Raw genomic sequence first — 124,010 nt, 5'->3', positions numbered from 1 at the left:
GAACAGGACTGTGAGTTAGCAATTCCTGAGGCTAGTGCTCGCTCTGACACTGACTACCTCTATGATCTTGGGTAAGTCATTTAATGCAGCGGCAAATTAAAATTAAATGGGCCTCTGACCCTCCAAAACTACTGGATTCCCCCCAAAGCACTGAGTAACTTCTTCCACTCCCACAGTGCTTGCTCTTCTCTGGTCTCCTACACAAACTTTCCACCCCATGTCTACAGTCTTTTCTTCCCCAGCCCAGAGAACATATTAGTTTCTCGCTAACTCGTGGCTGTGTGAGTTCCAAGCATATCTCCAGGCCTGGATCCCTTACCGCCCAAACCTACTGCTTTGCAGGACTCCGCTCTGGCTCTGAATCTGCTGCATTGTCCTGTCTGCACCTCCCCCATGGAGATAATATTTACCATCCTACCTAATGGGACTTCAGGGTTGTGAGGATTAATTCGTGTCTGTAAAGTTATCTAAATGCTAAGTATTGTCACCAAATCTGACACAGACACCTCCCTTGGGTCCTGAGACATTGCTATTGAATGCCCGTGTTTCCCAATAGCATTTGTTATAATTCCCACCCTGGAAAATGGGGCAGTTAATACACATTTTGGGTTCTGCGTTTTCATTACCTATTAGACCAGCAGTCCCAACCTATGGTCCCCAGAGTACTTGATAATGGCCTATGGAAAACTAGCTGGTGATGTGGCACTGGCTCATCTCCTCCTTGGCCTTGTCTTCATCACTAGCCTATGTAGCGCCCCCTCACCACCTGGTTACCTCCTTTAATGCCAATCCGCAGGTTTTGGTTCTTTTGGTTCTTTCTTTCTTTTCAAAAGGTCTGGGTTCTTTTGGATCCCGCCACCCACCCAGTGGGGTGTATCTTTTTTTTTTTTCCTATGAAATTATTTGGCAGTGCCTCCACCCCCCTTGCTCCTTCCTGGCAGGGTCACCAGGGCAGCTTAGGTGGAAAATTCTAACTACAGAGTAATCCCCACTTACTTGCCAGGTAGTTGGAGACTTCCAAGAAATAACACAAGCACATAAAAATATATTCAACACAATAATTATATTAAACAGGAGACAAATACAACATAACAGGGTAAAACACTATTTTTAGGGTCACCGGTGCCCACACAACAAATACCCATGACTTGATGTAGCAAATGTAAAATTAGTGTCCCGTTGGTACACTTACTTTGCTGGGGCCATTGATGACCTATAATCACAAAATTCTTCTCTGCAATGGTTTAGCAGCGTGGCTGACTGAGTTCAGTACAGCCCAATCCACAGGTGCAATATGCAGCAGGTTATAAAATCCTCAAACCCTTACTCCCTGGCTTGAAGACACAGTTCAGGGAGTAGGGGGTCCCCAGAACAAATTCCCTGACTAACTAACTAAACGATGGTGCACTCACAAACTCCATGAATGATCCTCAGGTTCGAAGAGAACTCTGGGCTCCTCAGTCACTGCAGAGGGGTGGAGGGGCAGGGCCGGGGAGGGGGGGGGGCGAAAGCACTCACCGGCGCTGGGGAAAGTTGGCGCCTATGGATGGAGCCCTGGCCTCCATAAAGTCAATGGGAGTTTTGCCATTGACTTCCATTCTGCTAGGATTTTACCCCTTGCTTCTTACTGCTTTTCCAGGCCTCAAGGAGAAACAGCTGAAAACAAAGAGTTTGGCATTGTATTGCCGAGAATTCGCCTCAACACCACGCAACTTAAAACTATAGCTGCCTTGTCTTCATGAGGATTGTGACATGGGTTAAAAATATCCCTTTTTCCAAGTGAAGGCACAGCCAAGATGACCACATTGGTCCAGCTGTTATAACTGGGCCTCCAAATGTACCCTAATTGTGAGCTCATCTGTAAAATGTGAGTGAAAGTTCATACGAGATCACAATTTAGCCAGAGCTCAGGACAGCTCCCAGGATTAGGACACAGAAGGCACAATGGTGTTATGCTGGACCATGGGGTCCCAGGAGATGGCAGGGGTGGCAACCGTGTGAAGTTTGCTCCTTCCCTTTCTCTTGTCTCTCAGTCACTCACACTGCAGTAACCAGATTTCCCCCCAAAGTCCTTTTTGGGGGACCCCAAATGGGAGTGATGGGTGGAATAGCTCAGCCCCTCATTACTTTGTTCACCTAATTTCTGACACGGCAATTTTGGTTTATTGGTTTCTGGTCTCACACTGTTCTTGTTCACCAGGCATGATCTTAACACAGCTTGAATTTATATCCATCGGCCTTTGGTTTGGGCTAATTCAGTCCTTCTGTCTCTTTTTTAGCACTTTTTCCCATCTACATTTATTATTATAGGCTATTGTGATCTGGCCAGACAGAGGGACTCAGATGACATTATCGCCTCCACTGGCTCTGGCTAAATCCCAGCCGCCACCCGGGATATGAGACTTTTGTCTCCCCCATAAGTCCTTTTCCTTCCCACCTTATTTCTTCTCTTTCCTATCCCTCTCCTTTCTCCTTCTACCTAATCTAAGGTTTCAGAGTAGCAGCCGTGTTAGTCTGTATTCGCAAAAAGAAAAGGAGTACTTGTGGCACCTTAGAGACTAACAAATTTATTAGAGCATAAGCTTTCGTGAGCTACAGCTCACTTCATCGGATGCATTCACAAAAGCTTATGCGCTAATAAATTTGTTAGTCTCTAAGGTGCCACAAGTACTCCTTTTCTTTTTACCTAATCTAAGTTTGTTTTAGCCAGCCAAGACTGTATATTTTGCAGCACCACTGTAAGCTTGTGACCAGAAAGGCAGTTCAATGCAATGATTCCAACAGCCAGATGCTGGTACCAGCTTGCCAGGTCTTGCAGTGGCTGATAAGACTGTGTGCTGGGTCCAAACTTTTCATCAATGAGATTGCAATGGAACATTGACATCAAAAATGGAACTGGATTTTCTATCCCTGCTTTCCTTTCTTTCCCCTTTTGTGTGTTTAGTAACTTCTCTGTGCCCCTGAAAGGACAACTCCAAGAGGCCAATGTAACTGATTGGGCTACATCAGAGAACAGGACTGAGACCAGGCCAGTCCAAGACTGGGGAAGAGCAAAGGCTGCTCTGGGTGTTGTTGTGATACATATACTAAAAATAATTATTCTGATGAAACCTAAAAGCAGAAGTGAAACTTGTGAGGGCCGGGGAGAGAAGGATGAAGCACAGAGACTTGCAATTTATATTTGTATTGTTCCTAGAGGTGCATGAAAGCCCACCAAAATAAAAAGATTCAGTTAAAGAGACACTTGGATAATTTTGCACCCAGATGTGGGGTTTGAACTAAATGCTGCCATCAGTTCTTGCAAACATTTTCCTATTTGGAAATAAAACATGTCTTGTTTAGGTCGATATTTCCTCCCACAACCCCAAAATAACCACTCTGCTAGGACCAGGAAGTGAAAGAGACTATTGGCAAAAAGGGAAACTCTTTTGACTGTCCAAGTTGAGTCAAGAGCAGAAAACAAATGGTGAAAAGCACATTGGATTATACAAATTCTCTCTGTTTGGCTTCTTCCATATGTTGATTGTAATGCAACAGAGAAGGATGCTTGTGTGATTATGGTAGTGAGACAGTGTACAGATACCCCAATGAGCGCCAGAGAGCTAGGCACCATACAGGCACACAATAAAAAGATAATCCCTGTTCCTTTGTTTTTGTCACCTGTGTAAGTATTAATTTGTATGCATTGTGGGTGTTGCCGTGTTGGTCCAAGGATATTAGAGAGACAAGATGGGTGAGGTAATATCTTTTATTGGAGCAGCTTCTGTTGATGAAGTCAGAAGAAGAGCTGTGTAAGCTGGAAATCTTGTGTCTCTCACCAAAAGAAGTTGATCCAATAAAAGGTATTATCTCACCCACCTTGTATCTCTAAGTATTAATTTGGTAATTTACTGAAGGAAACTAAAGTGATATCAGGGCAGGGGCTTAAAAGGTTTAAGTTCATCTGCACTGTGGTTTCAGTGGTGTAACTGAATCTATTTCAAATCCATTTGGTTCCACTAGTGGAAGTTTTCTAATACAGACAAGGCCTCTGAGAAGTTCCTCTTCTTTCCCATGTCCCCTCCCACACATTCTTCCATGGAAGAAAGTAATCTATCTTGTGACTTCTAACCTGTTCCTTAAGCAGCAAAGCTGGTGTCATTGCCAGTAGGTGGTGCTAACTGATTTGAGCATCTTTGTGCTGTTCATTCAGGGAGAGCAAAGAACCTGCTCTGCTTGCAGTGGGTTTTTCTGGAGGTGAAGATGAAGGGAGTGGGAGAGAAGCAGCAAACTGCATGTTGTACTCTAATATTTGGCCTTTCTAAGTTTTAGGGAACAGAGACTCTCTGTGGTACACCCACACTATGCAGTTCTGGTAACCCCATCTCAAAAAAGATATGTTAGAATTGGAAAAGGGTACAGAAAAGGGGGGGGGTGAGTAGGAGTATGGAACAGCTTCCATATGAGGAGAGATTAAAAAGACTGGGACTTTTCAGGTTGGAAAAGAGATGACTAAGGTGGGATGATAGAGGTCTATAAAATCGTGACTGATGTGAACAAAGTGAATAATGAAGAGTTATTTACTCCTTCACATAACACAGAACCAGGGCTCAGCCAGTGAAATTAACAGGCAGCAGGTTTAAAACAAACAAAAAGAAGTACTTCTTCACAAAATGTACAGTCAACCTGTGGAACTCATTGCCAGGGGATCTGTGAAGGCCAAGATTATAACAGGATTCCAAAAAGAACTAGATAAATTCATGGAGGATAAGTCCATCAATGGCTATTAGCCAAGATGTTCAGGGATGCAACCCCATGTTCTGGGTGTCCCTAGCCTCTCATTGCCAGAAGTTGAGAGTGGGTGACAGGGGATGGATCACTCGGTGATTGCCTGTTCTGTTCATTCCCTCTGGGGTACCTGGAATTGGTTACTGTCAGAAGACAGGAAACTAGTCTAGCTGGATCATTGGTCTGACCCACTATGGCTGTTCTTATGTCCCCTTTTTTTCCAGTGTTATCCTCGTCCCATGTCTTCCTACAACTTCTCTTGACACCATATTGCCTTGGCAGCATTACTCAACTGCCCTTCTCTGCCCAGTACACTATCTCTTTTGCCCTCTGTTCCAAGCCTCCTCTCCTCAGGAATCTTAGTTAGGGTCCCTCCTCAGACCCTTCATGGCCTTATCTAGGCTAGAGACAGACCTATCCATGCTGGTAAGGCAAAAAGCCTGAAAAATGTGGCTACAATACAGATTAAATCTGCATGCAATATGCATACATTTCAAAGGGAGTGTCCCACTGGACCCCTCTCCCTATCAAAATCCACCAGCTCCTCTCAATTCCATCCCAACTCTCCATCACTGCCCTTAGGTCATCCACTTGACTCAAGCTTCTCCCCCAACACCTCCTGCTGCTACTCTGCCCCCTGCTTTTCCTTTCCTCTGCCCCCTTCCCCTCCTGTGCCCCTATTCCCCTTCTGCTGCTGTTTCTCCACAACCTCCACTTAAGGATGAAATGTGTATGGCACATGCACAGACATCTGCCAGTCTGCCTCACAACTTAATCAATTTCCATCCCAAAGCCAGCAATGCTCCCCCATATCCCCATAACACCTGTCATGCTTCTTCATTTCCCCTGGGCCTAGCCAAGCTCCCTCTGCATGGCAGTACTTCAGAGATGCTTTTCCCACCTGGGGGCTCAGAGATCCAGCTCCTGCTCTCAGCTTTGCTCAGTTCCTACGAAGTCTCTGATGGGACGAGTTGAAGGCAGGGAGGGCACTGATTGGCTGGCAGAGGAATGCATGACAGAAGCATCAAGCCCTGCTCACCCTGGCAGCCAGCTATAAAAGTTGGAGCAGAGGCAGAAGGGGCTGCAAGTCTAGGTTAGGTAGGAGGGGATGTGTAAGTGTGCCAGGCATCAGGATTGAAATGCTTAGGTTCCCTGGAGCCACAGGTGTGAGGGATTGACTCAGTTCTCATTAGTATGTGTCTTCAACCTGGTGATGAGCTGGAGGAGATGCATCAAGCCACAAGTTATCTAAGGAAGGAGAAAGACACCCGGGTTGGCACCTGGTCAGTAGGGGGCCCAGTGTGACACACAGCAATCAGGACTAGGAAGGGTTACAGTGAGTATCAGGATAGAGGTTGCAAAGGGAAGATCAAGGAACAATCTCTGAGAGGCAGCAGCAGCTAGAACCCCAGAGGGTAGGAGCCAGGAGTGGCTGTGAGTTGGCCCACAGTAAGACTGAGAAGGGGAGAAGAGCAGCTCAGCTGTGTAACTGCCTCGTGGATCTGGAGAAGTCGAAGTCAAGGTCAAGGATGTGGTGGTAGGGTCAGGAAAGTCAATGTAGGAGCCTGCAGGGAAAACTGGCACTGAAGCAACCCCCAGCTGGCAGAATGTGCAGTCACAGGTGGCTAGCAATGCCAAGGGAAGGCCTTGTGAAAACAGCACTTCTCCCAGAATCTATGTATTAAAAAGCTGTACTAGGAGAAGAGTCTCTGGGAACCAGGCAGGGGAGGCTCAGGGATGGGGTATCTGCCACTTTTAATGGTGCAGCCTCCAGCAAAGACTGCTGGGCACTTACAGGGGCTATTTTAGAGGGAGATTTACCCAACCCAGGGTTGGAAGTGGGCACATCAGGCCAGATGCTGGGGCAAGAGGATGTAGCTGTAGCTCTCTTCTCTATCTAGGAGAAGCTCCCAAATGTAGTTTCATGAGGACAACCAATGCTGGGAGCTCAGGTGATGATGCGATAGCCCCCATGTGTCACCAGGTGGTTAGAGGCAGAGATCAGCCCAAGCAGGGCTGGGATGAGGATAGGCATGCAGGTGGGTCACTGACTTGCAAGGGGTGCAGTGCAGCTGTGCTGCTGGGCTTTTTCTTTTTCCTCTGCTCTGATTGGCCACCCTCTTTGTTTTGCTCGGCTGGTTGCCTGGCTGGTGGGGTTGGGGTCTTTTTTTGCTTGGCTGAGGGGGCAGCACCGAAAATTTTTCACCCTGGCCAGCAATTCAGCTAGGGCTGCTCCTCAGCCAAGGCCTCTGAGGCCAGTTTGTTTCCTCTCCAAGAGAGGGCTGGACTTGAAGGGGCACCTTTGGGACAGGCCCTGAGGGGCAAGGTTTCCATATTATTGGGCAGCACCCAGCGGAGTCTATTGAGGGCTATAATAAAGCCGAGATGTTGGCTCACTTTTTCTACTGGTCCCACCATAGTGAAGCTCTCTTCTCAGTGCTGCAGATGTCCGAGTTCAGTGGGCACCGATACGGGGTGCAGCCTATTGCGCCTGGCTTCAGTCTCCCAGTGCCCCTTCACCCGAGCAGGCGTGGGACAGGATCTGAGCAGTAACATGACCTAGTGTGTAGCACACCTGCCTAGGACTTGAGAACCCGGGGATCTATTCCTGGCTCTATTTGTGGGTAAGCATGGAATGGGGCTGGCTGGGACAAGGTGTGTGTACAGTGTCCAGCCCAGTGTGGGGCAGGGTCTGTAACAAGGTGTGTGTACAGTGTGGGGCAAGGGCTATGATGAGATATGTGTACAGTGCCTAGCATAGTATGTGGTGGGGCTGGCTGGGACCAGGTGTGTCTATAGTGTCTAGAACGGTGTGGGGCAGAGGCTGGGTCAAGGTGTGTGTACAGTGCCCAGCACGGTGTGGGGCAGGAGCTGTCTGGGTCAAGGTGTGTGTACAGTGCCCAGCACAGTGTGGGGCGGGGCAGTGCAAAGTGTGTGTACAGTGTCTAGCACAGTGAGGGACAGGGGCTGGCTAGGACGAGGTGTGTGTACAGTGCCCAACACAGCACGGGGCAGGGGCTGGGACGAGGTGTGTGTACAGTGCCCAGCACGGCGCAGGACAGGGGTTGTCATGAGGTGTGCATACAGAGCCTAACAGAGCATGGGGGAGGGGCTGGGACGTGTCTATAGCGTCTAGAACAGTGTGGGGCAGGGGCTGTGACAAGGTGCATACAGCGTCTTGCACAGAGTGCAAGGGAGGCTGGGACAAGGTCTGTGTACAGTGCCCAGCACGGTGTCGGGGCAGGGGCTGGGACAGGGTGTGTGTATAGCATCTAGCACAGCACAGAGGAGGGACTGAGACAAGCTGTGTGTACAGTGACCAGCACAGCGTGGGGCAGCGGCTGGGACAGGGTGTGTGTACAGCACCTAGCACAGCACAGAGGAGGGGCTGGGACAGGGTGTGTGTACAGCACCCAGCATGGGGCCGGGCAGGGGCTGGGACTAGGTGTGTGTTCAGTGCCCAGCGTGATGCAGGGCAGGGATGAGGTGTGTGTGCAGAACCCAGCATGGGGCGGGACAGGGGCTGTGATGAGGTGTGTACAGCGCCCAGCACGGTGCGGGGCAGGAGCTGTGACGAGATGTGCGTACAGAGCCTAGCAGAGCATGTGGGAGGGGCTGGGACAAGGTGTGTCGATAGCACCTAGAACAGTGTGGGGCAGGGGCTGTGACAAAGTGCATACAGTGCCTAGCACAGGATGGGGTGGAGGCTGGGACAAGGTGTGTGTACAGTGCCTAGCATGGCGTGGGACAGGGGCTGTGACAAGGGGTGTGTACAGTGACCAGCACGGCATGGGGAAGGTGCTGGCTGGGACAAGGTGTGTGTACAGCACCCAACACAGCGTGCAGGGGGCTGGCTGGGACAAGGTGTGTGTACAGCACCTAGCACAGCGTGCAGGGGAAGGGCTGGGGTAGGGAGCGCCCAGTGTGGCGCGGGGGAGGGGCTGTGATGAGGTGTGTGCACAGCAACCAACATGGGGCCGGGCAAAACCCAGCATGGCGCGGGGCAGGAGCTGTGATGAGGTGTGTGTACAAAGCCTAGCAGAGCACGTGGGAGAGACTGGGACAAGATGTGTCTATAGCGTCTGGAACAGTGTGGGGCAGGGGTTGTGACAAAGTGCGTACAGCGCCTAGCATAGGGTGGGGTGGAGGCTGGGATAAGGTGTGTGTACAGCTCCTAGCACAGTACGGGGAGGGGCTGTGACGAGGTGTGTATGCAGCACCGAGCGCGGGGCGGGGCAGGGGCTGGGACGAGGGGTGTGTGCAGCGCCGAGCACAGGGCGGGGCAAGAGCTGGGACAAGGTGTGTCTGCAGCGCCCGGGGCGGGACAGGGGCCAGGGACAAGACGCGTGTACAGCGCCCAACGCAGCCCGCTCCCGCAGCTGGCACGAGGCCGTTCCCCGTGCACCGGGGCGGTAAGGCCCGTGGCCAGCCGGCTAAGCGAGCCGGGTGCTCCGCCCACAGCGGCCCTGCCAGCGGCGCAGCCCCCACACTCCCGGGGTCTCCGGGCGGCGCAGGGTCCGGGCCCCTCGCGGCCCCCACCGCCCTGCGCAGGGGCGGAGCCCAGCCAGGCCCCGCCCCGCAGAGGCGGCGGAACCCGGAAGCGGGCGGCGCTGCTGCCAGAGCCGTTTCCTGCCCGGGACGCAGCGGCCAGGGCGGGAGCGGAGCCATGGCTCACCAGACCGGCATCCACGGTAAGGGCGCGGGGCCGCTCGGCCAGCCCGGAACCTTCTGTCACCGCGCGGACCGGGCCGCACTACCCGCCCGGGCCGGCCCCGGCCCCGGCCCCGGCCCCCTGGGGGTCCGGGCTGCGGCCCCCAGCCTACCCTCTCCCTTATTGATGCCCTGCTAGCGGGACCCTGTGGATCCTGGAGCAGGATCTCTGCCCCAGGGGGGTTGCATGTCTCCTCGACGCGCCTGGCTCCCCATGTGCCCTATGTACTGCCCGATCCACAGCAGCGCCCCTTCTCCGGATCTTGGCCCTGTACAGCCCGTAGACCAACAGCAATTGATGTTCCTGGGGAGGTTGGGTATCCCACTCCCTCCTCCTACTGGCAGTCATATTTCTGCTGTTTAGTAGTTGTATTGCGGTAATGCCTGGGAGCCCCAGACAGAGACCAGGACCCCACTGTGCCAGGCTCTGTACAGATACAGACCAAAAAGAGAGTCCTCGCCCCAAAGCGCTTACAAGCTAAGTACAGAGCCTGTATGTGCTGTGCTGTCTGCACTGGCATCCTGCCCTTATATTCTTGGACGTGTGTATGTGATAGTATCTTGGCTATAAAACCTATAGGCTTGCCAGGGCATCTGTCCTTGATGGCTTAAACATCCTGCCTCTCACTAAGCCTTCAGCATCTTCCCTTCTACAGCACTGAGCTTGGTATGGCTGCAGCATCTTCTCTCCTATGGTTTCTATAAATGTTCCCTGCCAATATTTGGTTCTGGAGAAAATGGGTGCAAATGCATCCTATATCTATATCTTAGTGTCCTGTCTTTTTGCCTAGTAAGCTGTTTATCAGTAATTTTGTCCATCTGAATGTTCTTGCTTTTCCTTTGCTGCTCTGTTATCTCGTAACAACACATTTAGCTCTGCAGTGTGAATCATAATCTCGGGAACCATTTCCCTTTCTGCAAAGCAGGTGGCTGCTTGATTTGTGTGTGTCATTTTTTTTAAAGTGGTCCCACAGAAGTCTAGTTGACGCTTAAATAGTATCTAAGTTTTTAGATTTACTTGGGTCTCATTTCAACTGTAGATGTGTCATGGCTGTGAAAGTTTTAAGAGAGTGCAGGGTTTGATCCAGAACTAAAGGCAGCAGTGCCTTGCTAATGTGGGGATAGAGGGCAGGGGAGGAGTTGAAATATTCATCTCCCATACCTTTACTCGCTTATTTTTAACAATTTACAAAGAATTTCCAGGGAGCAGACAGGCATACAAAGCCAGACTTGATGATACATGCATTACATCTCTCAAAACTGCATAGGACACTATCCCAGCAGCGTCACTTAAAGATCCACTAATATCTAATCAAGCCCAGATTAAAGAATTTGGGGTCCTATCCATTGTGGAAATTGGGGAGGGGCATCTTCCTTAAAGTGACACTACCCCATAGAGACCCCAGAATGCCATTCTTTGCCCAACTCACACACAGACCCCCAAATGCCTCTTGCTGCCCACATATATGGCAACAACCTTCTGACAGCTGTCACGCACATCCCAGCAACTCTGACATATATCTGACTCACTGCTGCCTTCAGCTCCTCCACTCACCAGCTACAGGATCCGACACTCCCATCTTTTGTCTGGGATTCACCGGGGTCCTTCATGCTCAGCACTCTGCTGCCCTCCCAGACTAGGGGAGCTCCTCCCAATCCTGGCTGCCCAGCTCCACTCACTCACATTGCCTGCCTGGTATTCACATGGCCCCACACTGCTCTGGTTTGGCCCAGCTATCTATCCGTTCCACAGTCAACCTGTGGAACTCTTTGCCAGAGGATGTTGTGAAGGCCAAGACTATAACAGGGTTAAAAAAAGAACTAGATCAATTAATGGAGGATAGGTCCATCAATGGCTATTAGCCAGGATGGGCAGGGATGGTATCTCTAGCTTCTGTTTGCCAGAAGTTGGGAATGGGTGACTGGGTGGATCACTTGATGATTACCTGTTTTGTTCATTCCCTCTGGGGCACCTGGCATTGGCCACTGTTGGAAGACAGGACAGTGGGCTAGATGGACCTTTGGTCTGACCCAGTATGGCCGTTCTTATGTCCGTGGTGTTGTGTCCTTGAGTGTTTAAAAACTTGGCTAAATCAGAACACTGTTATTGTTGTTGGAAACAGTCACTGCATTGATTGTCTATGCTACTAATAGAAATATTCTAGTATGGACTGCTCTCGATGGCAGAGAGCAGTGCACTGGTATGGTGGTTTTGTAATCTACAGGAAACCCTTAGATCAGCTATTCAGCTATACAAGTTTAGGCAGATCACATCCCTCCAAAGCAGATCCCAGTCCTGAATGGGCATTAACAACTGAGAATACAACCAAAAGATAGGTTTGTGGGTGTTTCACTGTGTCCCTAATTGCTGAGGGCATATGTCTTATGGCCAACCAAACATTTCAGAGGACCAGCCAGAGTTAACCTCCTGGATTTCAGATGTACTTCTGGCCCTTTGGTATGTCTCATCCCAGTTGATAGAATATCTGGTTGGAGCCTTTGTTCTAGAAGCTTTGTTCCAAAGTTCTTTACACTACTGCTTAAGTGCCAATTGTGTGTTCACCTTTTACGGATTTGCAGGTGCCTCTGGGCTGGAACATGACCATCAATCTGCAACAGCAAACTTACACATTTTTTTTTTTTGTTTTAGCAAGAGGAAGGAATGCTTTCCCATGGGGGTTCGGTTGGAGGAATTTCAATAGTCAGAATATAGTTCCCTAAATTAGAGTCTGGTTATTACGTTGGAGCTAACAGCCCTACTCTAGCCATGGGATCTTTAATGAGCATGTGTGATCAGAGTGTTGGTTTTGTGTCGCCCCTTCACTACCACAGTGCCCCCTAAAACAGCTGTGGAGCCCTGGTGCCATATTTATTTCTAGGGGCCATGGGGGTGATACTTAGAATGCATCCCTTGAATTTCCTTGGAGGCATCTCCAAGTTCTGACTACCCTGAGGGGGCAGCTATTTATTGGAAATATAGTAAGAATTATCTTTTTAATGTCCTCTAGAACTTCTTTGGTGGCAGCTGACTGTTCTTGAATGAAGAAGGTAGCTTCAGAAAAAAAAGCCAGACAGTTGACGGAGGGAGGCTAAATGAGGGGGTGATGGTAATTGTACTTGGATTTAAGAGTCCTAACTGTGTGGGGCTTTTCATTACTTTATATTGTTTTTCTACCTGGTAACTAACTTACAATATTAATCAAGACTTAAAATGTTGCATATATTAAGCAACACTGTCAATATGAGAGCATAGAAGTTAGAGATGCAACCTCTGAGGTCGTCTTTTTCATCCCCTTGGACAAAGCACAATTGTTCTCTAAAGTATATACTTCAGAGTTTTGTCCAGTCTGATTTTAATGAATCAAGCAGTGATGCTTCTTCCATTACCCCAGATAGAGTGGGCGGTATAATAGATCTCAGTAATACTGAATGTTTCCTTATATTAAACACATTGGTGTGATCTTTTTGCAAGTGTGTTGAATTTATGGTAGCTGTTACCTAGTGGCTAAACCACTTTCTTCCTGTATAAACTTCTGTTACTCAAGGACAAAGCCAAGAATAGCCTCTCCCTTTGTATGCTCCAGAAAGAACTGTATTGATAAACGGTTATTGAGGGTATTACATATTTGTTATTCTAGGCTCTTCTGATGCAATGATCTGTGACTCATTATATTGGATCTCAGCATTCTGACATAACCATCAATGTTGTTATCCAGTGGCTAGGACACTCCTCTTTGTCATGGGCTATCCAGGGTGCTCTGCCAGAGTGCTGCCTCCTTCATGTGGAATAATGGTGGAGTCCATGGCCAATCCAGTCCTATACATCTGTGCTAAGGCTGCTAGTCCTGGTGTGAATTTAGATGCTGGATCCCTGTTACCAGAAACTGAAGTGAAACCCATCGGCTCACTTCACAAAAGCCAGTAAGCAGCTATCAGACAGTAATGAGTTCCAGCCATTATGGGTGGAACTTGAGCTGATGACCTGGGTGGGGAGAGGGAGGAGAAGCTCCATATCCCATGTCATGTGCACAGCATTGTAATGTAGCCCAGTAGGTCACAGAAATAAAGAAAAATACAAGAGTAGATTAAGCCTTGCACCTCCTCACCCTTCTCTTCTTTCCACTCTCAGATCAGGTGCATTCTTCATTGGGCAGAATAGAGTTAATTCCAAAGTTAGTCAATCTTATTTCCCCCCATCCTCTGAAATCTCTCAAGGGTTGGTGTGTTCAGGTTCCTGAGAAGTGACTCATAGTGCCTGCCCTTACAGTCAGCCATGAACCTAGTGCTGTTTTGGTCTCTCTCCAGGGCAATGCACATAATCACTTCCTGTCTTCCTTCCAGCCCAGTTTCACACCCTTTCCCTCCTCAACCTGCAAGCTAACAGGAAGGAGGTTTGAATTTCTTTTTAAGTAACTGCAGATCAGCACCATAGTGACAGAGGAGAACAGTGGGTAGAACCCCTTTGTATCCCACCCCGTTTGACTTTATCTAGTCAGTAGCATATAGTGGTGCAGCCTCCTGCGTCTAGCACTGTCTGGCCTGGGGAAAGCTAACCTAGTTTTAAAATTTCCCCTGGTAGGATTTAGCTGTGAGAGTGAAATCTGGGTTAACACCTCCAGATTGTCCTTCCAGGAACCTTATTAGCACGTCTGAGGTGGTTTCTGGACATGTAATGACCCATGTTAAGTCAGAATCATGTATGAAACAATTTCCCTTAATAAGTCTCGGACGTTATTGTGAGACAAGCTTGTAGTGTGGTTTCAAAACTGAATTGTGTGGATGCAAACTGTGCTACTGAACTTCCAATGGCATGCTTTACTCCAGTGTAGAAGATGGCAGAGTGAGAAAGGCTTAGTGCTCTCTGTCTGTTGCAAGCTAAAACACCCAGTGCCATTTGACCTGAGCCTTCGTCTGCCCTTTGGGAGGCAGTAAATGATGGTTGGATCCAGGCGCGTTCAGTGCTTCATGTTAAAGCTTCTAGGAGGTAGACATTTCCTCTTTACATATACATCTGCTTATCAAATGCCTGAGACACTGAGCTCAGGCTGTGGCAGTGCTTCAAGGAAATCTGCTGAGTTTCATATCTTTTTGTCCTCTCCTGCTATGGAGAGATTTCCCACTATAGTGCTATTATTGTCATCTTTTTTCCTCCTGTAAAGAATGGATAATGTCATATCAGAAATGGTGATGGCTTGAATCTGATTCCAGTGTTGCCTTCTCTTGTGAATGTCTGAGGCTGGTAACTGCAAGGAAGGAGGAATTTTCATGATCCTCCCTGTTCTTGGAATGTTTCCGGTTTGGCCTTCGCGGTAAGGGGCAGCTCTTTGGAGAACTGCTTTTGGCTAGGTGTCGGCTTGTGTGAGGCAGTTCTAAATTTGTGTCTGCAAGGAAGGAGAGCAGAGAGACATGTCTGCACATAAGGAAGGCTGCAGAAATAATGGGGTAGAGTCTCTGCCCAAATACGTTCCCCTAAATCCCTTGCTGGGGGAGGCGTCGCCACCAGGCATAGAGCTGGCTACTATGCCTCCTTCCTCATAGCCCCCAGTGCATGGGATGGGCATGATGAGGGAGTGACTGGAGTGTATTTATCTCCAGCTGGCATATAGTCTCTAGGGGACTGTACACAGCTGGCATAAGTTAGAGCAGCCCCCAGACTGCTCTGACTTACACGTAAGCTAGGGCAGAAAATCACAGGTCAGTTACCCTGACTGCCCCCACCCTCCGCTCTGCTGTGGAAGCTGAACACAGCAAAACAAATTGTTCCCAAGAATATCTTAGGTGGGACCTGCAAATTATTGTTATATGTAGATCTGTTTTGCTTTGTAGCTGAGGATAACTTTCCTCCTCTGATCCCATTGGGTTTCACAGTGACCTTTCTCTAGTGCTTGCTCTTGCAGTACCTACTTTGCTGAAACAATGGATGCTACTTTGTTTACTTCCTACTCAATGCCTACTACATGAAAGGACAGGAGCTGTAACAAAGGGTTGGGCTGTCCAGATGGCACAGAGTAAATAAGAAAAGATCTCTTATTACAGGTTTCAGATAATCTATTAGACTTCATTTGTGACTCAGTCTTATGGAAATTCCACATGAGGGCTTGAGGAGGAAGTAACAATTAAATACAGGATGACAGGGTGGTCAGTTTGAAGTAAAAGCAGCCCAGCTGAGTGTCCTGGAAGAAGGAGTCCTTTGAGTTTTCCATTGCTGACTTTTCAAGAAGTTTGACCTCATCTCAAATCTGGGGCTACCTCCCTGGTCTTATGAAGCTGTGGCTATATAAGGTTTGTCTCACTTTAATTGTCCCTTGTTAATGAGAACCTGCCAGCCATTAAAATGACCTAGTTGGAGTGTCCAGCTTCTCATCAAGCTGGAAATCACATGCAAACTTTAAAGAGCGAGGTACGTAACCACTGGAATATCTTATCAAAGGATGTGGTGGATTCTCCATCATGGCAATTCTTAAATCCAGACGGGATGTTTTTCTTAAAAGCGCAGACAGAAGTTTATGGGCTGGATGCAGAAATTACTAGGAGAAATTCTGTGGTCTGTGCTATTCAGAAAGCTCAGACTAGATGTTCTTTTATGCTTTCAAATCTGGGGATCTTATGTATCTTACTAAAAGACGTTGGCTTTCATATAGGACCTGATCCAAAGCCCACTGAAGTCCCGGGAGGCTTTCCGTTGACATCACTGGGTTTTGAAAGAGGCTCTAACGTAGACTGACCTGAACACAGCATATTTTCCCTCCCCCAATTTTTACTCTTTAAGGGGGACTGAAAATGCAGTTTTAATCCCAGAGTGAACACACTTCCCTAGAAACTGCTGCAACTATGGCATGTGATCAGTTTTGTGGCGAAAGACCAATGGACGTGAAAAGCAAGCAAGCAGAGAGAATTAGATGGTCTCCCCCATGGCTGCTGGTCCAGTTCCTGAGTCAGTTTCCCTCTCCACCACCTCACTGCTGTACATCTAAACAGTAGCTTTCATAGACGCTGTAAGAACCTGAAGGACTAAAACCTGGGGATTCTGGGTTGCCAGCGCTTCTGTGTTGTCACCTGAACCTCAAACTGGGTTTCTGCTGCGGGACCCTGTGAGGTAGACACTGCAGGAAGTACCACCCAATGGAGCCTCTGTAGTGGGCCTCTGCAGCCCACTGATTGGCCCATGCCAGTATACAAACCAAGAAGCCGTCTCAGGGAGCTGTCTGAGCAACGATGCAGACAGGTAGACCTTTCCTTGCCGTGAACCCCTGACTGGCTCCTGACTCTGGCTCTGCAACTCGTCTCCTGATCGCAACTTGGTAACTGACCCTTGCACATGGGCCACCCAGGCCCTGACACCAGCCCTAATAGAAGCTGAGAGGACTTGCAAGTTCAGGTGGCTCTTCAGGTCTACTGACATCTATCGCCTGGCAGTTAGAAATGACTATAGAGCTCTTTAATGCATAAGAGATTCTGGAGGCTGTATTCTACACCCATAGATTCAAATGATTCCCATGGATGTCGGTGGGACTTTCTTCTGTCTTAGTTGGGGAAAATAGGGTGCCAGGAGTAGTAAGCTGAAAGACTGGATGTGAACTAAGTCCAGCATTGATACCTGACTCTATTTATATACATGGCTGCAAGAGAATATTGTAAAGCTCTGAGCTCGAACCCTTGTTTCTTTGTTGGGAGGGAGGAAAAAGGAAAACTAAAAAGAACAAACCTACCAAAGAATGGGTTAGGGAAGCAAAGTGAAGGAAAAGAATGGAAGAAATCAAGAGGGAATAAAGGGTCAAGGACCATACTGTATTTTAGACCAACCTTCATATGGTTGCTCTCAATAGATAAATACATCAGAGGGGTAAACACCAGGGAGGAAGAGAAATTATTTAAATTCAGGGCCAACGTTGGTACAAAGACAAATGGTTATAACTGTCCATCAATAAGTTTAGGCTTGAAATTAGATGAATTGTAACTTTCAGAGTAGCAGCCGTGTTAGTCTGTATTCGCAAAAAGAAAAGGAGTACTTGTGGCACCTTAGAGACTAACACATTTATTTGAGCATAAGCTTTCATGAGCTACAGTGAGCTGTAGCTCACGAAAGCTTATGGTCAAATTTGTTAGTCTCTAAGGTGCCACAAGTACTCCTTTTCTGTTCATCAGAGGAGTGAAGTTCTGGAACAGCCTTCCCAGGGGAGCAGTGCGGGCAAAAAAAATCTAACTTGTTTCAAGGCTCAGATTGATAAACTTATGGAGGGGATGGTATGCTGAGATTGCTGACAGTGGCACATGGCCCTTCCGTGACTTCTATTAGTAAACATCTCCAATGGCCAGAGATGGGACACCAGGTTGGGAGGGCTCTGAGTTACTACAGGGAATTCTTTCCCAGGTGTCTACATGCTGAAGGTCTAACTGAGCACCATATTTGGGGTCAGGAAGGAATTTTTGGCTACATCTGACTGGCAGAGACCTTGGGCTTTTTTGCCTTCCTCTGCAGTGTTGGGCATGAGTCACTTCCTGGTTTGAATTAAAGTAAATGGTGGATTCTCTAACTTAAAGTCTTCAAGATTTAAGCACTTCAGTAACTCAGCCCGAGGCTTTTTGGCCTATTACAGGAGGTGATGCGTGAAATTCTATGGCCTGCAATGTGCAGGAGGGCAGAGTAAATGATCACCACAGTCCCCGCTGGACTTAGTCTGAGTCTATGCCAACTGCTTGTGCACTGCTGAGAATATCAGACTTTGTTTCTCATCTCATTGTACCAAAACTCTCAGTGCTCATGGTCAGATCAGAGACTTCAATGCGTGGAGCTTGAAAACTCAGCAAAATACTCTGTTACAAAAAGGCTCTTCCCAGGAATCTCTCCTCCCCTGGCTTGCTATAAATGTAACATGGCTGGCACGTCCTTTCCCTTACTAGGGGCATGGCATGTCTGTGTATGTTCAGTGCTGGGCTTCTGCTTTCAAGAGGTCATGATGGATATGCTGGAGGGCTGAAAAGAGGAACCAACCTGTCTGGTGTAAACTGTACTCTGAAGCACTCTCTGACAGTGGAGCAGTCAGTCGTAGTCAAGATGGAGTGGAGAGCACTGTTTTTTCCTCTTGTCTGCTCATAGTGAAAAGGAGAAGTTGATTGACTTCAGCTTTCTAATCTAGTTAAAACACTCCTGTTCTGATCGTGTATAGTAGTATCTTCTTATACTTCCTCTATTTTCAGCCATAGGAATTTTGCTGGGTTTGGGGGAAGAGGATATTCTCATCAGGTGATAGAATACAGAGTCTGCTGCTCCCTGGTGTGGGGACAGACAATGCAGTGGTAGGTCTATTTATGGACCCAGGATTATAACAGGTTGCTTCAGGCAAACTAGGAAAAAATCCTAGGAAAGCCAGTCTGAACAAGTGAAACAGAATTGCTTGCTGCCTGCCAGACAAGTTGCTGACCAGCACTTTAGAATCCTGGTTATGATTTCCAAGCAGAGTTTGTGACTTGAGGCAGCAAATGAAAATTAGTCTGTTGCTTTCCTCTTGTAAACATCACCAAGTGGCAGAAGTAAGGAGTCATTCATGTGTCCAGCCAGTTACTTTGCCACATTCCTCATCTGACTCCTCCTGCCTTTCAAGAAGCATACATGGGGCTAATTATTTCAGTGTCTCCCATAATGCAGTGTGGGCTTGGTTACAAGGAAACTGAGGCAAGAAGCTAAATTTTTTTAACTTTAGCTGAAAAATACATGTTATGCATTGAAGGCACAAAGCATAAATCGGGACAACAGCTTCTCTTTGCAGATGTGAAATATGGCAAATATACAATATGGCAAATTTTTTCATGGGGTGTGTGGTATATATCTTCCAACTGTATTTTCCACTGCATGCATCCGATGAAGTGGGTTTTAGCCCACAAAAGCTTATGCCCAAATAAATTTGTTAGTCTCTAAGGTGCCACAAGTACTCCTCAGTTTTTTTGCTGATACAGAGTAACACGGCTGCCACTCTGAAACCTAATTACATTTGTGGAGCTCATAAATTAGAGAATTTCACAGTGGGTAATTTTGCAATAGATCCTACCATTGATTCATCTCAAACCTAATAGCTGTATGTGCTCCCAATTCAGGCATTCTAATGGGTCTCTTTCTGTGCAAATGCAGAAATGCAGTCTGTAATTGATCTGTTTTACAGGTAGGTCCATTTTTTTTTCTGTCCATACCAAGACTCTACCATGTGCAGCTCTTATTTTGTACATTGGGCACCCAGAGGTGGCTGTGTGCACCATTTAGTGTGTACAGATAATACGCAAATGGTTCAGAAATTGAGAGAAGTTTTAAACCAAAGGAGAGTTTCACTTAATATTGAGCTGTAATTTTATAGATGAGTAAATAATTAAAACCCCATAAAGTTAAGCACGTAAATGCAACAGAGGAGAGGAAATCCTGTGGAAAGAGTGTGCTGAGAACCTTTAAGTGAAATGAAAAGGAGTACTTGTAGTACCTTAGAGACTAACAAATTTATTTGAGCATAAGCTTTCGTGAGCTACAGCGAAAGCTTATGCTCAAATAAATTAGTTAGTCTCTAAGGTGCCACAAGTACTCCTTTTCTTTTTGAGAATACAGATTAACACGGCTGCTACTCTGAAACCTGCCTTTAAGTGAAATGCAATCACAACTTGAATCTGTCCTTTGGGTCCTGGGTGCCTGACGCTTGATCCAAAGCTCCCAGTCACTGCTTGACTCTCAGGAGATTTGGGAGGGAGAATGTTTTTACAGGGTTGGAGTTCAGGCAGTAATGTATATACTGGGGCAACTTCTTTGCTCTTCTCTGAAGCTGTCTCATTAGGCCTGTGTTTGAGACAGCATGGGTCTGTCTTGCAATCTCTCTCCATTCCCCAACAAACACAGTACAGATGCTATGGTGAGTATGATTGAGCCCTGATGAAGGTTGTGTGGGCCAGACTAGTGTCCTGTGTCAGCAACTGAGGAAAGATGGAACTAATTCTGATTGGAAAAGAGGATGAGTTGAGGAGACAGAGGCTTTCAGAATTTATGCAAGGGAAAGCTAGTCATTTAGTGGTAAATAGCTCCTAAACCAGTCACTTGTTGTGAATTAGGGACATGATTTGTAAGCCAGGAAAGGAGCTATATGTATTAGAGCTTATAGGAAAAAAATAGGACCAAACTTAATGGAAAACTCAAGAGTTTTCATTCTTGTCGCAGATATTTTTTTTCCATTTGCTGCTGCATTTTTTGTGGAATTTTAGTTTCAAAATCAATAGTTTTCTAAAAGGAAAACGTTTTTGACTTTAGTCAGCTTAAACATCAAATGGGATTTTTTCAATCCAAACTGTCGATATGAGAGCACTCAGATGAAATAGCATTTTGCAGAGTGAACAGGCAACGTTTCTGTTGTCGAGTTACATTGCAAAATTTTTAAAAATGGAAAACCTGCAAAAACTCCGATTTTGAAAAAAGGCCCTTCTCGAGGAAAGTACTTTTTCTTTCAAAAAAAAATGTCGACTAGCACTAACAAATGCTGAACTTGGGCAGAACTGTTCCCACAAAGGGTATGCCTTCACTGCAGAGTTAGCATGAGCTCTTACCCAGATGTTCCCCCATCCCTGTTCTTTTCACTCACCCCTCTCATCTAAGATAAGTAGTGCTTTACACCCAAGCTAGCTGGTCCAGTTGAGGGTGTGGGCTAGAGCTTGGGTTCTGCTTTCACTCACTTTGCAATAAGGATTTAGGCTAAATCACTCTAATGCTGCTAGTCCTCCAGTGCCCTCCCACAATTCCCCCTGGGTGCCTAGAACAGGGGTGGCCAACCTGGCTCCAGAGCCACATGAACCTCTTCAGAAATTAATATGCGGCTCCTTGTATAGGCACCGACTCCAGGGCTGGAGCTACGTGTGCCAACTTTCCAATGTGCCAGGGGGTGCTCACTCCTCAACCCCTGGCTCGGCCACAGGCCCTGCCCCCACTCCACCCCTTCCCACCCCCTCCCCTGAGCTTGCTGTGCCCTCACTCCTCTTCCTCCCCCTGAGAGCCTCCTGCACCCCACGAAACAGCTGATGGGAAGGAAGGGGGAGGAGCTGATTGGTGAGGCTGCTGGTGAGTGGGAGGCTCTGGGTGGGGGAATGCTGATGGGAGGCTGCTGACGTATTACTGTGGCTCTTTGGAAATGTACATTAGTAAATTCTGGCTCCTTCTCAGGCTTAGGTTGGCCACCCCTGGCCTTGAAGGATAGACAGTGCTTTAGGATGACCATATTTCCCAAGGAAAAAAAACAGGACACCCCCAGCCACTCACTTGAGGGGTCCCCTCTTCAATGCTGTTGCTGGTTGCTGGAACCCTGCCCCGCCCTCGGCAGGCTGTTGCCCCTGGCTGGAACTCTGTGCCTCTCCCTCCCCCACCCCCCCAGCGAGCCTGTTGCCCAGTACCTGGAACCCTGTGGGACCCCTCCCAGCAGGAGGCTGTTGCCTGGTCTCTGACACCCTGCTGGTGCCCCGCATGCTGGAACACTGCTTCCTCCCACCGCACAGGGGACTGGGCATCTCCACTTGTCCCCCTCCACACTGCACCCCACTTCTTTGACAAAAGTGAACATTTGTCCTGTAGGCTCTTGCCAACTGAGCAAGTCAATAAGAACAAATGGGATAAATGACTCCTTTTGGGGGGGGGGGGGGAAGTTGGGATGGCTGGGACCAGGCTTAAAAAAGGGACCTTCCCAACTAAAATGGGATGTATGGTCACCTTACAGTTCTGACACAGTTCACTGTGAAAAAATCTTGGAGTGGCTTAGCATACTTCAACACACAATCCCATGGGATATGGCCTCAGCAGTCCTAGTGTCTCACATAGATGAGAGCAGCAGCCATGAGGACACAGTAACTTGGATAAGCCTCAGCAGTGTGGCTGCTCACACCCAGGCTAGGCTAACTGGTGTTGAGACCTGGCTGCCAGTCACTCGAGTTTATTCTGCAGTGAAGACCTATCCAAGGAGTAATTCAAGATGCAATGATATCTCACCAAGAAAGGGGACCAGAGCATAGATAGATTTCCTTTTAGGAAAGGAGAGAAGTAAGGGATATGGTGAAAAGTGGGAGGGACTGGGTTCAGAGTAACAAAAATCAGGCAGGTAAGTTGGCTGACTAACCTTGCGTTCCTAAAACCTCTTGTGGTGGTAAATCAGATTGTGCAAATACATGCAGTTTCCTGTTCTGTGTACAACTGTGCAGTCAGTGGCTTTGGAGTGTTTTCTCTGTTTGCTGTATGTGGTCGCCATATGGGAATGACTATCACAGGCATGTCTACACTACGATCTTAAGTCGACCTATGTTAGGTCGACTTACAGCTACCGCAGTAATTGTGCTGATAACGTCCTGACAACCCAACAACTGCTTCCATTCTTGACCCTGTACACTGGGAGTGCTCACAGTTTGAGACACCAAATAGCATATTGGCACCTTGCTAGGACCCTGTGGCTGGCATATAATTTGCATATATATTTACATAACTGTGGATTGGAGACGAGACACCTTCTCTTCCTCTCTTTCCCCCCCCCCCCCCCCGGGTCTCAGAACCCACACTCCAACCTGAACCCGAATGTCTACACCAGTTTTATAGCCTAAGCCTGCAGCCCAAGCCTGAGTCAGCTGGCCTAGCTGCAGCCATGCTGTGGGTCTTTTATCTCAGTGTAAACGTACCCTGGGAAAAGATGTGGTATAAGACTGTCTTCAATGCATTGTGTTGCCTCTTGTCCTTCCAGGCCCTGCTTCTCCAGCAGCACCGGAGCAGTGTATCTCTGGCCCTGAACTCAGGGATTGTGAATGTGAAATGAAAGCAGCTGCCTGGAATCACTTTAATGTGAGGATTATGTCCAGTAAATGAAAGATTGATGTCCGGAGGCTTAAGTTACCTCTCAGAGGACAGAGTGACTTGACGCATTCAGAAAGGCATCCATTTCAAGGAGCATGTATTATTGATCCAGAAGCATTGAGCTGTCACTGGGACAGGGGTTGATGGTGAAGTTTGCACAAACAAAACCAAACTCACTTCCCCCCAATAGGCGTATGTGTGAGAGAAGACTGAGTCTAGAAGGAATGTAACCAGAGCTGGGCAGGGAGCTTGTACTTTACTGGTACATGTGCTTGGGAAGCTTTGGGCATTTATTAACATGTTTGCTTTTATTCGAGTCCTGAGCTCTGGACACGAATCTACCTGTGTGCCGTGGGGCTTGGGTGCGGGTCTGGGGACACCGGACCTGTGTCCCCCTCTGAAGGGGCGCATGGTGGCTTGGGGCATCTTCATATTGGTGAGTGTCCCCACTTGGTGGGGTGACCATTGGGCACAGTCTGTGCTTCAACATGACAGGTTTCAGAGTAGCAGCCGTGTTAGTCTGTATTCGCAAAAAGAAAAGGAGTACTTGTGGCACCTTAGAGACTAACAAATTTATTAGAGCATAAGCTTTCGTGAGCTACAGCGAAGTGAGCTGTAGCTCACGAAAGCTTATGCTCTAATAAATTTGTTAGTCTCTAAGGTGCCACAAGTACTCCTTTTCTTTTTGCTTCAACATGTGTGCCTACTACGGTAATACAGGCATTTCTAAGTAGTCCGCATTACTCTGGTACCGGGAGATTGGTCGGTTATGGAAATGAGTGTCATAAATGAGAGATTATATCTTTACCATCAAGTAGGTTAGGTGAATTGTGAGGGAAGAAGACATTTCTAAGCACAGAACGGAGTAAATGGCATTTAAGTGGACTAATGAACAAAGCCTTGGTAGCCTATATGAGAGGGAGCCAGTCTATGGAAGGGCTCCTTTGGTATTAAATGATAGATGGAAGGTGTATCAGCTTCTAGGGAAAGGTGCAGCTTTCCCCTTACTGAGCAATTATTTGTTCTCTTTTTATTCTTTGCCAACCAGACCCATTAGATGGTTAACTAGATACTAATGGAGCTGGTCATGGCCTCTAATCCTCCCTGGAATGTAGTACAGCCAGGACACATCTGTGAGCAGTGCAAAATGTGGAAATCGTGTGTCTCTCTGCTCTGAGTGGAACAAGCTTGCCTTCTGTCTGCACTTGTCTAATAAGCATTTCACCCCTGGAACATGCCCATCACCTCTATCCCTCTGGTAGTCAGAGGTCTAGGGCTTTCACTTTTACCGAGCCCTTATTGTGTTCTTGTAGTGGGACACTCTAGCCAATCACAGTGGCTCTCATTCTAAGGTCTCCAGGTTGTTTATCCCTTGGTGCCTGCATCGAGGCAGTGAGACCTTCTGCCTGCTCCAAGGATATGTCTACACTGTAGCTGGGAGGTGTGATACCCAGCCTGGATAGACAGACTTGCGCGCTAGCTCAATAGCGGTGTGTACATTGTGGTATGGGCAGCTACTTGGGTTATCCACCTGAGCTTAGACCCAGGTAGTCAGGCAGGGTAATCTGAGCCATTGCCTATACTGCAATGTCCATACTACTATTTTTGGCACACTAGCTGGAGCAGAGCTGAGCTAGCGTGAGTCTGTCTACCCATGATGGGAATTACACTTCCCAGTGTAGACATATCTCTATAGGCTGAATGACCCTTTCAGCAGGGCTTGGTGTGCTCTGATGTCATTCTCTGGTTAGTGCAATCATGTTTTATATTTTTCTGACTACATTCGGTGTGTTAGTGCTCAGACTGGAACAATGAGTTGTCTAGAAGGCTTTTGAAAAACAGCCTTTTTGCCCAGCTTCTAATGGCTGCAAATAGATTTGCCAGAGGTACCCCCTGGGAATCTGTGTTGTGCATTTTACTCATAGCCCTCTGTCCCTTAGGCTCTTCTGTCTGGCCCCTGTTCTTGTAGCGGCCCTTCATTAGAGGCCTGTGGCTCTGGTTTCTGATTCATCGCAAGCTTCTCAGTTTAATACTTACTGTGTGGGAATGGCTGTCCTGTTTGTTCACTGATTGGTCCTTATTTATTCAGTCATGGGCTCTCATAAAAAGAAACACCGGCTGTTGAGTCCAGTGACAAGTGACATAAGAACATAACAATGTCCATATTGGGTTAGACCAAAGGTCCATCTAGCCCGGTATCCTGTCTTTCAACAGTGGCCAATGCCAGGTGCCCCAAAGGGAATGAACAGAACAGGTAATCATCAAGTGGTCCACCCCCCCTGTCACCCATTCCCAGCTTCTGGCAAACAGAGGCTAGGGACACCATCCCTACCCATCCTGGCTAATAGCCATTGATGGACTTATCCTCCAGGAATTTATCTAGTTCTTTTTTGAACCCTGTTACAGTCTTGGCCTTCACAACACCCTCTGGCAAAGAGTTCCACAGGTTGAGTGTGTGTTGTGTGAAAAAATACGTCCTTTTGTTTGTTTTTTAAATCTGCTGCCTAGTAATTTCATTTGGTGGCCCCTAGTTCTTGTGTTGTTAGAAGGAATAAATAACACTTCCTTATTCACTTTTTCCACACCAGTCATGATTTTGTAGACTTCTATCATATCTCCCTCTAGTCGCCTCTTTTCCAAGCTGAAAAGTCCCAGTCTTATTAATCTCTCCTCATATAGCAGCTGTTCCATACCCCTAATCGTTTTTGTTGCCCTTTTCTGAACCTTTTCCAATTCCAATGTATCTTTTTTGAGATGGGGCCACCACATCTGCACACAGTATTCAAGATGTGGGCCTACCATGGATTTATATAGAGGCAATATGGTATTTTCTGTCTTTATTATCTATCCCTTTGTTTATGATTCCCAACATTTTGTTTGCTTTTTTGATCGCTGCTGCACATTGAGTGGCTATTTTCAGAGAACTATCCACAAATGACTCCAAGATCATTCTTGAGTGGTAACACCTAAATTAGACCCCCATCATTGTATATGTATAGTTAGGATTATGTTTTCCAATGTGCATTTCTTTGCGTTTATCAACATTGAATTTCTTCTGCCATTTTGTTGCCCAGTCACCCAGTTTTGAGAGAATCTTTTGTAGCTCTTAATTAAGTCCCAGGCAGACTATCTTGAGTAGTTTTGTATCATCTGGAGATTTTGCCATCTCACTGTTTACTCCTTTTTCCTGATCATTTATGAATATGTTAAATAGGACTGGGCCCAGTACAGACCCCTGGGGGACACCACTATTTATATCTCTCCATTCTGAAACTGACAATTTATTCCTAGCCTTTGTTTCCTACCTTTTAACCAGTTACCAATTCACGAGAGAACCTTCCCTCTTATCCCATGATTTCTTACTTTGCTCAAGAGCCTTTGGTGAGGGACCGTGTCAAAGGCTTTCTGAAAATCTAAATGCACTCTATCCATTGGATCCCCCTTGTCCACATGCTTGTTGACCCACCTCAAATAATTCTAGTAGATTGGTGAGGCATGATTGCTCTTTACAAAAACCATGTTGACTCTTCCCCAACAAATTATGTTCGTCTATGTGTCTGCCAATTTTGTTCTTTACTGTAGTTTCAACCAGTTTGCCCGGTACTGAAGTCAGGCTTACCGGCCTATAATTGCTGGGGTCACCTCTAGAGCCCTTTTTAAAAATTGGTGTCACATTAGCTATCCTCCAGTCATTTTGGTACAGAAGCTGATTTAAATGAAAGGTTACAGACTACAGGTAGTCCTGCAATTTCATATTTAAGTTCCTTCAGAAATCTTCTTGGGTGAATACCATTGGGTCCTGGTGATTTATTACTGTTTAGTTTATCAGTTTGTTCCAGAGCCACCTCCTGACACCTCAATCTGGGACAGTTCCTCAGATTTGTCACCTAAAAAGAATGGCTTAGGTTTGGGAATCTCCCTCACATCCTCAGCTGTGAAGACCGATGCAAAGAATTAATTTAGTTTCTCTGCAATGTCTGTATCGTCCTTGAGTGCTCCTTTAGCATCTTGATCGTCCAGTGGCCCCATTGGTTGTTTAGCAGGCTTCCTGCTTCTGATGGGATTTTTTTTTTTTTTTGCTATTACTTTTTGAGTCTTTGGCTAGTTGTTCTTCATATTCTTTTTTGGCCTTCCTAATCATATTTTTTCACTTCATTTGCCAGAGTTTATGCTCCTTTCTATTTTTAAAGGATTCCTTTTTGCCTCTCACTGCTTCTTTTACTTTGCTGTTTAGCCATGGTGGCTTTCTTTTGGTTCTCTTACTATGTTTTTTAATTTGGGGTATACATTTAAGTTGAGTCTCTATTATGGTGTCTTTAAAAAGTTTCCATGCAGCTTGCAAGGTTTTTACTTTTGGTGCTGTACCTTTTAATTTCTGTTTCACTAACTTCCTTGTTTTTATGTAGTTCCCCTTTCTGAAATTAAATGCTACAGTTTTGGGCCGCTGTGGTGTTTTCCTCGCCACAGGGATGTTAAATTTAATTATATTATGGTCACTATTACCAAGCGATCCAGCTATATTTACCTCTTGGACCTGATACTATACTCCACTTAGGACTAAATCAAGAATTGCCTCTCCTGTTGTGGGTTCCAGGACTAGCTGCTCCAAGAAGCAGTCATTTAAGGTGTCAAGAAACTTTATCTTTGCATCCCATCTTGAGGTGATATGTACCCAATCAATATGAGGATAGTTGAAATCCCCCATTGTTGAGTTTTTTATTTTAATAGCCTCTGTAATCTCCCTGAGCGTTTCAGTCACTATCACCATCTTGGTCAAGTGCTTGGTAATATATCCGTACTGCTATATTCTTATTATTCAAGCAAGGAATTACTGTCCATAGAGATTATATGGTACAGATTGGTTCATTTAAGATTTTTACTTCATTTGATTCTACGCTTTCTTTCATGTATAGTGCCACTCTCCCACCAGCAGAACCTGTTCTGTCCTTCCGCTATATTTTGTACCCTGGTATTACTGTGTCCCATTGATTATCCTCATTCCACAAGTTTCTGTGGGGCCTATTATATCAATATCCTCATTTAATACAAGGCACTGTAGTTCACCCATCTTATTATTTAGAGCAGTCACTGCTCTGCACAAAGTTAATCAAGAACCTTAGGTGAATATGGTAATGTCCTGTTTCAGAGTAGCAGCCGTGTTAGTCTGTATTCGCAAAAAGAAAAGGAGTACTTGTGGCACCTTAGAGACTAACAAATTTATTAGAGCATAAGCTTTCGTGAGCTACAGCTCACTTCATCGGATGCATTTGGTGGAAAAAACAGAGGAGAGATTTATATACACACACAGAGAACATGAAACAATGGGTTTATCATACACACTGTAAGGAGAGTGATCACTTAAGATAAGCCATCACCAGCGGGGGGGGGGGGGAGGGAAACCTTTCATGGTGACAAGCAAGGTAGGCTAATTCCAGCAGTTAACAAGAATATCAGAGGAACAGTGGGGGGGAGAAATACCATGGGGAAATAGTTTTACTTTGTGTAATGACTAATCCATTCCCAGTCTCTATTCAAGCCTAAGTTAATTGTATCCAGTTTGCAAATTAATTCCAATTCAGCAGTCTCTCCTTGGAGTCTGTTTTTGAAGCTTTTTTGTTGAAGGATAGCCACTCTTAGGTCTGTAATCGAGTGACCAGAGAGATGGAAGTGTTCTCTGACTGGTTTTTGAATGTTATAATTCTTGACGTCTGATTTGTGTCCATTCATTCTTTTACGTAGAGACTGTCCAGTTTGACCAATGTACATGGCAGAGGAGCATTGCTGGCACATGATGGCATATATCACATTGGTAGATGCGCAGGTGAATGAGCCTCTGATAGTGTGGCTGATGTGATTAGGCCCTATGATGGTGTCCCCTGAATAGATATGTGGACAGAGTTGGCAACGGGCTTTGTTGCAAGGATAGGTTCCTGGGTTAGTGGTTCTGTTGTGTGGTGTGTGGTTACTGGTGAGTATTTGCTTCAGATTGGGGGGCTGTCTGTAAGCAAGGACTGGCCTGTCTCCCAAGATCTGTGAGAGTGATGGGTCGTCCTTCAGGATAGGTTGTAGATCCTTGATGATGCGTTGGAGAGGTTTTAGTTGGGGGCTGAAGGTGATGGCTAGTGGCCTTCTGTTATTTTCTTTGTTGGGCCTGTCCTGTAGTAGGTGACTTCTGGGTACTCTTCTGGCTCTGTCAATCTGTTTCTTCACTTCAGCAGGTGAGTATTGTAGTTGTAGGAATGCATGATAGAGATCTTGTAGGTGTTTGTCTCTGTCTGAGGGGTTGGAGCAAATGCGGTTATATCGTAGAGCTTGGCTGTAGACAATGGATCGAGTAGTATGATCTGGATGAAAGCTAGAGACATGTAGGTAGGAATAGCGGTCAGTAGGTTTCCGATATAGGGTGGTGTTTATGTGACCATCGCTTATTAGCACCGTAGTGTCCAGGAGGTGGATCTCTTGTGTGGACTGGTCCAGGCTGAGGTTGATGGTGGGATGGAAATTGTTGAAATCATCATGGTGGAATTCCTCAAGAGCTTCTTTTCCATGGGTCCAGATGATGAGGTAATGTCCTAGCAGGTTTTTAGGAATGTTTTCTTAGTAGGGCCCTACCAAATTCACGGCCATGAAAAAAATGCATCATGGACCATGAAATCTGGTCTCTCCCCATTAAATCCAGTCTTTTGTGTGATTTTACCCTATACGATTATAGGTTTCATAGGGAAGACCAGTGTTTCTCAGATTGGGAGTCCTGGCCCAAAAGGGAGTTGCAGGGGGTCACAAAGTTATTTTAGGGGGGTTGTGGTATTGCCACCCTTACTTCTGCACTGCCTTCGGAGCTAGGTGGCTGGAGAGCAGCTTCTGTTGGCCAGGCACCCAGCTCTGAAGGCAGCTCCCTGCCAACGGCAGAACAGAAGTAAGGGTGGCAATACCATATCATGCCACCCTTACTTCTGCGCAGCTGCTGGCAATGGTTTTGCCTTCAGAGCTGGGCTCCTGTCCACCAACAGTTTTTACCAGGAAAATAATGCTCTCTACTTTAAGAGACTCTTTAAGTACCTGATATGCGGTTAAATAGAATGAATAAATTTGGAGGGCTATCAGTCAGCACCTTTTATCAACTCTAAGGTTTACCTAGGGTGAAAAATGAAGAAAAACCTGTTTATCTGCATTAGAGCTTTCCCTCTGTTTTCTATTCAGAGATTGGAGCTATATAAATACCTAAGCTAGACACCTTCTCTCTGCTTTGCCAGTGCAATAGAAATTTGGGACAGAAAAGACTTACTGGGGTGTTTTTGTTCACTTTCATGGGTTCCAGTGAGTACAACTGTATATCTCCTTTTTTTTTTTTTTTTTTCCCCCTCGGAGGATCTTGTTGAGTGGTAGATTCCTTCCTGCCCTATTTGTGGCAAACAGCCTGCCCACGTATGGGAAAGGGGATAAAAATATCAGAGGAAGCTCATGTGGCAAATATGTTAAAACCAGCTTGTTTCTGACAGCAGAGCTGGTGCTGGGATAAGTTGAAAGTGTGATCCGTTTTCTTGAAACGGAGAGAGCGTTTCCAGTTTCTTTAGGTAATTTTCTGGCTGCAATACCATTTGGCTTATAGAGTTCCTGTCTCCCCTAAAATGCCTTAATTTTAGGGGTCCCCTTCCCCAGTCACACTGCCTGCATTGCTGTTTCATCTCAACGGATCTTAATTATGGGGCTCTCCCCCACCCAGTCACACACTCCAACCTGAAATCGTTAAGTCTCTGGAGTTTATTTCAAATCTCTACATTTTTGAAGGGGCTTATAACTGCTGTAATTCACAAAGTCCCAGCCTGATGGACAATTCTCTCCCACTCCCTCCAGCTGGGAAGTGGAGGGAGAGAGAAGTTAGTGGCCTCTGAGAAATTTCTGTTCATTAATCTGTGGCATCTGAAAACTGTCCCAGCTGCAAATATGCTGTTGTGAATTTACATAAACAGTAACATCTTAATTCATTTTAGTGTTTTAGGCTGCCCTTGTCTGCCCATGGATTAGCATTTGCTTTAACAAGAGTTCTGCCTGTAGAATAGAGAAAAGAGAGGCCCTGGCCTGTTTGATGGGCAGCTGCAAGGAAGATCCTGTACTAAGGAGCTTTTTTGTGAATGTCTCATTTCCAAACGAGTTCTCAATCTCTTTCCATGTGTTCCCTTGTAAATGGTTCTCAGATGTGCCCCAGAATCCTTTGCACCAGTTCCCACTGCACTTCAAAAGCAGTGCCTTGCCCATGATGTTTTGGAAGAAGCCCTGTGGGAAAGGTCACAATGAGGGGGTGGCCCACAATGAAGAGCGTGGCTGCTTGGGGCTGAGCACTGCACTTCAGTGGAAGAGCAGAGAGACCTTGTGAGCTCTCTCCCCAAGGATAGCTGTTGGTGACTGAGCGGGCTGATAACGAGGGAGTTACTCAGCTCAGTTCAGCTGTGCTAGCGATCTGCAAGCACAGGGTTCCCTGGAGGGCCATTACTTTCCGTCTTCTGTGCTGTCCACATTTCCTGTATTCTCCAAAATGTTTCTGTGGAAGGAGGTAGGGAGATTGGGTAGTTTGCATAGGAAGGATTCAAGTTTGTTGCAGTGTTTCCACAGTAAAAACTCAGGTGTCTGATGTTCCTGTTCACATCACAGGACTAAGTGGAAGAGATATGGCCCCAGGTGGAAGGAAATTGATCATGTTGAATGCTGGCTCCAAAAGCCATTCCGTGCAGCTCTTTGCTAACAAGTGAGATTGTGACAGCTTCCTTTGTAATGCTACTTACCTGTGGATATTGAAACATTTGTTGGCCACCTCTGCAGATGCCTTGCAAGTCCCTTTGTTGCAAAGTCTAATTAAAATCTGCCTTTGGCAAGAAGGTTTGTAATGAGCACTTGCAGTGTGACCCGGGGAGCGGAAAATTTGCTCTTGACAAATCAAAGTATTGATATTGAGGTGGCTTATGGGGTACAAAATGGAGATTCACCAGCACAGCTGACTGGTGAAGAATCAGATAACTGACACTTAGAGCACTGGTGTGTTCTAGGCTGACTGCCAGGAAATGCTTAGAAATGTGTTTGTGCACAGCATCCAAATCACCAAACAGGATGCACTTGAACAATATAGGCACTAATTGGGCTCCTTGAAAGGGCTTTCAATTGCAAGGACTGTGATATACCCCGTAACTAACATGAGAGGTACATCTTTCTTCAGTGAAGAGGGGTGGGAGGAAGAAATTAAAGGCCCTTCCCAATATCGGTGGAGATACCGGCACTTGGCTGAAAAGTGAGCTCCAGAGATCTTTGCGTGTCCCTGAGAGAGGAAACAAGTCCTTCCCAGCTAGAACCGTTGTTGCTGCCGATTCCCAGTTGTTTGAAGACTTCATTCGAGAGAGTTCCTTGCCCCTGGAAGCGTGAAGGGAAAGTGCATGTGCTCCACATCGTAATCAAGCAACCTGGACCTGTGCTATAAAATAAAGGGTTGGGCTTGTGACCATCTGGCTGGCATGTTCAGTGAAAGATTAAGCCATGGGAAAACCAGATGGTGTTTAGGAAAACCTGATGCTTAGAACAGTAATGGCCTTTCCTTTCATCTCCTACTCTTGTCCGAAATATTCCTCTCTTTCTGTTTGGTCCCATCTCCGAGACACTGCACCCTCAAAAAAACCTAGAAACGCTGCAGAGGTATGGGGCCAGACTTTGCAGACACCCAATCTGCATGTTGCTCAGGTTTAGTAAGTGCCTCTGAGGTTAACTCTGTGGAGTTCAAGGGAAGCTGCCTTTGCAGTTCTGACCCTGGGCTGTAAGAGAGCAGAGCAGAGCAAAGCGGAGTGCTCAGGCGCTCTAATGCAGACAAGTAAGCCTGGTAGGCACTTTCTGTGATGGGTGACAAATGAAACTTCAGCTGGAACAGCAGTCCAGAAAATTCAATATTATTTGAACTTAAAGTAACCTTCTTCTTTCCTCCTCCTCCCGTCAAACTGAATGGGCTGGGAAAGGCAGCCTGTTACCGTGACTGTCCATTGACATTATGTATTCAAAATCCCATTGAGCCAATCTAATGCTCCATTTGGCTGTAGGCTTTAGGACGTTGTTACATTTACACATAAAAATGTAATGGGCAGTCAGAGTTGGTGGCATTCCCTGGCCCTTTTGTCAATCTGTCCCCAGTAAAATTGCAAACTCTAGGCTTGTATTAATACTTCATTAAGCTCCTTAAAGTATGTTTACGCTGCCAAAAAAAAAACAAAAAAACCCCAGCAACACACCATGGCAACAAGCCTGGGCCCGGGTCAACTGACTCGGGCTTGTGCTATGGGGATAAAAATAGCAGTGTAGATGTTTCTGCGGGGGTTGGAGTCTGGGCTCTGAAACCTGGTGTAGGGCCATGGGTGAGTGTCTCTCTCAGTCTGGGCTCCAGCCCCAGTGGGAATGTCTAAGCTGCTGTTTTTAGCTGAACCTGAGTCAGTTGACCCAGGCTCAGAGACTCACTGCCCTAGTTTGTGATGTGTTTTGCAGTATTGAGGTACCCTTTGATCCCAGCTACCCATCTGGCATGTCTTATCTCTCCACAAAGCAGCCAGGTTCCCTCTGTGCACTAGGGATGACTGGCCACATGCATTAGTGATATGATACTGGCCAGGGTTACTGCTGTATGGTGCACTTCCTGTTCTAAACCAAGTCTTTCCCTTCTCTGAATATTTATGGTAGCTGCTTTACCTGTGAACCAACATGTAACATTTCAAAGGCCAGCAGGAAACCCTGCTGTTGGAGGTAGGCTGGGGTGCTGTCTGCTGGAGGTGCTTTCTTGCAGGTTAGATGTAACTAACGTTCTGATGGCTCATTTTTATTAAGATTTTGAGCAAGAATAGGGATGCCAGTCCCAGATTCCTAGCTTAAATACTAGTGCTGATCATTACTGGGCTGGGGCTCTTCTCCACTTCCTGCCCTAGGCTGCTGTTACAAGTGTTGCTGGATGCTGTTAAACAGCTGGTTTCAGAGTAGCAGCCGTGTTAGTCTGTATCTGCAAAAAGAAAAGGAGTACTTGTGGCACCTTAGACTAACAAATTTATTTGAGCATAAGCTTTCGTGAGCTACAGCTCGCTTCATCGGATGCATGTAGTGGCATCCGATGAAGCGAGCTGAAGCTCACGAAAGCTTATGCTCAGATAAATTTGTTAGTCTCTAAGATGCCACAAGTACTCCTTTTCTTTTTGTTAAAAAGCTGGTGAGTTTAACTCAGAGGTGGCTTCCTCTCAGTGAGGCCAGGGGGTGGAGCGATTCCTTTATGTTTGAGAACATATAAAGTGCTAGAGGATCCTCTGGGATGAATGACTGGGATTGTCTGCTAGCATCCCTAGGATTTTGATTCTGATTAGATAAGTATCCACAGTCACCGGTAACCTTGGTTGGTGGGAGGAAAGGAAGGTGTCCTAGGAATTGTATTCCAAACTGGCCTGCATCATTTTCTTATAACCAAACCTACTCAGGCCCTGGGGGAAAGCCTACTAGGCACTACAGCCACTTGTTGCTAACACACAAACAGGTCTCCATTCTGCAGAATCTGAGTTCTCAAGTCCCAAGGTTTATCACAGCTCATCCTTGAGGGGTCATGATGGGACAAGCAGAGAGTGAAATTTAAAGTGGCTACAGTTCCGATTCCTATAAAATTCTGGCTGCTTTTGTGTTATGCAGCCTTCCTGCTGGAGGTCACATGCTCCGGCATACAGCATCCAAAGCAAAACGTAACCAAGGAAAGTGTTTGAACATAACAGAGCTGCCTCTGCCCATCATCACACCTTCCAGCAGCCCTCCTCCCCTGCCCCACATGCAAACCAGGATATGCTGCACACTTAATAAACTGACACTTGAGCCTGCCCTCCCTGCCCCAGCCAAACTATCATCTAAATTTGGGCTATTATGTTCACCCAGTCCAAGTATCAAGTTCTCTGGATCACATGTGCTCCTAGACAGTATTTAACTCTGAAACCTCTGAGAGACAGGACTTTGTATCCTTCATGGTGTAGATCACGCAGCAAGTGAAATTGGCTGCTTTGTTTTTATTCTGTCCATTTTTTACTATCAGGGATTTTTGACTCTCTTCCACTTAGTTCTTTATTAGTTTTCTCTCTTCCCCCCTCCCCTCACCCCCCCGCCCTTACTTGGTTTGAAGAGCAGAATAACATTTGGTTTGTCTACTAAGTTTGATCACAATGTTTCTGGTTCTTTTAGCCACCACAGAGTTAAAGGACTTTTTTGCCAAGGCCCGGAATGGCTCAATCCGTCTCATCAAAGTCGTCATTGAGGATGGTAAGTTCTGTTTAATTCCACTTCTTTGTGCTTTCTTGTTTTTCCTCCATGGCTGTGGCCGATCCTGCTATAACGGAGAAGACCTTGCTGCTGCTGATGGAAAAAGCCTGCTAGGGGCTCCTGGAATGCAGCCGCTCAGAATAGACTGTGTGGAGTGAACAAGGCTGACATTTTAAAGGAGCAGAATTCTGATACCTTTTTATTTTCTTCAATAGTATCTCTATGGGACCCACTGTGATCCACTTGTTTCCACTGGGGAGAAGTCACTTGTACAGGCAGCCAGTACCGCTTCCCAGTGGCAGTAAGGGGTTCACAGTCTGGCCTGATGCAGTGCTGGTATCTGCTTTGCTGTTCTCTGTCAGGTCTCTTGGATGTTGGGGCTGCATCCTGGCAATATGGCTTTGCTGGTGTAGACTGTTCTGCTTCCCTGGGGCTGTTTGCCAACTGCCCTTGAGCGAATCCAACAGGAAGGAGACCCCCACTGGGTGATGGTGCTCTAGAAACACCGAAGAGAAGGATAACCATCCCAGATGCTGCAGTAATACTGTAAATGGCAGTGCTTTGAACCGTTAGTGTAGCGTCTTTTTCAATGAGGTGACAAGTGGGTATAGAATTGTTCCTAGTCTGGGAGTTTATTCCTTTATTCTGGTGCTTGAGCTTTTCCTCAGCGGTCTTTTTAGTGTAGCTGTGCCTTTAGTCTCTAGAGAGCTTACAGCAGTGGACCTGCATCAATGCAGTGGTGCCGCTGTAAGCTCTCCAGTGTAGCTGTTCGAAGCCAATGGGAGAGAACTCTCCCATCAGCTGAACTACTCCAGCCCTCCACCAGTGGCAGTAGCTATGTTGGTGGGAGAAGCTCTCCTGCCAGCACAGTGCTGTCCACACTGGTGCTTACGTTGGTGTAATTTATGTTGCTCAGGGGTGATTTATTAACTGCCTCCCTCGCCCGCCCCCCGAGGCAGAAGTTATGCCAACATAAGCTGTAGTGTACACCAGTGGTCTCCAAAGTGGGGTGCGCAAGACGATCGATTGGGCGGCGTGGCAGGAGGAGCGCTGCCGGAGGGGGAGTGGAGGGGGGCGGCCCTGAGTCCTCCGGCCTGTGGAGGAGCAGGGGCAGCCGCGCAGCCAGTGGCCGGAGAGAAGCGGCGCTTTGAAGGGGAAAGTGCCGCTTCCCTCCGGCTGCTGGCTGCGCGGCTGCCCCGGCTTCTCCTGAGTCCTGCGGCCCATGCTTTCAGGGCTGCATTCTGAAAGGAGCTTTAGAGCTGCAGCCCAGGGCCCCCTTAGCCCAGGGCCCTAAAGCCCCCCTCCATTCCGGGTGGCCCTGCCGGCTGGGGGAGGGGTGGCGGCTCCCAGAATCGTGGCCATGGGGGTGGTGCTGCGCTGTGCAGAGCCACCTGCACGCTTCCTGCACCAAACAGAAGCTTCCCCAGGTAAATGCACCTCCTGCCTGCCCCTGCCCTGAGCCTCCTTCCTCACCCCCAACCTGAGTGCCCTCCCACACCCTAACTCCCTCCCAGATCCCGCCCTGAGTGCCCGCTGTGTCAGTGTTTAAACCAAGATTTTCAAAAATAATAAAGGATATTCAATCACATTACTCTCTAAAAATATTAATTTTTTTAGTGAGAGCAAAAGTTTTTTATACTGTGAATAAATAAAAAAAATTCTAAAAATAGTTTCCTCTTTCTCATTGTTTTTAATTTCTGGTTTTTGTGTTTTATAATTTACACAATATATTTTACAGTACATGTATAATTTATACATAAATATATATATATTGGAGGTGCGTATATAAATAAATATACATATATTGGAGGTGCGTGCTCAAAAAATTTTTACTGATAAGGGTGCGCGAGACCACTGGTGTAGATATAGCCTCAGAAGAGCAGCATCCCTGAATTTGTTTATACTTAGTGGTGCTGTAGCACTTAGTGAATACGCTACCCGTGCTGAAGGGAGAGCTTCTTGAGAGGCGGTAGCTCAGTTGATGGGAGACGCCCTCCCAACATAGCTCTATCTACGCTGGAGTTCAGTTGGTATAGCTGCCTTGTCCACACTCCTGAGCGGTGTAGTTATACTGACATATGTTTATTGTGGACCAGGGCTGAGTCAGCCCAATGGATGCTTTCTTCTTCCGTGACCTGAAAGAAGCATAGGATAGGGTGAGCAAAAGTCCAGAGCCGTCCTCCACTAGCGTAACCTGGCACAGCTTCACTTTATCAGACTTACAGCTGCCGAGGAGCTAGCCCCAGATGTAGAGATAGTAAGTGAAAGTGTTCACTCAGACCAGATCCTAGACTGCATTTCTTCCTGTCGCAGGGTGTTTTATGGCTTTCCCATCCCCAGTTTCTTGTGCTTTAGGATTTTTTCCAGTTTCTACTCTTTCTATTTTGGGTTAAATTGAGTGGAGCAAATCAGTCTGTGGCATGTTTTATTTTTGGGCTATCAAAAGGTAACTTTCGGTAGCTCACATTTATCAAATAAATAAATGGAACAAGGCACTGATTTGCAGAACCTTTCTGGTAAGTTTTCCATAGCCCTAACTACAATATGTCCCAGAGCCGGCTGCATTACTGATTAGCTGACCATTGTAAAACTTACACTGCAGGTGTTAATCCATGCCAGCCCATCAGCTGCTTGCTAGGGCAGAAGGGCTCAGGGCATGTTTCTCTTTGGGGTGACGGGCAGGCTTGTCTTTGGCTCCATCAGGTGGAAACTTCAGAAATCAGCTGGCGAAAGACTGTCTGTTTATCCTGTAACAAATACAGCAGCATGCATTGTATCTGTGTTCTCTTCTGGCCAGTGCTTTGTATGCTCGATCCCTCAGCATCGCAAGGGCATGTTCTCTGCAGTACTGCCAGGGCATGTGGAAATGCATGAAATCTGCATTGTAGCTCTCAATGAATTTGTGGAGGTAAATGTTAGAGACAGATTCTGTGCCCCACCTCAGCCCCTATGTACTTCTCCATCTGCATAGAGGGGCTGAAAAGAACTGACTCCTGTGGTGTGCACACTGCATAGGGCCACTATAAACAGCCCTATGCTGTCCTCTGTGCAGACCCTAGCATAAGGGGATATGCAAGGGGCAGGAGAGAGCAGGCACATAGCCCTTGGTGCTATATGAGTTGCGCTGCTTAAGTTAGAGCAGCTAGGGTGTACTCAGACTCGCGCAAGGGGCTACTTCCTCCCCCACATCGGAACCTAAGACCCATAAAGCCACCTCTGCACCCCCATTCATGTGTTGAGGGCTTTGCTAGGGTACCTGCTGGAGGTGCTGCACAGAGTTGGACCCGAAGTGCATAATAGGAAACTAACCAGTTACTGCTACCCATGGAGCAGGAGGCATAATGAACTTGCGTCCACTCAGTTCTGTTTTGCTTTCTCTTGCATAGATTATCATACCCAGATATACCAGGATGTTCCATCATCCCCTTCGCCCTCTCCTGTGTGAGTCAGTCTCTCTCTCTCTCTCTCTCTCTCTCTCTGCTTGGTGCTAATTTTGTATCCTTTCCATGCTGGGTGAGGGACTAGTGCAAGTCATGCTTGTAATGTTGAGCAGATCCTGCTTGCTTCCGTGTACCCTAGCATTTTGCAATACCCAGGGATTTTCCAGGTAGAGGCTGGACGTTGGGTACAACAGGAAGGACAGTCTTGTGACTAAACCACGGGTTGGAAGTCAGGCGTTCCAAGTTCTGTTCCAGCTCTGTCACTGACTCACTGTGACTTTGGGCAGAGTCACTTGGGGCCTGATTTTCAGAAGTTATGATCGCCCACCCCTTTAGAGTAATTAGTAGGAGCTGAGAGTTCTTGGCATCTTTGAAAATAAAGCTCTTAATCTCTGAGCTTCAGTTTCCTCCTCGGTAACAAGGGATAATCCTTGCCTGGCTCATGGGGCTCTTGGTAAGATTAATTCAGTAAGGTTTATGCATAAGCAGGGTGCCCTCTCTTTCCCCCTCAGTGCAGCTGATTCAGTGTTGGATTATTTGCAACTGGTGATCTCAGTAAGGATATGTTCATCACCACTCATGAGAGCCGTACTCATGTTGTCTCTGCAGAGACCAAATGGGATATCTTCATCTGCACGACGTGTTGCTGTAGAACTTGAGGACTGCATGGGAGGATTTAACTGTGATCGCCCCTTATCTACAGGGCAGGAGTTCTGGTTTTCCTGTGTGAATCTTCCCATGATTATTTTTGTGGGGGACATTTTGTATAGCCCAAGCTCCCAACAGTAGAGAGGGGAATAGGTGTAGACCATGGGACTTGGCATCAGATCAACAGAGATTGTGTAGAATTGCTAGCAACTAACCTGGAATGATCATCAGTCCTTAAATTGTGTGTGGCTCTCGTAGTACAGCAGAGGAAATCAGCAAATGGCTTTTTACCCATCAGAAATGCTGGACTCTGTCTGAACAGGATAGTCACAGGAAATGCAGGGACCTATTTAACCGGTTTACTAGGAGTTGTTGGGATAGAAGGTAAATTGAGGGATAATAGCACTTGGCTCTAGCAATGAATTTCACTAGATCAAAGCACAATAGTGGCAAGACGCACTGATGAAGGTATGATTGCTGCAGTTGAGTCCTTCTAGTGAGCCAGTGCTCTGATACTGGGTTTGACTCTTGCACTGAAGACAGCCTCTTCAATTCTCTTAAGGAGTCAGAAAGGGGGAGCTCCTGCAATGAGGAAAGATGAGCTAGTGGTTGAGATGCTGGCCTGGATCGTGGGAGACCCAGATTGAATTGCTGCTCGGCCACTGACTCCCTGTCTGACCTTATGGCAAATCACTTCCTCTGTCCATGTGGGAAACTCGGGCATAATGGGGCTAGCAGCACTGCACTGCCTCACTGGGGACTCTTGAGGATAAAAAATTAAATGGTGAGGTGCTACAGTACTGGAGGCCTAGGATATCTAGGGTGTTCTTCGGTCTAGATTTCCCTTTTTTGAAAGTGATACCTTCGAGATAACCGGAGGCCATATTCCATTATTCTGTTTTCCTGTTCTGCATATGTAGGGAGAGCAGAATAAGAGGATTGAGATCTACTGTGTGGATCTGAGAGGAGAGTTGGGCCCTAAATGGGAGTTGGCATAGGGGAAAGGGGAAGGGAGGAGGCTGAGGATGGGGTATTACATCTTCGGTTGAAATACCATTCCAAGTGTGTCTGCATCATGAATGGCGTCTGAGTTACCAGATTTGGGAGAAGGGAGTGTATTAGAAAACCAGCCCATGGCTATCATGAGCACATACACTGCAATGATGCTTATTTAAAAATATGTATGCTCCATTCATCTTTGGTTCGAAAGCTGGCAAATGAGTAATGAAAGCAGGCACATTCAGTTATTCTGTCATAGGCTGGCATTGCTGAGCTGGCCTGAAATTAAATGGACACATTAGCAGAGAAACGGATTGATATGGTGCCAGGCTGACCCTGCCTGCCTATGTCCACCATCCCCCTCTCTACCTAGCCAACCCTGAGGCTGGGCAGCTGACAATACTATTCCCCAGCTGAGTGTTTCATGCTGCAAAGTTAGAACTTTCCACTCATTGCCTCTTTGAACTTGATTGCAAGCAGCCAGCTCCTTTGGGGTTGGCTGTCAAATCACGTTTGCTATTCTAAGGGTTAGATCAGTGATTCTCAACCTATTTACTGTTGCAGGCTGCATATGCAGCTCTCTCTGTTATGTGGGCCACATCCACACAAAATATATATAATATGCTACCTGTATGGCCCTCAGGATGCACATGGGCCACAGCTGTGTGCTGATTAAGCCGCAAATGGCCTGCAGATTGAGAGCTACTGGGCTAGATGGAAGATGCTGAGACACTTTCTGGTTTTATGAAAGTTAATTTTATTGCAAAGCATTTTTGTATCACTGCAGGTTCTGCTTGGATTGCTTCTAGGTGTTGGTAGAAATCCACACTCTACCTAAAGTCTTACACTGACACTGGCTGTCCTATTCGAGGTATAATAATACTTCGTTTCAGAGTGGTAGCCGTGTTAGTCTGTATCAGCAAAAAGAATGAGGAATACTTGTGGCACCTTAGAGACTAACAAATTATTTGGGCATAAGTTTTCGTGGGCTAAACCCCACTTCATCAGATGCATGCAGTGGGAAATACAGTAGGAAGATTATATACATACACATACACATTGTGTGCGTGTGTGTGTGTGTGTAATCTTCCTACTGTATTTTCCACTGCATGCATCTGATGAAGTGGGGTTTAGCCCACGAAAGCTTATGCCCAAATAAATTTGTTAGTCTCTAAGGTGCCACAAGTACTCCTTTTTCTTTTTAATAGTACTTAGTGTTTGCCTGGAACTTCTCATCTTCAAGAAGTGTCCAGCACCCTGTGCAATAGGTAGGTTTAAGTTAGCCACTCACCACAGTAGCTCTGAGCACAGCAGTATTGGGTAATACTAGTAATGCCCCAAAGAGCTCTCCACTCCCTGCCTCTTGGACAATTCTATGCTTTTTTGGAAACAGGGAGTTTGAGGCAGAGAGGTTGTGATTTGCCCAAGGTCTGCGTCAGATCCAGGGTTAGAGTTTGGGAGTCCCTGCATCCTGGGCCTTTGCTTGGAACACCAGGCAGGATGGCTCCAGAGACTGTCGTGAGACTCATGACTTCTCTTTATGGTGTTCTCCTGCCACTGTTCTGAGGTCTGTCCGTCGTCCTGCAGACATCGCTGCAGAACAGCAGCCCAGCTCAGTTGCAGGAGACCGAAGCTGTGGACAGTCTGCCTTTTAAGGTAATTAAAAGTGAAGCAGCCTGCTAATGGCTATTCTGTGAGCAAACCTAAAAGGGGTCAGGAAGCAAAGCACTTCCCAAATGTAAATAGCATGCTGTGTAATGGATTAGGCTTTCAGAAAAATGTCTAGCCTCTGCAGACCTCTCCCCAGCTGAGTCATGCAGTAGTTGGGGGTGGTTGAGGAGGCATCTTTATTTATTATTTCTCACATCTCCACAGACCCTGGGCTTTAAGCTTGGCACGGTTAAATTCTATCCCAGCTGCCTCTCCTGTTCTTGTTCCATCTGCCTTCTAGCGCCATTGCAATGCTTCTTGATCAAAGTTTTATCGTTCCCCAGAGCCTGATCTGTTGGAAGTTGAAATCTTTCCGAATGTTGCACTGCTCCATTTGAACAGTCACTTGTGATGTATTTTAAGAGCTGTCACTGCAGAAATGGTTGGCCAAAATAATAGAATCCTTGTCACTAGAGACCAGCTGTAGCAAAATGACAAGCCCAAGGAAGCAGGACTAGGGAAGGAAATCTGGGGATGAGTTTGTGTGAAGCAGTGGGGAGCATGTGAAGTTGAGAAGTGAGTGTTGGGGGAGGGAAGCAAGTGGTGGTGAGGGCAGTGGGCAAAGGGAGAACCCTCCTCTGCCCCAGGGAAAACCCTGGCATGTTTTTTTAAGGAAGTAAAGTTTATTTTACTTATGTGATCTAGAAGCACCACTTGGTATAGTCATGACTGTTAGTAGTCATTGAACACAGAGCTCCAGTTCACGCTAACAGTAGGAAAACTAGGAGGAAGCCAGGACAATAAAGTCTCGCTAGGCATGAAATGACAGGGGGTCAGTCTCCTATTTCTTTTTCGAATAGATACATTGACTGCAAAACCCACTGTAGCCTTGAGATCAGACAAACCTGTGACCCTGACAGAAATTCAAGCTGACTTTCAGTTCCTGCTCATGGAGGTTCCTTGGTTCTGGTGTCGATGCTGTTTTCCAGGGAGAAAAGAAGCAGATCTTCCAGCCGACTTAAGATCTGGACCTGGAGGTTCTGGACAAAAACGCTAAGGGATCTAGGTTGTTTCAAGCTCTGTTTGAAGTTGATTCTTAAGGAACTCAAAGTAAATCAGCATTGCCACAGAATGAACTGGAACATGTGTGAGATCGCAGGAGACGCAGCAGAAGAGGCAAAGCAACTGTCAGCCACTCATTTATCCCAGTTGGAGGAATCCATTGTGCCCTATTACTTTAGCTTTTGTGGGAGCACATGTCCCCTTCCCACTCCCCCAGTTTTATTTTTAAATACTTTGTCTATCCCTTTACCTGCCTGCCAGCCAGTAGGGCAGCAGGTCACTGCTATCCCTGCTGAATTCTGTGCCTGTTCTTCCAAGGGTTAAAATGCTTAACATTAGTTTCCCCCCAATCCAAGATGCAAGTAATTGTAGCAAGAGGATGCATAATGAGGCTTTAACTCTGAACTTGCTCTGAGAGAGTCAGAGGTATTGCTAAAGCAGGGGTTGGCAATCTTTCAAAAGTGGTGTGCTGAGTCTTCATTTAATCACTCTAATTTAAGATTTGAGTGCCAGTAATACCTTCCAACATTTTTAGAAGGTCTTTCTATAATTTTTATAATATATAACTAAACTGTTGTTGTATGTAAAGTAAATAAGGTTTTTAAAATGTTTAAGAAGCTTCATTTAAAATTAAAATGCAGAGCCCCCCGGACCAGTGGCCAGAACCCGGGCAGTGTGAGTGCTACTGAAAATCAGCTTGTGTGCTGCAGGTTGCCTATCCCGGCCTAAAGCTAACTGGCTTGTTTCTCTCCATCCACAGCTACCGCAGTGCAGCTCTCTTGACTGGGTGCAGACAGACTAGCTCATGCTCGGTGACTTGGGGGGAAGGAGTGATCAGCATTTAAGCAGCCAGACTCTGTTCCTGGCCCTAGGAACAATGTGTGAGAGGAATGTGCTGTGCTGGAGTGGTGTGAGTCAGCACCCAGTGATACGTGGCAGAGCCGCTGCTGCTCAGCTGTGTATGCCTCTTGTAAAATGTTAACAAATGGCTGCTTCCCAGGTTAGGACACCTGCAGAGATCTCTGCTCTGCCAGGGGACATTGGTTGTTCCTCATGGTAATTGAGTGATGGGTTAATTTTCTATCTCTAATTCCTCTTGCTTCATGGAACCTGCTCTCCAGAGTCCAGTGCAGGATTGCTCTCTAAGGCACATCTTCTTGCTTATCCAGTCTAGTTTTAAATGTTACAAACCACATAAAAAGAAAAGGAGTACTTGTGGCACCTTAGAGACTAACAAATTTATTTGAGCATAAGCTTTATTTGAGCATCGGATGCATCCGATGAAGTGAGCTGTAGCTCACAAAAGCTTATGCTCAAATAAATTTTAGTCTCTAAGGTGCCACAAGTACTCCTTTTCTTTTTGTGAATATAGACTAACACGGCTGCTACTCTGAAACCACATAAAGAGACATCTGCCTAGTTTTCCCTGTAGGGCCCCAGATTTTCATTTCAAAGTGTGAAATGTTTGTTCAAGTCACATGGCTCCGGTGATAGAAAGTGAGAGTATATCCATGTAGCTAGGATGTGTTTGAAACTCAGTTGAAACAGGCTGAGGTGTGCTGATGGGTATCGTTGGGGAAGCCTGAGAGGCAACCTGTGTGTAGACGAGAAGTGGAAAGTGCATGATAAATGTGGGCTGACTGCCAGGTAGAGTTCTTTAACGGCTTTGATCCAAATTGCCTAACATGTGCTCTGTGTTCCCTGGGAGCAAACAGTGCTGTGGAGCATCGCAGCGAAGGCACTGAATGTTTGGGAGTGAAAAGGCAAAAGGAATGGTGAATGTACACATGACCAGAACTGTTCTGCTTAGTCTTCACCTGCACAATTACTCTTCCATTCACAGCACACAATTACTGGACAGAAAAACCCTCTGGTCTCTGAACTACGCATGTCTTGCGTGAGGCAGAAGCTGGCATTAATTGCACCGGGCGGTGGTGGGGAGAGAGTGTACTTCGGCATCTTGTCTAAATGTTTCTTGACCCTAACAAATGTGCTGGCAAGTGTCCTGGTTTTATTTTTTAATGCCATCTGGCTTCCACTGCTTCCCTGGGGTTTGCTGGCAACCCACAAGTTACTCCTGTTGTCTGAAGATTTTCCTGACCTTCACCTGCTCCACTGCCCCGGTCCTGTTTGGTTTCTTCCCTCCCAGCTATAACCTGTTGTTTACAGAGGTGGGAACAGGGTATTTCACTATTATTTATTTAGCATTTTGTTAATAGTAGGGTTGCCAACCCTCCAGGATTGGCCTGGAGGCTCCCAGAATCTGCATTGATCTCCCAGTGACTATTGAAAACAATCTGGGAGATTTTAATAGGATATATTAAGAAAATGACATTGTCATGTTGCGGGGAGGGGGGGATGGGAATCTTCTGGAATAACTTCAGAGTTGGCAACCCTAGTTAATACCCACCTGTTGGCTTCCATTTCTCCAGGCAAGGCTCTAGTAGTGAACATTGTACTGAGGGGATGAGGTTCAAATCCTCTCTGTAAGAATCAGCGCAATTAATTGCCTACTTTTGCCAAGCCATGGGCCCAGGGTGGAGCCATGCAACCTTTAGCTCAATAGCAGAGCTTTTCTGCAGCTAGGGGTTGGAAGGAAGGAGATGGGGAGCTGCCAGTCTGGGAGGTGGAAGGAGCTATTTAACTCTGAGGCCCAGTGAGTCACGAAATCATGCAGTGTCCTAGCCCTAAGAGTCAGTTCTCATTTTTTTGATCTAGTTTTGTGCCTCTCTCTTTAGACTGTAGCGAACTTAAGAGAAGAGGAAAGCTTTTAAAGCTGAGAAAGGAACAAAGATGATGGTATGGATTTGCATGGCAAATCATCCCATTAGTTAGGGTAGCAACTGAAGGGAGCACGGTAAATAGCGGAAGATGAGTGATGCATCAGACTGCAGCAGTGGTAGAGACTCCAGCGGCAGCAAAGGCAAACTGGCACAGCAGTCTGAAATTAGCATGAGCATTGTTAAAACATCAAAGCAGAGAGAGAGAGAGTTTAAAGGAAACCGGTTTGTCAACAGTCACACCTATGGATTAATCTGATCAAATGTGCAGATGCTCCTCAAATGCATCTCTCTGGTCGCTTGCATGCAAAGCGACTCGATTTACATACCTATTTGTAACAGTTGTGCAGTGCACATTGGGTAGATGGTTGCATGTGCAGAATTTAGAAAATCACACCTACTGTTGGTTAATTTTGCAAAGAAATTTAAAATGCTGCCCTAGCAGGCGATTATTTATTCTAGGCCATTTCAGGTTGATGAGTTAATCTCTCCTTTTCTTCCTAAAATACTTCACCAGAGCAACACTTGCAGAATAAACCCTTTAATAGTAAGTGCAGTAGCTACTTGCTGATCAGTGATGCAAGGATTGATATTTTTTTTTAAGTACATTTCAGATCTTGTGAATCTGAGGGCTATATGTTGTGCTAGTTTGAAGCTAAAATACACCAAAGAAAATCACTTATTGATTTATCAGTTTTTCTTGTCTGTCTGTTTCAACAGCGTGTTTAAATGCTCACTGGCAATTCCTAAAGGTGAGACAAGGATCAGGGACAGCGTGACTTCTGAATAGCTGGAAGTCAGTGCAATCTTGTTTGTCCCCAAAATCCATCCAGTAGAAACAAGGATTAATAGAAACAGAGGGTGAGATATTAGGAAACGCTCAGCATCCACGTAGCTCTGCTGCCCTAGAAGTCGAGGGGAGTTTTACCATTGACTTCAATGGGAGCAAAGTTCGGCCAATGCTGAGCGCTTTAGGGAATTGCACCTGAAATATTTTCTCTTCTTGACACTGGCAATCGTGTATTGGTGAGATCAGGGCTCCTAAGGAAACTGACTTGTAATGCACTGTTCTCCCTGACCAGATTTCCTGTGGTTTAGTTTCCTTTCAAGCCTGGAAATGCCCATGTTTGACGGGTGCCTTGGAGGGTGCGGGAGCCCTGGGAATGGCTCCCTGTCAGCTTCTTCTTCAGGATTGTGTCTGCTCCCTAAACACTTGGAGCTTCAGGCTAGTCTATGCTACATCTGTAACTGCACCAGGGGATTCAATTCCAACACTGTTGTCCCCTGCCCGGTTACTGAATGGTGAAAGTGGCCTTGTAGATGGGACTGAGGTGTCCCTGGAATCAGAAGTTCATTGTTAAGTCCCAGCCCCTTTACAACTTCTAATCGTGTTCCTGCCTGTTCGCACTTGCAGAGCCAGCAGGACCTCACTTGACTGATGGAGCTACCTGTCCAGAGAGTTGGTCTGCAAATGAAAGGGGAAAAATTGCCCCCTGCAACCTATTTTTCTGGCGAGAGAAAGGCAGACAAGGGATCCTACATACTCAGTCCCCTCCGAATCTTGAGCTGCCCAGTGGGTGTCTGTCCCTTCACCTCTGCGTATCTGGAGTTTGGAGATGCTCCCTGTAACCCAAATGGCAGGTGCCTCTTGTCTGCTGTTACCATCCTGTAGGTAAGGCTAGGAGGGGCAGATGTGACGCAGAGGTGAAAGGACAAGGAGGGAGGGAGAAGGTTGAACAAACAGCCAATCAGCACTTGGCAGAGAGAGTTTTGTGACTGTCCAGAGGACCTTGCTTTGGCTGCTGCTTCTCCTACTGGCTGGAGTCTCTGGCCTCATGTCAGGTTCGCTCACTGCCCAAACTGGCTGCATTCCTGAAAATCATGGGCCTGGCTCCCATGGATTTCAGTGGGCCCTGGATCAGGCTCTGTGACGGGACGGTCTTTAACCTGAGACACATACAGCACACTGGCTAGCACTGGTGATCTTCTGTCTCTGATCTATTCTCGTGTGCCCAGGTAGTTTTCTTGGCTGCTGTTACAGGGTGTGAGTGCTGTCAGTACTTGTGCTTGTCTTCTTTGCCTGAGGTTATGGCTGGCTGCTGTTGGAAGAGAACCCTTTCTCTTCAGCATTTTCAATCTCTCTATTCTCCTTCTGAGTTAATGCAAAATTTTTCAGAATATTTGGCATCTCCTCATGGAACCAGCAGAAGTAGTCAAAGGGACACTGTCCAACTGAAAAACCACCTTCCCAGCTGAAAGTTCTGTACCCTAGATCGCTATAACAGAAAGGGATTCTTTGAATTTGTGTGTTTGCCAGTCCTTTGTGTATCGTTCATTTCGCTGGTGATGCTCACTTGCACTGTCTCTCCTGCGCTAGCGTCATGACCTTGCTCTTGTGTGCTGCTCCGTGGGAATTTACAGGCATGCTGGGCCCCAGTCGCTGTGAAAAGGGCTTCACATCAACAATTGCTGCAGAGCTGAAATGGAGGAGGTTGAGGGCGGGGATGTGCCCAGAGAGGATGTAGGGCCAGACTTGAGTATATTGACCTGCTTTCAGTCCCTTCCAAAGGAGCAGAAAGCCCCTTAGGATGTCTAAAAATGGAACTTGAAACAATATTTAAAATTTTAGCACCTAAATGGGCCAAATCTGAATTTGTATTTTTATTTTTTAATGGGCTAATTTCCATTGATTTGAAATTGGCAGTGGCTCTCTGTCCTGTGCTTGCTTATGGTTTCTGTTCCCTGCTGTATCTTCCTGGTTGCCTGAATTGGCATCCAGAATTGTTCTCCCCTTTATGTTACGATCTGTATTGGTGTAACAAGTAAAATCCATCCGCTCCTGACAGGGTGGTGGTTTGCACTTGCAGGTTTTATTTAATTTGTCTCTAAAATAGACAACACAATTATTAAGCAAACTCTCTCAAACCGAGAGAGCAATGCCTGTAAAACTTAAAGGGTAGGACCTTCTTCAACTCCAAAGACACTCTTCTCCTTCACCCAGTCATCAGCATCTCACCTTTAAGAGTGATACAGGTGAGTCTGGCAGCATGTTCTGATGCTTTCCTGATCCAGGTTCTAGCAAAACAAGGGAAAGAAAACAAATTCCAAAGCCAGGACCCCTCTCTGAGAACCTCCTGCTGCTGGACCCCTCCCTCCTCTGCTCTCCTCAATTATACAAGTTAAGGGGAGCTGTGTTAACACAAGAACCTGATTACCTGAGGATACACAGTTGCTCCAATAGATAAGTCTGTATCTGAAAGGTGATCCCTCTATCTAGTACTGTTGATAGCTGTCGTCTTTGTAGCTTTAGGGAAAAATGTACTTTACAGACTTGAGATGTGGGGTGTGTGTGGGGGAGGGGAGGGGAGGGGGGATGTAGATAGGTCACGTCCGGTGACCCTGGGTGTATTAGCAGCACAGAGCGCGAAGGGATCGATTGGAAGGAAGGAACCAAACAGCCTGGATGCAGGACAAAGTGGGAACTGCGCATGTCTGTCAGTAGGACGAAGGGTGTTGACACCCAGGAGGGGTGTTGAGGTAGCAGAATGAAGTTAAATGAGGGTTGAATATCAGAGAGGATATAATGGGGGAGCTCTGCTGGACTGAGGAATAGTCTCCTGGAGGAGATGATGGGACTGGACATTATTTGAGTCATTCGCCATGAGGCTGGACAAAGCACTTAATGGTACGTTGCTGTGGTGAAGGGATAGGTGTCCTAATAGTTCTCCCCAGTCTGACTTCTTTATTGAGGTCTTGCAGTGTAGTGCCATTCCCCGGGGAAGTGTTCAGCTCTCCTGAGATTTCCCCACTGATCTGCCAGCTGGGAACAAACAGGTTGAGTTGCGACTGCCGCAACTGCAGCGAAACAGATCGTGTGTGTGTGTGTGATTGATTGATTGATTGATTCAGCTGTGGTGGAGGGTTTGAGGATGTCCTGGTACAAGAGACGTGGATGATGAGGGTAAAGACTGAGGAACACACATGCGTGCCCCCTGCAGGCAAAGGAAATCTGTGGAATCTGCCAACCTGACCTTACAGATCACATGAACCCTGCTGGAAAAGTCCAGCAGAGCTGATTGCAAATCTGAAAGCTTCCTTTTCCTGATTGGAAGCAAGAGCAAACTATATTATGAGCACTTTTATTTTGAATCAAGTGATGTATTGGAGATGGGCTGACGGTCAGTGGAAGTGGGCCAAGCTGCAGGGGAACTGTTCACTTAATGAAAAGGAGTACTTGTGGCACCTTAGAGACTAACAAATTTATTTATTTCCCACTTCAGACTGAGCTGTAGCTCACGAAAGCTTATGCTCAAATAAATTTGTTAGTCTCTAAGGTGCCACAAGTACTCCTTTTCTTTTTGCGGATAAAACTAACACGGCTGCTACTCTGAAACCTGTCCACTTAATAGTCTCTCCCTCGCCTGCACACACATGCATTATCAGTGCTGTGGCATGGTGCCACTTCTAACTTGCTTGGAGTCCAGGACTGCTAAACTCACAGGCAAAGGGGTGCGTAGTTGCACAACTGCAGTTTTGCAGGCAGTGTCAGTATTTGTGTGCAGAAATTATTCACGTGTGTATAAATGGCTCTGGAAATCTGGACCTAGTTTTTCTGAAGTGCGTGGTAGAAACAGAATACATTTTTGGTGGATTTGAATTCCTGTGATTTCAGGGGCAAAACTGTAATTGCTAGGTCCCTTGGAGTGTCAAGTGCAGTGTATGTGTGGGATAGGGTTATATGCCGGAGGATGCAGCTGTGATGAGGGTAGGTAGAAATTAAGGCTGTATGAAACCTCTATTTATCCTCAGACCCAGTCCTGCTGAGTTTGACATTGCACATGCGGGGGCTGGGTGTTCGTACAGTGGTGCAGGGAGTGGGGGGGGGCGGGAAGCACAACCCCTACACAAACAGACTTTAACCATTGCTTTAGATAGGGCATCTTCAAAAATTGTGGGAGCTTCGGGGCTCCTGCTCATTCTCCTGGAGTGGGTGGCCCCTTCTGTGGGTTTGTTCTTCAATCCAACAGGCTCATCCATGTGCCACCTGGTGTAGACCACTGCCTCCCAAACCCCTACATGGAGAGGTGCCCCACAATCGCTCAAGCAATAGCTCGGGAGCATACCCACGTCCCCTAGCAGCAATGCACCAGAATCCCTAGAGGGTGTCCCATCAGTTCTAAAACCAGGGATTAGGAGGCACTTCTGGATGGACCCAGAGCGTGTTCCCCACACCAGCTACCCTTGTGATGTGCAGGAGGTGCACTCCACCTTCTTCCTCAGTGGCTTCCTGAAGATCCTCCTGGGGAATCCCAAAACACAGGGGAGAGATGCCCATGGCCATGTGTTTTTTCCCCACCCCACGGGATATCAATCGTGGTTATTTGGGAAAGGTAGCGCTGGAAGAATATTGGGGGCAGAGCAGGTAGGCTGCTCCTCCTGGAGCTCTGTGTTAATCCAGCTTCCTGACAACCCTGCAGAGGCTGCTTTGCTTTCAGCTTCTGGGAAACCCAAGTCTCCAGGGTTATCACAGCATGAGTGGGAACCTTACAATGCCCTGTCACGTCATTAAGCCCTGGGTGAAGGAGCAGTGGAAACCCTCTGCTGGCTCGAGATTCCTATTGAAACCAATGAGAACTATCCTGGGATGTGGCAAGAAGCTGGAAAAGACGGACAGAAAACTGTTTGTGGCCTCTCTTGGAAGGTCTGGATGTGAGTGAAGTACAAATTGCAGGCTCCGTGCTCCCATTTGCATGCTGGCTCACCACCCGTCGGTACCCTGCACTTAGTGGACTGTGGTTAGCCATGAGCATGTTGTTTGTTTTGGAACACAAGGCTCCTTGACATGTGAGTCTGATGGGATTGGTGTCAGAGTTATCCTGTTCAGAAGCATCAAACCAATCGATGGCTGCCTTGGCAGATGGGGGATCATCAAAAGACACTGTGGCTTCCCCCTTTAGCTTCCCGGTCTCACGGTCTGTGTACAGGTTAATCATGGGCTGCCCAGTTTTCTTGTTTGTCTTGTTTGATGGGATTGGGTTATCCTAGGGACTGGATGAATGCAGCTTTCCAGGCAAGACTGCTCTGCCCCTTGGGGCCACTGTGGCCCTGAGAAGACAGTCCCTGCTTTCTTTGCGCACACTGTATTGTTACACACTGACAGCGTCGCCTCTCTCCAGGGACGGCTGCAGGGCTCAGGAATGCTCCCTAGCTGCATGTGAGCTCTTTTCCCGAAGGGCTCTGGCTGGGGCTGTTTGCTGAAGACCTGCTGCTTTGGAAGGCCCTAGTGGGGTCTGACTTGGAGATACTACATGAAAGCTGATCTGTGGGTCCCATCCTGCCTTTCTCCACAGCACCTCTCCTCAATCCGTGCCTTGCTCATGTGAAGATGTCGTCATGCCCTGAGCACAGAGGGACAGTGTGTTCCTGCACACCCCAACCCTTCCTTTACATGGATTCCCCAGACTCCACTACCTGCACCCAGCATGGCCCCCTGCTCAGCCTCCTTCCAATACAACAGAAGGGTGTTTGACTGGGGAAGGGAAACCCCAGTTCTATGAGCTAGCATCTCGTTGGCTCTTACTCCTGAATGGTGTCTTGCCCTGCTCCTCCTCCCCTGCATGCTCAGTATTTTCCTTTCCAGGCCTGTTTGACACCTTTTGCATGGCTTGGCATCAGCCTTGACAAGCTCGGCAGGAAGAGGAGGCGCAGGGTGTTGCCCTGCGTGGCACCATAGTGCCATCAAAATGGTGTCAGCGAGATGTGCCCATAACTTCCCTTCTCCCTAGATGGTAGGATGCGTGGTTGGACCAAACCACAGCAGCAGGCTACGGGCAGGAAGTGGCTGATGTTGCAATCGTATTTCAGTGGTGGTTTCCCTCCCCTTTTTCCATCATAGGGGAAACTGAGGTTTCCGGGAACAGCCCCAAACTCTTTGCTGCCTTCCCCTGTCACTGCTGTAGTTGTTCAGCTGAAAGCCTAGGGACCGGACCAGCAACCACTGGGGAGGGGTGGGGAACCTGAGCCTGGACAGGAGCGGGGATAGCGGGCAGGGAGGATTCCGGGTGGCTGTGGAAGGAAGCTATCCACGCATATTTGATCAAAGTCTGCAGAGCTGGGGAACGCTGGTAGCATCGCACACGGGGGCTCCTGTGAGAGCCTCACTCACCAGGTCTGCCAGGGAGGCGGTATGGGTATGGGCATGAGAAGTAGCTGGAAGAGGGGAGATTCCAGGGGAGCTCAGCTGAGCAGGGGATTCCAGCCTGCCTTTGGGACTCCTGGAAATCAACTGCTCTGCAACATGGAGAAGCAGCTGGTGGGATTGCTGACAGATCAGTTCCTTGCTGCAGGCAGTGGCCGAGTGACTCCTGTAGCTGTGAAGAGTTAAGTCGTGTTGGTCTATACTGGCCACACACCCACAGTGGCTATAGTGGGGCTGTGGTGTCCTAGTCTCTCCACCCTTCCTGAGGAGCTGGCACCTGCCTGTGTGCCCACTCCTCAGCCCTGGTGGTTTCAGTTTCTCCCACTTCTCTTCCTCCCCTGTAACTCCTGCTGTAATGTGCACTCATTGAGAGACTGGGTGAGGCTGTATCTTGCTGTGGGGAAAGTCTCTGGAAGGAGGCAGCCACCCAGCACATTTCAGCACAGTAGACGCCATTGAATGCAGAAGGCAATGCAGAGCAGTTGCTATTTGGATTAATTAAAACCTGAGCATGTTGGTGCCTCTTCTAATACAACAGGTAGCTTCATCCAGCTGTTTAGACCTGCAATTCCTGAGCCCTGCTCTCCTGATATGGGAGAAGCTTCATATTCCAGTGTTAATTTTGTGTTCAGAAATCATGTATGGGGTAGACCAAGCCCCTTTGCAATCCCATGTAACCTTGCTCCTCCCCTTTACCTCCTAGTGGCTGGGACTTTTGAAACATCCACACATGTTTATGGGGGTGGTATTATGCACTCTGCTCCCCGGGAGGCTCTGAGAGCACGCTGTCACCCCACACTTTAATGCACGTAAGGGAATAGCATCTGGATTGCTTTGCACAAGCTCTCTCAGATAGGAGAGCAGAGAATAGGGCTGCAGTATCTGAGCTCTCAGGAGTGCAAAGCATTAGAGCTGGAGTCTCAAACCCAAATGACCACAAAGGCCACATGAGGACTAGTGCATTGGCCCGAGGGCTGCATCACTGATGCCCTGCCCCCATTCCCACCCCTTCCCCAAAGTCCCCACCCCAACTCCCCCCCCTTGCCCCTAGGGGGTACAGGAGGGGTGCGGGGTATGGCAGGGGGCTCGGCAGGGGGTTGGGGTGCAGGGTGCAGGAGGGGTTCTGGGTGCAGGCTCCGGGGTGGCAGTGGTGTGCACCGGGACCAGGGCAGGCTCCCTACCTGCCTGCCCTGGCCCCTGTGCTGCTCTGCTCTGGGAAGCAGCCAGAACCATGTCCCTGTGGCCTGGCGGGGGAGGGGGGACAGGTGAGGGCACAGGGCTTGTTCCCTGCCTTGCCTTTCCTCCTGGTACCTCTCCTGCAGGTTCCCTATTCCCGGCCAATGGGAGATGCGGGGGGTGGTGCCTGGAAGCCATGGCAATGCATGGAGCCCTGTCCTCCCCTCCCCTCCCCCCCTCGGGCTGCAGGGACGTTGTGCTGGCCGCTTCAGGGAGCGGCGTGGGGCCACGGGGGGGGGAATCTAGCCCACGGTATGCAGTTTGCCCACCCCTGGCTTGGAGGTAGGCCTGGGGTGGGCTGCTTGGAGGGCTGCAGGAAATAGCCCCGTGGGCCTGTTTGAGACCCCTGCATTGGAGGAATGAGTCATGCAGCCCTGTGGTCTGTGCTAACCTTTGCTTTGTAATTCATAGTTCTTCTCTTCCTTTCAGAGCAGCTAGTGCTGGGAGCCTACAAAGAATTGTCTCGCCATTGGGATAAAGACTATGACTCCTTTGTGCTGCCGCTGCTGGATGAACAACAGCCATGTTATATTCTCTACCGGCTGGACACCCAGAACGCACAGGGCTTTGAGTGGCTCTTCATCTCCTGGTCCCCTGACAATTCCCCCGTAAGCCTTTGGTCTCTCTAAATTCCTCTTTGCAGAGTTGTAATTTTCCTGGCACTTGCAGGAATGTTTGTGTAGCTGTATTTAAGGGCTAATTATTGGAATTATTCAAAGGTTAGTGTATCATTTTCTGAAGCCTCACTTAGCAGAGCTTATCATCTAACTTCCGTGTAGTGTTGGTTAGCCAGATGGTTCCTAACATGCTCTGCAAATGCTCTGTTCTGTAGCATACTTGTGTAATGCCGTGTGCAATCAGTTCTCCTCTGGGGGAAAGCTTGGCTACCATTTAACAGACTCCCGTAAACTACATGACAGATGCAGGCAAGGAGTGAATCCAGCCTGTAGGGAGAATTTAGGGAGTGGAATGTAATTATCCATGAGGAAACTTGGCCAAGATTTAACACTCCTACTCTGGCAATAAGTGCTACCATGAGTGGTCAAGACCTGGGTTTTAGGTCTCATTCGCAAGCTGTTCCTGTCAGCAATGTTCCCTTCCAGTTTGCCCAGGGGTCGATCTAGTACTGACTCGAGGGAAGAGAGCTACCTACAGAATCCTCTGGCCACCCAAGTCATGGCTCAGTCCAGCCCTGCTTTACTTGAGATTTGACATGTAACCTCATACAGGCAGGGTTGACTCAGACTTCATGGCCAGCAGGGACAATCATGAATTCATCTAGTCTGACCTCCTTCACATTGCAGGGCCCAGAACCTAACCCATCCCCTCCTGTAACAGATCCCTACCCTCTGGCTGAGCTACTGAAGCCCTCAAATAATTTAAAGATTTCAAGTTACAGATAATCCACCATTTACACTAGTTTAAGTGACCCATGACCTATGCTGCAGAGGAAGGTGAGAAACCCACAGGATCTCTGCCAATCTGACCTGGAGGAAAATTCCTTCCTGACCCTAAATATGGCAATCAGTTAGACCCTGAGCATGTGGGTCAGACTCCTTCTCCTGTACACCCTCTCCAATTATCAGCCTGTATTACTCTATGAACACACATCATATGCCACAAGAAAAAAACCCCTTAATTCTAGAGCCACAGTGACTCCTGGTGGCCAGTCAGGGTATTAATATTTGTACCTGATCCTGTTGCACCTAATGTTTTTTTGAAGCCCAATCTCCCCGTAAGATAAGTGTTCTCATTCCCACTTTTCAGAGGAGGGAAAGTGACAGCTGGTGACTTAACCCAAGCTCAGCTCAAGTCAACAGTAGAGGATTAGAATGAAATAAGATTGCTCTGGGAGGCAGCATGGTCTAGGGAGCACTTGGATGGTACCCGAGAGATATGGGCTCTATCCCAGCTCTCCTGGCTGAACTTGGGCAAGTCACTTCGTCACCCTGGGCCTCTGCTTCTCCATCAGTAAAATGGGGATAATGATGCTGACCTCTTTTTGTAAAGTGCTCTGATATATCTACTGATGAAAAGAACAGTCTAGAGGCTACGTGGTATTATTAAAGCTGTCACTGCTGTTGCCTATGCTGGCTTGGCTCAGTTAATCAGACACTTTCCACCAGACATAAATTCACTACAGAACCCTTCTCCCCCAGGAGTGCCAGCGTCGGCCTCCTGTTATCACCACTGGCTATTGAGTCAGGTTGTGCTTTGTAGTAAGGCGATTACTGGCTGCATTTAAGCCATTCTGGCCTGTCCAGGCTATCCAAAAATTCTTCTACAGTGGGGACTACTGACTAACAGCAGGTTTTTGTGGGGGGTGAATTGAGGAGGGAAAGTCTAGTAAAGCAAAAAGAAAAGGAGTACTTGTGGCACCTTAGAGACTAACAAATTTATTTGAGCATAAGCTTTCGTGAGCTACAGCTCACTTCATCGGATGCATTTGGTGGAAAATACAGTGGGGAGATTTATATACACACACAGAGAACATGAAACAATGGGTTTTATCATACACACTGTAAGGAGTGTGATCGCTTAAGATGAGCCATCACCAGCAGCAGTGGGGGGAAAGGAGGAGAACCTTTCATGGTGACAAGCAAGGTAGGCCATTTCCAGCAGTTAACAAGAACATCTGAGGAACAGTGGGGGTGGGGTGGGAGGGAGAAATAACATGGGGAAATAGTTTTACTTTGTGTAATGACTCATCCATTCCCAGTCTCTATTCAAGCCTAAGTTAATTGTATCCAGTTTGCCAATTTAATTCCAATTCAGCAGTCTCTCATTGGAGTCTGTTTTTGAAGCTTTTTTTGTTGAAGGATAGCCACCCTCAGGTCTGTAATCGAGTGACCGGAGAGATTGAAGTGTTCTCCAACTGGTTTTTGAATGTTATAATTCTTGACGTCTGATTTGTGTCCATTCATTCTTTTACGTAGAGACTGTCCAGTTTGACCAATGTACATGGCAGAGGGGCATTGCTGGCACATGATGGCATATATCACATTGGTAGATGCGCAGGTGAACGAGCCTCTGATAGTGTGGCTGATGTGATTAGGCCCTATGATAGTGTCCCCTGAATAGATATGTGGACAGAGTTGGCAACGGGCTTTGTTGCAAGGATAGGTTCCTGGGTTAGTGGTTCTGTTGTGTGGTTGCTGGTGAGTATTTGCTTCAGGTTGGGGGGCTGTCTGTAAGCAAGGACTGGCCTGTCTCCCAAGATCTGTGAGAGTGATGGATCGTCCTTCAGGATAGGTTGTAGATCCTTGATGATGTGTTGGAGAGGTTTTAGTTGGAAAGAAAATAACAGAATGCTACTAGCCATCACCTTCAGCCCCCAACTAAAACCTCTCCAACGCATCATCAAGGATCTACAATCTATCCTGAAGGATGACCCATCACTCTCACAGATCTTGGGAGACAGGCCAGTCCTTGCTTACAGACAGCCCCCCAACCTGAAGCAAATACTCACCAGCAACCACACACCACACAACAGAACCACTAACCCAGGAACCTACCCTTGCAACAAAGCCCGTTGCCATAAGTAAAGTTATTGAATTGGGTTGACTAGAATCTCGATGACGTCTTGTGGGTCTCAGCTGTCATTACTAATTCTATAGCTGTGTGAAAATGAAACTGATAGGACAGTCTGAATATATCTTAGGAGAGTGAATGTGACTGCATTGCCAGGATGGTGCAGTTAATGACAGATGGGGTGGATTCCTATTAATGAGAGGAGTTCTGTCTTCTCCGATGCCTTGTAGTATCACCAACAGTAGAAGTCTAGCACTGCAGCAGATGCAGAACTGATGCCCTTGAATTAGCAGAGAGCAGGAGCCCTGACTCCGATCCTGTTGTTCTTTGTACCTCACTGAATAGATCTTGCTCGCTCTCTACTTGTCTAGGTTAGGCTGAAGATGCTGTATGCTGCGACCCGAGCAACAGTGAAAAAAGAATTTGGAGGAGGACACATAAAGGATGAGCTGTTTGGAACAGTTAAGGTATGGACGCCTACTCATGGCATGGACTGCAAGCCCACAGCACCTTCTGGTTAACATCTGAAGGTCTGGCCACACCGCTGGAGCACTGTGGGGCAGACCTTTGCTGAAACAATAGGGAGAGGTTTTGTCAATCCGCTCCCTTGAAGAGTGGTAGCTAGGTTGATGGCCTAGCTGGGTCTATACCTGAGATTTTGGTTGGTTTAACTATGTCTCTTGGGTGTGAATTTTTCACACCTCTTAGCAACTGTAGCTAGGTTGACCTTAGTTTTAGGTGTAGATCAGGCTTGATGCAATAACCAGTGCCAAAACTGCTTGGGATACCACATCTGGGGGTTAAAATATTCCTGGATCACTACTAGATTTTTCCCACCTTTCTTACTGGTCTTTCTTTGTTTCTTTAGAGTCTGTCTTCATTCTTTTAAGGTTAAAGAGAGTGCCGGCAGGCGCTCTGTTCTTGAAGTGCCTGTACACAAATGAAATTGACTAAGATCTTTGACCTTGACTGTTCAGCTCAGCAGCAGGTGCTGAGATTTGTGTGGGTCACTACCTTAGCAGTTGGGGAACACGCTGCTTTCAGTCTGCTCACCCCGGGAGAGCTGGTTCCTTTAACCACTTCACTGCCTACAGGCTGCATCTTCATCCATTTAGGGTTATCCTGGCAATGGCCTTGACCCTTGTTCTTTTTGAATGAAGAAATCCTTTATAAAATGATTAATCATATTGCCCCTTGGCACTAAGCAGAAGAGAAGGGTTCCTTCCCCACTCTGAACTCTAGGGAACAGATGTGGGGACCTGCATGAAAACCTCCTAAGCTTACTTTTACCAACTTAGGTTAAAACTTCCCCAAGGTACAAACTATTTTACCCCTTGCCCTTGGACTTTTGCTGCCACCACCAAACGTTTAACTGGTTACTGGGAAAGAGTTGTTTGGAAACGTCTTCCCCCCCTCCCCCCCCAAATCCTCACCAAAACCTTGCACCCCCCTGCCTGGGGAAGGCTTGATAAAAATCCTCACCAATTTGCATAGGTCACCACAGACCCAAACCCTTGGATCTTAAGAACAATGAAAAAAGCATTCAGTTTCTTACCAGAAGAATTTTAATAGAAGAAACAGTAAAAAGAATCACCTCTGTAAAATCAGGATGGTAAATACCTTACAGGGTAATTAGATTCAAAACATAGAAAATCCCTCTAGGCAAAACCTTAAGTTACAAAAAGACACAAAGACAAGAATATCCATTCTATTCAGGACAGCTTATTTTCTCAGCCATTTAAGAAATCATTATCTATCTATCTAGATTACTTATTAAACTCTAAAACTCCATTCCTGTTCTGTCCCTGGCAAAAACATCACACAGACAAACAGACCCTTTTGTTTCTCCCTCCCTCCAGCTTTTGAAAGTATCTTGTCTCCTCATTGGTCATTTTGGTCAGGTGCCAGCGAGGTATCCTAGCTTCTTAACCCTTTACAGGTGAAAGGGTTTTTCCTTTGGCCAGGAGGGATTTTAAAGGTGTTTACCCTTCCCTTTATTTTTATGACAGAAGGTTTCTTTTCTGCTAATCTAGTGGAACACCAAAGAAAACCTATTGTTACATTTATAGAAGAGGTTGCCGGCGGGGGTGTGGGGGGAAGGAATGCACATGGTATTTTATAAAGTTGTTTTAAATAAAAACTGCCACAAGGTGGCAGCTTGTCTCAATAAATGAAGTCAGGTTGCTATACAGTAAAACTTGTTCTCTAACTGCAGCCACCTGCGCTAATAGCCGCCACCCGTCTTGGTGCAACACAGCCCAAGTTTTTCTGACTTTCAGAGCATGCTCCAACATAGGCTTATTTTTCAAGGGTTTTTTTTCCCCCCAAAGGGACATGATGGGGGATGGGGCTCACTTTTTTGTGAGCAGGGAGTTTCTGAAATTGCTGGCATCGGCCAGCCTGAATTCTATGGGTCAGCTGTTTTATGTGCCTAGATCTTGGAATAAGTACCTATTACAGATGGAAATAAACTAATATCCCCAGCTGCCACAGATTTGCCCAGGTTGTAAACTGTGTTGCAATCAGGCAACTGGAAGGAAAATCACTTCCAGATGGAGGATTATTTGAAATGTGGAGAAAGTTAGTTAAGATTTTGTTTAACTTCTAAAAGAAGACTTAGGGCTTGTCTGTGCTTGTAAACTTCAGTGAAGTAGCTATTCAGGAATAATTATTAATGATCATATTATTAATTATTCCAGAATAACTGTTTTAGTAAGATTTCCTAGTGTAGACAAACCCTTACAATTGGTGTAGACTGGAAGTTCTCCTGAGGTGAGGATCAAACCTACATCTTCATATAGATCATAGTGCCACAATGGATGTGCTACCTACTCTATACAGTGTGTTACCTGCTATATAGAGCTAATCATAATCTGTGATTTTTGTTATTGTATCAAGTAGCCTCCTGTTATAGTGGCCAAAAATATGGAGCCCCTATATTGTCTGTTTACAGGCTATGCTGTGCTTCCTTGAGAAACCTTGGGAATGATGTGAGATCACACTGTACTGGATTGTGTGGTCAGAGTCTAAAGCAGCGGTAGTGTAGAACTTCCAGGAGAGCGTTCTCTTCCATCTCTCATGCATTGGTGGGCATTGTGGTCCGGGGAGGGAGCGATCTTCATTCTGTAATAATTATGCTAATGACATTTACTCTCTCTCCTGTCTGGTGGCTGCAGGAAGACCTCTCACTCAGTGGCTACCAGAAGCACGTGTCCTCTTGCTCTGCCCCAGCCCCGCTGACTGCAGCTGAACAGGAGCTCCAGCAAATCCGCATTAATGAGGTGAGAGGCTGGGCTTAAGAGATTGGGAAAGGATTTGTATCAGCAATGGGTGCAAAACAATTAATGCTGGGAGTTGTTGCTTCCAGACAGCGAGATGCGTTAAGCTGTGAAATAGCCTCTCCAGGGAAAGGCTGGCTGACTCCTCACTTGGAATGTACACAATTACACTCGACAAAATGCTAGTAAACGTACTGTGGGAATTAGAGCTGTGTTGGCAGAGAGGTGGACTGGGTGTGACACTCGCTGATTCTGTGTGGGCCTTGGAGTGGGAGCCACCCCTGCCAGTGCAGGGAGACAAAGATGCGAAAGACTCAAACGAAAAATACCAGCAGCCAAAGTAAAAGGGTCCAATCAAAACATGACAAAGCTGCCTTGTAATTGAGCGAGTTTCACTTTAAATGATTTTTTTAAAGCTACAACTGCCATTTTATGTTTGGCTAAATCTCTGAAAGCAACATTTGATATAAGTGTTCTTTAAAACTAACTCCCGAAATAAACTCACTGAAGCCTTTTTTCTGCTAAGATGTTTGCTCACAGCTCTGTTTAATTTCCCCTCCTGTAGTTGGTGGGCAAATGATGGTTTAACATCCAAAGCAGAGCAGGGAGCTGCGTTCTGAATACTGCTGTAGGCATTAGCAGTATTATCAGAGCAGAACCCAGAACTTGTACTTCAGGAGGAGGGCAGGAAGAAATGATTTTTAGCCATGTTTTTTCTGAAATGTGTTTAACACCATTCTCTTTTAGCGCCCAGAAATATACTAGGTACTTCCTGAAAAGACAGTCCTGTCACAAAGGGATTGGATTCAAAACTTTTAGGTGTGACGCAATGGGCAAGGATGTGAAACAAAGGGAGGGACTGGGCTGAGGAAGGTGACAGCAGTATGATCAAGTGGATACTTTCCTGGCCTCTGTACTTTGTGGTGGTTCTGTGTGTGGGCACATGCATGCAGATAATGTAGGGAGGAGACAGTGAAAGTTGTTGATTCACTTACAGAGGACGTCCTGGGAAGAGTGAGATTTCAGGAGGAATTTCATTCAGTGGATAGAGGCTTGCGGGGTGAGGGGAACATTCCATGTATAGGAGGCAGCATAAAAATGGCACCGAGACTTAGCCTGCTTGTCTTCCTCTCAGTTATCGGCGATGGCATTATTGAAGGGGTGATCTGAGAGGCTCAGCTGGATAAGTAGAGAGCATAAGAACTACTTCAGAAATACAGACAAGCCTACCCTGTATAAGAGGTGCAGAATACAACCTGATCCGATTTCAATATTTATCTGATTAACGCAAGGTGGAGATTTCTCCTGCCAGTGATCTCTCAGCCAGTCTGTCTTATCATACTCCGATATTTACCTCTTCAGTCTGTACCAATGCACTGTGGGAAGAAGCTGCCTGACTTTTCTGCTTTTCACTTCACCTGTCTGTCTTCCCTTCAGATTTTTATTTCAAACCAGTCTCTGTTAGAGCATTGACATCAGTGTTACAGATTCTCAGTCGCTAATCAGCTTCTGGCCCCATTGTTCCCTTCCCTGCTTCCCACAGCCCATAAACCTAATCTCTCCAGATCGGTCTGTATTTGTTCGCTGTGTTCCTCCACATTTGCAGCTGCCTTAAATTTGTGTCCTCTGCATACTCAGATGTTAGATTGTGCCTCTTCCCTCAAGGTCATTGGTGGACCAAGCAGGGTCCAAATTCAGCTGCCTGAGCTTTGCAGGGCATGTTGAAGGGATCTTGAGATCTGGGGTGCTGCTGAGACTGGGGAGCTCAGCCCAGGTAAAATTCCAACACTTGTACAAATCCTGATGACCTCCCCAATTTCTACTCCCTTCCCCAGATGCACACACTTGTCACCTCTTCTCCTGGAGTAGTTTTCTCCTTTCCCCTCTAGCACTCCAATAGGATTGGAGCCAGAGCTATAGTTATGTTTCAGCAACACACACACGCACATTTTTTGTATTATAATCCTTATTTTGAGAGGGTGTCTGACCTCTTGTGTCCCCCCCCCCCCCCCCCGGCATCATGCTCTTTAACTCAGCACATCAGTCTGTGCGGTGCAGTCTCCAGAAGAGACCTTGCTTTACCCTCTCCAAGCTGTTCAGCTGAAGCATTTGAGATTCTAGCCCATCTGTCGAATAGGATCTATTACAGTAGTACGCTTGGTGCTAAAATGTACCTATCAATGTTTCTGATCTCTTCCCCCTACACCTGACCAGGCACCCAGCTCTGCTACAGCCTTCCTTTGCCCTTTCGATGATGCTGACATGCTCCAAAGAGACTCCTGTCTCCTGAGCCAGGCCACTGCTCCCTGTAACCTGGTGCTGAAATGTGGAGGGATTGAACAGGGTGTTGGTTCTGGATGCAGTTCAGAATGTTGATTTCCATCTATAAAACCCTAAATAGTCTCTGACATGCCCCTTTCACAGTAGCTTTTGATCCGCAACCTGGAACTTACTAGGAAACAGTGGCGTGGCGTTCTCTGGGGGGGGGGCCGTGACACTTGTACTCCTTCCCATTGGGAGTTCAGCATAGCCCAGGTTTTGTAGCTGTTAGAGCATGGTGCTTGCTTGCCGTTTTCCTTGTCTGAGGATTCTGGGAGCCCCTTAATTATTAATTATTGGTCTCTCTAGGTCTGGTTTCTGTTCTTGGGGGTTAGGTAACAGTTGTACTGGATGGTGTGGGCTGATGCAAAATGTGTCCCAAACATGTTACTTTATGTACAGTAAATAGCATCAAGACACCCTGCAGATGATGTGTAATAGACAGACAGAGGCAGGGACAAGGGGCTCCATCAGGGAAGCAGAAATCTCTCGCTTAAATACATAGAGAAGCTGATTAAAGGCAAATATAGTTTTAGTGAGTGAATTTGATCAACGTTAGCTTTGTAGCTAAATGCGGCGGCAAACGAGAGCGGCTGCTAGTGTGTTCTGGCAGACCGTCAAGCTAGGAGCGACTCTGCAGCTTTGCATGTAGTGCCCTCTCCTTCTGGCCTCTGTTGTCATGCTTGTCTGACTGGCTTGCTCAGTGTTGTTGGATTAAGTGATTTTTGGCTATGTCTTGCAGGATAAAGTTGTCCAGGTAAGTGCCTCCTGTTGATGCTCATCTTTTGATTGCTGTCTTTGGTGTTTGCTTCCCCCCATTGAATTAGGGGGCATGTTCTCAATAAGTGTCCTGCTAGGTGCATGGTGTGTCGCATTCTAAAGATACACTGTCCCTTGTGTAGAATTCTGAAGTCAAATCACTGAAATATTAGAACAGCAGCAAAAAAAACTCTGCATGAATGCAAATAGTCACTGAGTGTTTTGGTTGGGGTTTTTAAAGACACAAACCACAGGAAATTAAATGATGGCTCCCAAAGTACCTGTATCTTGGCTCATTGATCTAGATACTGTTCTCTTTTTTTAGAGAGGAAGGGTAGTCTAGTGGTTAGCACAGGAGCTACCTCCTGGTTTCCAGCTCTCACTCACTTCTCTGTGAGCTTGAACACTTGACTTGACTTCTGAGTCTGTTTTCCCATTACTAAAAAGGGCATAATACTCTGTCCCATATGGGGGTCTGTCTGAATTATATAATATTTGTAAAGCATTTTGAGATGCTAGGGGGAAAGGTATGTGTGCATGTGTATCCACATACAATGTGACTTAGTTACACTTGCTTTGGGAACCAGAACTTCAATTTCCTGACTTTTTTTCCCAATATAAATTTAAAAAACAATGTCCTTTGAGGGAACTCTGATCGTAGAGCCAGGTAACTGTGCACTTATTGACATTGCATTTACATGTATCTGGTTTTACTCATTCTGTACTAGCTTGCAAGCCTGACAGTGAATTATTCCTTTAAATTAGTTCTAACAAGCAGCTATAATAAGTAGCTGGGACTTGATTGTACGGTCCACTAGGAAAAAGTTGACTACAAATTCCACAAAAATTAATTATTAAACTCTCTAGAATTCTGTGGGTGACAAGGGGCACTGTTACCATTTTTAAAAAAAGGGGGGGGGCAGAGGATTTGTGATGTGTTGTGACCCGCACTGTTTTCCATGCGTGTCTTTTCCTTCTTCCTATAGATACAATTTCAAATGCATATCTGTTCTGTTCACTTTCTATGTTTCAATGCATGTGTGGCTGAATAATATCTGGTCCAAATCTGTTGTGTGGTGTTGCTGTTGCCTCCACCCCAGAGGTGGATGTATTTCTGGGGGGGTCGAAGTGAAGCTTACATTAATCTGTTTGGGGAAAAAGTCTCATTTTTGGGGATCATTCAAAATTAGATGAACTACCATAAATAGAAGCGTGGTGTTGGTGCCAGAGGGAGTGGGGTTTGTCTTTAAGTTTCATAGAATCAGAAATGTACAGCTGGAATTGACCTCTCGTCCAGCCTCTTTACTAAGGAAGGGCCAAGAAAACCTAGTCCATCCCTGACAGGTGTTTGTCCAACCTGTTCTTAAACACCTCCAAAGATGGGGATTCCACAACCTTCCTTTGAAGCTTTTTCCTGTGCTTAACAATCCTTTATTGTTGAAAAGCTTTCCTAATACTTTACCTGAATCTCCGTTGCTACAGATTAAGCCATAGAATCATAGAATATCAGGGTTGGAAGGGACCTCAGGAGGTCATGTAATCCAACCCCCTGCTCAAAGCAGACCAATCCCCAACTAAATCATCCCAGCCAGGGCTTTGTCAAGCCTGACCTTTAAAAACTTCTAAGGAAGGAGATTCCACCACCTCCCTAGGTAACGCATTCCAGTGTTTCACCACCCTCCTAGTGAAAAAGTTTTTCCTAATATCCAACCTAAACCTCCCCAATTTGCAATTTGAGACCATTACTCCTCGTTCTGTCATCTGCTACCACCGAGAACAGTCTAGATCCATCCTCTTTGGAACCCCCTTTCAGGTAGTTGAAAGCAGCTATCAAATCCCCCCTCATTCTTCTCTTCTGCAGACTAAACAATCCCAGTTCCCTCAACCTCTCCTCATAAGTCATGAGTTCCAGTCCCCTAATCATTTTTGTTGCCCTCCGCTGGACTCTTTCCAATTTTTCCACATCCTTCTTGTAGTGTGGAGCCCAAAACTGGACACACTACTCCAGGTGAGGCCTCACCAATGTCAAATAGAGGGGAATGATCACATCCCTCGATCTGCTGGCAATGCCCCTACTTATACATCCCAAAATGCCATTGGCCGCCTTGGCAAAAATGGCACATTGTTGACTCATATCCAGCTTCTTGTCCACTGTAACCCCTAGGTCCTTTTCTGCAGAACTGCTGCCTAGCCATTCGATCCCTAGTCTGTAGCGGTGCATGGGATTCTTCCGTCCTAAGTGCAGGACTCTGCCCTTGTCCTTGTTGAACCTCATCAGATTTCTTTTGGCCCAATCCTCTAATTTGTCTAGGTCCCTCTGTATCCTATCCCTACCCTCCAGCATATCTACCTCTCCTCCCAGTTTAGTGTCCTCTGCAAACTTCCTGAGGGTGCAATCCACACCATCCTCCAGATCATTTATGAAGATATTGAACAAAACCGGCCCGAGGACCGACCCTTGGGGCACTCCACTTGATACCGGCTGCCAACTAGACATGGAGCCATTGATCGCTACCCGTTGAGCCCGACAATCTAGCCAACTTTCTATCCACCTTTATAGTCCATTCATCCAGCCCATACTTCTTGAACTTGCTGGCAAGAATACTGTGGGAGACAGTGTCAAAAGCTTTGCTAAAGTCAAGGAACTGCTTTCCCCTCATCCACAGAGCCAGTTATCTCGTCATAGAAGGTAATTAGATTAGTGAGGCATGACTTGCCCTTGGTGAATCCATGCTGACTGTTCCTGATCACTTTCCTCTCTTCTAAGTGCTTCAGAATTGATTCCTTGAGGACCTGCTCCATGATTTTTCCAGGGACAGAGATGAGGCCGACTGGCCTGTAGTTCCCAGGATCCTCCTCCTTCCCTTTTTTAAAGATGGGCACTACATTAGCCTTTTTCCAGTCGTCTGGGACTTCCCCTGATCGCCATGAGTTTTCAAAGATAATGGCCAATGGCTCTGCAATCACATCTGCCATCTGATTTAGCACTCTCTGCTACAGCACATCCGGCCCCATGGGCTTGTGCTCGTCCAGTTTTTCTAAAAGTCCAGAACCACTTCTTTCTCCACAGAGGGCTGTCACCTCCTCCCCATGCTGTGCTGCTCAGTGCAGTAGTCTGGGAGATGACCTTCTTTGTGAAGACAGAAGCAAAAAAAGCATGGAGTACATTAGCTATTTCCACATCCTCTGTCAATAGGTTGCCTCCCTCATTCAGTAAGTGGCCCGCACTTTCCTTGACTTTCTTCTTGTTGCTAACATACCTGAAGAAACCCTTCTTGTTGTTCTTAACATCTCTTGCTAGCTGCAACTCCAGGTGTGATTTAGCCTTCCTGATTTCACTCCTGCATGCCCGAGCAATGTTTTTATACTCTTCTCTGATCATTTGTCCAATCTTCCACTTTTTGTAAGCTTCTTTTTTGTGTTTAAGATCAGCAAGGATTTCACTGTTAAGCCAAGCTGGTCGCCTGCCGTATTTACTATTCTTTCTACACATCGGGAGGTTTGTCTCTGTAACCTCAATAAGGATTCTTTAAAATACAGCCAGCTCTCCTGGACTCCTATCCCCCTCATGTTCTCCCAGGGGATCCTGTCTATCAGCTCCCTGAGGGAGTCAAAGTCTGCTTTTGTGAAGTCCAGGGTCCATATTCTGCTGCTCTCCTTTCTTCCCTGTGTCAGGATCCTGAACTTGACCATCTCATGGTCACTGCCTCCCAGGTTCCCATCCACTTTTGCTTCCCCAGAAGCAAAGAAGTAAGCCAGTTACTACTTGTGCTACCATCACTAGATATGGAGAACAATTGTTCACCATCCTCTTTATCAGAGGATATTTAAACCATATTTGAAGACTGTTATCAAGTCCCCTCAAGTCTTGTTTTCTCATGACTAAACGTGCCCATTTCCTCCTCCCCCCCCCCATCTTTCCTCATAGGCAGGTTTTCTAAACCTTTAATCCTTTTTGTTGCTTTCTGGACTCTCTCCAAGTTGTCTGCCTCTTTCTTAAAGTGTGGCACCCAGAACTGGACACAGTACTGTAGCTGACGCCTCACCAGTGCTGAGTAGAGCAGGATAATTACTTCCCATGTCTTGCATACAATACTCCTGTTAATACACCCCAGAATATTAGCCTTTTCACAACTACATCACATTGCTGATTCATATTCAATTTATGTTCCTCTAGGACCCCCCAGATCCTTTGCAGCAGTACTACTGCCTAGCCAGTTATTCCCTTTTTGTAGTTGTATGTTTGATTTTTCCTTCCTAGGGGAAGTGCTTTACACTTGTCTTTAATGAATTACAACGTGTTGATTTCAGACCAATTTTGAATTCTAGTCCTGTCTTCCAAGGTGCTAGCAACTCCTCCCAGCTTGGTCTGCAAATGTTCTGAGCATACGCTCCACTCCATTATCCAAGTCATTAATGAAATATCAAATAGTTCTGAACTCAAGACTGAACCCTGTCTCACCCCACTAGATATGTCCTCCCAGTTTGACAGTGAACTGTTGATAACTACTCTGGCCTTTCAATTAGTTGTGCACCCACCTAATAGTAACTTCATCTGAGAATGTCATGTGGGATTGTGTCAGAGGCCTTACTAAAAGCATGATACATCATGTCTACTGCTTTGCCTCCCACCCACAAGCTCCCCTGTCAAAGAAGTAAACTAGGTTGATTTGGCATGATTTGTTCTTGACAAATCCATGCTGGCTATTCCTTATCACCCTGTTATCCTGTAGGTGATTGCAAATGGATTAATAACTTGTTCCAGTATCTTTCAGGTACCAAAATTAAGCCTATGGTCTATAATTCCCCAAGTCCTCTTTGTTCCCCTTTTTAAAGATAGGTATGTTTGCTCTTCTCCAGTCGTCTGGGACCTGACCTGTTGTTCATAAATCCTCGTATGTCACTGAAATAATTTCAAACCAGCATCAGCAGTGTCATGCATTGCTCTAGTTCATTGGTTCAGGCTGGGAAAGTCCTGTTGCCCAGAAACCTGGGGAAAGGAGAACTGCTGGATAAGTAAGTGACCCAGTCCAGTGACAATGACTTCGGACCCAGCACTTAGCTGCTTGTCAAAGAAGGGGGGCCCAAGCTGCTGAGCAAAGAGAACAGAATCTCTTCAAAGGCAGTGGCAGGTGAAGGGAGTGAGCAAAGCAACCCGGCTGCTAGTCAAAGGGGAGGGGGAAGGGTCTAGCTGATGTCAGCCACAGAAATAACGTCCTGGGACATGGAACAGGTGAACAAGCCAGAGGCTGAGCCTCAGTTGAATGTGTTAGTGCTTTGATAGAGGTCTGTGGTGACAGCACAGAGGAGAGATGTGGGCTTCTCAGGTAGTTCAATGACAGTTCTCTCATCAGAAAGACAAGCGATAGTATAGTTTGCTGCCCAAGCCAGAGTAGGCTTTCCAGTAGGATAAACTAGTTTGATTCTCTTGCTGCTAGGGCCAGACGTGTTAACTTTCAAATCAGCACTCAATATACATGCTATTTTAAAACACATTTCTACAAAACTTGTCTATACAAGATTATCCATGTAAAAAATGTCTGGAACACATCAAACCACTCAGCAGGGTGCGGGGATAAAAAAACCCATCAGGCTGAATCGGCAGAAGGTAAGACAGAAGGCTTCAGGCTGAGAAAGCATAAAGCACACAGCCCAGAAGAAGATGTAGGCAAAAAGATATGAGAAACATAGATATTGTGCTTTCTAGAATTCATAGGAAGCGAAATATCCATGGGTTTCATGTTGACAGGATGAGTTCTGTGTATGTTTGGTTTTCAGAAAGCATGGGAAACTTCTTGTATGGTGTAAGACCTCGATAATGTTTTCATGCATCTTACATGACTGCTGCTGCTGCTCATGTGAAATGCATGGAAACAGCTAATTTCCTTTTGTCCATAAGAAGCTGCTGTTAATGGGTTGCTCTTTAAATGCAATGGGGAGACTAAAAAAAGTGAAAACATTTGGGGATTTGAACACTGCTTACACAGTCAGAAAATACGATTTCAGTTTTAGAGAGTTTGAACTACCATGCAACTTGCAGGCCAGCCATGGCCATCAGATTGGGTCAAACTATATCTCAGACATGCAGGAAGCAAAGATTACAACTGTTTGCTAATGGATCTGCTGATAGGTCTGTAGCAAGAGTCAGCATACGTCCCATCTGTTCAGGATGGGAATCCTGCACTCTGCTGTTATAATAGACCTGGAATCTGAGGCATCTGTGGTATTCCATAAGCAATAAAAATAGCTTAAGAGCGGTGGGAACAAGGCAAACCAGTTGAGTGGGGGCTGAATGTAGAAGGTGAAGCAGTGAGGATGGGCTGTTTGATTTATTAGAGCACAACTATCGGTTACTGTGCATTGTGATAGAGAATAGGTACATGGAGGCCTGGTTTTCACTGCCAAAAAAAGGTGTATTGTAGTTTTTACTGTGAGGTAGGTAGGTTAGATGAACTACAGGTCAGGGGTGTAGGGTTAGTCTCATCTGGCTTTCTCATGGTAAAAACTACAGTGGAAACTGTGTTTCCACTACAGTTTTACAGTGCGATAGCTAACACACATTTGTTATCCTGTGGTTTAAAACCCCACATCTTGGTTTTTTTTTAAATGAAGCCACAGCCAGAGTCTCTCTGGAATACCAGTTTTGTGTATGGGTTCAGAACCAGCCAGGGCTGCCTTAGTTGGGAATGGATCTAATAAACTGATGATTAAATGCAAAAACAATTGATCTTGCAAACTTTGTGGCATTGATGCAAAGACTCCAAGTCAGGAATTCCTAAATATAAAGTTAACTCTGCCTTACTGCACATCCTGTATGTTTAATGGTGTCTATAGATGTTAAATGTAAGCCTTAATCTATTAAGGGAAAGGAGGAGAGAATACTGCAATTATGGTATGTGGCATATTTAATGTTGCCAGAGCAACCTTAAACCTTTTGGGATTTTCTGACGATTGAGCACTCAATCTTTCAGCCTTACTGTTGCATTAACGTTGATCCCCTTCACCTTCATTTAATTTCCTAGGCGTTTTAAGGGAAAATTAGAATCTGGAGGTATTGTGCTAGTGAATTCCTTTTTCCACTCCGATTTGCTTTCTGCAGCTTACAGCTCCTCTAGTTTTGCCAGACAAGCATGTATGCTCTTTGAATCAACGTGCCCACTTCCCTAACTTCACTGCATCTGTTGGAAGTGTGCCCATCTAGAATTAAGCACCTTACCTAACATGCTGTTAATTTTCAAACACTAATATAGTGGTTAAATTCAAACCATTTTTAACTAAGTTAAGCACTAGCTCCATGAAATGTGGCATGGTCATAGAACTCAAACTTCAGACATTTGTCCTGTAGCCCTGTCTAAAAGTGTGGGGTATGTATGTATGTAAATGGAGAAGTGTATTTCTTTTCCCTCCACTCAAAATCTCTTGATAAAATTTTGTTGCAGTTCTCTCACCTTCATGCAGAGACCAATGATGGAAAATTTCATGTCAACACTTTTGAGTTAATGGCTGGAACCTGAAAGTTTCCTAGGTTTTGTAATATTGTAACATCCATGGCCACTGAAGCTGTCAATTTGCCGTACGCAATGGCCACTTGAAACGTCACAGGAACAGTGCATCTCTTTTAGCATGGTCGAGCCTATGAAACACAATCAGTCAGTGCCCATGCCGTTCAGTAGGGGGCAGTGATATGCACACACTAGACAGTTTGTTACAACACATTGCATATATCTCAAGCCTTTGTTTGAAGTTAGTAGTGAAAGAGCTAGCTGGTGGCAACATTTGTAGGGTGTTGATGTCCTGGATTAAGATATTCATCCCATTCTAATGTAGCTAGATCTAGATCTCAGATGGTGATACTCTGGGTAGCTCTTGAGAGAGCGCTGGACCAATTAATCGAAGGGCATTACAATTTTAATACTGATTTTTACAGCTTATGCTGAAGCCTTCACTCTCTATTCATGCTAGTCCTGCCTGTGGAGATGCCACTCTTTTATGTGAGCATCGATCTGGGCAGGAGATGGTACTCAGACCCCCAACAATATTTATTTATGGAGCACCTAACATTGCTCCACTAAACAAATCTCAGCTCTGGCCTGAAGGCCATCTGCCCTCTGTGGTGCTGAGGTATGTTTGGTCTTTGATTCTTCAAGGCCTCTAGACCACTGCTTCTGAAACATTTTTTCAGAAGAGAGATCCTTGTATGGATCCATCTCCCCTTCTGACTCCCCAGTCTCCTACTTCTTGGCTTTCATTAATTCCTCTGAGCACTGGGAGGTGCTCTGGACTACAGCTGGGCCATGGTCTGCAATTTGGGATCCATTGCTCTAGAGACTTGCATAATGACAGGTTTCAGAGTAGCAGCCGTGTTAGTCTGTATTCGCAAAAAGAAAAGGAGTACGTGTGGCACCTTAGAGACTAACAAATTTATTAGAGCATAAGCTTTCGTGAGCTACAGCTCACTTCATCGGATGCATTTGGTGGAAAAATCAGAGGGGAGATTGATATACACACACACAGAGAACATGAAACAATGGGAAGACGACCCATCACTCTCACAGATCTTGGGAGACAGGCCAGTCCTTGCTTACAGACAGCCCCCCAACCTGAAGCAAATACTCACCAGCAACCACACACCACACAACAGAACCACTAACCCAGGAACCTATCCTTGCAACAAAGCCCGTTGCCAACTCTGTCCACATATCTATTCAGGGGACACCATCATAGGGCCTAATCACATCAGCCACACTATCAGAGGCTCGTTCACCTGCGCATCTACCAATGTGATATATGCCATCATGTGCCAGCAATGCCCCTCTGCCATGTACATTGGCCAAACTGGACAGTCTCTACGTAAAAGAATGAATGGACACAAAAAAGACATCAAGAATTATAACATTCAAAAACCAGTTGGAGAACACTTCAATCTCTCTGGTCACTCGATTACAGACCTAAGAGTGGCTATCCTTCAACAAAAAAAGCTTCAAAAACAGACTCCAACGAGAGACTGCTGAATTGGAATTAATTTGCAAACTGGATACAATTAACTTAGGCTTGAATAGAGACTGGGAATGGATGAGTCATTACACAAAGTAAAACTATTTCCCCATGGTATTTCTCCCCCTCACCCCACCCCCCACTGTTCCTCAGATATTCTTGTTAACTGCTGGAAATAGCCTACCTTGCTTGTCACCATGAAAGGTTTTCCTCCTTCCCCCCCTGCTGCTGGTGATGGCTCATCTTAAGTGATCACTCTCCTTACAGTAAAAAGAAAAGCAGTACTTGTGGCACCTTAGAGACTAACAAATTTATTAAGCATAAGCTTTCGTGAGCTACAGCTCACTTCATCGGATGCTCACGAAAGCTTATGCTCTAATAAATTTGTTAGTCTCTAAGGTGCCACAAGTACTGCTTTTCTTTTTGCGAATACAGACTAACAAGGCTGCTACTCTGAAACCTCTCCTTACAGTGTGTATGATAAACCCATTGTTTCATGTTCTCTGTGTGTGTATATCAATCTCCCCTCTGTTTTTTCCACCAAATGCATCCGATGAAGTGAGCTGTAGTTCATGAAATCTTATGCTCTAATAAATTTGTTAGTCTCTAAATTGCCACGAGTACTCCTTTTCTTATTGCTCTAGAGAGAATCATCCAAAATGTGTGAGGGATCAGTGGTAACTGAGGAGCCGAGCCGGCCACAACAAAGAGGTCCAGAGTCGTCTTCTAGTCTTCATCTTCCACCTCTCTCTGCATTAGCTCTGTCAGCCCCCACCCCACCAATGCAGAATCCCATTAGCAGGTCTGAATGGATTCTCCCTTCTGGAGGTGGGTTGCTTGGCACTGATGTTTTGTGCTTTTTTGTTTTGTTTTGTTTTGTTTTGTTTTTGTTGTTGTTGTTGTGCTCCCAGGATCTGCGCTCCCTGGCCTCCAGCAGTGACATGGTAGGCTTCTCTACTCTGGTGTGTCCATTCCCCTCCTCTCCTTTAAAACACTCTCTGTGTGCCATACTTTGTCCAGACCCCACCCCCTTCCTGAAAGGGAAGTGTTCTCCACCCCCTTCGTTTGTTTGAGAAATGTATGGGGAGCTACCCCTCTGTTTTGCTGAGTTGCTGAACTGATTTCTCCTCTCCCCATGCTCCCAGGACTCCTGCTTGCAGGACTCTAGCACTGAGATGGTAGGCTGGCCTCTGGATATTTTGCACATTCTCCCCACGCCTCTGTCTTGCTCTGGAGTCTTCTCTTGTGCCTGCTTTACTCAGTCCCATGCTCCCAATTCCTTTTGGATTATTTTCTGTAGGGAATGAGCTGCTAAGCCACCCCTGGGCAAGTCTCTGCATGGTCTTATTTGCTACCTCCTACTCTTGGGAAGTCAGAGTTTAAGCCCCAAAAGATCGCCAAAGCATCTAGTCTGACCACCTGCATCTCACAGGCCATTAAACACCACCCAGCCACCTGTTTACTAAACCCGGAAACCCAAATTAGACAAAAATATTGCCGCCCACGGGAGACTAGACTGTTGTATTCCACAGGCAGAGAATAGGAGGGACCAAGGTTCACCAGTGCCCAAGGACCCTGCTGCGGCAGGGAGACAATGAAATTAGTTATACTCCAATAATCCTGGCAACTGACCTGCAAAGGGGAAAGACGCCCAAGGTCACTGCCAATCTGATGTGGAGGGAAATTCCTTCCCAACCCCACATGTAGCCATCAGTTAGACACTGAGCATGTGGGCAACAGCCAGCCAGCCCAGCACCTGAGACACAGAATCCTTTTGTGTCATCTCAGAGCCCTGGCCATCCTTTCCTGGCCATCCCTGATGCTTCAGAGGAAGGACATATAAAAAACAAACTGAATATACTGGGTGGAATAGGTTAGTCTGATCCCTCCTGCTGAAGTTCTGTAGCATGAGCTTTTAGGACATAAGGCATAAACCAGAAGTTAGCTGCAGGCCTGTTAAACCTCATCCTCCTCATGGTTATAAATTTTCTAACTTCCAGCCCGAGTTTGCTGATGGCCAGTTAATAGCCATTTGTTCTTGTGCCAACTTTGTCCTTTAGTTTAAATAGCTCTTCACCCTCCCTGATATTTACCCCAATGTACTTATAGAGAGCAGCGATATTGCCTCTCAGTCGTCTTTTTGCTAGCCTGAAGGAGCCAAGGTCTCCTCTCGTAGGATAGGCCCACCATTCCCCTGATCAGCCTGGTAGCTCTTCTTTGCACCTGTTCCTCTTTCTCTGAGGTGTCAGTAAGGGTTGTGAAGGCCAGAGAATCATTTTAGGGCAAGAAGAAGTGGGATCTCCATGCTTCCAGCCCTGCTGTGCACATTTTCCCAAGGGGGCCATGTTTGGGGTGGAAAGCAAGAGGGGTGGGTGTCATTTACCAGATACTCCCATTTGTGAAGGGTTCCTGGTCACTTTTGAGTGATTCAGGGCAGTAGGTTCAGTGTGTGGTTGACAGACCCGAGTTCTAGTTCCTGCTCTGTCCCTAACCTTGTGTGACTGTTGACAAGTCACTTAATCTTTCGAATCCCTTAGTTTCCCCATCTGTATAAAAAGGATAATGCTACTTGCCTCCCTTGTATAAAGTACTATGGCTGAAAAGTGCTTAACAGTGTTATCAGTAATAGATCGTGGCACACACAATCTCGCTGGTTTGCAGCGCTGTAAAGATTAGCACACACACAAGTCGCTCTGACTGCTCAGTATGCAATTTGCAAATGTGGATAACTCCACCAAATCAAACCCATGTCCTTGTGAGGTCTGGCTGTGCGCTGGTACTCAGAGGTGACTATTTCCTTCACACTTTTCAGCCATCGGCTCGAAGCTATTTTGGCTGTACTGTCACTTACTTAAAAAAGTCATTGTTTTCTAAGGGAAAGTGAGGAGTGATTTTTTTCCTCACTCAAAAATGGCTGAACCATCTTTGCTCAAGTAAAATACCTTCCCATGGAAGCAGAGCCTGAGCCTGAAAGATGGGTGTTTTCAGAAAGCAGCTGAATCTGGGAGTTACAATGGAAACCACTGTACAACCAGGGCCAGCTAGAGTGGAACAGCCCTGACGCCCCAATGGAAGGCAGCCTTTCCAACATGGCTTTTAGAGCACATTCGGTACTCTCGGTGCTTAGCAGCCTCTAGTCACTGAGCTGAAGCGTGAGGCTTTTCAGAGAGCCATTCTCTTCTCTGACACTGATGTGGCTCCGTCTCCCTGTATCCCATGTGACAGATGGTAGTGGGCTGTTGGTGCTGCCCCGCGCTGGTAGAATTCCCCAGCCCTGAGGAGGTACGCTGTGTTGCCTGCCTGTGTTGTGCTTTGAGCTGTGTCTGAGGGATTCTTTCTTCTCTCATTCTTCACCTCCTCTCCTGAGTGGGATTTTTGTCTCTTCTTTTTAAACACTTGCACACGGAAGCTGTACTCTGAGCAGTGCCTCTCACACTGCTGAGAGAGATGTGAAGAGTAAGCTACTTGGTGGGGGAAGTTGAATTTCCAATGGAAAAAAAATCTGTGGTTCCTTTGCTTCCCCCCCCCCTTTGAAGTGGATTTGGGTGCACTGGAGAGTGGATTTGTTGATGCAGATATTCCTTGTTAGAGTGGTCCGCTGTAAGCCTTTAACATAAAGGGTCATGTGCCTGCTGCTTACCTCCACTTTCCAGGGCTTGCTCTGAGAGATTTTCCCTATCACCTATGGCATTCTCAGTGGGAATCTGGGGGATGGGGGATCCATTTATTTTATCCAGAACTAATGGTGCACAAATGTTAGTCGATTATTCATTGGAAGCCTGTATTGAGAATTAAAAATCTCAAGCAAAATCTTACTATGTCACAAAACCCCAAAATTTGGAAGAGAGATTATTTATAGCAGTAGCACCTGGGAACCCCAGTCAAGGACCAGGACCCCATTGTGCTAGGTGCTGTACAAACACAGAACAAAGCTGGAGAGTTGCAGAGCAAGTCCTGGGATGGCAGTAGAGGACCCGGCGACCGAGTATGTTGTTGTCTCATGAGACCCTAAGCGGATTCTCCTCAGAGCTCTACTGAAGATGTCCTTGCATGGCAAAACTGGCTAAAGCCATTGTGCAACAAGGGGTTTTTGTGGCTGAGAAATATGGGCCAAAACCCCCCAAATGCTAGAGAATGGAAATACAGTTTTGAGCAAGAAAATACCACAGTCGCTTCCCATTCCTGTTTCATTTGAAGTTCCCCCAGCTGCAGAATCCCGTGTGCTTGATTATCTCTCTCATGCACGCAGTTATTTATAACCAGCCATGAGCAATGATGAGCTGAGGGCATCTCCCGCAGTGAAAACTTTCCTCACCACTCATCCACTTAGAAAGGGATTAGCTGTGGGGAAAACTCATCATCGAGACCTTTCTCTGAACACAGAGCAGCCCACATGAATAAGCTGACCTGGAAAGTCTGTGGGAAGATGGTTCTCCCAGGTGGAATTCAGAGTAGATTCTCTGTAGTCCTTGCCTCTCACTTCACATGGCCATGTAAATCTCTGAACCAGCCCTCCAGAATGAACAGCAGGGCTGCTTGAGACCAAAGAATCCCCCTGCCTTGGGAAGTCTTAAATTTCCATTATGATAAGCAGCCTAGTGCCTGGTGTTTTGATTTAGTGTTGGCTGTCTGACAGCTGTATTTTTATTAGAAAACTGAGAATTTTAGTGAAGTTAGACAACTATTGAATTTTGTTGGCGTTGTGGTAAATGTGACTTTTCGCTAGGACTCTCCCCTGTATGTCCATGTAAATGTATCAGTTTGAAGGGTGCAGCAGGCTTGGAATCTCTCCTGCCTCTCTCGAGATCCTGGGCAACAGGCTGGTGCTACTGAATTCTGAAGAAGTTCAAATGAGAATGAGGGACATGAGGGGTTTCTAGGTCAATAACCCACCTATTTTATTACATGGTATGTCTTAAGGTGCTTGTAATGGTGGTGTCTGAGTTGCTTGCTTAGCTTTAACGTTCTTGGGAATCCTAAGGTTGGGGAAGAGGAAATCTTCTATCCCTTCTCCCTTTGCTTCTCAGAAGCTTCCTTACTGGTGCAGTCTCTGAGATTAGTTCCTCAAGCCCTTAGTGGGGTCATCCCCTTAACCTTAAGAGGAGAGGTGTTGAAAGTGGCCTGTCTTGCTGCTTGTGTTAATGGTGGCAAGCCCCAGGCTCAACGTGATCTCCATCAGTGGTGAATCCCATAGCTGAGGCCCCTCTTCGGAGAGTGCCCTGTCCCAGGCACCAGTGGGAATAAGCTTCTTTGTCCCCGTTGAATATAGTTGCTGCAGGGGGTGAGTGCCTAGTGTCTGTTTAGGACCTGAGAGATAAGCAGCAAAACACTGACTTGTACCCGGTCTGGCAGAGTTAGTGCCATGTCCGGATAGTTTGCTGCACTAAGCAGGTGGGATGCTCTGTGTTGCACCAGCTGTTGTTCCCTGGTGGCCTTCAGAGTCCTCCCCAGGGGAAGCATATTGCAATAGTGCAGCCTCAAGGGGCCATGGCAGGGGGATGTCCGTGTGTCCGGGATGGGAGTGTACCATCTCTTGGTCAGTCGTATGGATTCGGGAGCGCTTCTGCTGACTGGGTGTCCGTGTGCTGCTCAGGATCACTCCTCACTGCAGCCCTGGCCCCCTATGTTCTCTGGGGCTGATTTCTCACACAACATGCACTGGCCAGCTAGGCCATGACCCTTCTTCCTGGGGTTAATGCTCTCAATGAGGCAAAGCAAAGGGTGTTCCCCCTGCTGGAATCCCTCAGCTTTGATCAGCCTGGAAAGCACTGCAGCTGGCTTTGCATGCACTGGTGCTCTGTGGGCATGCCATCCTGGCAGGCACTGCTCTCCTGGCGAGGGCTCCCCAGGAGATCCTATTGCTCAGTGAGCTGTGAGTGACCCATCGTAGCTAGGTTAGAGTAGCAGTTTGTGTTTGGTTTTGTTCCCTTTATCCAACCCCTCTCCTCCTCCTCTCTCTGGTTTCGTCTCTGTCCAGTCTGACGTTGGGGTCTCTGTTCCCAGGTGAAGACCGAGATCAGTGTGGAGAGTAAACACCAGACTCTGCAAGGCCTGGCTTTCCCGCTGCAGGCTGATGCGCAGCAGGCCATCCTGTTGTTAAAGCAGAAGAAAATCAATTACATCCAGCTGGTAAGGAGGCAGTGGCCGTCTCCCTTGCACTTTTCAGTTCCCCCTAAGCTCTCCTGTTCCCCCAATTCCTGCCCCGGCCCCCAGGCTCTCCTTGAGTCTGCTGAGCCTCTGAGTGTTGATTTCAGTGTTTTATGCTGAACTCTTTCTCCCTTCCCCTTCTCCCCTTTAACCAGAAACTGGATCTTGAACGGGAGACTATTGATCTGGTCCATACCAATGCCACGGAGCTAGCAGACCTCCCCAAAAGGATCCCCCAGGATTCCGCTCGCTATCATTTCTTCCTGTATAAGCACTCTCATGAGGGAGACTACCTGGAGTCTGTGGGTAAGCTCTGCACGGTGCTTGGCCCTCTCGACCGGTACCCCCTAGGGGAGAGAGCGCCTGGGTCAGACCCCAGTCCCCCCCTGCCCTGGGCAGATGTGGCATTACTCTATGTTCTGCCCACGTGTGCAGTGCAGTTTTCCTGTGTAAGGCTTGGCTCCAGCCAGAGAGATCTTCCCCTCCGCACGAGCCGCTGCTATTCCAGTGACTGAGTCAGTAGGCGGATGCCTTTGCTGGCCTGCTGTCATCCTGGCAGGCAGATGGCTATTCGTTTTGTTCTCACCATGCCATTCTTTACCTTCAGCTGTTTGGGGATCTTGAACCAGTTCCCGTTCATGCCCTTCCGCTGAAGGGCATTTGCCCACTCACCTGCCACTAGCGCCTCGCATGCCAGCAGAGGCCCCCTTTAAACCAGGACCCCTGACCCACACTGCTGCTGAAGTGCTGTGGAAGCCAATGCCAAGGATGTATCTGGGGCAGTCTGGTTGCAGGCACCAGAATATTTAGTCCTAGGAGGAGGAAGCTGTTTGGCTACAGGAGTCTTTCTCTTGGTGTTGTGTGTATTCTCACCCCCTTCCCCTCCCCCTCTTCCCCCCCCCCCCCCGTTTCCTCTCCATGGTAGTTTTGCTGTCTCAGTCCTGTCTGTGTGGTAGCGAGCTTGGCACGGGACTGCATGTGTGGCACTCTTGTGGGCATGCAGGGCCAAGCTGGGCAGGATCTAGGGCTGGATTCTCACTGCTGGATCTCCGTTTGCAGATGTTCCTCCACATTTGAGGCTGGGGTTATGTTGACCGTCTTGCTCTCTTGCAGTGTTCATTTATTCCATGCCTGGGTACAGGTGTGGCATTAAGGAGCGTATGCTGTACTCCAGCTGCAAGAGCCGGCTGCTCGACACTGTGGAGCAGGAGTTCTCCCTGGAGATTACAAAGAAGGTAAATCTGTGTTTGTTTCCTGCCTTGTCCCCTCACACTAGGCCAGCAGGTCATGCCCCCCAGCTGGACAACAGAGAGCAGACACGCACCTTTCTGCCAGTCTGTGGAGGGCATAAAGAAGAGAGAGTGAAATTGTTGGGTGTTCCAAAGGGAACCCACCTGAGAGTTGAGCAAGGGAACATTTAAGGTGAACATCCAAGGGCACTGTCCTACCGACGTCTAAGAGAAGTAGCGAAAGCCCCATCCCTTGAGTCATTTCAGGGTGGCCTGGGTAGTGTACAGGAGAACATACTGAAGGGGCCAATGCAGGACTGTTTCCTCAGGGATAGACTAGAGCAGTGTTTCTCAGCCTTTTTGATCCCAGAGACTGGCTTGCTGCATCAGGGAGATGTCAGAGACTGGCGCCAGTCCATGGACCAGTTGAGAAACACTGGACTAGAGGACCTCATAAGTCTCTTCCCATCTCAAATGTCTGATTTAAAAACCAGCATCAAATCAATGGAGGTTGGGCTTATTTTGGGGTCTGAGATGTGTTTTCTGTCTGGCCTGAAATCTTGCCTCTTGGGTGTCAGGCACTAGCTCAGCTATGTGAGGCTGTCAGCTGCCCCTGTCCTTCCTCCTGCTTTTCATGGCCTTTCACGGTGAGGCTCTGGTGCCCTTTTGATCCGTCCCCTCATAGCGGGTGCAAATCCAAACTAGCGTTCACCTGCAGTGATGTGTAGGTGTTAGGGGTGTTGTCTGTCATTTTCGTTGCCACGGTCCCGCAGGCAGCCACAGAGCAAGCATTTTGAATGTATGGTGGAGAGGCTGGCTGGTGGCATGGTGCCAAGGTAACTGCTTCCCGCCAAGGGCTGCCTGGAGCATGATGATTGTGCCAGTGATGCTCCAGGAAGCCATATGGCTCTGAAGAACAAGAAGTCTCAGCTCCCTGAGCCCAGCCAGATGATGGGGAGAGGACACTGGGTGGAAAGGAGGGAGTTGGTTTTGCTCCATGGGTCATCAAGGTGCAGAGGTGAAGGGCTCTTGTCTCGGAGCTGGGGGGGGAGAAGGCCCCCATTCTCTCCCCACAATGGCTCAAGGGCATCAGAAATCAGTGTTGTGGAGTTAATCCCTCCCTCCTGTGCCATTTGTGTGCCAGATCGAGATTGACGACGGAGCCGAGCTGACTGCGGAGTTCCTGTACGATGAGGTCCACCCCAAGCAGCATGCCTTCAAGCAGGCATTCGCCAAGCCCAGGGGCCCCGTGGGAAAACGGGGACAGAAGCGACTGATCAAAGGGCCAGGGGAGAATGGCGAGGACTGTTAGATCCCAAAGGGCAGGAAGTCGGGTCAGGAACAGGCCTGTGAACTTCCAATGGCACCCAGAAGAGTTGTTTCCACGGGATCCACGTCTCCACTTCCGAACCTGCCCACTGAGCCCAGAGAGGCTTTCCCTCCCCCTCTTCTTTAGTAAAATCATGAACACCTGGCTTCATTTGGGGGGTGGGAGGGGGCAAAGAATCTGGGGGCAGGGGAGGGGTCTGTGGGTGGTTTTTTTTATTTTTTTTCCCCCTCGCTCTTTTGTTGTGTAATTCCTGAGCAGAATCGTTGTTCTAGTCTGAAATGAGATTTAAACTGATGCTCTTGTGACTTCACCTGCCTTGTGACCTGGTTTACCTGTTGCCTGCACTGTTTGAAGGGCTCACTTACCAATAAGCCATGTTATGCAGCGGCCTTGGAATGAAATCCTGGTTGGGATTGATCTGATGGTGAAAGCCAAAGGCTTTCCCCCTCCCCTTGAATGTGTTGCTACAGACCTCTGCTCTCTGTGTCCAAGTCCCTAAATCTTGACAACTCCCCTCTGTGGAACAGTCTCCTCAGCTAGTCTGTGCCCTGGTACATACTTGCCAGACGGCTGCCTCCCTGAGGAAGGGGCCCAGCTGCTCTACTGGTGTGTGGGATCTGGGGAGCATGGGGCAGGAACGCTGCCTTGGCATTCCCAACAACAGCAGGGCAACTTCACCCTGAGGCTGGCAGGCTTGGCATGAATGCACTCAAGGGGCAGGTGGTCTGTGATCAGTAAACCCCCAAGAGCAATGGCATGCTGCCTAGGTGAGTGAAAGCCAGGCAGTTCCTCACCTGTGGGCGGAAAGGCTGTGGCTTTCGGAGAGCTGTTCTGTGTGTTTCACAGTCCATGATTTGCCTTGGATTTGTGTATCCAGGTATGAAGGCTCCTCTTGTCACCTCCATTTCCACCCATTGGTTTTTCTGACAGAGCAGCCCAGAAGAAGCAACCCTCTCCCCTAGACCTGTGGTACTGGATTCTGCTCTACTAAAGAAATTTCAAGCTGTATCCTACCTGTGATGTGTGAAATTCTCTGGCAGGCAGTTAAACCAAATGCTGTATTCCCTTTGTCTCAGATTTGCTTCATGACAGCTGTGTTGAGAGGACAAGGGAGGCTAGCCCTGAGCCATCAACCCCTGCTGGCAGCTCTTCTTTGTCTGGGCTTTGATCCTCTTGCAGCTCCAGCCACCTCACTAGATCATGGGTCCAGTGGAGCTGAACCCAGGCAGATTCACTGGACCCATGATCTCCAGTACCTGGCTCTGGGCTGCCTCACTGTACCACACTGGTGCAAGAACATATCTCGTGACGCTCACTCCCAGCCCACGGCTGCATTACCATCCTGCCACTAAGATCCATTCCTGAACCTCTGACACTCATTCAGTCCTGAATTCACTGTCCAAAGTCACAGGGACTTCTGAACATAGGGTAGCAACCCACAGCCAACCAGGTGTGCATTGTGCATCCCAGTCCACCCATAACCTCATTCATTCTCATGCGATGGTTTAACCTTTCATTATGCCCAGCACTTGCATCTCCATCCTTCATTCCAGCACTGTACTCATCCACCAGGGCAGTGGGGGTAGCCACTTATAGCTGTGGGCTACAGTACACGGTCACACTGATCATTAACGGTGCGGTTTTGCTGGGCTGTGGGAACATTAACAGCAGCAGGTTTATCTGTTGCATTCTGCACTCTGATTAGCAGGGCTGTCCGTTCACCCTGACCGGGAATGCTTGGTGCCTGAAAAAGACTGTTGTAGATCCACGTAAACCAGGATGGGCGAAGAGGTGTCTAGGGAGAGGGTTTCCGAGGGACAAAGGTGAGAGCTGTGGCCCATGAGGAAAGGTGAGGTGAGCTGTGGTGGTGATGAGGAAGGAGCATGTGCTGTCCAGGCCCACGTATATTAGAGCGTCAGGATTGTTGCTGGGAAAGGGGGAGAGTTGCAGTTTTTGAAAATCCACCTAGTAGATGTTTGTTCTGTAGGTCACCATATTTAATGCACACGACATTCCGGCCCCTAGGCAGCCTCTGATTCGTCTGTTTGTTTGTATCACATCTGAGGGGACTCAGCCTTTTCTACACAGTCTGTTCCATTAGACTCAAAGCCATTGTTTGTTTTTGTTCTCTTGGCTGCCATGGAAACTTTTGAAGAAGGTATCAGCCAGGTTGATTTTTCTGCAGCAGGGATTGTCCCAGTCCCTGAGGAGGAAGAGTCTGGATTGAGGTCAGTTTGCCCCTTCCAGGCAGGAAATGGTGGTGGCTTGGTGTACAGCGCAAGACGGGGAGGTGGTGAGGAAGGGATTTTACCAGCCCCCTGGCTCAGCCCATCTGTCTCCTTGTTGCTAGGTTTTCAGCAGTCCTTTAGCCCCCAGGAGTTTGGCTGCTAGCCTTACCGCCTGGAGCTGATCATGGCAGCATTGGGGCAGCTGACTTCCTGATGCCCATCAGTCGGTTGGGGTAAGTCTTGACCTGGCAGGAGACATAGGCAGTCATTGCCAGGGATTTTAGCTTAGGGGCCTCAGTCACCTTCCCAAGCACAGACTATCCAACAGGTCCCAGTCTGAGCTGGGTTTTCACCACGGGCTTTTCAGTAGAACTCTTGCATTTCCTGCCAAGAGTGATGGAAACTAGTCAGCGGGATTCTCTTGTGACCAAACCATGAAATATCCAGCCATGTGGGAGGGAGGGGAGTATCCCTTCCTCCCTCTCTAGAGGTCAATGGCTTTACAGACCTGGACTCCTGCTTTCCCCGCGAAGTGATGTAGTTGCATCTTCTGTGGCTCCTGTTCTAATTGCGCAGCCATTGCTGACATTTCTGGATGTTGCTGAACTGTCTGCCTATCTGTACCTTAGCTCTGTACCTTTGGGAAAGTTATGTGAAAGGGTCCACATATAGGGTGGGTATCCTATGCATGCAGGGACCTATTCCACCCATATTTTATATTGTGCTGTGGGACACTAACACCTGCCAGGGCATCCCTCTGCCACGGTGAGATCCAGTGAATGAGTGATCGGTGTTAGTTCTGTCAAGGCAGGGGGTTAATTTGTCATGCTGGTGCCTCATGTTATCCCATTCCATCAGGAATGTGCACACAGTCCATTTTTCAGGAGCTTATAGGAGGCTAGGACAGCAAGTGCTGGAACAGCTGTGTTAGGAGAGTTCTAGTCTCTTTCACTGAGCGAGGAATTTATCTCCACATCCTCATCTGGGCATGGAGGGTTCATGGGAAGTGTTGGATTACATGCGTCTGGCCACCCTTGATCCCAGGAAAGGACATGGAGACCTGGTCATCTTGTAAGCGCTAAGTATATCTGGGGTGATGGTAGCTGTTGACCTATTCACTGACTTCCGTCTCCTAAGTCTCTCTCCCCCATTTTAGAAAAAAGTTAATCCATTTTAGAAAAGAGTCTACAATGTAAACTAATCACCCAGACTGTATCTAGACCTTATGTTGTTTGGGCTCGTCAGTTAGTTTTGATCCCATTGTTGTGCTCTATTGATGCAAAATATTGTCATGTAGTAATGGTGAAGGTCCAGATCAAATGTAACTATAGGACCTATCAGAACTTCAGTGAAGGAAGAGAGAACCCGTAGCCAGCGTCAGTACTTCCCCTCCGTGCCCTGCTTGTTCCGTAAAGTAACCCCAGGCTTAAGGTCCTGGAGTAGCTGGAATCATGTGGGATGTAAGGGTAGCTATGTAACCACTTTTCTCCCCCCTCTAAATTTGTGCCTGGGGTGGAGTTGTTGACTCTGACCACCAGATGCTTGGGAATGATGTCTGGCAGGCCTTGGGCATGGAGAGTGTCTGGGATCTTCGGAGGCTCACTGAAGAACTTAAAGGAGTCATGTAGCCTGAAGATCGTCTGCCACTTCCACAATGGGGCTGTCTGCAGTAGTTCTCTTCTTCACCCCCATTTCTTTTGAGTTGAAGGAAAGACCACCTATCCCTACTCTGCCCTCAAGTTGCTTTTTTAGGGAGGGCACACTGATGGAACTGTCCTGGGCTACTGTGTAGATGTCACAGCAGCCTTGGAGTCACATTCTCTGATCCTTCCCTAGAAAGACACATGTGGGGGAGAGTGGGACCACAGAGCTCATTCCATGAACTCTCTGCCCTCTGAATAACTCCAGTCCCTACCATAGGGCAGCTCTGTAGCCCTTCTGAGTCCCCTTCTACACCAGCTTAAACATTCTCGGGGTTAGGCCAACTCAGAGCTGGCATGTGTGGGAGCAATGGGCTGAGGTGCTCATTCCTCCTGCTAGGATGCTATCGGGCTGGTTTCTGTCCTGAGGACGCCAAATCTATGAAGACCTGGTCTCCAGTCTGTCCTGGGTGTCACATAGGCCATCCAGATGTTGCTGAATGGTGAAATTCTTGGTACAACCAACACCAAATGGAATTGATTTTGTTCTGGGGGCTATCTCAGCTGCCAACTGCATGGTTAAGGTTGACTGGACATGAACCTCTTCCGTAGGAGGATGGGGGATTTCTCAGGGTTCCCTTGAGTCCTCCAGTGCCTACCCGAACGGCACACATCGGTAGTACTGTGAGCTTGTCTACACTAAGGAGTTTTAGGGGGAAATTCTCTACTGGTGCTATCAGTCTTTATAGCTGCAGCAGGGGCAGCCCTAGGCAAGATTCTGGCAGCTTCTGGAGATTTTACTACTAGATCATGGTGATAAAATTGGCAGGTCATGTGCTAGAAGTGGCCTTTGCCTTATGTGCACAAGAGCTGCCGCTGCGCAACTGAACCAGTGATAGCCACAGGGCAGATGTAGCCTGTGTGGGAGAAGGCGAGCAGGCTGGGCGGCAGTGTGGGTTTGAGCTTGGGCCGAGGAGAAGCAGAACACACTGTCTTCAACACTGTATTTTCTAAAGAATAAAATATTTTTAAAACAATTTGCTTGTGGTTCGAGTGGAAGTTCTCTAGCTATTGCACTCCGCCTCGCTCTAACACACTCCTTCCCGTGTAGGGCCTGGTGCACCCACACTTGACAGGTGCCAGGTCGGGCCCATAATTCACCTTGCAAAAGCCCTAGGTGCAGTGACGGTAACCCAGGGATGAAATTAATGTTACGAAGTCTACACTGTAATGCTGCAATTTGTAATATAAACCCTCGGTCGTTTCTCCCCCTAGCAGCTTCACTCAGATTTGCTAGTTTATTTGCCATCTTCTTCCAAGTCACTGTAAAAACATGGAATTTAGTTATATTTCTTCAAAACATTGCCAGAGCTGAATTCCTTGGTAGACAACTTTAGGATAGGAAGGGAGAAACCAAACCAGACTGACTTTTGGAAATCGTCGTACCTTCTCCTCTGCCCGTCTTAAATCATCGTTAACTCTCTCTCTCCCAGTCAGGATAACTTTTAGCTGCTAGCAATGTTGAAGCAAGATAATTAATGTCTGTTCTACATCCTCTCTAAAAATCTACTTAACTTATAAGAAGGTGGCTAGTTCCCAGGTGGAAATTACCCTAAGAAACCCAGGGACTTGTCTTTTCAATAAAGCTTTTAAATTGCTCCATAGAACGTGATGATTTTTTTAAAATTGTCCCTGCTTTTAGAATTCTGTGAGTTGATTTAAAAACTCAATTTCCTTCGCTACCACATTCTGTAAGACTCTTCTCTCACCGTCATAAAGTTTCTAGGTGGATACTCTTGTTCAATGTTTTATATTACAGAAATGACCAAAGCCCCCCTCAAGACTGGGTCTCTATTGTGATAGACCATGGACAAATGTATATGAGGATATATTCCCTGCCCCAAAGAGCTCTACGTATCTGTAGCTTCAAGTCCACATACTCTATCAAGGATCTGTTGGCTTTTATAACTCCTCTTTCCATCCACTTATTTCCTGGACTAGGCTAACATCAGCTACCCAGCTCCTTGCTCTAATTGACACCTTTCTTTCCCAGCTTTGGGCTGGAGAAGAATCACTTTCATGGCAGTCATCTCTCTAGACCAGATGCTGTACAGCTATTGCGCTGGTGATTCATGGAGACTTCCTCTTGAATGACTTGTAACAGAACAATTTCCCCAGAGGAGAGGGCTGTACAAAGCTATCCTTTTAACAGTTTTAAAAAAGCAGGTCGAGGCTCTGCTTTGTGATACTAAGACTGCAAGGACCCTTGGTCCAACTCAGGGTCTGGACAATTGTCCTTTAATGAGCAGCATCCCAAAGGCTATAGCGGTTCAAATAGAACTCGGCTAGTTCTGACCCTGCAGTAGTTCCCATACAGCAGAATGCTTAAGACACTTGAGGTTGCTGGTGGAGGGCCAGGGCACTTATTTTGGTGCAGTTGTAATTGGAGAAGGGGCTATAAATGGCATTTCCATAACAGGTCTGCTTGAGGCACTGCCAGACTAGCTTGACTCATTAACTGTGCCGTATAGTGATGGGTAGCTGAGCTGGAGTCTGTTCCAGCTCACCCGTTGTCCACATAGTTCTGAGAGGAAGCTCTGTTTTTGACACTGTGTGAGGATTAAAAGGACACTAATATAGCACCCACACTGGGAGGAAAGCCTGGAAGCTCGCTCGCTCTCTCTGTATATACAGACCTAGGTAGACCCACCATCACCTTGTACATAAGTGTTTGTGGGTGGAGCCTGTTTGACTGTCCCATGCTCATGTAGCTTCCAGGGTCAAGATGTGTAACTCATCAAGAGCATGGCTGTGACCACTCATTCGCTCCACTCCCATGCCATGCTGTAACACAGCTGGGGCGCCCTCTGCTTCCCACACAATCCCTTAGCAAAGTCGGTGTGCTAGCGTGGACAGGCTCTTCCGCGGGGCTCAGCCACCTGCAGCGGGGAATGCTATCCTGTGGCAGGGGAAGGCGTTGGACGAGGGGACTGACATGGGGCCCGTAGTTTTACTACTCACCCTCTGCTCTAACAGGTATTGGAAATTCTTGGTAAAAAAGGAGGCTGGGCATTCAGGCAGCAAAACACCAGGAGGATCAAACTAATTGCTCTAAACATGTCAGTGCATTATTATTATTAACCCTTCTCCAGTTTCCTGGAGGGCCTGGGACTCAAAGTGTGAGCACCAGTACCCAGAGAGGGAGCAGATTCCAGCTTGTGCTAGAGGCAGGGCCCCCTCTGCAGTGGGTTTCCAAATGCCCTCTTGGACTTGTGCCTGTCAGAGTTCCCAGGGGTCACTCAGACCTGCCTCTCCACTCTCACTTCTCCATGCTTTTAAAGAGCGTGGCCAGGGTGACTAAAATACAACCGTGGTTCGAGCTGACTGGGTTTACCTTCAGGAAGAACCCAGTTTGAGCAGCTGGCTGTGGACAAGCTGATTAGAGTTTGAAGGTGCATCATTCAAAGGTGCTGGCTAGCATGTTCTAAAACTAGTGTAGACAAGACCCTGTCAATTTTAACATGCTCTAAACGGGTGGAGCTGAAGCCTAGGGTATAGGCTTGGGTTCCTATCTACCAATTAACTCACATTAAAGTCTAGGCTGTCTTGTCTACTCTAGAGTTATAGAATGTGTCCCCTAACGTGTCTAACTGTCCCCTTTTAAATCAGAGTCCAGACAAACTGTAAGTATAGACAAAGGCAAGGCAGGGTTTGCACCAATTTGGTATCTACCCCTTTTTCAGGCAGGAATAAACTCATTAGCTCAACTGGTGTAGTATCTCCAGCTTGCCTTTTTCAATCTTAAGGCTCAGGTCTGGTACAGCTATGCCAACTGCTGCAAATTAGTGATTCCCCCGGTTCAGACAAGGTGCGGCAGTAGCAAGAGACTGGCTCAGGGTCCAACCTGGCTGCCCGTGTCCAGGATAATGTGGAGGAGAGCTGTACTCTATGTGCTCTGTTGAGTCTCTGTTGAGAATTTAAAGCGCTGTGGGAAATACCTCCCTTCTTTTGCTGTAAGGACAAATGCCTTAATCTCACAGCTGGGCGACTGAGATCTCATGTCTTCTGCCCTGACCCCTTTCATGCTTCCTAATGTCTCCTGGACTGGCCCATGTTGAGCACACTCTGATGCCATGGAGTGATAGAAGGTGTAAATATGCCAGCTGTGGCTAACTATGTGGAATGTTTTCATTGACTCTCCGTAGGGGTGATATAGCTCCAAGGCAGTCTACAATGGGAAAGGAAGTCTTGCCTTCTCAGTCTCAAAAGTGCTATTGTTTGGGGGTGGGAGGCAACTAAGGCCTTGTCTAAGCTGTAAATGCTTTACTGGCATAGCTATACTAAAGAAGCCCTCATGTGGATATAACAGATGGTAAGAGAAGGAGGTTTTCTGCCAGTGTCAGAACACCACCTCTCCCACTGACATTAGCTATGACAGCAGCAGCTCTCTGCTACTGGCGTAGCTGTATCCAGGCTGAGGGTTTTACTGGCCTAACTATGTCGGCTGGGGGGGAGTGGTTTTTTCATACCCTTGACTGACGTAGTTAAGTCTACAGAACTTAGTAGTGTAGATGTGGCCTAAGCGTCTTCTGATGCTGGACTGCCTAAAATGGAGTCAGAGGCAACCTCCTGGTTAGGTAAGTAAAGAATTCCTACGACTCAAACCACCTCAGCCTTTGCTCGGTCAGAGGCACCCTGTGGGGAGAGAGTTTAGGCTGGGCTGTTTAAAGGTGCCTAAGGGAGGTAAATGTCCAAGTCCCTTTGAAATTCAAAGGGAGTTGGGTGGCTGACTGCCCTTGGAAAGTCTCCCTAGTCTCATGGCAGTTCCTAATGGACAGGAGTCCTCTTCAATTAGCAGCTTCACTACTGATCTCCAAGGAGATTGCTCCAAGCTAGGCTGGAGATCATTCCTGAGGCAGCTTGCACTTCCAGGCTAGGTGGAGCAGTCAGGGGCCAGGCTTGTACGCCACAAACATGGTATTCACATGGAAAATATTTAATTTAAAAAAATCAACCCCCCACTCTTAAAGAGAGGGAGTGCAACACCACACACATTCAGGAGTTAAAATAGCACCGGTCACATTGGGAAGGCACCTAAAAACAATGTGGGTAGGATAAGTCCACTCTGCATATAAATAGGAATGTATTTAAATATGTTTATGGTTCTTGAAGAGGCAAGAGTGTGGCCATTGGTAACTCTATTGTAAACAGCTAATCCTTACCAGCGTGATATTTTAAAAAGGAGCAATAGAAAATTGTTCTTTGTCTGGCTGTGATTCAGGAAAATTTGCACCATAAATATTTTTAAAGCTGCTTCTGTGCTGGTAGAAAGTCACTGAACTAAGTGAGGAATGTGATAGCACCCTTCAAATATTGCAAAGAATGCTGGGAAAAATTCACACTACGTCACCCCCTTTGGGGAAGGAAGGGTCATGTACAGGGGGTCATGGGAGCTGGTAGGATTCACAAATATCTGGATACTTTCCAGATCTCTTGCCAATGCACAGAACCTGCTGCTGTTTTTCCTCCTTCCTTGTCATTCCTTTTTCCGGGGTTCACGTCACGTCACAGGCTTCACAAATTCACATTGAAAACAAGTTGTTGCAAAAGTGGGTCACATGCCCCACGTCCATATTGCAGACATTACCACCATGGGGATGCACAAGTCCCATGCCCAGAGCTGGTTGCTCTGCCCCTGGGAATGGCAGTGTTCCCCACTCCAGCCCTGGTAGCAGTGACATGTGAACTCTTGTTTCATCCTGTCCCTCTGCTGGGTGGTGAGGGCTCCTTTCACAGACACGTGCGGTCCGTGGGTAGCTGTGTCCACTCGGATCTGGAAGGAGCTCGCATCCAGGTGCAGGTAGCTGTCCGAATCCATCTTCCTGCGAAGGCAGCGGCCATGGTTGTTGCAGACAAACTGGCTGCAGAGTTTGGTTGCCGTGGTCACATTGATGATGTAAGGGCCTAAGGTGCCAGTCAGGTATTTCTGGATCTTTACACAGTTGGGCTGGAGAAGGAAAATTAAAACAGTTACGCACCAGAGACAGGCAGTGCTATTCTAGATTCTAAGGCCAGAAGAGAACCAGTGCGATCATCCTGCCTGACCACCATGTAACACAGGCCATAGGACTTCCCTGGATTAATTCTTGCTTCAAAGTCCAAAAGCTGTGACTGAACTAGACCAGATCTTTTAGAAAAAGCATCCAGGCTTGACTTTAAAACTTCCAGTTCTGGAGAATCCACCACAACCCTTGGTATGGTTAATTACCCTCCTATTAAAAAATGCCTTATTTCTACTCTGAATTTGTCTGGCATCAATTTTTAGCCATTGGATCTTATCGCTTTGTCTGCTATGTTGAAGAACCCTCTATTATCAAATTTCTGTTGCCCATGTAGGTACTTAGACTGTGATCAAGTCACCCCTTCATCTTCTCTGTGATGAGCTAAATAGACAGACTCCAGGAGCTCAGTCACTGTAAGGCATATTTTCCACTCCTGCAATCATTCTTACAGCTCTTCTCTGAACCCTCTCCAATTCATCCACATCTGTCTTGAATTCAGGACACTAGAACTGGGCACAGTATTCTAGTAGCTGTCACACTGAAATTATTTCATTGCCAAATAGAAAGGTAATATAACCTCCTAACACTTCAGTGATTATTTTGTTTTCTTCCAGGTCATTGATAAAAATATTAAATGGCGTAGGGACAAGAACCATCTCTGCAGGACCTCACAACAGACAACCCACTTGATGATGATTCCCAAGTTCCAAAATGTAATTAACAGCCAGCCAGCTTTTAATCCATTTAACATGTGCCATGATGATTTTGTATCATTCTAATTTCTTAATCAAAATACTACGTGGTACCAAGTCAAATGCCTTACAGAGGTCTAAGTATAGAACATCAACTCTATATATCAGCCAAACTTGTAATGCAGTATCAAGTTAATATCCAGTTAGTTTGACAAGAGCCATTTTCCATAAACCATGTTGATGGTCAGTGGTTAAATTACCCTCCTTTAATTCTTTGAGTCCCTTATCAGCCGTTCCAATATTTTGGTTGGGATCAAATTTGGGGAGACAGGCCTATAATTAGTTGGGTCACCCTGTTTTACCCTGAAATACAGAAACAATGTTAGCTTCTGTCCAGTCTTCTGGAACTTCCCCGGTATTTCAAGAGTTATTAAAAAAAAAACATTAAGGGTCCAGAGAGATCTTTTAAAAATATTGGGTGGAAATGGGCTGGGTCTGCTGATTTTACGAATGCCTGGCTTTAGGAGCTGCTGTTTAATAGCCACCTTCGTTTGGAATGGAAAGTATTCCATAATCATCTGATATCAATACATCTGGCTTGTTCTCAAATACAGAACAGAGATTTTTGAATAGTTGGGTCTTTTCTGCATTACTATTGACAATTCTACCATTTCCACCTAGTAATAACTGAATACCATTGTTAAGATTTCTTTTGTTCCTGATATTTAAAAATCTCCTTACTGTCCTTGTGGCACCTTAGAGACTAACAAATTTATTAGAGCATAAGCTTTCGTGAGCTACAGCTCACTTCATCGGATGCATTTGGTGGAAAAATGCATTTTCCACCAAATGCATCCGATGAAGTGAGCTTTCCACCAAATGCATCCAATGAAGTGAGCTGTAGCTCACGAACACTTATGCTCTAATAAATTTGTTAGTCTCTAAGGTGCCACAAGTACTCCTTTTCTTTTTGCGAATACAGCCTAATACGGCTGCTACTCTGAAACCTTACTGTCCTTAACTCTCCTGGCAATAGATTTCCTCTTTTTTTTTTTTTTGCTTCCCTTACCAATTTTTTAAAATGTCTGGCTTCTAATTTTACATTAATTGCTATCAATGTCCCTTTTTTTCCTATTTGTTATATTAGATTTTTTTTTTAAAAGCAGTGTATCCTTTCTCAATTGTGGGATTGAGTAATCCCATTTGAAAATGTAAATTATTTTTAATCTCTCTCCTCAGGGTGGTGGTTGTTAGTCTGCTAGCAGTACCTAAAAGACCTCAACTGGGAGCAGGAGCCCATAGCGATCCAGCTGAGGCCTCTTCTTGCTACTGGAAAACTAACAACAAGCAATTAAGGAGGATGTTAAACAGCAACTACTAAAGTTAGACATCTTTAAACCAGCAGCTCTTGATCATTTGCATCTATTGTTGATTTTTAATACATCTTGGAACAGGGGCCAAGCTCCATGGGTCTGGAAGAAAGCTACTGTTGTGCCCGTACTGAAGAAGGGTTAATGGGATGAGCTGAATAATTGTAGGCCTGTCAGCCCGACTTCAATTCTGGGCGAATGGCTGTTTTGTACTCTGTTAATAAAGAATTAAAAAGAGGGGATCAGCATGGGTTTATGGCAAATAGATCATCCCAAGCTAACTTGCCAGACCCTGCTCTGAAGAATTTAATAATAGACAAGACAGCCAAAGGCAGTGCTGCTATCCTGATGTTGCAGAGGGGAAATTGAGGCAAGGAGATTAAGTGACTTGCCCAAGGTTACACAGGGTTTCTGTAACTGCCCTGGAAATTGAAGCCAGCTCTCCTGCGGCCTAATTCAGTGCCTTAAGCAGAACACCAGCTTCCCTTTTTATTTAAGGGGCTGTAGTTCCCTTCACGGCAAACTATCTGCTCCAATTCCAAACCGGTATAGCAGGCTGCAGTTAACCTCCAAGAGCTGTTTGCTTGCCCGTGATGAGCTGGCAGGTCTCAGGCCAGTCTCTAGTGCAAAAAATATTACCTTAAACCCTCATTCACCTTCTAGCAACAACTGGCATATAGCTGGCAGCTGCTGGGCCCCACCTCAGCCCTTAAGTGTAGGGATCGTTGGTGCAGGGAGCTCACTTTCAACAGCCTACTCGGTCCTTGGCCAGTTTGCTGCCACTGCTGGAAGCTGGATCTGCCCTGCGTCCCCCCCAAGCACTCCTAGCAGTGCTCAAGGGGAGGTGCATCCAGCCCCCTGCTGCTAAGGCAGGGAGGAGCTATGGGGTGTTCATTTGGGGGGCAAGTAAAGGGCCCCAATCCCAGATGCAGGTGTGCATGCATGCCTCCTGTCCATCCCCCCAACTTGTGTGAACAACCAATGGTAACTCCACAAGCAGCCTTTATTACCTGGTTGCGAGAATATTCCACACCTCCCCAGAGGACAATCCCGTGAGCCCCCATGGCTGCTGCCTGCCCGATCGTGTACACCAGGTCTGTCTGCAACAAGAGAAACCAGCAGCCCAGTGAGAACACCAAGCACAGAGAAGCTGGCTGGGCAGCTGAGAGAATCCAGCAAAGCCAGGCCCACAAGCATCAAGGTGACTCAGTTCCTTTCCCTGTTCTGCTGCCAAACAGCAGCGAGACCCTGTGTAAGGGGGTTACTGCCCGGCAGGTGGTCAGGGCAGGGCCCTCCCTGGAGTTGTGATAGCCCCCTCTAGGGCAGGATATCAGCTAGGCCTCCTCCCTTTCATTGTTCTGATTGTGAGTCCAAACCACTTTGGGCCCTCAGGGGAGGGAAAGGCAGAAGGGCTCCTTCAAATTTAACACACCAGGTTGCAGCCTGGAGTGAGTTTTTAAGACCCAGTGACAGGTGCCCATGAAGAATCGGGATTACTAACAGCGCTGTTGTACGGTGTAGAATGGCTCACACGGCACAGCTGGCCTTATTCTAGCTCTAGCAGCATGAAAACACAACAGGGCCGAGCCAGCGTCCGGGCAAAGTGCTGGGAAATGGAGCGTGGGGTAATAGGCGTTTAGCATTGACTGGGTGTAGAATGCTCTGGGGGGGGAGGGACAAGTACTTATGTGAATTTACGGAGGGTGAGTGAGCAACCGTGCTGGAAACAGGAACTCGCTTTCCACAGGACGGGGGCAGAGGGGGCAGCAGAGGTGCGCAAGGCTCCCTATAGCATCCTGCAGCTATGCCTGAGCTATGAGTTGAAGGGGCCATGAGTAGGAAAGAGGGGGAGATTAGCTGCTGTAGCCCATTCGCTCTGTGGAGTTCCTGTGGCACTGCCACCAGAGGTGCTAAGGCCTGGAGTGAAGGTGGAAAACTAGGAACAGCTTTGGGTCAATCCCTATCTGCGCCAGATTTGAACCAGTAACCTGAAGGTAAATGGCTCTGTAGCACCCTGCTAGTCCCCTTGAGCGCGTTCTTTAGCTGGTTGTAATTAGCAATACCTTGAACCATTCAGAGCTTCCATGTAGACAGCTGTTTGTCCAATGCATTGGGCCTGCAAGATTCAGCTGGAAATCTCGTGAGCCCTGGAAAGCCTGCTTTTGGCTTTTCCACTCTTGGTCCCAACCAGACGCCAGCAGCACAGAGATGCATGAAAGTGGCCTTTAAATGCTGTTAGATTAATTTTATCAAACAGCAAGAGAGGCTTGGTGGAAGATTGAGGTGAGGGCTGGCGGAGCAAGGGATCTTATGTTAATTGCCCCACTTTGACCATCCATCTTTATACTCTCTCTCCCACGGCCTGAGCTCTGAAGGACTGACAGTCTGCAGTGTGTGTGAGACAGCAGATGGACAGGGACTGAGGGGGAGCAAATGGAGAACCCTAGATGGACAGGTTGGGTCTACACAGAGGCTACTGTATTTAATCAAATGTTCCCATTGATGCTCACCTAGACTTCTGGCAAAGTTGCAGTGTAAACAAGACTGGAATCACTTTTAACACCATTTGAGTTTAAAAAACATGCGGAAAAGCAAAGCTAAGCAAAAGGATTGTAGAAACAGCTCCAGCCGAACCATGGGAATTTCTGGTGAATTTCCCCAGTGCAAGCCAAGAAACTTACTTAGGCAGCAGCTGGGGCTTCTGCATTGTCAGGTTGCTTATGGGCAGAGTGGTAGTTACCCCCAATCCTGCTAGCTTCACGCTGATCCCTAGCACTGTGCAGGATTGGGGGTAACCACCGCCTTTGTTAGCTCAGTTAGGCAAAGGCTAAGGCCAGGCCCATGGGATGGCTGGAATCCTGCTAGCAAGTGGTGTTTGCTAGTTGGGGTCAAGTAGGGATACGTGCCCAAGCCAGGACTGGGAGTTAGTCATTAGTGGGGATAGCAGAATTTAAAATGGATCCCTGACCCCATGGTGGTGCAGTGCAAGTGTCCTGGAACCCTGCTCACAGTGGCTGGCGTTTAATGTGGGATCAGCCATGATGAGGACAGGGGAACGGCTAGGGGGGAACCCCCATCACATGAAGCTAAACTCTTCACATGGAATTAAATTCCTGATGGTCCCTTCCCATCCCCCCCAGGCCTGCCTGATGCACAAAGCAGTCACCTGCTCCTTCCCAGCGCTGTCAGGGCTGAAGGTCCAGGACTTGCTCCCTACTGTTGACTAGGTGCAGGGGTTGCTATGCCCAGAGAGTGGGAAGGAAGAGGGATGGTATCTCACCTGGGTTAGCTCCTTCAGGGTGTAGCTGTAGAAGGGCCGGGCGTACGCGAAGACAGGCAGGGAGTGGTTGGCAGAGGGCAGCTGAGCCACACGCAGAGCTTCATTTAGCTTGGCCTGCACAAACTTCTTGCCCTGCGGGGAGGCTCTCAGTACCTCCTCCATGTAGATGGAGGGGTAGAGCGCCTTGCTCTGCTCCCACAGCCACAGCAGCTTGTTGTTGCGCTGCACCTCCACCTGGGGGCAGCCCCCAGTGAAGTTCTCAAAGTCATCCCAGTAGTGGTAGTTGTAGCATTCAGGGAAGAGGTAGTAGCCCCACCAGCCGCCGGGGCGCAGCAACTGCGCCAGCTTGAGGGTCTCTACCATGAACCTGGCTGCAGCTGTCTCGAACTCCCACTTAGCCTCCAGCTCCACCTGCTCATCGGGCCAGCGTGGGTTCTTTTGCCTCACCAGCTGGGCGGACATGGTCCGGTAGACGTTCTTCTTGTCCCAGTTCCGGATCCACTGGGGCCTCCAGTTCTCCCAATCGATCACGGACAGGCCAGCGAAGGAGGCAGAGGGCATGGTGGCGGCGATGTCGCTGGCCATCTTGTCCAAGTGGTCCAACAGGCTGGCGTTCTGGGGACAGCCGCCATTGATGGCTACGGGCGGCGTGGTGGTGTTCAGGTAGTAGGGGTATAGACCCAGCTGGTCATAGTAGAAGATGGTGACGTTCCCACCTGTGAAGTCTTCCTGCGCGTTCACCAGGAGGCTGAAGGAGGCCACGCTGAGGGGCACCTCATAGGAAGTCCAGCACCGAGCCGTTGGCGCATTCCAGGCAACCAGAAAGGGCTGGTCTGGCACAATGGGGGGCAAGGATGGCTTTAGGTTATGACCCCTGGGCAGCTCAGGGCACAGGAGCAGCAGCAGTAACATGGTGCGGTGCATGGGGCACCTATGTAGCCTGAAGGCTGGTGAGCTCCATGCCAGGAGCCTGCCCAAGCTGGACCTCACTGCAGTTTGCTCCACTCTGCTGTAAGAAGGGTGGAAAAGACAGTCAGTCAGTCCAGGAACGTGGGCAGGAATCTGACAGCTCATCTCAGATGGGGCCCAGCAGGGGAAGAGACGGCCAGGTAATCTATACCTCAGCAAACCATCCCTCCCTCCAGTCAGGCATCCTTTCCTCCCCACCATAGGCACTTAGCTAATAACAGCACATTGGCTCATGGGCGGATGGAGATGCCTTCCCAGCCCTCGGAGTGATCTGCTTCTGCTGCTCTTCCTCCCCTTTGAGGAGTTGTACAAACGCATGACCCTTATATCTCTGCTCCCCACCCTCTGCTCCCTCCCCAGCCCCCTTCTGCAGTGCTCCCTTTAGCTCCTCCTCCCACAAATGGACCTTGGCCCAGATCCTCATAGGCATTTAGGTGACTAATTCCCATGGGCCCTTCCACCTTTATTACCTTGCTCCCCGTGCTTGAGGAGGCCTCCCTATCTGGTGCCCCATCTCTCCCCCTCGAGATACACTCCCTCCCTTTGCCTCACCCCCCCCCCCCCGTCTCCTCTCTGACGCCAGCTGCGCCCACGCCTGACCCTAATCTTTCACTCTGAGTTAGCATCAGCATCCTAGGGCAAAGGCTGCATCTCTGAGTGCTTGTAAGCCCTGCAGACGGGGACGGTGCTACAGAAAGCACAATACAACCCTGCTCTGGGTTGGCTCTCTTGTTTCTGGGTGTCGCTTCTCTTGGCTGGGAGCTAGTGGCAAAGCATCTGTCTGGTCTCAAGCGTTGCCATTCTCCCTGGCCTGGAGCGGGAAAAGGGCTCCCCATGGGAACTGTTAGTTTGCAAATTGCCTCTGCGCCATAGGCTGCCCTCCTAAGTAAGCTCATTTGCAGAGCAATTCAATTTAAATGTGCATGGATGAGTGAGGGATGCTCTTCTTCTGGCGCTGGGGTCATTGATCAGCTTGCAATGCAATTTATGCAGGCTGCTAAGCGCTAGGCTGTCTCTACCCCGCCTACCCCCAAGCCACTAAGGCCCTGCTGATCCACCAGGGCAGGAACCAAACCACCCACCAACTGGAATGCAGGCACTTGCCGCCCCACCAGCGTTCAGGTGCTTGCTGAGCATAGCCCTGTACCATCAAGGCTCTGACTAGATCACCAGACACAGGGGCACGCCAACTCTGTAAAGCAAAGAGGTTAGTGGGGTGGGTCCCTCTGGGATGATTCACAAACTGCTTTGCAAACCCCATTCATCTGTGTTCTTTACAAAGCCCTGCCCCCTACGCAAGGTGCCGAGAGCCCCCTCTCAGGCTCTGAGGGTCCTCAGCTCTCGCCCCACTCATTGGGAGTGGAGAATGCCTTTCAGGAGCAGGCCCTTGGAGAAGAAAATCTGAGCTCACCTGTATCTAATTTAAGCCTTGTTAGCACTGTTTGCACAGCCCTGTGGTTGAAGCCTCTGCCTTGTTCTGCAGGGGCAGCAAGTTCATATTCTACTAGGGGTAGCCTTTTATTTTAATACCTCAGCCACCCCATCCATCAGCTCTTCCCCAGTCCCCCCAGTGTTTGCACCAGGGTCTGCTCCCCTCCTGCCTTTTTCCTGTGAGCCTTCCCTAAGATTATCTCTGCAGGGAGGGTGATTAGGGAGCAGGAGGGAGAAACTGTCCTGAAGTTTGCTGAGGGAGAGGCGATTGTCCTCAGAACTGCAAAGTATATTAAACCTGTCGTTAATTAGCCGAACTGATGAGGAACCTGCCTGGCTCCCATGAGGCAGGATTTACTCAGCAGAGCAGCAGACACGATTGGCTCAGGGAGAACAGAACAAGTGGCTTCCTTAATTAGAATAAAACAGCTGGGGAGTGAGGACATTTGACCCCCCAGTTATGGGCTGAGAATTCCCTTTGCACAGGTGGTGTGGGACCAATATAACGTAAGTGTATGCAAGGAACCTAGTAAGCTCTTACTATCTAAATTCCAGCTTTTCTGAAACAAATTCTGTAGACAAATCTCAGCATCAGATGGCCAGAAAAAACTCACTCTGGAGGAGGACGAAACAGAAACCAATAGGCAGGAAATTCCAGACTGAAAATAGAGATGGTTAGGACATACATGGAGGAAAGAGCAGAACAACATACCTAGACAGGTGAACTAGAACAAGGATAACATGGAAACACACAATAGAGGCAGAATTGAAAGCTATCAAAATGACTTGGGAAGAAGCTAACACTGCAGCAGACCAGCAAAATAGAAGGCAGTGGTGCAGGCACCGTGTTCTGCACAGAACAGCGAGGAAGAAGACGACAAACTGCAGGGCCTGGGGTTGGAGTTGGGGTGGGTTGGGTTCTGAGCTCCAGCTGCTGTGGATGACAGTTGTCAGAGTTTACAAATGTGAAAGTTCCTCTTTGCTGGCCCCTGGGATTCACAAGGCACAAAGGTGGCATGAGCCAGCCAACACAGGGCAGTTAGGCCAACTGGCCTGGTGGGCCCTGTGATGGGGACACTTGTCCACTGAGGTCACTGAATTCATTTTGCACACGCCAACAAACAGACATCAGCTGGTGATGACTTGCAGTCACTGTTGGCTTGTATTTGAAGTAGCACCCTAGAGGTGAAAAATTTTATAAGCCAGTTATCTGCCAATCCACAGAGCTACCAGCTGTCCCTGAAACAGACTCATGTAGCGAATACATGTAAACATAGGAGAGTCTGAGCCGGCATCCTCAAGCCACACACTCAGTGCCGCATCAGCACAGCTGCCCGCTCAGAGACTTTGCCTTGCCCGGGTAATGCTTGTGCAAAAGTTGGAAGGACTCTCCCGTTTTCCCCGTACCAGGATTCCCAGCTGCATGTGCAGGACATCAAAGAGCCATCCGTTTATTCTAGGCACAGTTTGCCTGTGAAACCTCCCGGATTACTTTGTCCTGCAGGAGAGGGGGACTGGCAGCCCGACACTTTGGCCATGGGTAGCGCTCTCTGCACGTGACAGGCCAATAGCTCTTGAGCAGCCTCACTACTCAGTGAGCAGCCAGAGGTTCCTGCCACTCAAGCAGCCACTGTGTCAGCAGGTGTGATCCCCATGCCGCTTAATTACAGCATGCAAACTATAATGGAGCAGCCGCGACGCCCGCAGATGAGACCCAGAACCCCTGGCAGGTTCCTGGTGGAGTTAAAGATAGCAGAGTAACCATGGCAACCACCGCCTTCCCTCCTCTCCAGCCCCCCACCCCCTTAGGAAAGCTTCGTGGAAATGTAGGTTAGCTGGGGAGAACAAACTGCTCCGTGCCCATTAGTGCTCTGAGGTGCGGGATGCCGATAGTCAGGGCCCTGTTTTTTCCTGTTTCATTCTACCGTAAAGTGAAAGGCCTGATTCTGTGAGGTGCTGGGCGTCCCCTGAGCAACCTCAATGCTCAGCAAAGCCAGGAGCAAGACAGGGAGCTCAGCACCCTCAGCCACACACTCTCCGCTTCTAAACACCTGCCCAGATGTGGAATGAGCAGCAGCCAAAGAGGAAAAGCTGCTCTCAGCTGCGCCTGGGGCAGGAACTCCAGGAGCAGTAACTGTAATGCCAGGGGGATTTGACTGGGGATGATGGGGGTGGCACAGAGCCTTCCTCCCTGAGACGTGCAGCCAGTGCTGGGGAGGGGGTACAAAGGGGAGGCATACACTCCCACAGGAACAGTTGTCTGGCCCCACATGGGGGGGATACAGGCTAAGACTCACCTGCATGCCCTTTGAATCTGAAGCGTCCTTTAATCCATGGTGAAATCTGTGGCTCAGGAGTTCAGGGCTTTTCACAAAGGTTCAAGAAAAAATACTGGATTTGCCTCTGGTAGGAACTGCCATCTTTGGTGCTAAGACAGACAAGGTCTTAGAGAAGTTAAAGACCCCAAGAACTACAGTGTTAAGGGAGGTTCAATTATCTCCTCACAGGAAAGCCACAAGGAACGGTTTCAGCAATTAGCTTCCAGGCATGGCTACTAGCAGCAACCCAAGCAGTCTGGGAGGGCTTCACGTATCCCTCCAAGGAGGCAAAGATCTGTCTTCTTGGCTTTGCCTGCCTCCCTGACAGGTGGTGCTAGACTAGGGGTCTTGGAATGTGCCAGAGGATCCTAAATCAATTATAAAAGATTTAGATCCTCACCTTTGAAAGGTGGAGATGATCAAATGGAAGGGGGCTAGAGAAAAGCTGTATTTTTATGGAATATTCTAGTCTATTCCTTAGCCTCCCCTCATCACCAAAGTGTCTGAGCCCTTCCAGTAGTGCATTAAGTGACGTGACTCATAGCTGGTTTTCTCTTCTTCCTTTCCCTTCCTTCCTTCCCAGCTATAAATCCAATTTAATATCAACAAACAAACTGCCTCTAAAACAATCCAAACCACCTGAAATTTTACATACCACAATTCATCCTGAGATAGACTACGTCTGGAAAGGTTGGGACAAAACTCACAAAAGGCATTTTGGAGATGCTGAGGCTACAGATTTCACCTATTTACTTTCAGAACATTTTTCCAATGGCTTTTTGCCTCACTCTCTCTCTCTCTCTCAATGTACAAACATCAGACTGGATTTATGCCGATGCCCTTTGGTAGGAGAAATGCTTTGGACTGGTTTTGGGGGAGAGGTAGCAGTTATTTTGATGCTATCACATAGGGTGTTGTCATGAGCCCTGGGCCTCGAACCTTAGTCTGCAGGATCAGACCTCCTCCACACCCTCCACTTGGCAGCCTGCTGATAACTGCTTACCTAGGACCCATCAACCCCAGCCCGAGTCTGAGGCTCCACCCCTAAGATCCTATTGGCGGAGTCCCAGAGCAGCTGATTGGCCTTATGACCCTACTTAAGCCAGCAGCAGGAACAGGAATCTGTCTGAACTGGAGGTCCACCCTGCTCCTGCTTCCCGAGCTTGACTTCCTGGCATTCCATCCCAACTTGACTCCTGGTGTGTGACTTGAGGGTCTGGTCACCAGTTTGTCTCCTGTCTCTGACCCCTGGTATCCTGTCCTGGCCTGACTCTGGTTACCGACTCATGGTTCTGATCTCAAGTTTGTCTCCTACTTCTGACCTGCTGGTAGCTTGAATCATCAGACTCTCGACTCCTGTCTCATGACTGTAGACTCTAGCTCTGACCACTGGGTCTGGCTGCCCATGACCCAGCTGTGACAGGTGTCTTCACTGCAGAGTTAGCCTAGGTGGCTGGCTCCCAGGTAGACTGAGCACCTAGGTTAGCCTAGCCCAGGTGTGAGCAGCCACACTACAAAGTTGAACCCGAATTACTGTGTTCTGTGTATTGTGCTCTCGCTGATAGAGCTGGGTGGGAAATAGTTTTCCTAATCCACAAGAATTTTAGAGCATTTGAAAAATATTCCCCTCCTGAACTGGGACGGGAAGTCAAAATCTTGAAAATGTGCCTGAACAGAAACCCTGGAAAAAAAATGTTGGTTTGGATCTTTTAAAATGTTTCATTGATATCTTTGAAACATTTCATTTTGTTCCAATTACAAATGTAACTAAAAATTAAATAAAAGTTCAAAAGGTAAGTCACTGTGAACCCAAAGTCAGACTGTTTCCTTCCAAAAATGTTGAAATGGGCTATTTTGACATTTTTCAAAACTCCCCCCACCCCCAGTCTGCCTTCCCGTATCAAACAAGTCATTGAAAATAAATGATCCTGAGGGAAGTTTCAGTTTTGATGAATTTGCATTTTTTGACACAATTTCTTTTTACAAAAAAAATTTCTGACAAAGCTCCACTCACTGGTCCCCACTCCCCTCTGCGTGCTGCTAGGACTTATGGGAAACACTCCCAGGGTTCTGTGTGCTGCAGAAACCTGAGCTGCTGCATGAGTCTTTCCCAGTGAATTGTGGGAGAACTTGTCTGTCCTTCTGGGTACATGGGGGAAATTGTGGAGGACGATCAGCACTCACGTAATTTAGCCTGCTTCCTCGCTGAAATGCTAGTGGATCATCAGCCCAAGTGGAAAAGGAACCCAGGCTCTAACCCATGCCCCAGTGTGCCAGCTAGTCAGGGCTGAAAGCACCACTAAATTCAGGTGAGTTTTTGTGTGTCAGGAGGCAGGGTTGAGGGGCAACACCTGGGTAAGACATTTCTGTACATTCCAGAACACCTGTATTATATACACCCATCAGTCTGATGCATGCTTACCTAGGCATCACTATCACTTTGTAAAGTGTCTGTGGCCAGACATCTCTGGCCATGGTAGTGGGTTAGTGTGATCCAACCTCACCCATCGATCACATGGGCTCATTAAGATATCAGTACTTTTGTGGTCAAGAGTCTATGTGATGGATGGATACGGCTGTCTCTTTCTGGGTGTGCTTGTTATTAAGTATGGTGCTTCTGGGGGAGCAGAGTTAGGGTTGTTTGGGTGACTCTGCAGGCCTGTACTTTGGAACGTTGTTGTAAAGCAAGCCCTTCTCTTGGAGTCTCACACATGTGGGTTTGAGAAGAGTACAGTGTTCTCTAAAGGGCATTTTGAATGCAGGGACAGATTCTTTCCGCCTGAAGACCAAGCATAATGAAGATTTTTGCCTGGGGTTATATTACAAATGCACAAAATGACCCTAAGCACTCTCCTGTTTTCCAGTGGGAAATCCCCTAGCTCCTCTGCCATTGCTCCATGCACATCTCTTACAGAATAGCTCCAACCTCAGCCTAACAGCAGTGGCAGAGTGTTTGGGGCCATTGGTATATGGTTTTTAAGGGGACAGCTGCATGAAAACTCTGGAATACCATTATCCACTAACAACGTCTGTGCTTTTCACCACCACATCTGTCCCTCTGGATGAGCTTCTCTAGAAGTTTTTCCCAGGGAAGAACACAGATTTGAATACTACACATGCTTTATACTGCACACCAGCTGGAACAGCCAGATCCTGTGCTACTTGGCAGAATTTTATTCCATGCAAGTGTACAAAGGAAACAAACAAATCTCATCCCTTTAAAAATTATTTCTCTTTCATTCTTATTTCACCTATTCCCCAGCTTTTTCCATACAAGGTGGAAAGAAGAAAAATTATTCAAAAGAAAATTGCTATGTGCTAAGGTTCTCTCTAAATTAGATTATTGTATGAAAAACCAAAACTACAGAGCTGTTTTAACAATAATTGCTCAAGTTTAGAGGGACTTATGATTTTCCTTGTTTAAAAAAAAAAAGAAATCAACATTAAGTATTTCTTGTGTCCATGAAAAATATTCAGGACCAGAATTTGAGCTTATTTAAAACCTGGTGTGAATCAGGAGAAAGGGCACAGAAGTTAATAGAGTTACATTGGGATAAAATTGGAATCAGATCAGAAGACAAATGTTTAACGACAAGTTGCTTAAATGTAGCAAGAAAACAACATTATTTTCACATCAAGTAATAATTTTTTTAAAAACAGTTGTCCCCGATTTTTTGCTACACCCTCACTTGGGGGAATCAATAAAAAGCTGTTTGTAGCCAGATATGTATCTGCAATTCCTATGGGGGAGGAAGTCATACAAAGGTCAGGAAGCTATGGCCAGAGTGTCATCATATATTTAGCAAATGATAATGCAAACCACACCGGGATGGGGGAAAATCTGTAGAGGAAGGAAAAATGCATTGCCTAGTCTAGGAAGTTATGGCATGTTCACAACCAGGGAAGAGAAAGAGACAGTTTAGAGGAGAGGATGGTAATCTCCCTGGCTCCCCGTTTGCGCTCTATATCACTGCTTACTCCACCACTGATCTATGCAGCTAATTTCCCCAGCCCCTTCTCTGTGTAAATCTTATTTCCAATTTCTCCTGGCTCTTAAACTCACTTACTATGCACAGCACTTGGACGGAGAGCAGTGGCGGGGTGGAAATCACCTCTACCTGCCGGATGTGTGTGTGTGTGTATGTATATATATGAGAAAGAGTCTCTCAGAAATATCCTGGGTCATTGAAAAACTTGCACCTCTTTCTCATCCTACCCGCCCCCCCCGGCCCCAAGCTGATAGATGGGGTAATATCCCTCTCCCATCTTATTCTCAGCTGCCCTTGGTCCAGGAGCTGGAAGAGAACTGCTGATGCTGTGAGAGCTCCGACAGGTGAATCCTGAAGGTTTCAAGCGCAGCCCTCACTCCTTTGCCTTTGAAGAAAAACAATGTAATAAAATAACCCAGGAGGAAAATGAATGGAGAGAAAGAAAGAGAAAGATGGATTCACCTACCAGAGGGGTTTTGCAGCCATGGCCGTGAGCTTGTCCCTGCGCCCCCTTTTTCCTCCCAGCAGTGCCCTGACCACTTTAATGTGCTGTCCTTCAAAATTTTTTTTTTTTTTTTTTTTTTTTTTTTTTTTTTTTTTTAAGGGCTGAGACCTGGAATATCAAGGCACCTGCTAACCCAGCTCCCAGGGTGGGTCCACTCTGGCTTGCACTGATTTCCCAGCTCCCAGGCTGCCCAAGGTAGCTCAGTGCCTCTCGTCTGCACCACTTGCAGATGCATTTGCAGATGAGTTTTGCACCGAGAGCCACTAAGTAGGTGATGCTAAGACCATCAGAGCTGCAGGGGAGGGGGTCTACCTGCCTTTGAAGTGGTACAATCCATGTCTGTGTGCTTGCTAGAACAGCTGTGTTTATGAGTACCTCCTCCAGGCTATCCTCATGCTTGACTGTGGTGTGTGTGTGTTCATTCAGTGGCACAGAGACTCTACTACACTCAGCTCATTCAGCCCCTGGTTGGCAGACGGGGAGGGCAGCGCTGTCTCTCCATGCCCACCTTTCCCCTGCTCTTCCTGGAAAGCGGCCTGTTGGAAGAGACCTCCCGCCTGCATGCCTGGGACTGAGAATAGGTTGGTATGCAACCATCTTGACAGGTTAGAAACCAGAGGGAACCAATGCTCAATCTATACACTCTAGGTGCTTGGCAGGTTTTGGGCACATCCTAGATGGTAAGGGGGTTTCATATAGTCTGGCTCAACCATGATAAGTGATTCTGACTGGCCTGGGTCCCTGGATATCTGCTCCCAGATCAAATGGGCTCTGTTTCCAAGTTTATTTCTAACTGTGAGCCAGCCAGCCCCACTAACAGGAATGAAAAGCAGCGACATCGCATTTCTGTCTCTGCTGACGCTGGCGGAGCAGACTCCCAGCTCACATGGGGAGCTGGTATTTTAGTAAGATGGTGCTGTTTGGACACAGTCCCTTTTCAGTGTAGAACCAGGTGCTGTCAGAACAAAATGTATGAGATCATTTAAATCTGAGCTGCTCTAGCTAGGGAATCTGGGGCTTTTCTCTGCATTGTCTCCAGAATGCACAGATCCCTTCGAGCCAGGGGATAACAGCTAAGCTGGTTCTTTGTGAATGACTCTGAGTGGCTGGGGCTCACATGCTCATGGCTTGCCCATTGATGCTACACGTTCATTCACACGCCCTGCTAATGAGCTCCTGCCCATTCCCTCCCTTTACGCTGCAGGGAGTTGGTGTGAAGGTCTAGCGGACTGGAGTGCTAACACCTCAGCACTGGCCTATTTTACTTGTGCCAGTCTGTTAACCCTCCTCTCTATTGAGGGATTTCAGAGAGGCCATTGAAGCACAGCGGGCTGCTAGTAACAACTGTCAGTCGCTACAGAACTGGGCTGGGTTTGAAACGCGGCCTAGAGATGAAATCCTTGGTAGCCCATTGCCAATCTCCTGAGCCATCAAGCTGAAGGAGTATACCCTGCTCTTTAAGGCACAGTCCATGGCCCAGAGCTGCACTGGCAATATGTTGCAAGAGCCCTGGCAGGTATTTTGCAGGATATCTCTCAGAGCTTCCCAGCACATAAGGAGAAGGAGCAGGGGATACAGTAGGGGTGGACTTACTCCACTGATGGTGCCAGTCCTACTCTAGGGTTCCATGCAGGGGTGGGGAGACCATAGCTGCACTGCCATCTGATCTGTCTGAGGTGCCATGCAGCATCAGGGACAATGGGGTGGCTGTGGCCCCTACTCTCCCCACTTGGCCCTCACAAGAATCACACAGGGTGTGAGGGGAAAGCTCCTTGGCCCAGAGCCTGAAAAGTATTCCAGTGAACTCAGTGGAAACGAGGAGACTAAATTCCTTTGAGGATCTGGGCTCTTATGGCTCCTGGAGCCTCCAGCTGCATGGCCTCCTATGAGCCAGGCATTGTCCTTCCCCCACGCTGGACTGCAATCCCCACAGATGTCCCTGAGTTTGCTGGCCATGATTTAACGCCCCCTTTCTGAACAGGGACACTTGGGTTTTACATCATGTTTGAAACAAAAAAGTCTTAGCTGGGTTATGATCCAAACGTGTTACAGACTCTCACTTGCTTTCCCCCATAGACACGGGTGAGTTACTTTGTGCTCCTCACGGGGGCTGGACAGTGCAAATTGACTAGTTGGACATGTGTGTTTGTTCCTAGTCAGGTTCAGTGTCATGGTCTGGCTCTCACACACTAGCACAAACTGCATTCAGGTTGCGACCGCTGCAGGGGAACATTTCAATCCACGCTGAATAAATCTGCTTCTTCTAAAAATATAAATGATTGAAAGCATTTCTACTGGGCTCAAGCCACGTCAAACATTACTTGTAGTGCCCCTAAATCTGAGACCTAAATCAAGTTGGTACTGTCTCTTTAATGGAAGTCCCCGGAATATAGAACTATGCCACGTTCACCAGCGCTGTGCCAGATGAGAGCATGAGTTGCTGCCACCTGACACAGATTTATATAATGAAGTGCTCTATTTGACTTGTATGAATGTCTTTGTATAGTATGGCCTTCTCCCTCCGTGCCAAAGAAATGCTGTGAAATGATAAGGCAGAGGATAACTGTCTCTGGTGGTTCCCGACAACATCCGCCTAAACTCTGCTCATGATCAGAGAGGCAACCACTCTAGAGGGTCTCTCCAACTAGTTTCACCCAGTGACACATGGCTTGCCCATCACCAACAATGGCATGGAGTGGGTTGGCTTTTGTGGGTTACAGTAGCTTGCCAGTCACTAAGTCAGAATCTTCATTGTGCCAAGAGGGGCATTCACTGGAAGTCAGCAGTGCAGGACAATATTGGTCAGTGGGAGTTGAACTGTGGATCCAGTGTTGAGCTAAAGGAGAATGTCCATAAGCTGACGGCGGCTCCAGCATTAACATCTCCCAAGTCTTCAGCTACTAGAGAGCAAGGCAAAGACGACACTTGCAGGAAAATCAGACCCCAAGAGGAGCAAGCCAGGAATTAATACTATTAGCACAAGCTGTGTTCAATTGTATAGTTATCTAGCAATGCAAGAGTGATGCACATCATCCATCAGTCCTGCCCTCCAGCATGTTGGGGTTTCCACTGTAAGAGAGACAATAACACCTTTGCCCAGGAATCCTTCACAGCTCAGTGGGGGAAAAGGAGTGGGAGATGGGAAGCTGTAGATGTAGCCTCAGAAGCAAGAAAGAAGAGAGCAGGTCCATATCTGTGAGAAGCAGCTGGCTAAGCAATCTCTTGAAACCCACACAGAACAGCCCCACCTGCTGGGCTTCATTTCACAATCCAGTGCCATCCAAACAAGAGCGATTTGCTCTCTCCTCTGGGCAACAGGGTGCCCTTATTTTAATTAAACAAAATGAAACAAAATTTAACAAGATTTTTCTGGGAGGAACGTATGGTAAGAGCATGAGACCCACGCACCCCTTAGTGTCTCCAATGTCTGACCCACCTATAATGCTAACCCTGCAAATCCCCCCTGACATGGACAGTGTATGAACAACCTACTACACTTTGCCAGATGGCCTCTGATTGTTTAACCTACTAAAATTCAAATATCTTCCTGGCCTTGAGGAGTTAAGGGAGGGAAGCAAGTAAGTTCAGCTCTATTTGATTTAAAGATATCCCTGACTGAAATGTGGGCAGCAGAACTGAAGCTCTTTGATTATTATCAGACCCAGTTTGGCCTAGACCCTGTCATGCTGTCCCAGCTGCTAAAGGATTAACAGGGAGATGCCTCCTCCATTGGGGCTGAGTAGCGGCTCTGCAACAGCTGGGATCAGAAAAAAGCTGCAGGGTAGCAGTGGCTGAGGAACTACTGAAATCAGGGCCCTTTAGCAATGGACTATGGGAAGCTAGCCAGGTAGCTGGACCTTCAGAGGCAGAAGCTCACAGAATGAGTCTGGGAAACAGCCTGCTGGACAGGTGTGGTCAGAGGCAGGCAGGCAGGCAGGCACTGGGAGAAACTGGTTGCAACTTCTTCACACAGGGTCCCTGAGGTGTGGTTGAGCTGGGGTTCCCCAGCAGAGGAGTTAGTGGGGCCCGAACCCCAAGAGGTGGAGTCTGTTGACCCTTTGCTAAGGTTACTGGCCTCCTGACCCACCAGACTCTTTTCTGCCCTGAGATGGGAGACAGAGACCATTAACCACCTGGCTGGAGGCATAGCAAGGAACTACCAGCCATGGATTAAATGGTGATTGGCTAAATAAAGGGGAAACTTGGCCATCACCATGCTCAACAACAAGGAGCTACCAGAAACTGACAGCAGGCCCAGACAGACCCCAGTTCATGCCAATTAAAAATGATGGCCTACTCTGCATGGACTCTCCACCATGGGGAACAGAGAGGAGCAATGCCTTGCAAAACCCAGCTGTGGGGTTCAGAGCAGCTCTGCAGCATGCTTCCAGCCCCCCATCCTGGTCCAGCAGCAGCCCCTCTGCTCTCATTCTGACTGCTTGTGGGTCAGGGTGTGGGGAGGGCTTGCAAAGGGCAGGCATGAGGGTTGGCTGCACTCTGCACCATTATCCTTCCTTATACCTGGGAGGATTTCACAGTGGAAGATCAGCTGCAAAGCTCATTGAAGTCCATGGGAGTCTCTCTGTTGACTAGGATGGGGTTTTGACCAGGCCCTATGCCAGCAGTGTTATCAGAGGGGTGCTACTGCCCCACCACCAGTAAGGCTGAGACTCGCTTACTGTTTAACAGATGCTATTTCAAAGTGCTCCACGGGCTCAGTCACAGTGTCCTATCAATTGCTGTACCTTATGGGGAGAGTGTTCAGAACTCAAGGTAACTTGAGCAAAGGGTTCCCAAAACAGAACCCCCTTAAAAAATGTCACAACAAATGTTTATGGTTCTTATAACATTTCTGGTTCACATCCTATCATGGCTCTGCTGCCACACTCCCAAAACTGGGATAGCAGCACCCTACGGTGATTGATCTCAGCTCAGGTCTGGCAGCCACTGCCCCTTTGGGGAAGCAATGTTTAAAAGAAAAGGAGTACTTGTGGTACCTTAGAGACTAACAAATTTATTTGAGCATAAGCTTTCATAGCTCACAAAACTTATGCTCAAATAAATTTGTTAGTCTCTAAGGTGTCACAAGTACTCCTTTTCTTTTTGCAGATACAGACTAACATGGCTGCTACTCTGAAACCAATGTTTAAAAGGTTATTCTACAAGGTGACTTGAGCCAAGCTGATCAGCAAGAGAAAGTCACTTAGTTGTGTGTAGCAGGACTGGCACTCTGGTACAAGCCAGTGTGTTTGCCAGTTGCCTGACATCAGAATAAATAGTTGGCTCAAGGTCACGTGCTGTGGTTTTGAACCCACCCAGTATCCATGTGCTCTGAGTCTAACCCCTGCCCTTAGCAGCTCTCTGAGAACATTGGGAATGTTAGTTGCTCTGTACCTGCCTTCTACAAAACTTGCCTCTTGCAAGTTTAGCCTTAAGGTCAAAGCTTCTGTTGAGACCCGATATGTCAAAGTGTCCTACAACCCACATTATTATTCAAATTTTATTTGAGAAGTATTGTTAGGGAAAATAGCATTAATTAAATAGATGGAAGATGAAAGACTCTAGTGAGCAGCAGCATTAGGGCTCCAAACCCCTGTCCTGAACAGTGGGACTGGGTGTGATCAAAGAAAAGCAAGTAGCTGTGATTCTCATCAATATCTGCATGATCAAAGGAGTTACTGAGCATCATGAAAGGCACCCATAATGAAAGACCTATTCTAAGGACTGGCATGTGGTCAACACTAACTATTTTCAGTCAAAACACTAACATGTTTATCATGAAAAATAAATAGCTTTCTGGAACAATTCATCCAGTCCACACAAACCAAGGTCTCTTAGGGTGATTGGCACCATTTAGAGGTAAAGCATGCTAGTGCACCTGGGCTTATTACCTGCTGTTCTACTAGACTTAAGGGATGGCACCCGAGACTTATAAGTCTGCCAGGTGGCTGGTAGATGCTTGCAGGCACTGTGCGGAGTAAGAAGAGTCCTGCAGGGCCCTAAGACAATGGAGGAATGATACTAAGGGGAAAAGCCTGTGAAGAAGGCCATGCTCCAGGCAAGTGATGGAGTTTTTTTGGGTTGCTGAAACACTGAGCTCCATAGACACATCCATGCAGAGCCTTATATACACAATTAAGAACAGATTGTTCGGTCTTATTTTCAGCTCCTGCAGTGTGAAGAGGTTGCAGTAAGGTCTTTAAAGGCAAGGCCATTATCCAGTCCAATAAACAGAGAAGTAAAGAAACCACCAACCTTTTGTCCTGTTCAGAGGAAGCTTCTGTATTGGGTAAAAGATGAGTAATAGTTGCTATCAGGATTTGAATAATTTTTAAAGGTGAATCAGCTTCGTATGCTTGAAGTCTATATAGATAATGAATCAGCGTGTTAAGCATATTGCAGGCAACATGCGAAACAAGGAAGACAGACCCTCAGGGAGGAGGGGCTGGAACCAGCTGAGACTGCAATGAAGACTTGGTAAATTTGAGATTTATTTTGAAAGACTTTGTGCAGGACTTAATCAAGTGGATGCCAGCAGGGAAATGTTCTGAATATCTGGACTGTTTGGCCTTTGTACAGGGCCCTGAGTGAAGGGGAAACTGAGGCCAGCTTGGCAGAACCATGCTGGCCAGAAGGGGGTGCTACGGGGCAGGCATGCCGTTTGATGCAAGTGTTCACATGTATTAATTTCACTCTTCAAAGTGCTGTATTTTCTGTTAGTTGAGTGGCCCTTTTTAAAACAGCCATAGCAAACAGCAAATGAGATATAGCCCCCCTCCTCCCCCCCGCCCCGCAAACAGCCATAGAAAAATCAAGCTGTGCACAGGCTACACTAAACCTTAAATATACTTTGACCCAAAAGACTGGATTACTGTAGAATTTTTCACCCTGGTTAAAATGGAAATGTAGGTATAACCTTAACTGGGGTATGCTACTGCCCCACATAACATTGATATGTCATGCTGGGGTAAGGGCTAGGGTTAGGGGTGCAAGATGAGGCATTTAGTCAAAGGATTCTCAAGATGAAAACCCCTCCCTCCCTCCCCCCCATTATCTTAATAGCTTTAAAAATAAAAGTGCTGTAAAATCCACATACAGAGGAAGATTGTCTTGAAAACTGGTATGTCATAGCTGAGGCTGGGGTAGTGTTTGTGGTGAAAATTTGGGGTCATTAGATTAAGGGGTTCTCATTATTCAATCCCTCACATTGAGCATCTTTTAATTTTTCTAAAGGCTCTGTAATCCTCATCTGTCGTAAGATCACTGCTGTGCCATAACAGGGGCAAACTGGGAGTCATTTGGGCAAGGGTATCTTCAGATTCAGCTCCCCAGTGAGGAGCTGATCTTAACATACGGATTGCTCTAAACCCCAGTTATGGTACAAGCCAGCCTCCTACAACTCTGTATTTCCTGGCTTCTGGAGGTTTGAGTCTAGGTGCACTTACCGTGCTGGAAGGCGACAAACCGAGGTGGATTAGGGGTTTGTGAGGCCCTGGGCCAGAGCAAGTGGGAGCCCCCTCTATACCCCTTCTGCCTGCAGCCCTCCTGTCCCCCTGCGTGCTCCTGCCCAGGGATGGGGTCAGGGCACAGGGCCTTGCCCTGCTCCCTGGCAGGAGCGCTGGGCAGCCAGAGAAAGGCAAGCCCCTGTGTCCCGACCCTGCTCCCCAGCAGGAGCACTGGGTGAAGCAGAGTGGGTTGGGGTGTGTCCATTTTTCCAGGGCCGCTGAGCACAGGTTCCATTAGCCTAGTTGCTACAAGGCCCAGCTGGTCGACCTGAACTCTGTGTTAATGATGGTTTGGGGAAGTGAACGTTTATTTTGATCACTTTGAAACCGATCTAGTGACTGCCTCCTGGAGAGGTGGGTTAACTACAGCAAATGGGAAAACCCCATGGCTGCTGTAGAAAGCAGCACAGCTCTAGCGCCATAGATGTAGGATGAGAAAGCAGGAGACAAAAAAACAAAACAAAACCAAAAACCTGGAATTTGGTTTTTAAGTCAATTTCATGATTTGGTGGGGGCTGACTGACCTGCCTCTCAACTTTTGACTCCTCCTGCAACTGTTTTGTACTTCACTAAAAAGCAATCTTCGGGCTCCTAGTGATGGGCCAGATAATAAATGCGTAGGTGTGTGAATGGCAATGCGCTTCCATGGGAGTGGAACCCCCCTAGGGCTGCCGGGGGGGAGAGGAGGGAGATGTGGCTACAGGAATGAGAGCTTCCTGTCCAGTTGTGGTTCTCTTGTCTCCCCAGGACTGGGAGGGATGGAGATTTACTGGGAACACTGAACCATGGGCTGGTATCTGGTATTAAAGTGGATCTTGGAGAGCACAGCTATGCAAAACATTTTTAGAGGGAGAGAGTATTTTTCTCAGTCAATTGCAGCCAACAATATTCCGCTGCCTTTGTGTGCCAGGCGATTCCCTTTGTAATGGAGATCTCCTCTTAACAGACGTCTGGAAATGCAGCTGTCTAGGGAGTTAGTTTCACATAATAGCAGAGACAGACTGCAGCCAAGTGCTCTCTGCCAGGAGTGAGGCATAAATCTGCCAGATGATCAGGCTGCAGCAGAGCAGGGAAAGCATCCAGCAAAGAGGCATATCAAGTAAGGTCAGGACCTCTGGGTTGTCTTCCCGGCTCTGCCACCACTGTGTGACCTGACAGGTCGCTTCCCCTCACAGTGCCTTGGTTTCACCAGCAGCACTGTGGGGCGAAAAGCAGTGACAAATGCAGAAATTCTGTCTGAACGTTGCCTTTGATTTCAGGCCTCAAGGATTCGCTCCCCTCCTAGGTGTCCCTTGAAGTTTGGTTTCCAATGAACCCACAATCTCATGTCAGCGGACTGCCTCTCAAAACAATCAATGTATCGTAGGGATGCAAAGCCATAAATAAGCCGGCCTTTGCTTGGAACTGGGCGCAGCTAGCTGAGCTGTGCTAAATTCAGCAGCAGCTTTACCTGCCTTTATTCTCTCCCATGTAGGTCTCATCCTTTGTCTCCGCCAGGGTGGATTCTGGTCATGGGCTTTATTTGGATGGATTCTGGAAGCTTAGACAAATGCCACCCCCTCTTACCTGGGCAGGCTGGTATAAGTATAAACTCCCTGTACTTTGTGCTATGCATTAGCTGACAACATACTTCTGTGTTCAATTTGAGGTACATGAATGGCTTAGGACAGAGATAGTCAATAGTCCGTGGGCCAAATATGGACCATCAGATGCTTTTAAAGTAAATCTTTTTATTTACTTATTCATTTTTTTTTAATTTTCTCCAGAGTCTGGATGAATCTTAGTACTTCTCCATTAAATATGTCAGTGATGTGGTAGTGGTTTTATTATCAGAGGGCAGGCATAGGGTAATGAATGCAATTGTTTTTTTCAGAGGTGATAGATCGGAAAGTGATAGATTATGTGCGTTTGCAGGGGAGGAGTTCAAACAGGCTTTTAAGCAGCTGCCACATGGTAACTGCTTTCAGTGACTTAATGATCCAGGCCAAAACTGCACAGTCCCCAGAGCCACTCGGACAATAGGGAAGGGGATTCTTGAACCTAATCCTGTGACAAAGAGGAACATTTATCACATGTCAATGCCAATTCCTAGAAAAACCCTTTCACTGTGGAAGGATCTTTGTGCATGGCACCGTGCTCTGGTTTATTGAGTTGGATTTAAAACCAGCTTTTCCAGCTCCAGTAACCTTTGAGGTTTGGGGTAGCTACAACTGGAGAAGTTTTCAAGTTTGTTCATATCTTGGCGTTCTCCATCCAATAGATGCAATTAGTCATCTGCGTCTGGCCCATGCCAGCTGACTCTGGCTGTTTCACTGCAGTATAGACAACTGGGCTTGGCTGGAGCCCAGACTCTAGGACCCTGTGAAGTGGGAGGCCCTCCCCTCAATGTGGTCATAATAGTACAAGAAGAGGGTCTGATCCAGCACTGACTGAAGTCCAATAGAAATAGACTTGAAACAGACTTTACGTTGGTGGGCATTATGTTTTTAAAATGGTTTTGGCTATTGCATGTCCAAGGTCAGGGTTTAGTATCAAAGTGGCACTTAGAGGAGGGTTCCCACCTATTTTTCTTTATTGTGTGCCAAAATAATATCTCATTATGATATATCACTGAGCAACAATGCTATGTCCCCACCCTCAGAATGAATTCAGAAGCCAGTGTTTGTAGAATGTGGGGAGAGTCAGACCCTTGGAAACTGAGCCCAGCACAGGGAAGTGGCACAGAAAAAAAAATTTTCTTTTTCTTTCAAACAAAGCAAAACTTGATTGAAACCACCCAGATTCACGCTGACCGGCAAATGGGCCAGGCTTCTCCTGCAACTCAGGCCACATGCGTTCAAGACCTGTCCTGAGACCTTGGCAAACCTGCCCCAAGTTTCAGGTTTCTACTGAAAGCATCCCCCAGCTCCACTGACTTCAGAGTTAATCTGGACTTACACCTGTTCAACTGAGTCAGGACTACACTAGAAAAGCATTGCAGGTGCAGCTTGGCAGCAACTTAAATATAAGCACTACCTTTGACTTACAATTGTCGACTAAGAATTGATTTAGAATCTGGTCAGTGGGGTGCATATACACACACACACAGACAGAGCTATCGAATGAGTAATTATTTCTCATCATGCATAGGCTACAACGAAGCATTCTGTGCAGAGAGAAACAGCTGGGCGACCTTGACAAGTTTTGCATCTGAGCCGATTCAAAATTTCTTATGCAATCACTTAACTTCTTATCTTCTGGTGTCTCACTGAGAAATGAAAAGTTGTATTTATACTACATGACAGCAATCTTTTTGCTCCGCTGCAGAGGCAACCAGCCAAAGGCAGCCATGGTAATGAACCCTGTGACCAGAACTGTTTTGACATCTCTGATTGCACCACAAGATCCTTTTGACATACAAGGAAGTAAACAAACCACAAAAGATGCAGAGGAAAAGTGCGAGCACTGTCTGAGCAATCTTAAAAGAGAAGTTAAAACAATGGGCCTTAAACCAGGAATGACTCCACTGACTTCAGAGTTATTCTGGATATATACCTACCTGTTTAATTGAGTCGAGTCTCCACTAGAAAAGAATTGCAGGTACAGCTTTGCAACTATACTGGCAAACCTGCCCACTGTAGATACAATTTATACTGGAAATAAGTGCTTTCGCCTGTGCAGTTTATACCAGTTCCTGAATGAAATAAGCTATACCAGCAAAAGCACTCTAGCTGCTATCACTGCCTATACACTAAGGTTTTTGCCAGCATTGAGATGTCATACAAAGAGACACTGGCAACATTACTATATGGGCAAAAGTTTCTAATGTGGATCTGGCCAGGGACCAACATTTGGCCCAATGGATCTAATTCAAACCACAGATTCAGCTTCCTCTTTCTCCCTAGCTGATGATCTCAAAACCTAAACTACAAAAATGACCCTTTAAAGATATTGATCTCTCCAGCATACACACACTCATCAGCATGCACAGCCTTTAGATGCAAATCTCTTTAATATAGCAACATTAAAGTAAATTCCACAAAAGACCCAAGGGGGGCGGCGGGGAAGCCAATCCCAGTTTAATAAATCAAAGTAGTAATTTAAGTAGCAACAAAACCTGCAGCTGGCTTCTTATTTTCCACCTTAAACTTAACTAAATAGTGTGATGCTGCTGGCATACATTTCTAACCATGGTGCTGCCAGCAAGGTCCTATGGCCCCTTTTGAGGTTCAGCTTTAAATGAACCCCAAAGTTCAATGCCAAACTCAGCCCAAATCATCAAGTTTCACCTGGATTAACCCTGAAATGGCTGAGCTCCACAGTGTGTTGGCTCAAAACCAAAACGCAGCCCAGGCTGAAGTAGTGTAGGAGCATTGATTCTTCCTTTACACCCTGAGGCTGCAATTGGTCCATGTGGGCAGACTTCTATGTCCCTGCAGAGCCCAGTTGGCTTCAGTGGATCCAAATGCAGGCTCATAGCCCTACTTAGCTTCTCCTATTCAATCATGTGTGCAGAGAATAAGAGCTGGTCCATCACTGCATGTAGCTAGGCCCATGATTAACTCCACCCTTTGGTATTTCTAACACTGCCTCTAAAATTTGGTAGGACCTGCCCTGACAGCATGGTGTGTATGTACACAGTACAATACTGCACTGATTCTTCGTATAGATTTAATCTTATTTAGACACCCTGGTACCTTTAATTTCCCTCTCTCTTACCCTAATTCATCAGATTCCTGTTAATTCAAAATTAAACAGATGCTTATTATCAAGAAATTCAGCAATGAATCACTCATGTTTGGAGAGGATGCTAACTGTGTAATGTAAAATTCATCACTACTGCTTTTTGATACCTCCCCCCCCCAACTTCTTTGGTAATGAAGTTTGCCTGAATCTCTCAAACATCTGTGATAAAATTCTTATCTACTGTATGCTGAGCTAGAGTAGCTGCTTCTGTGACTGGGATCAGGACCCAGGAAATCTTGCTTCAGTGCCTGACTCTGCTACTCGCAGACCTTTAAAGATGCATTTTTTGGCAGCCATCCCATGCAAGACTCTTAATAAGCAGCCAACGGGTAAGGACTCCAGAATGGGAGTGCCGCACCTGGCTCTGGGTGGGGGGTGACTTTCACTTCCACTTCCCCAGCTCCCTACACTTCAACAACTATAAAGTCAGAGCAATTACTCGGGCTCTGTGTGGGTGAAGTGGATTTCACCCCATGCGCAGAGAACCTATGCAAAATTGTAAAATACCTTAACCTGGAAAGCACTCCCTACTGTTCTTTGGTTTTTTCCACTTAGTATTTTTAATATTCTGGACCATTCTTGCAAAATACCTGTCCCAAGCTATTTTAGCTGCAGGTAGCCTTCCTCAAACACTCTGGCAAGGGAAACAAAATAGATGCACTCATAAAGCTTCATTCTCTCTAGCATCCCATCTTGCTCACCTCACTCCTGCTTGGTGGCCAGGATCAATCAGGGAATGCAGGCGGCTGTCAGAGGAGGATTCTGACAATTGATCACAGGCTGGTCTGGGCCTGAATAGCTGAAGGGCTCTGGACACAAAGTCATGGATTCTTTTATAGCAGGCACCAAGGCTGCCTCTTGAACTGTAGGGACCCAGGCCTCTGGCAGAATTCCAACAGAGTCTTAAAAGCGCCTAAGCTGTCACATTGGGGTTTGGTTATTTATTGCTCTTGCTTCTCTGAAGAGTGTCCTTTTCCAGGGGAACCTTTCCTTACACTTCATTGTATTATTCCCCTTCCTCTTATTGTGAGCACAGCAACCACTCTCCAGAATCGCCAGTATACCCATGTACGAGACTCCAGTGGTTTACCAGGCAGGTTACTAGGGGTGGGCCTTATCTGGATGATCAGACTGGAAACTCCTCAGCTATAGATGTCAGCTGATTTTGGAGCCAGGTTTAAAAACACCTGGAGAAGAGGAGCAGCGAGTGACCAAGAAGCGGATGGATTAAGAACGTTGTCTTGGCTATGGTCATGAGTTACAACAGCACCAGGACCATCATTAACTCCAGAGAACTCCTGGGCTGAGTTCTGCACCGAGTTCCACCCCTGCTGAACTCTAAGCAGCTGCAGGGGTATAAGCAAGGACAAAAGTTGTCTCTGTAGCTTTTCACTTCTTGATGAAATCTGTCCTAACCATGGTGGTGAGACCCAGATCAGTTTTGAACTCTGTCAGCAAAGGAACAGCAGCACAACTCAGGGCCTCAGCCCCTGTGGCAACTCCAGGTGAGGCTAAACCAATCCCCAGGGGTGGCCAGCCTCCCCCAGTGTGTGGGATGAGGCTTGGAGCACAGTTTGCAACTAGCCCCTATCTTTAAAATGGGCTTAACTGAAATGAGGGAGCTGGAAAATAGTGCCTGATCTGTGGGGTGTTCCAGAGCCTGATCTGACTTCTACCATTTGGACCTGTCCAGCTGTGGCTAACCAGCTGCTGTGATTCCTTATTGCCCATTCCCCTGTGTCCTGTACCAACAGACAAAATATGCCTTCTGCTTCTCTACGCAGCCTTCCCGTACAGCCTCATGGGCCAGCACTGACTGGCCATGTAATCATCCAGACCAGCCGTAGGTCCTCAGTAAGCACCAGCAGTAAGCACCACCGAGAACTCTGCCAGCCCCAGCAGCTTCTCCTTTAGAACCAGCTGGTTATTCATAGAGTCCATTTCTGTTGAGAGTGTTTGAAAAAGGCTATCATGCCCCACCACCCATTCTTCCCTGGGGCAGGGCTAGCCTGTGCCTGCGAGAGCACAGGGATTTTCTGACACAAAGCTGACTTTGATGTGAGGTGTTAGTCAGAGACACAGGCCCTGGTCCTGCCAGTGATACTGGAACTATTTGTACAGCGAGGGTGCTGAGAGTCATTGAACCAAACTGTAAACCCTGTATATAATGGAAACCACTTCAAGCCAGGGGGTGCAGCACCTAGGGCTTCTCCATGTTTGGACCAACCTCCAAACCCCATTGAGGTCAGTGTCTCCACAGGCTGGATCGGGGCCTTATTGGTGACATTCCTGGCTGGATATGCGGGGAAGCCACTTCAAGCGTTTCCAATAAAGCCCCAGCTCAACAGCAAGTTGCAATGGACTTTACCCCCACTTCACCCTGGAACACAGACTCTCTCCCCGGGAGTCAGGGTCGAGCCATCCCCCGACCCAGCAAAGGACTCCCTGGACAAAGGGCTCCGGGAGAGGCTGGGGAGGAGGGGGGTGGCCATGGGGGATAAGGGAGGACCAGCCCCCCCCCCGGGAAGTGGCAGCTGTCTGGCTATTGCAGCTGCCCCAGACACTAGCAGAAGCTCCCACGTTGAGGCTCGCGGGGTTTTGTTGGCGGGGGGGGGGGTCCCCGCGGCAGTCTCTGGGGTTTAAGGCTTTGGAAGAGGGGGTCGCTGCTCCCCAAACGGAGGACCCGGGCCAAGGCTCGGAGAGAAACTGATCCGGGCTCTGCGGAGGGCTCGGACTTGGCTCCCACACCCAGGGGCCGGGGCACGCGCCTCCTTACCTCTGCCGCCGCCCCATCTCTTCCCGCGGCCCCGGGCCAGGCTGAGCGGGACCGCACGCTCCCCTCCCGCTGCCATTCAGCCCGGCCTCGGCCACCTGCGGCCGGCCCCTCACCTGCCGGCCACGCCCCTCACCTGCCGGCCACGCCCACCTGCTCCAAGACACGCCCACCTGCAGCCCCCACCGGCCTGCGAACTGCTGCCTCGCCTTCCTTTTCCTGAGGGGGGAGGGGTTTGTTCTTCAGCGCCTCCACCGCACACCTGCACTAGGGCCCCTGGCAAAGGGGAGAGCCACTCCTCAAGGGGGCGCGCCCGGGGGCAGGAAGGGCTGCAGAGAGGGCGGTGGTGTGACCGGGGAGTTTAGGAGGAGAGAGGTAAGTAGCTCTCCTTTGGGGGATGGGGGAGCGATGAAAAGGTAGCAAAGTGAGTGCAGAAAAGGCTGAGCGCGTTTTGCACACTCACACACACACACACACACACACAGGCTGTCCAAACCACTTCAGTGCTGAGCAGAGCGGAGGAATGGTAGCCATTCAGTCAACTTTCTCTGCTTGTGACCTGGTGGAACCAGCTGACTTTGTAGGCAGGGATGTGGTGTTGCAAACAGGTGTGATTCAAAATTCAAGGTTTCAGCGTAGCAGCCGTGTTAGTCTGTATCCGCAAAAAGAAAAGGAGGACTTGTGGCACCTTAGAGACGAACACATTTATTTGAGCATAAGCTTTCGTGAGCTACAGCTCACTTCATCGGATGCATTCCACACAAAGATGGACTACAAGCCGTCAGGAACAGTATCCCCGATAATGTCACGGCAAACCTGGTGGCTGAACTTTGTGACTTTATCCTCACCCACAACTATTTCACATTTGGGGACAATGTATACCTTTAAATCAGCGGCACTGCTATGGGTACCCGCATGGCCCCACAGTATGCCAACATTTTTATGGCTGACTGAGAACAACGCTTCCTCAGCTCTTGTCCCCTAATGCCCTTACTCGCGCTACATTGATATTATATCTTCATCATCTGGACCCATGGAAAAGAAGCCCTTGAGGAATTCCACCATGATTTCAACAATTTCCATCCTGCCATCAACCTCAGCCTGGACCAGTCCACACAAGAGATCCACTTCCTGGACACTACGGTGCTAATAAGCGATGGTCACATAAACACCACCCTATACCGGAAACCTGCTGACCGCTATACTTACCTACATGCCTCCAGCTTTCATCCAGACCACACCACACGATCCATTGCCTACAGCCAAGCTCTACGATACAACCGCATTTGCTCCAACCCCTCAGACAGAGACAAACACCTACAAGATCTCTATCAAACGTTCTTACAACTACAATACCCACCTGCTGAAGTGAAGAAACAGATTGACAGAGCCAGAAGAGTACCCAGAAGGCAGGCATCCGATTAAGTGAGCTTTAGCTCACGAAAGCTTATGCTCAAATAAATTTGTTAGTCTCTAAGGTGCCACAAGTACTCCTTTTCTTTTTTTCAAAATTCAAGGAATGTTTAGCCTGTGAATTGCCCACAAGCTGTCAGCCAGAACATTTCTTCTGGGGCTTTGCAGTCCATGCTGTGCAATTGATCACCTCATTGGCAAAGCATTGTTTGAATGACCTTGAACAACACTGATATTGTTTTGAGAAGAGCTTATATGAATTCTTCCGGGCATTGAGCAGGTGACGCTCCCATACAGGTTATTCAGTGTCTGTTGCCTCTCTCTTTAATACTGGTTCTTCTTAAAGATAAGGGCCTGCTGCCACCAGCTAATTCCTTAAGGGAAAATCTGCAAAAAGAAAAGGAGTACTTGTGGCACCTTAGAGACTAACAAATGTATTTGAGCATAAGCTTTCGTGAGCTACAGCTCACTTCATCGGAAAGCTTATGCTCAAATACATTTGTTAGTCTCTAAGGTGCCACAAGTACTCCTTTTCTTTTTGCGAATACAGACTAACACGGCTGTTACTCTGAAACCTGTCAGTCTGCAAAATGACACTCAGGTTGTATAAAACTGTCCTCTTCTATCAGTGGGGTTGGAAAGCTGTTTGGAGAACTGGATTGTGTGAGTGAAGGGCCTGGCCAGATGTTGGGTGGTGTGCTTTTAGGTGAGTGGCGCTAGACTATAAATACTTCACAGAACAGGCTTTTTATCTATTTGAGTCATCTCCCTGTTCCCAAGAACAGAGTGGACATATGGTGGGGAGTGGAAAGTACACAAGTGACTGTGAAGAAACTCATTGTCCTGGGCAGGTTCTTTGGTCCCCCAGCAGAGTTGTTTCACTT

The 124,010-nt window shown here is 47.4% G+C and overlaps 2 protein-coding genes across 8 annotated transcripts; one reads left to right on the top strand and one right to left on the bottom strand.

Annotated features, from left to right (window-relative positions):
• The first annotated feature begins 5,849 nt into the window (after positions 1 to 5,849).
• On the top strand, positions 5,850 to 92,950 carry TWF2 (twinfilin actin binding protein 2). Of its 5 annotated transcripts, XM_043518188.1 has the most exons (10): positions 5,850 to 6,050; positions 6,669 to 6,806; positions 35,549 to 35,626; positions 55,069 to 55,247; positions 58,542 to 58,637; positions 61,347 to 61,451; positions 79,524 to 79,649; positions 79,823 to 79,973; positions 80,781 to 80,902; positions 82,041 to 87,131. In XM_043518188.1, the coding sequence occupies exons 2-10, from the start codon at positions 6,692 to 6,694 to the stop codon at positions 82,206 to 82,208; spliced, it is 1,140 nt and encodes a 379-aa protein (XP_043374123.1). In that variant the 5' UTR covers positions 5,850 to 6,050; positions 6,669 to 6,691; the 3' UTR covers positions 82,209 to 87,131. The 5 variants fall into 5 exon arrangements, with proteins under 5 accessions (XP_043374123.1, XP_043374125.1, XP_043374124.1 ...); XM_043518190.1 differs by lacking the exon at positions 6,669 to 6,806 and having other exon boundaries at positions 5,851 to 6,050; positions 55,074 to 55,247; XM_043518189.1 differs by lacking the exons at positions 5,850 to 6,050; positions 6,669 to 6,806; positions 82,041 to 87,131 and adding exons at positions 9,109 to 9,458; positions 92,771 to 92,950.
• On the bottom strand, positions 90,116 to 121,908 carry LOC119858508 (hyaluronidase-4-like). 3 transcript variants are annotated; one of them, XM_038409267.2, is made up of 4 exons: positions 121,717 to 121,908; positions 97,499 to 98,507; positions 95,229 to 95,318; positions 90,116 to 92,101 (listed from the first exon to the last, which is right to left on the bottom strand). In XM_038409267.2, exons 1-4 carry the CDS (start codon positions 121,731 to 121,733, stop codon positions 91,709 to 91,711), a joined length of 1,509 nt encoding a protein of 502 aa, XP_038265195.1. In that variant the 5' UTR covers positions 121,734 to 121,908; the 3' UTR covers positions 90,116 to 91,708. The 3 variants fall into 3 exon arrangements, with proteins under 3 accessions (XP_038265195.1, XP_038265197.1, XP_043374122.1); XM_038409269.2 differs by lacking the exon at positions 121,717 to 121,908 and adding an exon at positions 99,879 to 100,156; XM_043518187.1 differs by lacking the exon at positions 121,717 to 121,908 and adding an exon at positions 99,724 to 99,850.
• Between the last annotated feature and the right edge of the window lie 2,102 nt (positions 121,909 to 124,010).

Source organism: Dermochelys coriacea, chromosome 7, assembly GCF_009764565.3.
Source record: "Dermochelys coriacea isolate rDerCor1 chromosome 7, rDerCor1.pri.v4, whole genome shotgun sequence".
In the NCBI taxonomy this organism is placed as follows: domain Eukaryota; kingdom Metazoa; phylum Chordata; order Testudines; family Dermochelyidae; genus Dermochelys; species Dermochelys coriacea.
Note: the sequence above shows the minus strand (reverse complement) of the source record. Positions and strands in the feature narration are given on the sequence as shown.

What these genes read in the sequence shown, in the direction of transcription:
- TWF2 (XM_043518188.1), top strand. Translation starts at nt 6,692, where the DNA reads ATGAGGACAACCAATGCTGGGAGCTCAGGTGATGATGCGATAGCCCCC. An exon ending in CAAAGTCGTCATTGAGGATG is followed by an intron (nt 35,627 to 55,068) that starts GTAAGTTCTGTT and finishes TCTTCCTTTCAG; the next exon opens with AGCAGCTAGTGCTGGGAGCC. An exon ending in AGACTACCTGGAGTCTGTGG is followed by an intron (nt 79,974 to 80,780) that starts GTAAGCTCTGCA and finishes GCTCTCTTGCAG; the next exon opens with TGTTCATTTATTCCATGCCT.
- LOC119858508 (XM_038409267.2), bottom strand. An exon ending in CCCTGAAGGAGCTAACCCAG is followed by an intron (nt 95,319 to 97,498) that starts GTGAGATACCAT and finishes CTCTTGTTGCAG; the next exon opens with ACAGACCTGGTGTACACGAT. An exon ending in TGGAATATTCTCGCAACCAG is followed by an intron (nt 92,102 to 95,228) that starts GTAATAAAGGCT and finishes TTCCTTCTCCAG; the next exon opens with CCCAACTGTGTAAAGATCCA.